This window comes from Glandiceps talaboti, chromosome 1 (genome assembly GCF_964340395.1).
Source record: "Glandiceps talaboti chromosome 1, keGlaTala1.1, whole genome shotgun sequence".
Lineage (NCBI taxonomy): Eukaryota > Metazoa > Hemichordata > Enteropneusta > Spengelidae > Glandiceps > Glandiceps talaboti.
The window spans coordinates 18208389-18352567 of NC_135549.1; the positions used below are offsets into that span (position 1 = coordinate 18208389).

Genomic DNA, 144179 nt, shown 5'->3' on the forward strand with positions numbered 1-144179 from the left:
TCTGTTCTTGTAACGATGTTGCCTAGTGTATTGTATTTATAGTTTATATTGGATACATATACATGCTTGCAGTGTGACAAATGTGATATAACATTCCATTTGACAGGTACACCCATTGATATTACTGCCTCTGTGTGGGTGGGTACCGGGTGGGTGCCTATGGGTATATGTATACTGTGTTTATGATGGATGGATATTTATGTAGAACTGTGTATGTACTGATGGGTGTGTGAGGATGAATGTACAAGTTTGGATGGTTGTTTATGTAGAGCGCATTAGGAAGAAACAGCTCATCAACGTACACTTTCCCATTTCTTCCTTGTCTGTGTGTAGATGTATGTATGTGTGTGTGTGTATGTATGTATGTGTGTGTGTGTATGTATGTATGTATGTATATATGTATGTATGTATTTGTATGTATGTATGTAGTATGTATGTGTGTATGCATGTATGTATGTATGTACGTATGTAAGTATGTATGTGTGTATGTATGTATGTATGTATGTATGTGTGTGCATGTATGTGTGCATGTATGTATGTATGTATGTGTGTGTATGTATGTATGTGTGTATGTGTGTGTGTGTGTATGTATGTATGTATGTATGTATGTGTGTATGTATGTACAATGTATGTATGTGTGTATGTGTGTATGTATGATGTGTATATGATGTTTGTGTGTGTGTGTGTGTATGTATGTATGCATCTATGTACTTTATGTATGTAATCAGTTCTTCATGTTCGTACAATTACAAACCCGCATATCGTTTTGTGTGTGTGTACGCTATCAGTGCCTTTATTTTTGTTGTTTTTTGTAATTTTTAACAAGAAACGTGAGATGTAAAAAAAAACCACCATGCTGCCTAATTGAAACTCTGTAGTCACTCTGGTTTGGTAGTAAAGATAACTGATGGATTAGATTGACTACAGAATGAAATATATGAAATATTAAAATGACAAAAACTGTAACGTGAAAAACAAAGTCGATCGGTTACTAAAAATTTATCATTTATACTGCCCTCAAGTGTCCAACGTGGCAATTTATAATTTTCTACGGTTTACATAGAAAATGAATTGTTTTTATGATATATGATATTATTTTTTAAGTATTACAGCTTACAAAAAGCAAAAAGATTACACAAGTTACCAAAATCCCCCCTCACCCACACTCGTGTGTTCATCTCCAAATATCACCATCTGTGTTGTTGGCACTCTCCATGTCGATCGATAAAAGGGATCTTTACTTTTATTCAATTATTATATTTAATATCGTCGTTTTATCAAAACTCTCTATGTTTGACTCTGAAATTCTGTGAGTTAACAGTTTCCGTTTCCATAGAAAAACAATTTGAAATTTGTATATATGACCAGTCTTTGGTTTTTGTAGTGTCCATTGTAAAAGAGAAGAGTCTTTGACTATCAGACTATCGACTATTCCACTTTTTATTAGATTCGACATCACTTACCAAGCTTCAAGTTTAACCCACTTTACAATAACGATCAAATTACATATAGACAAATATAATTTCTTAAATAAAATCGTAAAAACACGACAATCCAGTACATCAAGACATCAATACCATATGCAAGCCAAGATGCACATGTTTGAACAGAAAGTATGGATTTATATGGTCATTCTACGTCAGTCACCACAATGTGTGTCTACATCATTGATTCTGTGATGTTCGAAATACGTGTCACAGAGTGCAGCTGTTTGCCAATTTGCACTGGTATAATTATATCAGTTACACTCATGACAAAAAAGGGGTTTTGTCACTCAGCTTCGACCCATACAGTGATAAGGTCCCTTTGGGGGGTCACATGTTTCTCTTGGCTAAATGAAGAAACAATTACTGTGGAATAAAATATGTAATCATTGTCACACCATACAAATTATTAGACTAAGTTTACTTTTTCTATGAAAAATGAAATCTTGTCAAAACACAAGGCCTGCTACATTTATACTACACACACACACACACACACACACACACATGCACACACACACACACACACACACACATGCACGCACGCATGCACGTGCACATACACACACACTCACACACACACACATGCACGCACGCATGCACGTGCACATACACACACACTCACACATGTACACACACGTGCACACACACGTGTACACACACACACACACACACACACACACACACACACACACACACACACAATAGGAAATTAAGTCGAACCAGCGTCCCTTGTATTCTATTCAGAGTACTCTAGCCAGCTGAGATATTATGCATCAACTGGTAAATTTGTGTGTTGTTCTGGTGTGTACATTTTCTATTCCCCAACTCTGCATTAACCAGGCCAAGTGTATAAAAATTAGAAGTAGCAAGATTTAGTAGCATAACAAATAAATTAATTTGCATTGTTATTAAGATAAAATCAAACTACTTCATATTGTAGTGGAAGTAAAAGTCAATTCACGGAATGTTACATAAAATGACAGTGTGCAAAGGTCTCTCAGAGATGGCATATATAAAAACCAGAAGGCTATAAATAGAAGTAGCAAGATGTATCAAATAAATAACCTTGTGCTGTTGTTAAAATAAAATCAAACTACTTTAATTTTGTAATGGCAGCAAAAGTTGTTTACAACAGAAGAACGAGTGTGCAAAGTTCTGTAGGAGACGACGTCACATGTTATAAAACTAGAAAGTGAAAGATTTAGAAGCACAATAAATACATTATTTTGTGCTGTTGTTATTAAAATAAAATTAAACTATTTATAACTATTGTAAAGAAAGCAAAAGTTAATTCACAACAGAAAAAGGCAGTATGCAAAGTTCTATACTATAGAAGGCTTGCGGTATTGACAGCACACGGATCATAGTCGGCAGTATAGTGAGCAGTTGCCTGGCAACAAGCTAGTTGGACTACACCGATGATTGATGGTCGATAAACGGCTGAGCTTCCGGTATGAAACCTTTAGCTTTACCAGATTTTACTTTACTGAAAGGAATAAACATATTGTATGAAAGTTAGATATTTAACAGGGTACAGAAGACAGGGGACGTTGGTCAATGGCGGGGGGGGGGGGGGGGGGGGGGGGGGAATCTTCCATAGTGGACATTGGGCATGATGGCTAATGGACATGGGTTTTGAGTGAAAAGTTAATCTGGAAACGGTAGCTGTTTACCAACTTTTTTGGACCAAGGACATTTTAGGATACCAAGTTTGTATTTGTCGTTCCTAGTTCAGTATAAATTTATATAAAAGGAGTATTTCGTTCATTTGTGTGCAAAGTAAAATTTCCTATGAAGTACCATGTCATGATAAACCTTTGAAATATTGTTGGTGATATTCAGATATTATTATATCACCTGTATAGGACAGGCTCATCTCAGAATTGTCTGTTTGTAATTAAGTCTCTCTATGGATAATGACAAACTCGGTGTTCAATGTCATCCAATATGGCCATTATATACATTTTAAAAAATATTATGGATTATATAGAATTGGCAGCTTTATGTATCCGATGACCTATGTGATAATAGTGATGTTGTTTGTGAGGTCTATCACTATACAGTGAAAATAATGGGGTTCAATATTCAATACTCTGTGTCTGTATATTTCAGTAAAAGTGCTGGTAGAGAGATAACATTTGAAATGGCTTTTAGATTGAGAGATCATCAAATTTAATTTTGATTAATATCACAATAAATATTAAATATGTATCAATAATTAACTTCCTGAGCTCTTGATCTTGGGGCAGTTGTCCGGGAAAGAGGGAGGAGGCAGTTAGCAGTTGTCATATGGGGGCAATTCTATGGGGGAGGGGGGGGGGGACAATAGCTGCTTTTTATTTTGTGTGATTTTGACTTTGACACGTGTGAGTTTTTGTGAACTTTTTGTTTTTCAGAGGGGGGGCGGGGGGGGGGGGGGGCAATTGCATGGAAGGTGGTTGCCATGGAATAGTCAGCTTTGGATAGTGTCCATGGCTTGATTTTAAAAGTCAGTTTATTTGTGAAAGTCACATCAACATATTACAGTACCAGATACTTAGACCATTGAAAACATACAAAATGTATACCGTCTGGAGCATTCCCACCCTTCACAGCTATTGTACAAAATTAACATACACCAAATTACTGGTTATCATAGTACAATTCATATTGCAAACCAAAGGTATAAACAGATATTAAGGGATATTTCATTCAACTTTTATTGTTTCCAGAAATTGTCAAATGATGTGTATGTTTTCCATTGTTTGTTATTTCCAGGTAACATAACATGTGTCCATGTTAACAGATCATTATATATAGAGATGTTGAACATTCAGGTTGAAAGTATTCATAAATACACAGAGATGACAACATAGCAACAGACAACACAGATATATGACAACATAGCAACAGACAACACAGATATATGACAACATAGCAACAGACAACACAGAGAGATAACATAGCAACAGGCAACACAGAGAGATGCTAACTATAGCAACAGACAACAACAAAAGTTGACAACATAACAGACAACACAGAAAGGTGATTAACATAGCAACAGAAAACAGAGAAAGATGATAACATTGCAACAGACAACACAGAGGGATAACATAGCAACGGACAACACACAAAGATGACAACATAGCAACAGACAACACAGAGAGATAACAACATAGCAACAGACAACACAGCGATGTAACATTCCAACAGACAACAGAGAGATGACAACAGAGCAACAGACAACAGAGAGATGATTACATGGCAACATACAACACAAAAAGATAACAACATAGCAACAGACAACAGAGAGAGAACAACATAGCAACATACAACATGAAGAGATGATAACATGGCAATGGACAACATAGATGACATATAGAAGAACACAGAGAAATGACAACATAGCAACAGACGCCACACAAAGATGCATGACATAGCAACAGGCACAACACAGAGACCATGCATAATTATGACAAACCAAACCCAAAATGAATGCTATGGACTAAAGCTTGGTGAGTTTAACAGTGTTATATTTTATTATCAAAAGAATGAAAAATATCAGCCATGGAGGAAAGACAAAATGCATGATACCACACAAGGGGAGAATCCCAAAATACCAGTACAGAAATATACATGTGACTAAAACTTCCACCGTATAAGTAAAATGAATGTTGCTATAGTGATGGATGCATGATTTGTAAACTTCCACCATGTAAGTACATGTATACCATTTGACTGTTGCTATAGCAACTGCTGTATGTACACAAAGAGGGTGGTGAGATGTACTTTCTGTGTCTCTAGAAGAAGCAAGATCAGTCTTCAGAAATAGTCTATGTAAACATGGTCAATATTTTCACAAGACAACATTTGGTTTTACCATAATGATGTACCTATAATAGTACAACTGGAAGCGATTACATTTTATAGACTCAGTTCTGCAGTCTTGAAGTAGGGCTTCTAGAATACAGCAATTTGCTCTGGCTTTTCCCCTACCATGTCTGGCATTGGTCGTATATTAAAATCTAGAATTAGAATCTGAGAATTCCCGCTGCAACGCTGAGTATGGTAATCATGTTTACATTGTATACCTCAACCCCCCACCCCCCCCACCCCCGACCCCCCAACCCCGCCCGAGTTGGTGATGCTATTGACGTCTTCTCACAGTGGGAAGAATTAAAAACCCAATAAAATTCACACGTTTCTGACTGTAGTTTCATTAAAGCAGTAGCTCTTTTAGCAAAATACCAGGCGTGGTAGAGGAAAAGTGAGAGCCCCAAACTCCCAGCATGTCTGGATTCTAAGCTGTGATTCTGCCAACAATGTTGTTTTTGTATCCATGGAGATACAATGCCTGTGTGTCACTATTTCTGGTTCAAATCTTGTTATAGATCAGTTACATCAAGTCCACGCCTAGGACTAATTTGACTCAGTGCACATCATTTACGATGTAATAATTTCATCATTCTAAAAACTTTGATATTCATTTGGAGTGCAAGAATTATGTCAAAAAGTACAGTTTCTTTTCTCATCATAGCAGGTGCTAATTTTTTTTGATTACTTTCTTGGTGCAACACAGGTTTCCGATAGAATTAAAAATGTTTCAGATAGAATTAAAATAATTTCTTTGCAGACATTGTATTTTCGCTATTAAAGTATAAAGTGAAATCTCAACGTCAAATTAATTAATTGTTACTAATAACAGTCAATGAAGAACCGTGACCAAAATGGGTTGACTAAAACACACATCTATGATAGGCATGCTTTTTACTGAAAATCGTTGATGAGAAATTGTTATTTTCTGTCATTTTTGATCTAACAAGCAATGATCATAACTGCAGCACAAAAGCAATGGTATTAAGATTATTTCAAACTATCTACTGCTTTGCACACACAAATCTCTAAGACTGTATAAAAACACTTCAATACACGATAGTTACACCAAAATAGAGACAATTGTCAAAACTTGATTCTTCTTATAAGAAAGGATTATTTTGAAAATGAGGTACATGGTACCCAAGTTTGATATCAAACTTTTAGGAAAGAGAAGTGTGTTTTACAGACATACCAATATTACCACACTAAAAAAAATGTCTACATGGATGAGATTCACAATGTTACATCATTTATCCAGTTATGCAATAAGTCTTTTCATGTTTTATTTTGGGAATGACACACTGGGGAAAACAATGTCAGTCGGTATAATGCCCTCACACGCCATTATTGTAATTTCTTTTGTTTTTGTACACAGTTCATCTGTGAACTTTGTTATCTTGATAATGACATGGTTGCAAAGTATAAGAGTTGTACCCTGTTGAACTTCAAATGATACTTTTCTAATCACTTATTTTTAGCACTGACAGAAATAATGTTATACTGGGTATGCTGGGAATAAGCATGAGAACATCAAAGTTGCTAGCGATGTGTTGTCACACATTTTCAAAGCGTGCATCAATTTTGAACAAAAAAGTACCACATTATTATATTACTATATACATGATGACTTGGATGATCTACAGGGTTTTACTGAATAATGTGACAGAGTCTGGATATGGCGTTATTGCTCAGTAGACAATTTAGTATAAGGCCAAAAAAAAACCCAAAAGAATTGTTTCTGGTCAGGACAGTTTGTCTAAATGGTGTGATGATGCAATTTTTTGTTGTTGTAATTCTCAACAAACTTGTCACTCAGTCTACTATTTATAACAGTTACTGTTCTTTAGATTTAGTACTTCAGAGCAAGTGTGTAAGTGGGCCAGATGTCATTTGCTTGTTCATGATTGGCTCTGCAGGGAGGGTTATTTTTGTGTTTCCCCATGGATCTGCAGACTGCATGGGCTGGACAAACACACAAAAAAAGACCAACATGAGGGTATTTAAGTGATGCGCGCGCTGACCAGAAACAATTTTTTTTTGGGGGGGGGGCCTAAAGCTTACATTCCTGCTACATAACATTGTATACAAAATCTTTGTCCTTCAACAACCAAAAGTTTACCAAAAACATTCCCCACAGAAATGTAATTTTCAAATAAAAATGCTATAATATTGAACGTAGAGTTGTTGAAATGAAAACATATCATATCATATTTGAAAATATTGATCTTATAAAATTGGAGTTGTGTATAATTTTGTACTTCTGGACATTTTATCGTACAGGAGATAAATATGCCATCTTATGCAATTAAAGTCCAAAGTATACGTCAGATTTTTTTTTCCTCTTGAGGGCAAAAAACCAAAAAAAAACATATACTCTAGTATTATATTCCTAGTATGACAAACAAATGGTTAAAGCTACCTGAGTTTCCAGGATAGTTGACAGGGGTTCCCCATCAAAATTAAGATACAACATATGGAAATCAGTATTTTACCTATAAATTCCTAACTCTGTACTGGCATTCTCGCAAACCAGAGCTATCATTTCTTGGAAATAAGTAGAGACCTGCTTGTTAAGAACGGTACCGTTTTAGTCGTGGTTGTACTGGGGGCTATTCAGATCATTTGTTGACAGGATGGTCAAACAAGTTTACTGCAGTTTAACTTCAAGACTTGGAGAGACAATTCCTGCTTTCATGAAACCACTCCAGGCCACCTTTATGATTTTCATAGTGTCCTGGATTGCAGACTAACAGAAAAGTGTGAGTGAGTGTTGTAGTAACATCCATTTTTTGCATTGTAGTGCCTGGTACTGTTCCCAAATAATTAAATATCAAATAATAATGATTCTTTGATTCTGGATGATACACGTAAGAAGTTTTATAACAAACTTTTCTGAAACATTTCTGTTGGGAATTTCATTTTGAAGTCAGAATATTTTTATATTTTTTCTTGGAAATGTAGAGAATTCATGAGTATGAGAACCACTTCAGAAACATTGTTTGCATTGTTACTTGTCCTAAAAAGTGTAACTAAGATTAATTTTGCATTATCTTGTATTTCATACAAAGACTTTGTTTGTATTTGTCATATGACAACCTAACAACATTTCTTTAGAATGAACATAGGGATCATAGCTGTTGTGTTGTGTTTTCTTTATCCAGGTTGCTGAAAACAATGAGACTAAATAACACATCACGGCATCAGGCTTCAGAACCAATGTACCCTGGTTAAGAACATTAACAAAACTAGACAATAATAGTTTTACTTGAGGCAAACCATACTCAGTATGTAACCACAAAAATAGAAAAAACAACAAAAACATCAAAATGTAAAATATAAAATATATGAAAAAAAAATAAGTACATGATAATTATACAAATATGTACCAGAAGTTAAGTAAAAAATTCATTTTTGAAAAATTCGCTTAAGTTATGATTAATTCACATTACCGGTATTATCAGTTGTTAATTTCAAACACAAATATTTTCAATGTTACACGATTTACACGAAAAGTTATACAAAAAAGGGACATACAGGATTAACTGGAATCAACAGAGAGACTGAGATAAACTTAGTAGGCATATTCTACCTGTCCTATTTCATTGATTGGACTCATTCAAACGATACTCTTCATATTTGACATGTGAATCATGAGGAAAATTTCACTCAGTTGTTTTTCATGTTAATGAAAACAGTGTTTCAGTTTTCTTTGGTCAGAAAAGGATAACAAACTGATTTTCTACATCTTTTTATACCCTGACGCCAATCCCAATTCTCTTTACCCTTTATTTTAATCCTCACCCATACCATCAGAAATTAACACCCCTATTTTCCATGAATGGATCAGCCTCATCCACTGAGAACTATATATGACTAAACCACAGTTTACGTACTACAGGGACTGTGAACTAGTGATTTAGACTGACCCTGGGTAAGGTGGTGGGCTGTCGTCCATTTCAGGTGGTGTCTGAGTGGTAGCGGTATTGGTTTGAAATGCTGCCATGACAACGCTGGGTTCAGCGTGTCTATGTATCTGATGGGGTTTCAGCTTTGGTGTGGTCAATATTCTCAGTCTCTGTATGAAAAACATACAAAATAACACATAGTCAGTTGAAGTAGTCTAAGTTTGGGCAAACGCTGAACTTTTAAAGGGGCGCATCAGTCTATAACTTGTTTTGATCTTTTGTGTTTACCATATTTTCGTACAGAAATATAATATGATATTCTAGCAATTAAAACATGTTGAACGATAGCAACTAGTAGTCAACACATACTTTAATACTGACATTCATCAGAAATTCATTCAGGGTATAAAATCATGACATAATTTTTTGGGTACCGATAAATTCAAAAGCCAAGTCCAAAATTCTCAAGTGTATAATTATTTAACTATTATCTTTATGTATTTATTTATTTATTTTGCAACAAGTGGGATTTGTGTCTTATAAGCCCAAGGGGCTGGATGTGGCAAGTTTTAATAACAATTGTACCAGATCATATAAACAAATGTATACTTTTAAGTCAACATAAGTCACGTTAGTAAATAAAATACACAACAACAACATTATCACACCATATATGTCATAGATATATTCACTGTATGTTTTACATTTAAAACAGTGACATCCCCAGTACAAAAAAAATTGGGTCTCATTATGAACTTTGCCACTGTAAAATGGAAAGTGTCGATCGGAATTGGCTCACCTCAAGTATGCTTCCTTCAGTCAATATCAGTTTGATGATGAAGACAAGGGGTATCATGCTGGCTGATACTATGAGAAAACACCATCCAATTCCTTCAGCCCATAATGGAAAGTTGTAGTCAGCACCGTATGTCATTGGTGTCCATGTGGCACAGAAAAACAACCAGATTCCCTAATAGAAATAATAACAATAATGATATCATAGAATTAGAAGGATTGAGATGAGGTTGAAATTAATACAGTGCTGGTGTCAGATTATATTCTGTCCATTCAAGGGCTAATAATAATAATAATAATAATAATTATAATAATGTTGGGTTCTTATATAATGCTTTCCCACACCGTGCTCAAAGCACTTGACAATTATTACCCCTGGCTCGGACCAGAATGGCACAACGGCCCTTCAGTCTTCCTCAACTTGCAGCCATTTAAGTGCATAGGATTAAAGCCTTCACATTGCAACCTACATCCTACCAGGTCCCCCAATTATACAGCTGGGTTGACTGAGGCACAGTCGTGGTTCAAATCTTTCCCAAGGACTTTAGCCACTTAGAAACAAACAGCAAGCAGCAACAGGGCTCGAACCTGCGACCTGTGAACTAACAACTCTGTGAATTCCTAAAAATTATGTCATCAGGAAAAATGTCACTGGAATGTTACGACAAGTTGAGAATACAACCAACTTTTCATGTGTTATTCTTTTTTTTCAAATGAAGCTATGATATATGCTATCATGACCCTAACCTTCTGTCTGATCCACTCGTTGCTTCTGAACAGCACTCATAGTGGCCAAACTACATAATCTTTTGTTTTTAACAGAAACATGCATAAATCATCAGCCACAAATCAATTGTGGTCTTCATCTAATAATTACATTCTATACTTACAACTGAGATCAGTGGAGTAAGGCAGTACCAACAAATGTACATCCACCATTTACCAATCAGCCAGAGCATTCTGGAAATAGGGTGCCATGTTTCTTCAGGAGTGGTTGAGATCATGAACAAGATATCCCCAATGAAACGTTTTCCTCCTGGAAATTACGACATTTACAAACTTTTGTTAAAATTCAAGTCAAAATATACAAGAAACAAATTGGCTTGCATTCATGAGATATTTTTTAGTCATTTGATGAAAATGTTTGAATATATCACTTTTTTTTAACAAAAGGCTGGCCATACTTTTTGGGTGTAATTAAACAGAAACCAAGACCTTGCAGTGTACATGTGACTGTCTGTTTACCCTTTTATTTGGTATATTACATGTTATAAATTATACCATAGAGTTGTTTTTGATTATGCATTATGCCTGTACACCAGCTGGGTTGAGTTATGCCAATGGTGACTAATGGTTAAAGGGGAACACCACTCCACAAAATAGAGACATTTTCATAAACTATAGGTTCTGTAGAGTCATTTCATGATTTCACATCACCTACATATTAATATACTTGCAATTTCAGAGAAACATCAAGTTGATCTTGTGCCGTTACCTGGTATCTTTGCTCTGGGCTATTGCATCATGGGAGTCAGCAGAAATATTTATTCATGGTTGAACAATGAATATTCATGAGATGTTTTACACTGAAGGGAATAAGCACTGAGGAGTCATGAATATTCAGTGTGCAATCATGAATAATTATTTCCGCTAACTCCCATGGTGCAATTGGCCGACAGCAAAGATACACAATAAAGATGCAAGATCAATTTGATGTTTCTCTGAAAGCCTTTAGAAGTAATGTAAAATCATGAAATGACTCGCCAGAAACCATAGTTTATGAAAATGTTGCTATTTCCAGGGGTGGTGTTCTCTTTAAGTATGTGTCTATAGATCTAGAATATTATATGATTGCACAAAAATTATCCTCTGCCCAGTAAAAATTATATTACTAGTATATGTCATGAGGTTCATTGGTATGGGGTGGAGATGAAAAGGAGCAAGTATTTTATTTCATAATTTATCATTATTATTATTATTATTATTATTATTATTATTATTTGGAAAACTTAGATGTACTTCCGATGTGTGCTGACCAAATTAAGAGCATGTCCCTAAGGGCACCATACTAATTCCATGTTTTTCATCGTACAACCTTAAATATGATGGGTAGGTTGGTTAAAAAGTAGTAAATAAACTAAGGAAGTTAGTGAATGTGTTGGTTATACTTTCCTTTCATATACATACTTCAACATTCTGGATGACTTGAAAAATGACTCAGCTATGCACTCGTGGGGTATGTCACCATCTTACAATCAGTGATGTTGTCATTTTTTTGTAATCTTGCCATTGAAGGCTTCAAATTTATTTTATTATCATTATTATCATTATTATCATTATTTCTCTAGATTGAACAAATATAGGTTTGGTTAAGTCATGAGAAACATAGCATTAAAATACGGACTTGGCACCCTATAAATGAAAATTAGACTTACCGTAAACATACGCAATGACAATAGTTTCAAAGAACGACATAACAAGCAGGACTAGACCACTAGCAGAATAGAAATCAAAGATCTGGAATACATACATTCCTCCCTAAGAAAACAGACAAAAAAAAACACACACACAATATCATTCAACATGTGACACTTTAATTTACAGCTAAAACTGTATGATCATTATTCAAAACAGTAACAGCTAAAAAAAAAATATGTGTTAATATTTGTAAGTCACCTGGTGTCACCTCGATTAAATGTGTCAAGTACTAAAATGAAGCATGCATGCAGAGGGTTATCAATGAAATAAAAAATTGTACAGATCGAAGCCTTGTTTCTATCAGTCAATTAATTTGATTATTATACACTTACTGCCTTTGCCTGGTTATGAGGGCACTAGTAGATGTCTGTTACCCCAAGGGCTGTTTTGTAGCAACTAACTTCTTTCAGTTTTCGGCCTCAGGAAGTAGTTGCTACATGACAGCACAAGACGTAATATAATATGTCTACTAGTGCCCGAATAAGGCCAGGCAATACATGTTTATCACACAATCACATTGTCAGGCAAATATTGTTTCAGAATCTATAGTCAAAGCACATCCCTAATAGACTTCCGTGCTACATGAATATTACCCTAGGGAAAATAGAATGCGACTAGTGTCCTTATATGCAAATTGAGGTCACTATGGGTCAAAAGTCCATACCATATAATACAACTAAGATAATCATTGAAGGCCATATGAAAATGATGTTTTAATAATCTTGCCTATAAATCTTCAGGAAAAAAAGTATAAAAAATGTAGTAGAAATTTTACCTCAGTGACCATTGCAAGTCCAACAAGGAAACTTAGGAAACATATAATGGCTATAAAGATCTCTCTGTTGTAGCCTTTGTAGATTTTACGAGGCATCAAGTCTCCCAGTGCTGTCACCACGCCTTCTACACCAACAAACTAAGGAAATAAACAAACAAAAAACATGATTGTAACAATGTCACACTTCCTTGGTATATACATAATGGGGAGAGGATAAGGCTGGGCTTTAAAGAAAATCTTTTCCAAAAAAACCCCCCAAACCACTGAGCCCTTACTCAAGTGAGGGCGATAACACGGTTCACTACAGTATTATAACAACAATTAAATGAGCACAAGGTGAACTTATAAGTTATTAATCAGTGAAATCACTAACAGAAAACCATAAATATATACTAGTATAAAGTTAATACCAATGCTTATAATTGTTTTTGATGGCACTGAAATCGTATTCTGGTGTTGTTAGAACATGATAGCATAGTGAGTCCTCAACGTGATGGCATAGCGAGTCCTCAACATGATAGCATAGTGTCTGAGTCCTCAACATGAACGCATAATGTACGAGTCCTCAACCTGATAGCATAGTGAGTCCTCAACCTGATAGCATAGTGAGTCCTCAACACGTTAGCATAGTGAGTCCTCAACATGATAGCATAGTGTCTGAGTCCTCAACATGATAGCATAATGAGTCCTCAACATGATAGCATAATGAGTCCTCATCCTGATAGCATAGCGAGTCCTCAACATGATAGCATAGCGAGTTCTCAACATGATAGCATAGTGTCTGAGTCCTCAACATGATAGCATAATGAGTCCTCAACTTGACAGCATAGAGAGTCCTCAACATGATAGCATAGTGTCTGAGTCCTCATCCTGACAGTAAAGTGAGTCCTCAACATGATAGCATAGTGTCTGAGTCCTCAACATGATAGCATAATGAGTCCTCAACATGATAGCATAGTGAGTCCTCAACATTTGAGAACATACAAAATAAATGACGTACGTCATTGAATTGTTCATTAAATACCAGATTTGTGTTCTGCCAATAGATAGTGCTGGTTATGGGTATTAAGTGGAGTACAATGTTTCAGTCTACAGCAAAAATTACACACAAACTCAGCTTGTGTCACTTTACGAACAGCATAATCTTTCAATTCCTTTGTTGCTGGACATCAGTTTTAGAGGTTTTTGAGAAGTGTATCCTTGATGTTTTTTTCAGCATTTTCAGCAGTAAATTACTATCATCAACTTTTCATCTTCTATACAACATTGGTGTATTTTGTTTATATTCAAAATTATTCTTGTATCAATTAAAAATTCAAGTTAAATATCCCTTTCTCGCCCATATATGGTCACTTTAAAGTAAGAAGTATTTTAAGTACCAGGGATTACAGGTATACTAGTGGTATTTGTACTGCAGTGCAATACTGAAAACATTACTGCATAACTGCATGCAAATGATATGCAAATGAGGACATGAGCTTTTGCTACACATGAAATCATGTGATCACTTAGTGTCATTTTTACGGAAATTTGTTGTTTCGAATAAACATTATGTAATAATAACAGAACCCATGCATGTGAGCGCCAGTGTGGGTACTCAGGGGTATTTGCACTAGTGCTTGCAGTGTTTTCTGCTTCACTGTCACTCACTGTATGCACGTGAAGGTACTGCCGCAGAGAACATGCAAGCACACATGAATATAATACCCCGAGTACACGACACTTACACTCTAGCGTCATGAGACTGAATGTCATATTAAACTGCAAATGATTGCTATGCACATTTCAAAATAAAATAAAAATACCTACCTGACTATCTAATCCAAGGAGAATAATCATGAAGAAGAAGAAAAATGACCAGAGAGGAGCTATAGGCATCAAACTGACAGCCTTGGGATATGCAATGAAAGCAAGTCCTGGTCCTGTATATTGAAAAATCAAGTTCTCGATGTTAAAGAAATACCGTCTGTAACCAAAGTCCTATTTAGATTCGAGCAATAATGTTGTAGAGAAAATGCTATAATATATGTATTTATGTTAAAGTGAATCCTCCTCTGCATTGACACAATTTTAATAATTAATATATAATATACAACTCAGTGATGATATAAATGCTGTCAACTACAACTACAATGACAGCATGTGACAACTTCTAAAATGAGATGAAAGTGCACGAAATGAGGATGCTTGGTACATTTTCATGTCACAATGTTGGCATGCTGTGATGTTGCCCTATGATGTCAAATTGAATGTCTGCATATACATTCTTTGTATAACAATAAAGTATAGGACTCCATATTTAGCTATAATTAAGGCAAGTTAACAGTACAAAGAATTACTGGTACAAATTTAGGCGACCATCTTCTTCTAAAGAACAGTAAAATTCACAAGGGTAGTCACTATAGTAGTGTCGTAATCTTCCAAAGTCTTCCAAAACTTTGTCAAATCGAAATTTGATATACCTATGGTAACATTTCCAGTGGCAACACTACTAAATTTGACAACGAAACTTTTGGCTAAGACTTTGTTTGGTATAAATAAATAACTCATGTTTAATAGGCAATGGTAATATCACGATTCATATACCCTGGAACCATGGTAATGACTGTAGTATTGATGTCCTTCTCCTTCAGCTTACTGCAGGCATCGTCAATATTCCGGTCATCATGCCTATCAATTATATCATTCCTAGGGAGGGCAGGCAATAAATGGTGCTATTGCCCCTAGCTACGATTTGTTATTATATAACTATTAACTAGCTGCTTTAAACATGCACAAAAAAGTTGTGGAATTTATATCGTAATAAATAATATGGTTATTAAGAATAAATCTCAAATGATCGATTATATTTAGATAGCATGAATATACTACATTATCAGCATCATCAAACAGATTGAAAGAAGGTAGAGGAATACTAATGATTTTTACCTGACTTTACTACATCCTTGACTTCTACCCCTTGTTCATACGCCATGTATCCTAACACAGAGAATATTGCAAAGCCAGCATAGAAGCTTGTCAGACTGTTTATGATGGAGATTATAATACCATCCCTACAACATGAACACAGAGTTAGAAAACATGAGGAGAATCGAGGAATAAATATGGTATTCATTAACATGAAATAATTGTGCCTTGGAAATAAACTGTTTTAACTTTTACTATAATAATACTTTGTTCAAGAAAACATGTACTAACCCATTCTCTGTTAAAATAAAGAAAGAAAGAAAATAGGGGTCACCTTCCAAGAAACAATAGAGGTCAAAATGTTATAAGAAATAAGCCATTTTAGAATCCAATATGGCTGCTGAATACCATGTTAACTCTATGGGAAAATATATGATAATAATTGTTTCCTTGAAAACAAGATGGTGGATCCCCAAATTTTTGAAGTATTTCAAACGGACCAGAAGCAAACTTCCATATGGCAAAATTTGGAGAGATTTCAAAAACTTAGATTTTCATTGAAATTTGTCCTTTATTCGCATTCTACTGTATGGAAATCTAATAAGTTGAATCATCTGTTTCAGCCAACTCAACAATATCAATCACAGCATAATCAATTCCTATCTGCTATGATGCCATCTAGTGGCAATGAGAGAGCAAGGCTAGGAGTTCTAGTCAAAAACTCTCACAAATGATTTTCGTAGTTCTGGTTGTGTGAAATTTGCATGGTTTGAAAAATTTTCTAAGTAATTAATATAAAATCTAAATGCAATGTTTGTTCATTTGCTGACATCATTTTGTGTTTCGACAACTAATGTTTTTTGTCCATTGTACAATTCTTGACAGATTTAGTAAATTTGCCAACTAGTTGAGTCAATCTTTCTTCTGGTGAACAGGAGGGCAGATTGTCAATAGGTAATTAAACGAGTTGAGGAGGTTTGATCATAATGCCATTTTATTAGCAGATACAACAAATTAGAATTATGAATTCTGCATTACATTAAAGAGAGACAACTCGTCCAGGCACACATTTTATGATTTGCCACCTAGCAATGATGTACAAGTATAACTTTGACTCCATAGAAATTAGGATAAAAGATTTTGTTGCCACTTTTTGTGATCTACCCCCCCCCCCTCCCCCCATCCCTAGTAATTAGGTGAAAATATAAACCTAGCAACAGGATAAAAATTTGCCTGCCTAGCAATGAGGTAACACATTTTACATTGTCACTTTTTTTGACCTACCCTCCACCACTCTAGCAATGAGGTCAAATATAAGGCTAGCAAAGGGGAATTGACTCCCTATCAATGAGGTAATTAATACATTCTACATTGTAACTTTTGTGATCTGCCCCTAGCAATGAGATAAAAGTACCAACATCATGCTAGCAATCAGGTGAAAAATTGACTCCCTAGCAATGCGGTAAAAATGCTGTTATAGGAATTTTGAGTTTTACCATATGGATATTTTAACTGTATCTGTATACAAGATTAAACTCAATATAACCTCTACAAAATACTTAAATTTCAAGAGTCAAATGGCTACCATCAGGAGATCAAAACTGTGGTGAACTGCCATTATGTATAATGCAACCCTTACTATGTGAGTGACCTAGGAGGTCATGTCTTACCTAAAACAGTTATTGTGAAACTCATTGTAACTTCCCAGTGCAGTAAGTGCTCCTAGACCAACAGCATATGAGAAAAAGATCTGAGTTCCAGCATCAATCCACACCTAATGATAAAAAGATGTCAAAATTGTGAGAAAGAGACAGAATGGGGTGGCTATGTTTCTGATTCTCCAGATTTGCTGTACATGTGCAATTCCCCCCCCCCCACCCCACCCCCCACCCCCACCCCATAACCCATTTTAGAATCCAAAATGGCTGTTGAACATTGTTATAAAACTCTATGGGAAAATAACAGATTATTGATTTCCTTGAAAACGAAGTGGGGAATCCAAAATTTGAAGTGACCTGAGCAACAAGCTGCCATAGGGCAAATTTCGAAGAGATTTGAAAAATAACTTCTATTTTTAGGCAAACTGGCTGCTGAAATACATTCAATATGTAAATCTGTTTCACTAATAACCCGCTATAACACTATAATAAGGATACAGACTACATATATTGTAAACACTGGTACCATTATCTTTAATTTCTGTCTTATAAATACCCACTCTAAAAACACAACAAAGTCCTGACAGCTATATTCTAGTCTAAGTCTGTTCGCTACACTCTGTCGTACCTCCTAAGCCCTCGTATCCAAACCTTGCCTTGATTACAGTTAAACAAGCTAGTAATGTGTGAGTATTAACCTGATTGGTTGCAGTGCACCAATGAGAACATCAGACCGTCATTATTCAAATAAAGTCATTAATATGTAAATATACATGTGTTACTGAGAAATTGTCCCAGCTAAGTACACAAGTAATGTATCAAGTGGGCATGTGAGGTAATTTACATGTAATGATGTAAATTTAACATACTGGTCTTGATAGCAAATTGTAGGGGTGTGCCTACATGAATCAGTTTTAACAGTAATCAAGGCAAGCTTTGGATATGACTCATGAGAACTAGGAGGTACCTGTAACAACAGTTAACAGTGTAATGCAACCATAAAGTAAACAGGCTGTAATATTTTAATCACACGTTAATTTTGAAAATAATTATAACAATAATATAATGTACATAATGTTGACTTAGTATTTAATTGTAGTATATATATTAAAATATGTCATCAAATCATTTTTTCTCATTTTCAGGTTTTCTGCATATTTAATGTAACTTTGATTGTTGCTTATGCATACTGATCATGTCATCAAATCTTTTTGTATGTCCGATACCAGTTAGTTTCCATTCTTAATTCTGCAGACTTTGATCATGTCATAAGTAAAATCCTGGTATCTTTAAAAATTAAGCAAAAATTACCACTAAAATTTAACAAATTCTTTTTTACGATTTCACGTTATATACGTCATAAAAATTAATTTTTACAGTTCTATATATAAATTGATGCCATACCTTGCCATCTAATAACCTACTGGTGTCAGGTACAATGTAGAATTTGATTCCATCAATGGCACCTGGTAACATAGCTCCTCGGATGAGTAAAATGGTGATCATGAGATATGGGAAAGTTGCAGTGAAATATACCACCTGTAATGTCAAATATTGAAGTAGGATGTCAGAAATATGTCTCGAAAATACAGTTTTAAAAAAATGCATTTAATTCAGGGACCATCGCACAATGTTGCACAAGCTCAACAAACATAAACATCAATCATTTAGGACCAAACCTCCCCCCTAAACGAATGTTAACAAGTGTGACATCTACACTTTTATATACCATTTATATCACCATGAAAATGATAGTGGTTATACCACAACGATTGATGCAATATGTTAATACATGATGGTAATCAGGATACTAACGTAAACCAAGCACTGTATATCTCACACATTAGAAGTAAATTTTTATCAACTTATCAACATCTCAGTAGTAAATACTGAAGCTGTTATCATTGAAGGCGTGAAAGTTTTCGAAATTTGGTTAGAAGTGCGAAATTGAAGTTCAGCAATCGCATTGATGCCAGACCCCCTCCCCCCCTTTAACGAACAAAGTTCGTTTATTGAGCTTGTGTGACATCGTGTCCCTTACATGATTCATATGAAAATAATAGCTTGATACAACTGGGAATCATATATTTAGTCTAAGATTACTTTATGTGTCTGTGTGTGGTTGGATGTGTGGGTGTGAGTTAGTGGGTGTGTGTGTGTGTGATGACTGGACTATGTGGCAAATGTAAATTAAAAATTACTAAATCGCAAGATTAATTGTAATTTTGCAGATATACCAGAACTTTTAAATGTTCCCAAAGTACTGGAGTATAATATACTACGATATAAAGATTAATTGAAATATATCTAAAATAATATAAAAGTTTTTCAAAGCAATGTTCTCCCTAGATTTTATCAAGAAGGGTTCAATGTCCGGTAACATGTGATGGCATACTACTTTCTGTAGTCGACAGTAGTATCTTGGTCCGGTGCCAGTTTTGATATTAGGGACTATTTGTACATGAAATTGTAGACGTTGAAGATATCTACATCTCTCCAACGTTTATGATGAAATGAAGTGGTTTGCAGGCTGACTGTCCTTTCATCCAGAGAATGGTCAGACATTAGGAGGGCTTTAATAGTCAAGGCAGCCCTGTTTGTTTTAATACTATTTTTCATGGAGAACGCTGCAAGGCCATGAATCTCATATAATATGAGATACAGACTCTTGTATGAAAGTTGCAAACTGGCATCAAGTTTGTACAAATTTGGAACAAGCTTGGCAGCTTGCAAGGATCATGAGCTTTAACCCTTTCAGGACTAGAAACTTTCCCGCCAAAATTTTTGAACAAAAATTCTTGTCTCTCTGTAATTTTTGGAAAAAGATCAACTTTATTTTAGACCAGAATTCAAGAAATATTACTTTCCAATGAAATAATATTCTTAAATTTTAGAAAATGTTCTTACAATCAAGTTTCTATTTATTCCAATATCATCTCTAGTCATGAAAGGGTTAAACACTGCAATAAACTTGTACATGCTTGCAAAGCAAGTAGTCTGAAATACTGAGGAGATCATCCTCTGACATGTCTCTAAGTACAAGCAAGCTACATGAGCTGATCCGAGCCAGGTGTAATAATTGTAAAGCGCTTTGAGCATGGCATGGGAAAGCGCTATATAAGAACCCAACATTACTATTATTACTATTATTATTATTATTATTGAGAACATACAACTTCACAGTCTTTACCTATTTTTCCAAAGAAATGAATTTAAAAAAAAAAATCTTACTTTGCCAGTAGATTTCACCCCTTTGAAGATGCACAGATATACAACAACCCATGATAACAGCAAACAGCCTGCTAACTCCCATCTCATACCACCAGTCTCAGTAATATCATCTGTAATCCCTAGAGCTTTGCGACTAGACAACAAAGAGAAATTGAATTATATCATGTATGTTGACACTGCAAAATTACCATGTAATCAAGACTCCACAGAATATATCATTTATCCATTTATCTCTAAGAATGATGGCGTTCTGCAACATTTTAATATTACTAATGTCATACCTTTCAAGACATAAAAAGCTTTCTTAAGACTCTAAGTAAAACGATGAAATCAAATATATATTTTTAGTATATCTCTTTCTTTTATTTGGAGAGGATAAGGAAAAAAAAATTGTTTCCAGACATTTTGTCTAAAGTGGTGCCACGATGTGAATATTTTTTTTTTAATCTCAACAAACCTGCCATTCAATCTACTATTTATGGCGGTTACTGTACTTTTTATTTAATGCTTTAGAGCAAGTGTGCATGTGGGGCAGATGTTATTTGCTTGTTCATGATTGGCTCTGCAGTTGTCTTCACTGAAGTAGAGAGAGTTATTTTGTGTGTCTCCCCGGATCTGCAGACTGCATGGGCTGGACAAACACACAAAAAAAGACCAACGCAAGGGTAAGTGATGCACACACTGACCAGAAACAATTCTTTTTTTATTGGCCTTTATATACTCTAACATGCCTGAATTTTAGAGATGTCACTTTCCTTTAGGCCAAAAAAGAAAAGTTTCTGCTAACCCGACCGAGCCTAGTGTAAGTCCCCAACCCTAAACATTTTTTTAAATGCAAAGAGTTAAAATGGTAACAATCATATTTCCGTGTACACCTTTCATGCCTTTGCCTCATCTGTAGTCACTTTAAAAAAAAAAAAATCATATTCCAGAGAGAAACCATGTCTTTTTAGACTTCGTCTATAATATTACAGTCTGCATAACCTAATCTGTCTACTTAAACCTAATATTATCTTCCTTTATTTCTCAGTTTACACTACATTAAACTTTATTTTGCCTTATCATTTTCCATTCATTGAAATTCACCCATTTAAAAAATGTTTTCATTCTCCTAGTCTGTAAACTTCAGTGTTACCTGTAGTGAAGTATTAAAGTGATAATCCTACCTTTATACATAACAACCTGAAATGACCCGACCCTGTGGCAATATTCTACCACAAAATGAAATTTCTGTGTTTGCTAAAGATACGCAAAATCTATGGAGTGAAAAAAATAAAGTTCCTCTTTTGAAATGCAACTTTCTTTTTTTTTGGAACACAGGAAGGCAACTCAAAGGAGTTATAAAGTTTGGTGAAAAGCGACAAAACTGATTGTGTCAGAAGACTTAGATGCTTACTTCCAGAACTCTTCCACCGGATCAATCAATGTGCCGTTGGTTGTATTGACCTCGACACCTGTGAAATTTGTTGTACATAATGCAGTGTTCCATGGGTTATCACAGTTTGACCATGGTAGTGTGCTTGTGAAACCCATGAAGAGGTAGTAGAATGCCCAGGTCAGAATTATAATGTAGTAACAGTTACAAAATGACATGATGCAAGTTGTGGAAAAACCAATACCTGTAAATAACAACAACAACAACAACATAAACAACAATGAAAAAAATAGCAAAATTATGTATAAACAGAACAAAGTAATGTTTTATTGATAAACAAGAACAAGAAATGACATCATGTACACAATAGTGAAATGATATACAAACACAACAAAGTAACTGGAAAACAAGAACTACAAAACTGCAAAATATTGCATGTCATATAAACACAACAAAATAACATTAAGTACTGTAAACAACAACAACAACAACAACAACAACAACAACAACAACAAAATTATTAATATAAGCCATTAATTGAGTAACTTGGAAGAATGAGTTCAGTATACGCCATGACAATGAGTCATATTGAGTTGTTGCATGACTTTGGTTAATTCTTTTATTTTGAATTCTTTTATTTTTCTCACTCTCCTTACCTCCCTTTGGTTTGTTTGTTTTGTTTTGCTTATTTCTGTATGTGATTATACTAGTCATATCCTCTCTAATTTGTTTAGTAGTGTATGTATTTTAATTTTCTGTTAATGCTGCTCTACCACAGCTGATACAAAAGGGATACAAAAGGGATGCAATAAATACGCAATAAATAAATAAATAAATAAATAAGTTAACAAAACATACCTTGGAATATAGGACATATTTTCCAGCATTCTATTCCACCTCTACTCATAAACTGACCCAGAGAAACTTCCAGGAAAAACAAGGGAATACCGGCACAAAGCATGCAGATTGTATATGGAATAAGGAAGGCACCTGGAAAGAAATCAAAAGTTTAAAGTCAATTTATGTGAATACATAATTGAATGAAAAGGTAGACTTATTTTTATATGGAGAATATTATTATTTTTTTAGATTGTATTGTACAAGGTCTCTGGTTTCATGGTTATAAAAATACCAATATTGTTATTCCTGGGTCTAATCATCAGTATCTTTGAATTTCTACCTAAATTGGAACCCTGTATGTGACAGCATTTGTCAGAAGCTACTATATGTAATAAAGTTGATCATTTTGTGAGTTTAGGTTGTTGTTTTTACTTGAGAGATAGATAAACAGCATTTTTTACTACTGAGCACAGCATGGTTGTTAATTGAGAAGTTTAAAATGCAGAATTAACATAAACTCTCTCTACAATCGTAATCCTGATGTGTTTTGAGTAAGCAATGTTGTGACTACTGTTTACAGCTATCAACGGCACATCGGTGCAAGTTTCAATAATGTATCACCATGTTGCATTACTTCATCATTCATACTTTGATTACAAGCACTGTAATTGCATGATATATGTATGTATGTCAAGGGTGTTTACACTGTCTTTGACATCAACAAAGATTGATGCCTATTATAATTACCCTAGATGATATGGAGTTTGTTAATTAACCAATGTCACCTTGGCGATTGCTTATTTATACAGGGAACTAAAGAAACTCCAATAAATTGTCGTTTCAATAACATTCACTCGACATTTGTCATTTTTTCACAGTAGAAAAATCATCGCTATAGATAACGAAATTGAAAAAAAAATTGAAAATACTTTATTAACTAATTCAAGGGTCAAGTCTGTAAGGTTATTAAAATATATATACGGAATGTGGTTTTCATTCACTCATTTCCAACATGGCAGTGAGTGCAGTCACTAGCTAGCTGGTGTAATATGAGTGCAGTCACTGTTTTAGTATGAGTGCAGTCACTGGTGTAATATGAGTGCAGCCACTGGTGTAATATGAGTGCAGTCACTGGTGTAATATGAGTGCAGTCATGTCATTTTGTGTTGTAATGACTATAATTTTATGGCTACTGCTGACGAAATCATTTTGAATGTGTTATAAATTCTGCAGTCATGTCACATACATAGGCTGAATAATGTTCCCACCTATTGTAGTCTATTTCCAAGATCACAACTACCACATGTTGGGACTAAACTGACCTAGAATTTATCATATCTCAGTAAACCAAACAAGGGTGTACAGTTTCTTTGAGATGAGATTACTTCAAATTATAGTATCATCAACATGAAATTGAGACATTTGCATAATTTGCAATTATTTCAGTCTTATGGAATTTCATTCTTTACATGTTATCTGAGAACTAAAATTATAACTGGACACAATGAATGCTTACATCGCAGAAAACCCATTAAAATATTAATGCTAACTTTTTTGTTGAGTATTTACCTGAACTTATCAGTCTGTCTGTCTGTCTGTCAGTCTGTCAGTCTCTGTCTGTCCGCCTGTCTGTCTGTCTGTCTGTCTGTCTGTCTGTCAACTGATCTGTCAGTCAGTCAGCCGATGTCTGTCAGTCTGTCAGTCTGCCTCTCTGTCTGTCAGTCTGTCTGTCTGTCTGTCTATCTGTCTGTCTGTCTGTCTGTCTGTCTATCTGTCTGTCAGTCTCTGTCTGTCTGTCTGTCTGTCTGCCTCTCTGTCTGTCAGTCTCTGTCTGTCTGTCTGTCAGTCTGCCTCTCTGTCTGTCAGTCTCTGTCTGTCCGCCTGTCTGTCTGTCTGTCTGTCTGTCTGTCAACTGATCTGTCAGTCGATGTCTGTCAGTCTGTTCGTCTGTTGATCAATCTGTCTGTCTGTCTATCTGTAAGTCAGTCAGCCAATCAATCGTGTATATCCATCGATCTGTCGGTCTGTCTGTCAGTCAACCAATCTGTGTCAGTCTGTCTGTCTGTCTGTCTGTCCATCAATCTGTCTGTCTGTAAGTCAGTCAGGCTCTCTTTTTTATTGTCATTTATAGTTACCAAAGTTTTCACAAAGCTTTTATTATCAAGGGATTAAAAATCAAATTACTGTCAAACTAATATTGCATTCCTTTCTGTAATTGGATTTATTGTAACTTAATACAAATGCATACACACACACACACACAAGTTCTCCTGCAAAAAAAAAAAAACTCCTGGTAATATACTGTACCACATTATATAAATTAACGTACAAGAAAAAAAGAAAGCATACACTGTTTTTCTTACTATTAAGATTGAATAATTTTTTGTGTGATTTCTTTGATGACAATGTTAATCAAAATCAGATTTAAGCATATCAATAATGACACACAATCTTTGTTTTAATACCATGGAAGTGAAATCCCTAACCCCCCCCCCCCCCCCCCCAAGCAACAACAACAACGCAAACAAAAAAACACCCACCCTGTAAAAAGTAGGTGTGTTTACATAAAAAAATCTAGAAATCTAGTAGTATTGATTTGTACAGCGGTAACATATTTCTATATCAAGGTGTTGTGACAGGTATCAACAGACGTTGCACGTAACATGCAGGGCAGCTAGCTCAGGCAAGATAAGCTAAATTTACAAGTAGAGACTATAAAGTTCCCTTTGGAGTGTCCATCAAAATAAAATGTGGCTGACAAATCCTACAATGCCATGCTGTCAATTTTGTCATGTGGGCCAAATAAATACATTTACAAGCAAGAAAGAATGTTGGTTGTCAACAGATAATATACAAAGTCTTGAATCCTGCAGAGAAGTACACAACTTTCTATGTATAGTACTACTATAACTGAAAAGTCCGGTGAAATGAATAGTGTATTCAAATTCCACTCTACAGCAATACATTCTCATGTATTCTATAGATTCATAATGGAGATGAAACCCTTAGTAACCTTTCTGACATGCTGACCTTGAATTGACCCAGTCTTGTAAATAAGATGCTGACCCCTGACCTTTACAGACCAAAATATGTAAACAGGTACATTAACCTTTGTTTATCAGACATCCATCTTATTTTCAAGAGCTACGTGTTTATCATTAACCTGGAATGAGTGAACTGTTGTAAAAATAACATCTTAATAACTTTGGCAATTAAAATTAATAATCACATTACTTTGGAGGATCAACAAACATTTACCTCAAGCAACCAATTGCATTTCAAGTACTTCATACAGAATACAAATTTTATTTTTATCGACTTCATTTTTTAAAACTTTTTTTCATATGATTGCCAAAAAAGACACAATGGCTGTATTTCAGGGCCTATTTTTAAAATTAGAGTAATTTTGTTCTATAATATAGTAACTTAATTGTTTTTGTTGTTCTACTATATACAGCTATATACTACTCAGGTTTAGTTATCTACCAAATCACTGTGTGGTTTGTAGTAAGGTGATGGACCTCTCCATACTGCCAACAACTGCATCTATTCTATGTACATATCCACTGAGGAGGTCATCATTTTTGGAATAAATTCTCGGTACCCAGCTGAGATAGAATATTACTGCCAAGGCACATCATAAAAATAACTGAACATTCAATTTCTTGGTCAATACCATAACTTCCGTTCCACATGTTTCACATGTATTACTATAGGTGTGTGTGAGAATAAGTTGACATGCTTGTTCTATTTTGACCCTCTAGTTAGCATGAGGTAAAACACTATTGCAGGTAGTGAGAATTAATAGTCATTAGGAGGAATATAACTATTGAGAATATGATGTATCTTAGAGGTAGTATTTTTGAAAGATTAATTAAATTTTCATGTTTTCATTGTTCAAACAACTTACATTTTTTTATGGCCAACGCACTAAACTAAGCAAACTAATTCAATCTCTTTACACCAAATATCCTAAGACCTTGAAAACTGTACTTCACACAAAAATTGTAAAAACCTTTCTAAATAAAATAATTCACACTATTAAACAGGATCATATATTAATATATTAAATATAAAAATAAATATTAAAATCTTATAACTTCACTATACACATACTGTGACTTTTTATGAGTACTAATTCAGCAATAGTAGTGTGTAGTAGCAGAAAAAATTACAGCTTGAATATCTTACTGCTATATATATAAGATCAAAATCAATCATTTTTGCAAGTTTAGTTGTTGTTTTACTTGGTAGATAACAAAATTTTACGCGTGGTTGTTACTATAGATTCTCTACAGTCTCGGGAGCATCGCTAGCAGAAAGCGGCTGTTTTGTATGAACCGATATCTACTGCATACTAGTACTAGTACTCTATCTAATATCCTTGTGCACCCTCATTGACTACATATGACTAGCCATTCCTTGACATGTTATTGCGACCCGCCGTGTTATTGTGGTGCCCCTGAGAGCAAAAAAGCCACTATTTGCTAGTGACAGTCCCAAGGCTTTGAGAGAGTCTAGCTTGTTCCTATAGGGAGTCTAAATAGTAGAATGAATGTAAACAAAACTCTACCACAATCTGTGTACAGCAATAAAAGTACTCTTGCCTAGCTACCTCAACTTGTCAAATGGTCAATGCTTATCAGTAAATGTATATATTATTATGTAGTTTTCTGGCAAACACTCCCTGTTTTAGCTTCAGATAACTATCAAACACAGACATTCAAATTATGTATTCTGTTCTATAAATATATATAAATATGGATATTAAACTTAGAATTAGTTATTGTAATGTGTATGTTAGAAACTCAAAAAAAAGATCAGGTGAACTCCTCTTGGACTATCACTATAAAACTGTTGATATAGGCACAAAACACACATCAGATTAATCTGAGGGCCATGTTATTAAAAAAAATAATTTCAACACACTGGCTATAAAAATGAGGGTGAGGCAATATTCAAGTCTTCAAATGAAAGCAAAGTGTTTGAAGCACCACTCTCTTCTTCCAGAATTCAGGCAAAATTAAATTCATAAAAAAAAAAAATTTCAACATACTATCATTTCTAATGAAGTGTTCCGTGTATCAGTAACAAACACACTCCCAACAGGTTATATTTTAATCTATTATACATTTTTTCAGCATTAAATCTCAATGCAATTATTCCAAAACTAATAGCAAAAAGTTAAATTACAAAAAAGTCAATGATTATACACCCTCTCTAGAAAATAAATTTTCTGAGTCCTATTCACTAATGTCCATGCATGATTTAAGAAATTATATAAAAAAACTGACTGCTGAGACTGTCAGAGAAGCTTGCAACCTTATCGTTTTCTCCCTGATGTGTGTGTGGTAAAGTTATGAAATTATTTGAGCAATGGCCTAGAAAAGATAACGACTCAAAGGCTTTCTATCAAAGCATATGGGACGTTTTGTATGTCACTTTTGACATCCAAATATCATCGTTTTCCCATCCTTATTTCCGACCTGTCAGCTCTAATGGTTTCTAATTGATATGATGTATTATCCAAAGTCACTGTCTGACATATGTTGCAACATACCCCTTATAGTTATACTCACACTCAGATCTGCCATTTTACATCCAGGATTTTGTTGACACTAGTAATGTAAAAGTATTAGAAATCTACTCTTCTATACACATTAGTCATACGTTTCTCTTTTTCTTACAGTTTTAATAGTCAATTTCAAGACTAATTTGCATTTTTACAAATAATTTAATGTCTTTTTAATCACTTAACTTTGGTTGTGGATGGCTGAGCAGTAATGCCTGTGCTTACCTCGTCTGGGTTCAAACATCCCCCCCCCCCTCCCCGTGACCCAGCCTCAGCTGGGGTTGATTAAAAAAGCTATCCAGGTCTGTATTTAAGAAGGGTGATATTTAGTTGTGACAACAATATCGGGTACTCCAGGTTAATCCTGCTTCAACATCAATAGGACATTGCTCTGTAGCGATCATTCAACAAAATTTCAAAATTTATTTGGATAAATAAAGATTATTTTATCTATTAGTCATTTATTCTTTAAGGGGGAGCTGTCAATACAAAAGTTCAAAAAGAAACTTAAAACAGGTCAAATCCAAATTATCCTAATTTGAAAATTTGTTTGGTTTCTGTATAATCTAAAACAAATTGAAAGATCATTTTCTTGCAGGAAGAAAACACTGCAAGAACAAAGTAAAGGAAAAAAATATTATGAGACTCAGCAGTGCAGTGTTACAATAATATTTCCACAATAAAGCTTTTTCCGGGTAAGTTGATACTTTCTATCCTAAGCACACATCAAATGTGAAAGAATGAGTCCGTTCCGGAATAAAGACAGTGTGTCTGCATCTCAAAAAATTTTTCCCAGATCACGACCTTAGCGCCCTAGGTGAAGGATTGCTAACTGATACATGGTCCCTCCTGTGGCCTTGTCCTGCTACTAAGTATGGCTATTCAATCTACAAACCTTCAAAGATGCATCTACTAACGGCGATGTCTTTTGTTACGGTTCATTGCTATTGATGAAAACTAATTTGGGAAAATTAAACAGGTTTTGGCAACTGATTAGGGGCAGTCTTAAATGTTTTCATCTTTATGCAAATTACAAAAAGTAAGGTTCCCTTTTTCAGAGAGGGATATGTAATGTAGTATTTAAACCCAATACCTTGTATGCTAATTTTGTTAGTGAACCCTGGTGAAACAATACCTAGGGAAATCACAGGTAGATTTTAGCAAGACTTACAACGCTCAGTAAAACAAATGTTTGAATAGAAAGGATGTACTTGGACTAGTAATGTAACTTCAATTCCCACCAAAAATGAGCTAAAGACTATGTTACGATTCCCAGAATCGTTTTCGGAACTTTTCATACATTTTTTTTTTTGGTTCACTGTCGAAGTCCAATCATTTTTAAGACACGTTAAATTATCAAGATAAAGACTCAGGACTCATCATGCAAATTAGTTTACACAAAGAGGGAAATTTCATGATAAAAAAAACTATGGTGATAAAATCAGTATTTTTCCTAAAGTTTGGAAATCCAAGAAGAACAGACGGATCAAAAATCTGATAAAACTTGCATGAATTTCCATGCTTAGTACACAGATTATTTTGGTAGATTCAATCCTTAAAAATTCCTGGGGGAACTAAAGATTTTACCAACTTTTAATAACTTATGCAGCCCTCAAAAATACCAGGAAATACAAATGAAATAAATAACACTCTAGAATAAAAAAAATAGATATTCAAGTTTACTAAATTATCATTTGAATTTGGGAAGAAATTTACTATTCTTAGTAATTCAGAGTACCAAATTTGATCTGTCGTACGCCACGTGCAAAAAATATCAAATGCAAAATGTAATGTAACTGATACACAACAACTGTTTCATTGAAGATCTTGGAAGCAAGATTCCAAAATGCATTAACAGATCAAGTTAGTCTCTGCGGGCATTTGGTTGGATTTCATCTCCCAAATGTGAACCATATGGAATTTGCATGCAGATAAGTTGACATCAAAATTACTCCATCACTATTCTATATTTCTGTATGTATCTCAAGTCTGCATGCAGCTGATTTCTGTACGTACACGTAGTCTGCACAGAGCAGCTGCAGTTTATCGGATGTCGGCCTCCTATCAGTTTCAGTCCTTTACAACCCTTATTTTTTTGTAACAGGCATTTTCTTGAAAAAAATCTACAGAATATTGAAAATTATGCAAAATAAAACTCAGGTAGTTCACAATTATGATTTCCGTTTATTAATACTGAGAAAAAATATTACTGATTGTCAGATAAGGGCCACTCAACGTATTGTACAACACAGGTCTATATTTTATACGTAGTTGAAAAAAAATACATTTTGATGAAAAAAAATTAATACTTAACAAAGAAATTGTGTGGTTCCTATTACTCTCAATTTTAGGATAGGTGGGGGAGTTAGATTTTTTATGTTATTTTTTTATTTTTTTTCATATGTGAGTGTTAGTTCAGGTAGATATTTCCATTGTTTTCCATATAGTCTCTGTGTTATTGGTTTCTTCTCATCAGATGTACAGCCATTACAGATTGGAAGAACAGTTTTATATTGTCTTTTTTAGTTGATGTCAGTTTCTGCATCCAATATTTCTTGCGAGACTTCACAATTTTATTATTTTTTTTATTAGGCCTTACGAAAACCAACCTTTGAAAGGCTGTTGACAAGGTGCAAACTTTTTTTTTTTTAGGCATTTGTGTCTATTAAAAGTGGATTTTAATAGTGCATCAAAATATAGAAAATATATACCAGAGCTGATTGGTATTGTTCCAACATGGACAAATGCTGTTCCCTAACACACTCCTTTTGGTTTTAATAAAGTGCTATATTTGTGGTAGTTTGGCCATAATATAGCATTCTAGCCATCCATACTTTTTGTGACAATTTGAGATGACCCCATCAGCAGCCATTAGGCCCTAACATGCCAACTTTCATTATATTCTCATATGCATCCTATAACTCACAAATTTTAGACAACCTGTCAAAATTTGAAATCATCACTCTCTCTTTTTTAATAAATTTACCCAGTCTAATGTTTCAAACAAAATTTGAGGTACAGAATAAAACAGTGAAAGAGTCTGACAACGTTGTGGAATTTATTCAACAATTGTTTGAAGAAATCCTTGAAAAGTATAGTGCAGTGTAGGCAGCATGCCAATGTGTTCTGTTGGGGTCAAAGGTCAATACTCTTGTACGTGTATCCTACAAGGTATACAAAATGTGGTTTAGTTTATTAATTGAGTCCTAGCCATGGAAGCAGTGCAGTACACATGGGATGTATCTCAAAAATCCATGGGCAAAACTGCATCTTTATATAACATTTGTAACAGTCATTTGCAAAAAACTTTCTAAAAAGACAATATTTGTCAATTTTTTCCCCCAAAAAATTATTCTCACTAAATTGTACTCTCTAAATTGAAAATATAGTCATCAGCTATTTTTTAGGAATGTGATGGTGAAAGAAGTACTCGTTTGCGTATGCGTTTACCAATTTGGATTTTAAACTTTGCGTATGACTACAGGTTTCGGACTCTAGCTCGATAGAACAGCTGTCATCTAATACCTATAGTCAATAAAATCACCCAAACCACCTTCACTGTGTGAATGTCCTTCAAAACTAATGCAGACTACACAACCCACAATCACCTAACTGCTCTAAACATGTTCAAAAGTCGTCTGTAAAGCTTATTGATTTTTTTATACAATTTTCCCACTTTTCATCTTACTTTCAAATAACATTATACAATAGACATTGCATGCACATACATGTATGTAATTGTTGCAAAAAATCTAAATTCAAATGAAAATATATACACAAGTGCTGGTACTGTGTCTCAAAAATCTCCATATGTGAGTGCTGCATACCACTTGTTATAACTCCACAACACAAAAATAAATAATTAATGAGAAAAAGCTAACATAACGTTTTAAAAGCATTTAATAAAAAGTTATTAAAAAGTCAAAGAATGAATCTATAAATATTACACCTATAATTAATAGTTACATAATTCATATTAGAAGTAAATTTTACTAAGGCAAAATAAAAAAAAAATAAAAAAATATGTGTTTCTGATAACCCAACCAACCCTAGTTTAAGGCCACCAACCCTAAACATTTTTATAAACATTGAAAACAAAAAGACAAGAAATTCTTTGTCATCTTGAACTTCGTGTATGATTAGTATGTCTGCTTTCTTTTCCCAGTGATGTCTGTAACATATTTCACCAAACTATCATAGAAAGGGTAGTTTGACAGACATTTCGTTTGATTTTGGGTTGGAGCAATATTTTTTTTAAAAGGTAAAGATACAAAAGTAAAGTAAAATAAAATCCTAACCTACCTACTCTATTTTCTGAGGCCGTGTTTGATATTGGAAACACACAATTATTTTTTTTTTACACCTAAAGGGTTCTTTCTTTTCACATTATGTAGCTGGCAATGAATTCAGACAGTAACTGACAACATGTTATGTGGAAATAGATTGAGCTACCTTTAGTAATTGGGTGTGAGTATATATATATATATACAGAGGTTCCAAGCTATTAGCTGATTACTGCCAATGACAATAAGTTAACTGTATGTGTTATCATTATGACAGCTAGCAGTACATATGTCCCCGATAATGCGCGAATACAAATGCAGAATACTTGGGTGCATACATACATGTGCAGTGTTCTCTGTGGCTGTAAACAGCACATGCACGAGTGCAAATGCTGCTAAGTTTTGATACTCAAGCTGGCACTTACGCATCGAGGGGTTCTGTTATTATTACATTTGTTTATCCAATAAAGCCAATTTCACACCCTCATCCTATCATGCCCTCATTTGCATATCATTTGCATACATGTATACAATTATGTTTTCAGTATTGCAATGCAGTGCAAATACCACTAGTATGCACACTCACCTGTGCAAGTAATCAGTGGTATATGATATATATTTTATACTACATCAACCATACAAACCAAACTTGAAATTTGAAAAGAAAATAATACTGACAGGTTTAACAGAGGAAAATATACATTTGAAATACAATCTATTCTTTAATACTTTCTACCTGTTCTCAATCATGTAAGACAAAAACACATTAAAACATACTCGTAACTTTTTACTGGAGTACGACTTGCTAATGCCATAAGTTATAACTGGAACTAGATATTTAGTCACATAATTAACAATTTAATTGACATACATATAATGATACATTTCAATATTTCATGTATACTAAACAGTTGAGGAACGTGCATACTAGTAAATACTTCAAATAGTCAAGGAAACTTGTACTATGCTATAAACTCTGCTATCAATAACAAAAGATGATGTTTACTATCCGGGCTATGAAAAAATATGTAAAAAGTATTTCTGAAAACCACCCAAGCGTCAAAGGGTTATACACAGTCGGCTAGTGTCACTTCATCACAATCAGAAATATAACTTTGTTTAGCATGTACAATATATTTTCAGTACACAAAAAAATAAAGTCTATACTATGAAATCTAAAAGATTTTGAGACAGTAGTGCTATCAAAAAGTATTGTGTTTCTATTAACTTTTTCTAAATTCTAAAGTTTCATTTGGATTATGGCGCTGTTATTTGATATTAAGTAGTTACGCATTTGACGTGAGGTACAGACATATTAAGACTTCAACTTAGACTCAATAAAAAAAAGTTAATGATGTTAGAAATGTGTTGACAGCCTTCACAACATATTGCAGCAAAGCAACATTATTCTTATAATCTGTAACCTCAATGAGTCTGACTTTTTAAACCATAAAAACATACACATAAAAATAAAAACAAAATCTCAAAAAATAAATGGTATAGTATGTATATTCTCAAAGATAAACAGTAGCTGTTCTGATCATGAAACTATTGTAATAATGATTATGCCCTAAAAATAAAAACTTTTCGTAAAAAAATTAAATAAATAAATAACCGTTGGTGATACGTGACAATAACAAGACTCGGTAGAAGACTAACAAATGTAGTGCTTTCTGTAACTTTTTACATTTTTTTTCTTAAAATCTGCTAACCAACCAATCCTTCTGAAGTAAACCTGGCAATGAGAAACATAAGAATAAAAGAATGTTGCCTTCATAAATGTTTCTGACACTTCATTATCGCCTTGGGCATTGTGAATATAAGGGAATAGAGATAATCTAATTCCAGACCACTTGGAGGTATTTTCACCTTTTTTTCATCTCATAATCAGATAACACGATAGTTTTCGAAGTGTACTAATCGTGATCAGAAAGGCCGTTGTTTATCTTTTTGTCATTGTCCTCCAGCAGTCATCAAACATTTATGACTAATTCATTTCCTAATTCACTATGAAAGACTATGACAATAAACTGTCCAGTTTATTATTTTTTTATTTTTTTTTACCGGAATTCCATCATGGCCATCACTCACAATTACATCTCATAAGAGTTGGACTGTCTCAAACCAAGGAGAAGTGACTTCACCGTTTTTTCAACCTTGTTTACTGACGAACACAGCTCTGTAAAGAGTACAGGAAGTGCTGTACAAACAGTGTGGTATGAAGATATTACCACTGAGGTATCAAATTATTCATGGTTAGATATCTTATCAACTCCACTTCATAGCTATCAGCATGTTAGCCTTACAGAATAACAACACTTTGTAGACTTTCCATTCCTTGTGCTGAGTGAACAACAAATTATCTAGGGAGTTCATGTTTCCTGTATCATGTTGTTGGAGTAAATTCAATTTCCTTGCTTTCAATTATTTCATTGCTGATAAATTGAAAGGGGGGGGGGGGGATTGGGGGGGCTGCTCAGTAAATTCAAACTTCATTTTTGTAATATCAGCAAATAATATTGTAATTTGCAACGTTTATAATTGTTTATTATGTTTTTAATGTTTATATTCTATATTCTTTGAACTGTGGAAATTCTTAAAAATTATTTTAAAGCCCTTTGTAGCATATTTTAGTTTCTGGTCAACAAGAATATAAATTTTCAACTTTAAATAAAAAAGTGGCTATGAAACACATAACATTTGTTCAAAAATTGTACAAAGCTGAGAAAGTTATAACCCCCCACCTCACTCCCAACCCCAACCCCCACCCCCACCCCATCCTTAACAAGGGTTGTTACTAGAGGGTATATATTATAAGACCAAATAGTATTATAAAAGTATAAACCAAGCTTTACTCTACCTCCTCCATTTTTGTAACAAAGATAAGGAAACCTCCATACGTTGCCTAAACCGACAGCAAAACCGACACAAGACAGAATAAATTCGATTTTACGGTCCCATTTTGGTCGTTTGTAATCTTCACTGTCTTCTCCGGCTTTATCCCCGGGGCTATTAGAATCAGGGTTGCTATCCACTGGCTGATTCAAAGTCACTTTTGCATCTACTGGATCCACAGCCATGATAGTAATTTGTCAAAAGATTTTTAGATAACTGTTTACAACAGGCTACCAGTTGCAGTATGTTCATAAACTTTGTGCACAGCTCGACAGATATTATGAATAATGCGCTATATGAAGAATTTATGTTGCACACATCAGTACTTGGTCAGTTCACAGTAGTAATTTCACCAATTTTTCTTCGCTTAGAGATTCTAGGACTTTGCTCTTCGGATTCTGTATATGTAATGTTGATGTATGTATTTGCAGGCAAGTAATATTAATGTCTAGCCTGTTCCACTGTATAATAGGGGTGTGTGACATACATTTGATGTGGAATGTGGAATGCTGGGAATCCAAGTAATCTGTAGAATTTTACGCTATGTCTTTCTCTATCAGCTCACATCATTCTTCGATCTATATGTAAATATATAGTATGGTCCTGATTCTGCAAATACATATTTCCTCTTGATACATTTTGATTTCATCTAATAAATTATTTATGATCTCATTTTCAACCAACATATAATCTCATAATTCATGTGATGTGATTCCGTGTATCTTTATTTCTTATTTGTCTTTTAAGATTTTATGGAAATTAAAAACTGTTTTTATATAGTTGTTGACTTTCATTTGTAACTACTGAATTTCAGAACTTTACTGAAATTAATCAGAAAAGAATTAAATAATACGTCCTGTGCTGACACTTCTGAATACAATTTTTACGATCTCTTGCGAAAGTTTTTTAAAGTGTTATTATGACATTCCTGCCTTGCAGACAGTCTGTACACATATAAAAAAAATACCATTCTGTCTTTTGTTATGTTCACAAATCAAATTATACATAAAATTAATTTTGTCTTGTGTGCATGATTGCTAAATTTTTTTGACCACAAAAGTTAGAATTTAATGATTTCAACGAAAGGTGTACATGTAGCAGAGAATCTGTTGTTTTTTAAAACCAAAGTGTGCCTTTTTTGTTATTTTTAGCACTGCCATGTCAACATCAATTTGCCTGTTTTAGTAATGAAACATCAAAGTCACATTCAATTGAAATTAGTGGTTGATATAATGTTTGCATTCTCACTGATGTAATACAAAAGAAATTGTATAAATGGCCAATTGCAATCAATATGGGTCTCATTATGCCCTCTTTAGGTACAAATGCAGTGACAGACAAGGAACAATACTTTACTGTGCACAAATTATCCCCATACAAAAAATGACCTCAAAACTCTTTCATTCAGGACATCAAACTCTAAAATATCTTTTCAACAGAAGGAAATGACACTTGACAACACAGGATTTATTGACTTTTTTTACATACTATAAAGTACTTTTTGGAGGTTCGATATCCACAAAGCCAGTGAGTGTGACCTTGTAAGTTATAGTTTACAGTCTCCACACCTTTATGCTATAAATTACTTTTAGGGGTTCGATAATCCACAAAGCTGCTGAGAGTGACCTTAAAGTTTACAGTCTCCCCACCTTTTTATCTGACTCAGTCTTCAAGGTCTTGTGAGAATGTTTACTGTCCTCATGGTCATTCAGGTTGTGGACACACATTGTTTATGTTTTTATTTTTTCACTGTTTGCATGTCTGTCAAATGAAAATGATGAAATAACTTGAAAAGCAGCATTCCACTGGTAAAATAGCAAAGGTAAATTAGTTTTTCGGATTACTATGCAAGCCTTGTACCTTAAGTTTGTAAACAGACCAGTAGACAAGAGTATACAAAAACATGTTGTGCTGTGCTGTGCTGTGCTGTGCTGTGCTGTGTATGATAGTTATCTTATCAAATCTTGTAAGAATACAGCTCTGATATTTTTCTGATGCCAAAATACAGACTCTGTATTTTGTCTTGTCAGAATAGAGCCTTGGTACTATAATCAGCCTCAGTATTTTTCTTTTGTCAGATTAATACAGCCTTGGTATTTTTCTTTCTTAAAATATAGCCCTGGTATTTTTGAGTGTATGTATCTCTGGTTTGACAACATATTCAGAATCATGGTATCTAACTAAGCGTTCCAAAAAAAAAGAAATGTTAAATTTAGAATCCAAGCATTGATGATGCCAACACACTTTTATTGTTTGCTATCTCATTTGTCTCTGTTTCTTGTCAATTTATAACTCAGTAAAATGTACAATTTATTTCATCATTTACAATATAAAAAAATGTCCAATCTAATTTAGATGTCAAGGTAAGCTTTAAGAAGTTGGGAAGAGTGATGGCTTGAATGGAAGGACAGCTGTAAGCAAACACAGAATCTAATTGAAGGTTTCTTAGTGTGTGTACCTACTTTGTCAAAAATCTCCCAAGAAGTGTACATTCATGACAGAATAGGAATAGCAAGAAAACCTTGCCTAGTGTAATATTTATGTCAGTAAATAGACAAAGCTAGAGAAATTAAATGTGAGGTACAATACTAGCACAGGTTTTAGACTACAAAACATCAGGTGTTCGATATTAACTAGTTTTAAACCCTCTACCCTTCTATCATTGAAACATGCATACATCAAAAATCTTGTGTGCTAAAGAGTACAATCTAGTCACATTAACACCATATAATTGAAAAAATCTTTCATTTCTACACCACCTTGAGTGAAATGTTGGTTATATTATCTAATAAAGGTGACAGGTATTTGACAGTTACAAGCACGACAGGAAATAGTCAACCCTCATGGGGGGTTAATGTCTGACTTGGTGACAGCCAAATAGATTTATTTTTCTTTGAATGGGATGCGAAGCAAAGGAGATTACAATGCATTTTATCATGGTTATCAGTATCCTACGGCAACCATTCAGACTTTCCAAGAAATTTGAAAGAAGGCAATATTTTGATGTTGGTCTTTTGTTATCAAATTTTAATGACACGAAAAAGAATAGAAATATAAAATAAAGATCTGAATGCCAATTCATGAGGTTCTAATAATCCCTATCTTCAAAGATTGCTTGGTGAAAGTGATAACAAATGGGGGTTTGATTCCATCAATTTTGGTCACTCTCTCTGACAGGGTTATCAAGTTGTCAAGCTAATATAGAACTATAAAAAAAAAAAATTTAAATTAAAAATATAGAACTACGAAGGCACAACCATGTTGTCACAAAATTAACTTACAGCTAGGCTGTACCAGTCTCCAGCAAAGTATTCTACATAGGAGCAACGTCAAAGATCAATGTAGGATGTAAAACACAATTTCCTTCATTTTTCCCCCTTTTCAAACTCAGTGGATAAATTGATATTATACTATTCACAATACACATCACTTTCAAAATTATGCCATACTAGTAACTCAGATGAAAACACAAGGGTACTTTATTTAGGGAAATTTATATACCTTTATTTTCTTGTCTTACAATTTTATCTCCTATACATGTTCAAAAGAAGACACATCCATGAAAAAATTATAATATAAATCTAAAAAACGTTTTGTCGAATGAAAAGCTTATTTTGATCATACATATACCCATCAACGTATGTTCATATCTTAGGCAGCCTTAGGCCTATTAAAAAAAATTGTGTGGTTCCGATTAAGTTTAGAATAGATGGGTTGGGTAGTTTTTTTATTTTATTTTATAATATTTTTTTTTCATGTGTGAGTGTCGAGTTCAGGTAGTTATGTTTTCTGTTGTTTTCCATATGGTCTCTGTGTTATTGGTTTCTTCCTATCAGATGTACAGCCATTACAGACTGGAAGAACATTTTTATATTGTCTTTTTAAGTTGATGTCAGTTTCTGCATCCACTATTTCTTGTGAGATGTACTTCACAATTTTCGCGATTTTATTATTTTTTTCTTGAATATGTAAAAAAAAAATTAGGTCAGCAGTGAAAAAGTACTAGATGGGGTTGGGTAACCGGAACCAAACAATCTTTTCTTTAGGCCTTATGTCAATCTTTTGACATCTCTGCTGGAAAAGTATGTTATGCTCCATCGGTTAAATATTTTGTTTGCCGTCGGGGCAGACGGGGAAAAAAGCCAATACCGAGATGAAAATACAAAGATAGCATGTCATGTAAAATTCATGTTTCTATTTATTCATTTTTTCTGTGTGCAACTAAAATCTGGAGAAATAGAAATGTCAAAATCCAAATTTTGATAAGCTAAGCAACCATTTAAAAGATATATGTAGATATTTTCTGAAGATATTTGTAAGGTCTCTCCAATTACAATAAATAGTATGAAATATTAGCCTTACATGGCAATTTGAGCAAAATGAAATGTGCTTGTTTTTTCTAAATGTATCAATAAATCTACCTGCATGCAGACGCAGACGGCAAACAAAGAATTTAATTTATGGCGCCTTGTTTATGAAGGTGAGGATTCTAATGAAATCATTTTGTCTTTGGTAGGTTTGTTATTTTATAGTTGTATGTGGGTCATAGTCATTCTTCTGGCAAATATGATTATAACAAATCTAAATTATAAAAAAAATATGACATAATGATAAACTCATAAAAATATACTTTCCTGTGGGAAAAATCGTGTCTGACGGGACTGATTATAACATCTGAATGAGAAGATCATGATAGATAAATATCGTCAAGGGAATACAAATTTCAATCAGATTTAGTGAAATTGGTAAAAAGTTTCATTAATGATTGTCACTTGGGAGAAAACAAACATACCAATACTTTGAATATTTCATGCTTATGTATAGGTCATGAGAGGATAATTGTGTTTTTGGCTCATAAAAATCTCTTTTCTGGTGTTGTTTAATTGGCTTTCATAATATGGTCTCCTAAAGAGTGTCCTGTCTCTTGTAATCTACAACAGCCTCGGTGCACATCAGTAGTGTGCCCTCTAAGCCAATTTGACGCACCACTGACGTGCACAATTTCTAATGACGCACCAAAATTCAGTGTTCCCCTATCTCTTAGTGTGTGGAGACTCACAAAAATTGCCAGTTTTTATCATTTTGACTCACAGCAACAAAATTTGGATCATTAGAGGGTACACTGACATCTGCCAGCATATTACCATATCATGATTTATACTTTGTGTGTCTTTGATTAATCCCTGAGAAAGTTGCACAATGAAAATAATTTCTTGTATGTGTGAATTAATTTTATGTTTTTGTAGGGAAGGACAAGGAATTTATCAGTGGTTGTTATGTGACATAACAGCAATTGTTCTTCATTCTACGTTTTTTTTAAGCCTCTTAATTTAAAGGCCTAATTCTTACTCCCGGGTCAGTGTCTCAACACTTCCTAAGGTGTATCTGGCCATAGACAAACTGTCCACGATCTAGCTAACATTTTCATGTGATCAATACAGTCCCAAAATGCAACTATTTTTAAAAAATAGAGTGACAGATTATTTTCTTACCTGTATATTGATAATATCGTAGTCCAAAACTATGAGATCAAAAATCTGTAATACTCTCTTACATGGCAGTTTCATAGGTGCTCTAGTAATACTAGAGCACCTATGAAACTGCCATCTAACTAGTATGAGATCTGATTCTCATTTACATAAATATGCAGATTAGGGCCTTCAAGCCTGGTTTCTAGTTATTTTGGGTGTCATATTATAGTTGGACTGTTACCTGTTTTTGTTCAGTCACCTTCACCTTGATATATATACATATATTCACATCATATAAATACAATTTTTGTACAATATCTGGTGTTTATCAGTTCCAAAATGGTTGCCATGGCAAAAACACTAAAACTGACACAATGAAATACAATTACAAGGGGAAGAAAATCGTTTACGGCAAAAATACCAAAAGTACTAATTAAAAACAAGTCTTCATCAAAAACTTACTCCCCAAACACTATAAGTGTGCTCTTAATTGGTGTCTAAAATACAGTCCTTCAATTCAGGAGAAAGTTCATGACATAATTCAAACTAAAGACACAAAATACAGCATAAAATGAATATCTACTGGACTATGGGAGGACATTTATGAGACAAGACTAATAGTCACACAGAGTCTAGATGATTTTTTTTTCCATTTTAATAGCAAATTACTATTTGAGCCCAACGGTTGATGGTTAAGGTTAAATGTCAATTTCTAAACAGAATGACCATCTCTAAAAATATGAACTTGAATTGCGTCTATGGAAAACTTCAAAAGTGTGGAGTAAATTGCTAATTGACCTTGAATATGGAGGTCAAGGTCACGGGTAACTATTATCAAAAATCACATCTCTGATAATACTGATGTAGACAACTGAATGGCCTTATGATAAATCTTACAGTTATTGTGCAAATTTCAATTTGAATAGACCTCTAACAATGTGGGAGTACAAACTTAAATGGTGTCTCAAGGTTTAAAATTTAAAAAGTATGATGAGCAATTTCCTATTTAACATTATGAAGGCCAATGTCAATACTTATACATTAGTGTTTCACTTGAAAGTTTACACTTGGTGCAGACATTTGAATGACGTCTTTTAAGATACAAAACTTCCAATGTTATGGAACAATTTCCTGTTTGACCTTGAAGATGAAGGGAAAGGTACAAAAAGATAGATATGGATGTAGACACTTGAATAGTCTTTTTTTTTTGCATTGTAATATTGAAAGACATATTTTGGCAGCTGACCTTGAAGATGGAGGTCAATGTCAAAAGTCAAGGTCTCTTTGGAAAGTTCACCATTGATATTATGTGTTAGAAACTTAAATGGCATCTGAACTAAACTTTACAAGGTATAGGAAAATGTGCAGATTTACCACAAATGTGGTCACCATTTTGCCATAAAGGTCAAGGTTGGGAATTAAATGCTGTGTATAATGTACACTACATAGTGTTCAAAGAAAACAGGTTTATACCAAAAGCAAAAAACTCTTAAAAATGAGAAACAACAAGTGGTAAGCTGTAAACACTCAGGATATCATAAGTGTATACAGACTCACATATTAGCATTAAAATTAGAAATCACATGGATACACAGAAATTTATTGTAGGTAGTAACTTTCAGACAGCACTATAGCTAGCAGCTCTAGGGATCAATAAGGAATGCGACAGCACTGTACTGAATCTATGACATGATTAGCTACTGGGTTGGGCAAGTCATTCACCACCACATACACAACAGTTGTTACATATGTATACACATGAATGTTTATGGCCATGACTGATTCTGCAATGTCACCTTAAGATCAAGGTCATGTTAGTGTATAAAATTATAAATCCAAACAGGTTTTTTACTGCCACACATAACAACATGTGTGTACATTTATCTCAAGTGTACTCAGGCATAGTTGTTGTTGAGTCGTTGCTAATTTTTTGGGGTTCTCTTGTATTATAGGTATATATTACTATACCCCTACTAATTAACAACACCAGTTTTAGTACAGTGCGAGTGACTGCAGACCTAATTCCAAACTCTCTGAAAATGCACATATGCCTTTGACACGCTCCAACCACATTATTTATAATCTATATACATGTGTGACATTATAAAGACAAAGTCTAATCTAGTTTTAGTGCCATTGTACTTTATTGGAGTAAAAATTTCTTAAATTATGCAAAATAATAAATAAAAGTTTGGAGTGATGTGTATACCTGTCCATATCATATCAGGTTATCATTCATTTATGAAAAAAAAAACTTTTATTATAGTGATTTTATTAATTTTTTTACAAAAAAGAAACAAATCCAAAGGGTTATATATAATCATCGTGGTATTTGTTATGACAACATTCAATTTTTACTACTACCACAATACTTAATAAATTGTAAGTCGACTAACAGAGGCACTAACATTCTTGTAACCATGGTTGCCATGGAAACTAAGCAGAGCTGAAATATTTAATTTACAAGGTACACATACAAATTTGCAGGAATTGTTCAAACAAATGATTTTTGAGGCCACACAAGCATAGAAGATCTACTCCCATTTTGCACAGAAAACTGAACAAAAGTGAAAAAAAAGTGAACAATCAAGTGTTTCAGAACAAAGGTCAAAGGTCATGAGAATGCGGTAAAGTATACACACAAGATTTTCAATACTACTTAAGGGGACAAATAATCCAGAAAATGCAAATTACTTTCATGAATAATCTGTCTACAGAGGTTGCACATGAAAAAAAAATGAGCAATTTATTATTTTGAAGGGTGTTACTGCCAACAAATGTATTGTGTGTATTAAAGTAAGATATTTTGAACTAAGTAGACTGGACTGGTCATGAAATCATGCATACAATGTGTACAATGTTTCCTATGGTATGTATAATGTATGTATGGAATTCAAGGGACATACAGTCCTAGTATCTCTGTGATGACACTGACCTTATACATGTATACTTGACCTTTCAGATGTTGAACCTGGAGTCATTTATTAGCAAATACAAAGGAGGGGGGGGGGGGTACCAATAGCCAGCTGTCCGGCTCTGGTAGGGGTGTGTAGCTAGTGCTGGAAACCCCAGGCCCCAATTTAGACCCATTTTCACCATAAACAATACCCCATTTTAGATCATTACAGGTTTTTTAAAGATTAAAGTTTAGACCCCAACACATTTTCCTGAGGAGGCAACATTTTGAGGCAATTAATAGCAGTTATGATTTGATAAGGGACAATGGACCATATTTTAGGCCAAGCAAAATTGAAAATAATGCAAAGCGAAACCCACTTTAGACTCTTCAGCTTGAAAAAAGAACAGATCCCATTTTAGACCAAAAGGCTAGAAAATGAACCCCAAAGGCTGTCACATATATGTATACTCAAATAAGGGGAGTAGCCCTAACCCCCCCCCCCCCCTCCCCATTAAATTTCACCAAAACTTTGTCTTCTTGCACATGTATGTCATAGAACACTGTGCTAATACCAACTTTGAATGAGATCTGTTCAAGCATGTCTGAGTTATGGCTTTGGACATGGAAAATTCACAAACAAAATGGCTGCTAGGTGGCCATATTGGATCGTATCACGACAACAATGAATATGCACATGTATGTCATTTAACACTGTCCGAATAGCAGCTTTGAATGAGATCTGTTCACGCATGGACAGGGAAAATTCGAAAACAAAATGGCTGCTAGGCGGCCATATTGGATCGTATCATAAAACAAATTGACGTGCATATGTATGCCATAGTATGCTGCCCATGTACCAAGTTTGTAAAAAATCGGTCCAGGCATCTCCAAGAAACGGCTGCGGACGGACGGACGGACGGACGGACGGAACCCAATCCATAAGTCCCCGTCCGGACTTCGTCTGGCGAGGACTAAAAATGACAATGGTGGTGGTGTGTCTTGGATGGTGCCATAAAAAAGGCTGTGGTTATGACCATGCACCACTTGGTAATTACTCAGTCAAGCTTCAACTATCTGCATATCTCATTTCTCTTTTTCTCATGCAAAAATGTGTATCATAAACTGATCAAAAGAAAACAAACTCAAAACAAATCAATTATAAGAACTTCTTTTGTACACTACAGAAACTCTGGGGCAGAAAGTTAAAAATATATGTAAGGCCTAAAAAAAAAAAAGAGTTGTTTCTGGTCAGTGCGTGCATCACTTAAATACCCTCGCGGCAGTCTTTTTTTCCTCCCCGTGTTTGTCCAGCCCATGCAGTCTGCAGATCTGTGGGGTAAACACAAAAATAACCCTTCCTACTTCAGTGAAGACAACTGTAGAGCCAATCGTGAACAAGCAAATATCATCTACCCCACATACACAGTTGCTTTACAGTACTAAGTAAAAAGAACAGTAACTGCTATGAATAGTAGATTGAGTGACAGGTTTGTTGAGAATTAATTTTAAAAATTCGCATCGTCGCACCACTTTAGCCAAATGTCCTTACCAGAAGCAATTCTTTTTTTTTTATTGCTATTTTTAAGATGTTACGTTTCTGGTTTTATCACTTTTAAAATTATTTTCAACTTCAGTTTCAACACATTCCCCCAAAAATTATCAAACAACTTTCTTCTTTTTTGTGATTTACAAATTGTAACTTCACGTTAGATAAAGACTAAACACATCCCAGTGAATCCTTTTGAGTTAAAAATCAAATCAAGTTGGTCTAAAAATTATCAGTCTCAAAAGTTTAGGATGCAGAGTTGGTGCATTTTCCAACCAAATAAAATGGTTTGGTACTACTACTACTACTACTACTACTACTACTACTACTACTACTACTACTACTACTACTACCACTACCACTACTGCTACTGCTACTACTACTACTTCTACTGCTACTGCTACTACTACTAGTACTAGTAGTGGCAGAACATGACATACTTAGAGACAAATTAAGACATTACAGAAATGTGACACCACATTTGCAGGGTACTAGCTTGGTGTGGAAATATGATAGCCTTGTATAGGTAACAATCATAGCATTCTTTTACGTACAACGATAACCTCAAAAAACCATTATACTCATTGACAATTACTGGTCTCTTATTCCAGTCTAATCATCACCCAAAACTCTGGTAGCATGAATAGAAATCCTGAATAACTATCCCTAAACCCATTATTCTCCTTGACACACATAACTGGTCTCTTATTCCAGCCCCATCATCACCCAAAACTCTGGTAGCATGAATGGAAATTGTATCTTGATCTAAGTTATCAATTATGTAGAGACATTCTTCATCTGTACACATATATCCCATAAACCATTAATCTTACAATACACCCCCACCCCCACCCCACCCAAACCCACCCCCACCCATAATTAGAAATATGTTTTGATATCAGTAATGCAGATAAATTCTTTCACATTAGGCCTGTAAATTTATTATTTTAAATTGAATTCTAAAATTACCACTTTCTCCCTTGTTCCATAATAATGGTAATAATTTTTTCTTGGGAAACAGTACTTGGGGAAAGAGAAAGAAAGAAAGAAAGAAAGAAAGAAAGAAAGAAAGAAAGAAAGAAAGAAAGAAAGAAAGAAAGAAAGAAAGAAAGAAAGAAAGAAAGAAAAAGAAATATATATACATATTTCTTGAGAAAGTAGTCAATGTGCATGTAGAAGGAAGGAAAATATACTCACATGGATTATATACAAAAGAAAAAATACTTTTGAAAATTGTGTGAACATTTTTTTTACATTATTCATTATTGCCATATACGTCATCATATATTTGAATGATTATAACTGTACTTCTCATAATTAAATGAAATGTTTAAGCATAATATTGAACATGCATATTTCTTGTATTGATATGCTAATTATACTATGAATATCAATTAATCTATGAATATCAATATTGCCCAGGACTCCAGTTATCGTGGGGAGAACCTTAAGCTTGGCATTCACCATCTCAGGGTTCTTATCCTAAGTAAAATCTCAACCATCTATGCTAAAAGTTCATACCACTGGGAGTATCTTACCTAGTTGCAATATTTTTTTAATATCACTTAGTGAGTTTTCATTAATTCATCCACATAACTTTGCAATCTACTTTTCAAACCGTTCTGAATGTTTAAACAAAATGGAGGAATGGTAAAAATAGAAGTGAGTATAAAAGGTTAGTCAGACTGTCACATCAAATCATCAAGGGATATAGAAACACCATTATATCAAGCCTATAACCATTGCCCACTAAAAGAATCTGATTTTATTGTGCTGATTTTTAAAAAGATCTTTTACTATAGGTGTACAGTTGAATGTGAAGCACTATCCTAAATTGCTTTTAGAAGCATACAAACAAAAACCCATTCATGTGTAAATTGTCTGTATACTGTATGAATGCACAGTTCTTGCCACTCACAAAGTTTCACAGTTGAAGAGTTCGGTCAGGTCACACCCTTGTTGTATAAATTTTGCCCCATTTATGGCATTTTTTTTTATGTTTAACTTTCTTCAGAACTTACAAAGACATTTATGAGGCATTATAAAAGAAAAGGAAAGAAAAGAAAAAAGAATTTTAAAAAAAATAATCTAGATGTCATAACACTTAATTCAATGTTAATTAAAACATTTGCAAATATTTACTTATCTTATAATATTAATACTTTTTACCTTATTGTTTTGGAAATAAATGACATGAGAATGTATGAAAGTAAATATTCCTTATAATACATGTACGAGGGGTGTCTTGCATCCAATGTGTGGCTCACATCACAACAAGATTGATGAGTCGAATCGTAAAAAATAAAGCATTAAAATCGTTCAATGTCACTTTTTTCAGCAAGATCTGTAGAATAAATAAATTCTTTTTGAAAAATATATGGTCTTTGTCTTATTCCTTATACAATTCCCCACTTGCACCATGAATCAATCATACATTAAAATCCTGTGTTCTAAAACTCCAAATACCGTGTTATACGTGCCAAATATGTCTTTTACTTGCTTCAATGATTTCAGTGCAAGGTTTTGGTGATCTTGAAGACTAACTAAGGTTATATTACCATAGTGCCTAAGGACACCCAGGGCAAGAAAACCTTTTCTTTGGTACATTTCACAAAGAATGCTGTTGTGTCCTCTGGCCAAGGACGCTACACTTTTTGTACACTGTCAAGTATTGTACTGCTTTGCATGATTCAAGTAAACACCATGCACCCTGGTATTTGTTTGACTGTAGGCTGGCATAAACAATTTATAGATTGACAAAGACTATTGGTTTATATGGGGACATTTAGCTATGTACTTCTGCTGTATGGAAGTTTCTACTTTTTTGGTTCAATACATGTGGGCGTGTCCAAATGTTCAATCACTTCTTACTGACATATCAGAACTAGGTGTATAAAAATCGAAAATATCACAATCAAGATAAGAAAATTTAATTTTGTCTATTTTATTTCCGTTGGTTTGGTGTATACATCTATTCAGACTTTTATTTACTCTATATATCTGTAATTTTGGCTTGTACCATAATTCAAAGTGTAAAACATGCCTTCTGTGAGAAGTAACAAGTAATGGTATAAATTGTAGTCTGGATGCCAACATGGTCTCTGTGAGTGGAGGTGTAAATTGTGATGATACTGTATAGGTACTAGACTATATAAATTGCAGCATAGACAATGCACACTTCACTTGCCGCTTAGTTTACTGACAAAAACTCTCTGTATGCAACATAAGCAAATTGTTTCTTGTGACAGAAACTTGCCAAACAAACGTTAATTTCACATTTCAGTGACCTGCCACTGCCAGTTGCATGTCCTTCCTAAATGTTTATAAACAAAAAAAGTACACAATTTGTTGCAGTTATGTGTTAATGTGCCAGCCAGGCTTTATAGTTTAACATGATTCTATGAATGGTGAGGAACAATCACACACAATAAGACTAATTAAATACTTTAATGTTGATAAACTTCTTGTAAACTTTCCACTTACAATTAGCCTCATAAATATTTACTCAATATACTTTTATTAGTGTCAGTTCTTTTTACCATTCTCATTGATGTGTCCAAATCTTTGATAGGAAGTGTGGTGTCATAACGTTGCTTGTTTTGTGTGGTGGCGGGGGGGGGGGGGGGGTGTTGTTTCCTTTTGGGGGGGATTCTACTGTTGTTGGAGAACTAATATTAGTACTAATATTCTTGAGGTGCATTTTAGTAGCTGGTATTTAATTAATGTACAACATGTATCAAACTACACTATACTGGTACACAATCTCAGTCCACTGGCTTCGTTGAAATGCCATTATTTTACATTACATCTGTAATAGCTTGGACGAAGTAGTTGTAAACTTGTATAGCTGCAGGTTCAAAAATGACCTGTAATCTCATTTTTATGACCTTCTCTCTGAGTCTTAACGAATACATACCAATATATAATAATACCACTACCGACATGTAGAGCACTGGGTGATCCTTTATTTTATAAAATATAAATGACAGTTCAGTGAAACCAGGGCAGTGGTGTCTACAACAAAGACAATTACTCCTTTCAAGTTGTTTATTTGTTTAATACTAATATAGAAAATGGGTATCGTAGGATGCTGTTTTCGTAAAAGGTCAAATTCACTGTCAAGACCTAGCGACCTAAAATTGCCAGTGTCACTGGGAAGACGACAGGAATTTCGTGTGTGAAGCCCATTCCTTCTGTAATGAGCTGTATCAAACTATACTTATAAGTATAGAAGATTTAGTTTGTACCTAACTCATGTACTCAACGCTTTTCACTTACCTCCCCCATTTTTGTAACACAGGTATGGAAACCTCCAAACGTTTCCCAGTCCGACAGCAAAGCCGATACATGATAACATGAATTCTGCCTTGTTACTCCATTTGGGCCGTTTGCCTTCGAATTCATCGCCACTTTGGCCGCCACCCTTCTTGCCATCGACATGTACATCTACTTCGTCCAAGGATCTCGGTTCTTTACCTTTGTCATTCATTATTAATAACAAAATGTACCGTTACTGCGTTAGTTTTCAAAGTGAAGTTATTACTTTACACGGCAGTAACTCGATGTAAGAATTCGAGACTGAAGGTTGAGAAGCCAAAACTCGCTAAGGTTTCAATATCACTCGTCACACCGTTAATAGTATACTATAGTACGTGATAGATATAAAGTTACACCGAATTTGAATAAGATTTAAATGTGAATATCGCAGTGTAAGTGAAAAGGTACAACGTTCAAACATGTGACCCGAAAAACTAAGAAGAGTTGTTTGAACGATCCCAGTACACTACCACAGTCTGAGCCCACTTATGGGTGGGGTTGTGAGTTTCAATCTTAGGTGTAGGACGATTTGTGACACGAACCATAGTTAATAAAACACTTTATATCGTCTCTTTCAGGATATTTATTACACATCTAACTTTATTCATATGTAGTAAATGTCAAGAAAACACATGCTTGTGGCAAAAGCTGTACTATGACTCGTCACTATAACCTTAATCAAATGGAATCGCCCAAAACTTTTCTTGGCTCCCGCGGTTTGTACTTTGAGCTTCTGCCACCTGCCATACATGTGCCATGCCACTCGATGACTGAAACCGTAGACGCTCCCCTCCACCAGGTATTATATTGGGAACTTATTTAACCAACTACGTCGATAAAAAGTAACCTTATATACCGGTGAACCTGCAAAAATACAAATTATAAAATTATTTGACAAGAATTCGACCGAACCATGTATAAGTTACTATAAACATGGTCGTAAGTGTTATGGTTGAGTGGGTACACAAACATGAAGGCCCTATTGCCCAAGGCCTATTTATACTACCATGAATCAATATTTTAGTATTTGTAAACACCATTGCCAGCATTTGGATAGTCTCGCTTACGATTCTGACACTTCCAAAACGTTTCATATTTTCGTAAAACATATAGAAAAAACATTAAGGGCGCATCAAGGCTGAGATGAAAACGAAAGTTCACGATCGGGTCAGTAATATATACTCAATAAGTTTTAAGGTCCGGTTACAATATGCAATGGAAATATTGACCAGGAATCCCATCGACTTGACGACATCTAGCCGTCTTATCAATATCTTACAATGAAAATCCAGGTTAGGCGTACTGAATATACATATAACTGTACAGGCCTACCGTACCGTATAAACTGTACTTGACTCAACAGAGAGAGATTATCTGCAAAGTAAACAATCATAGATAGGTTACCAGGGTCACAGTAACATTCGGTACTTGTTCAATTATTTTATAATAATTGTCAATATCTAGAACTTCTAGAAATCAACGAATTGACAATGTAGTATCCATGTATCGAATCGTGTCAACAAAACCAATACACAATTCTCCAATTCTGCATTTTCAGTACGCGATGTGTGACTGACTATACACGATGTCTGGGCTGATAAGTTTTTGATTTCACGTAGTAGGCCGATTCCATTGCGTAGCTACTTATATGATAATTTCATGTGTGATTATAGTTTGATATATATCTGACAGACTAATGCTCAAGTTACTGCAAGGGGAATATGGTTAATATTGGCATATCGTCTATATGTAAGGTAACCATACAAAAAGATACTTTGTAAGTAAAGCTTTCTACTTTCAGCTCTATATATAAATCACCACACACCCCCTATTACCTCCGGAAAAAAAAACATTATATAAAAGCTTTTGGCATATTCTGTATGACAGTATGATATAATAAATGGGTATTTCGACTTTGTCAAACAATGCCCAATTGCAAAGAAAGTCCACCCATCGTTCAGCAGGTCAATAGCTACTATAACAATTCTTGTATTACCATTTTCGTCTTTCTACGAAAAGTACCGCCTTCGAATTCTTGAAGAAGAAATCATGATTTCGCTAACTTAAAAATAAGATCGTACTTTCAATATGCCATAGCTCAGCAACCACAAAGGATTATAGAACAAATTCCAATGCTCTTTATTCTTAAGCTTACCTCGAGAATTGAAGTAAAAAGGATAATTTTCATGTACAAGCTAGTTACGTGTCAGGACGTCAAAATACCATTTATTATGTACTATCAGTGATAGCATCACAAAAATCGGTCAAGAGCTTTCAGAAAATGTATACACTGTTTTGGTGTGTGTGGTGACTTATAGTTTAATAAGTAAGCTTTATTTATAAGTAGACATCTGTTATCTAAAACATTGGGACTGTCATTTTCTTCCAAAAGAAAACCTGCATGTAGATGTAATATGTCAAAAGAATGTTTACGCCGAAAAGAAAGGAATAGAAAAGAAAAGAAAACATTGAATTGTTGTTAAACAACAAGTACTCACGTATACATGAATTTCATAGTCAGTCGACTTGGTGAGTGTTTCTCGGATTCAACAACACACTGCATTCACTGGCTCTCTTCGTCGTCAATCGCGGGCGTCAATCCTTTTGCATATACACATTTTGAGCACTATGTGCATTTTGACACACCCAGTTACAAATATAACACGTAATTAAGGATGAACGGAAAAACTTATAAAGTATGACTAAATAGCATACAAATTATTTTGTCGCAAGGCATCATATATTGTTTTATATATTCGTAAATACAGAAACTGAATATAAGTATAGCAACCTCTATAGAATATCTATATATCATTCTAACTTTTCTAAATGTATGACCTCCAAGTTTTTTATTTAAACAACAACAACAACAACAACAACAACAACAATAATAATAACAACAACAACAACCATTATGTATGCAGTAAATGTATCACATGATGTTGTATATCATAATCGATTCATTCGATTTTGCATAAACGTGATTTTGTTATGTGTGTTCAAGGCCGAATATACGTGTAAGTAATTTCACAACATTAGCAATAATGCGATATGAAATATGTGTCTAAATGTTTACATTAGCCAATCTCATGAGAACATCGGAAAATAAATCAAACTGAGTACCACAAGTCATGCGATTGCTAGGAGATAATGACCACACTCAGAAAGGAAACATCATCGACAGCTTATGAATCCATGTGATATTCGACGCCTTTCAAAGCTACATATCTAATATTACTATATCTCTTATAAAAGTCTAAAATTTGAAGGTAAAGCTTGATTTGTAACATAACTTAGAGACAACGTGAACAGACCAGTGTCATGTCAGATACAACCATATGTAAACTGAATGCCTTCAGTATATAAACTCAGACCACTAAAAGTATAGTGGTCTGAGATAAAAAGGAGTCTTTCCTATATCAGTTGTTATCATCAAATATATATATATTTTGAATCATGATTGTAAGATATTACCTACTTACCAAAAAGTTAATAATTATGCAAATTACTGCAATAGTATTTTACATTCAAGAAGGTTAGCCTTGGTGTATTTTTTGTTTACTGGAACGATGATTGAATATTCTCTTTCAGTAATACCCAACATAGTTTCCACCCCACCCATCCCAACAACAACAACAACAACAACAACAACAACAACAACAACAACAACAACAACAAGAAGTACACGATGAGAAATCTGGTGAAACTGAAATCGTTTTTTCTGGATAAAAAATAATTTGGTTGACTCCTTGAACATATTTTTCCATACACAGATCTCGTTGACTCACTAGGGGTGACGGGCCACGGAAGTGATTAATAACTCTCTCTAGTGTACATTTTTGTCTACTTTTGAATTGATTAATTTAGCCATATATTTTTTTCCTGTTGACTTATTTCATATTTTCTATTTCATCTTGAGTACAGAGGGCTAAGATACTGTCAGCTGACACCAGTCTGCTGTAAAACATTAACTGTTAAAAAATGATGTCCTCAGTAGCATTCTCTACTTACTAAAATTCAACAAGATGTACATGTATAATGTCATTAGCTACATGGAACTGTATCGTTATATTGCCATGCTACTGTATTTAGGTGAGCCGAGATTCGAATGCCAAGACACAAGGGGGGGGGGCACTTTTAATGACCGAATAATTAACCTCTTTTCAGAAAATAGGTGAAACAGAGAAGAAGAAAAATCTGTGAGATACTCATCCACAATAATAAAAGATTTAAAAAAAAATTATTTTTTATTGGTTGCTGGGAGATCTTCAGTAATAAAGTATTTACAGTAAAGTACATTACCGTATTCACTGAAACTCATGTTATTGCAGTAGCCCGTATGTGAAATCGCCAACTTCAATAATCGAAAACAAAATTCTACTTGTTTTGTTGTCGATTTTTTTTTAAAGTTAGCAATGGCACTTGGGGGCCACCGTACGTTGACATAATATAATTCAGGACTCGACTGGGACGTATTAGTCTGGAAATGGAATGTACCATTATAACACAGGGAGTGTCAGTACACGTCTACTCATACTACCAAAACATAAATCACAAATTTAATTTAAGTTGTGTTAAAGGTACAGACACCAAATATTCCTGAGTTTAATCAAATATGAAATATTCATGTAACATGTAGATGTTTCCTACTTATATATCTCCTGAGTGAATAGTCTTAGCATCATACCAGTACATTAAAAGTCCAGTGTCATTTGTTGGTTTTCTAGATCAATATCTGTACTTTGACTGACGTTCAATCTCATAGCTAACATTCTCCTGGTCAATATGAAAGTACAATACAATGAATATACATGTCTGTTGCATCTCTCTACAAGATTGTCACTTACTAGCAGTTCAAAATTTACACTACAATTTGTTGAAAAATGTTTTTTTTTTCATATTTCCACATCATTTTGTAAATTTATTTGTTACTCCAAATATTCTGCCCATCCCACCCTCAAAAAAAGAAGAAAAAAGTGTCCCTAAACAGAGGTTAGTCAGATCTACTGCTCTACTTGACAAATTAAAGAATGTTTACTAATTTAGTCTGGATACCAACATGGTCTCTATAACCCCAAAGCGAGATATGAAAGATTTGATGACTAGGCTATTACCCAATTTGGAAAGCATGAGTTTTATTGCCATGGTCACTACAATAACACAGCCACTCTTATGAATTCTATTGTATGGGGTACTATAGACAAACAGTTAGAGATATGAATTTAATACCCTGTCACACAACACACTGACATGTATCCATCCATCAAAATTAACAGTTGAGCAGAGTTACTGATCGCCTGTGTAATGTTCACCACTGTCTGTTGACATGTATCCATTCATCAACAGTAACAGCAGAGCAGTGTTACTGATATAGCCTATGTAATGTTCTGCACCGATTTACAAACCTATGAAACAAGCGTTTCTGTTGTTTTACAATAGGTCTATATGAATGTCCTGTTATGACATATTACGGGCATAACTGTGTTTGTATGGTACGTTTGTTTGTTTGTTAGTTTTTGAGTTATTGTGGGTTTTTTTTTTTTTTTTTTTTTTTTTTTTTTTTTTTTTGGGGGGGGGGATTGTTGTGTTGTAACTTGTTGTACCATTTAGCTACATATTGAAAGTTACACCTAAACACTTCCTGAGGAATAACAATCACTTGTTATTGACAGAACTAGAAACTGATACTCATACTAAAAACATCAATGATTTGGAGACAAAATTTAGTTAGCAATAAGATGCCAAGGAAACCTCTAGTATGTCATCACCTGGGTTAACAATACCAGAAGGCCATTTGTAAATTGCCATTAATGGTATGCATAGCCATTTACTAAACACATATAGACAGTGGTTATGTAAGTGTGCAAGCAAGGACACATCTCTCTGAGAGATTATCTAAGAATAGTGTAATTGAGGTTTCAGGCAAGTGTTTTCACCCAAGTACTCCCATAAAACAAGCATATAAACTCAGCTTGTGGCCCTCCTTACCATCTATAGTGCTAGTGGTCTGAGATTGTACACATGTTGAAGGCAATGTTACTGACAAGTTTAATGCAGTATCTGATAGAATATCAAGTACCTTTACAACATTTTGTGAACAATGAGGCTAGCCTTCAAATAAAGCCACTTGTTCCACACGCAAAGTGACAATCTGATTAAAATCTGACATGGGAATACAACTCGACTGCTTTTGTTTTAATATTTCTGTTTCCTTCGTATCTTGTCATTTGTTTTTCGATTTTCTTGCACCTTCCACTCACTCCCAGAAGAACAAAAAGTTATGGCAAATGACAATAGTTGAAGGAAATATAGGTAAAATAAAGGAATCCAGCCAACCATATTCCATTCAGATTGATAGAGTGATATCTAGTAGAGATATGCAGAACAGAATGTCAAAGAAGATTTAAAAACAATTAAACCTGGTACAAAGGTGAAAGGTCAGGGAATCCTGGGACAGCTAATTTTTTCTCATTCATTCAGGGAATCTCCTAAGTGTTGTCACCCCCCCCCCCCTTAATGCCTTCATTACCATGTCATACAGTACACATAATATCAGTACTTGTCATGAGAAATCCTGGCAGTGACAACTACCTTGTCACAGATCACAACAGAGACCAACAGTTTTTTTTCACAAGCATCCACAGCATGCAACTCATGTCCACAATGACACATTTCATTTATTAATAGAAAAGACAGCATGAATTCCTGAATACATCATCCACTAGCAAACATAGAAATAACCACACTAGATACCACATTGTCATTTCATTGCATGCAATCCCAGTTAACCAAAATGACTTGCAATATTAGTACTTTTTATTTACACACCTTTGTTTTTTATATAGAAAATTTCACTCTCTATACTTCTTTTAAATACATGACAAATTAAACAAAGCAACCTATGTGGTTGAATCAGATGTTGTACATTTATGCCATGTTTGTAATTTCAATGATTTGTCATTGTTTGTTAACACGATCTACTAAAGGTAATTAAAATGACAGGCTTAGTGTCATGATATCAGCACCGTAAAAACAGACAAACAGACAGACAGACAGATGGATGGATAATTCCCTGATTTGTCTGCATTCTATGCCTTCAACTTAGCCACAGCTTTCTTAGCGGCATCATCTAGATCTGAAGCTGAGATTATTGGAAGACCACTCTCGTCTAACATCTTCAGTGCAACATCAACATTGGTACCTGTTGAACAAAAAAACAAACAAACAGAAAAACCATGAGTGTGATCGTATTTAAGATAATCCTTCATATCGTAGAAGACAGCTCCCAACTGGTTATTCTGGAAATCTTAAGTTTGGCCTTAAAAATGAAGGTTAAGGTCAAAGCTTTTAGTATTCAGCTTGAAAGCTATCCTTCATAAATATAGGTGTAGACACTTGAATGGTTATTGACCGACCAATTTCTCCAACTGACCTTGAATATGGAGGTCAAAGTCAAAGGTCAACGTATAAAAAAGAAGGCGTACCTTTGATCACGAGTTTTGACACTTAAATGGAGTCTTTGTGTGGTCGACTTGTAGAAACACACATTTGGTCATTTCTACTTGAAAATGTTTGTCAAAGTCAAAGGTCACAGGGTCTCATCATTAAGCTTACCATTCATAATGTTGGGTAGACCCTTGAATGTTGTCCATATGTATCAAACATTTGGAGATAAGATGCAAAATGTACTTTTTTGTCAAAAATGTGGCCGCCATGTATTCTCATCCTAATTAACATTGTCTACTCACCTTCTAGTCTTACCACCAGGGGGACTTTCAATTCTATCTTACTTAATGCAGTGATCAAACCATTGGCTATTGTAACACAGTTGACAATACCACCAAAAATATTCACTAAAATGGCTTTGACCTGCAAAAAAAACATAAAATGAAAGTTATGTTAATGATTCTCGGTACCTGCAATATCGTTGTACCTCCACTAGAGAGTCAAAATAGAGCGAGAAGGTCGATTTACTGTCATGTGCACCTATAGTAATGCATGTGAAGCGTATGGAGCAGAAGTTATGCTGTCAACCAAGAAATCGATCATTGGTTAGTTTTATGACGTGCCTAGGCAGAAATATTCTGTTTCAGGTACTGAGAATTAAGTACAGTGCTTTGGTTATCAAGAATTTTGGTGGAAAACAAAATGTACTGGCAATTCACTATCAACTTACCTGTGGATCTAATGTAATACTGCCCCCCCCCCCCCCCCCAACATACAAATTGATTTACAACTCTCCTGTGGATCTGAAGTAATACTGCCCCCCCCCCCCATACAAATGACTGACAGCTCACCTGTGGATCTGATGTAATACTGCCCCCCCCCCCCCCCCCACACACACACACATACATACATACAATTGACTGACAACTCACCTGTGGGTCTGAGGTAATAATTCTGATAGCTTCTACTACTTGATCTTCATTGACACCACCACCACAATCCAAAAAGTTGGCTGGTTCACCTCCAAACATATTAATAATATCCATGGTTGCCATAGCTAAACCAGCGCCATTGACTGCAAAATAAAAGTCAGTAATCATAACAATTAATTGAGTAATTAAGAAAGACATGATAAAGGATAAGCCACTGTAACTCATGCCTAGAACTAAGCATCATAAAATATATAAAATATGGGTAATATTTCATAATTAATAATTTGTATTTTCTTCACTTAAATTGGCACAAGCTGAGTTTACAACCTGTTTACTCAAGTGCAAATGCATATTACATGAAATTTTGATTCAACTATCCCAGTATAATGTTAATGTCATTGCATGTCTTCTATGACATTACAATTTGTGTTCTGGCACGGTTAGAACGAACTGTTGATTGCATAGCATTAGTAGGGAGTTCTGTATATTACAGTTTGTATTCTGGCATTGTTAGAACTGTTGATTGCATAGTAGGGATTTCTTATACATCTCTTGGGATGTATAATAAATTACATCATAAGATTGTTTATAAGTTTATCTTAATACCAGGTTTGAGTTCAGTTAAATGCAAGTGATTGTTAAGTGTATATATCAGTAAGTAGTATACTGTGAGCACTTCTTAACATGCAGAAAAAAATTACATCCCAAAATCATATGGACAGTTTGTGCCCCTTTAAAGAGCCATTCACTACGTGATTACACCATAATTAGCATATTGTACCTTTGTACAGTAGAGTGCTAATAACAACATTGTGTCACCGACTAACAACTACATGTTTTGCATATTTGATATGGACAATATTTCATAATTAATGATTTGCTCTTTTTCATAATCAAGTGCCATCGTTTATGAAATATGATCACAATTTCAAATTCATATCATACTCATTTTACATAATTGAGTTCCATTAACTATGGGCAATAAATCATATTTTATAATTTGTAATAATGATCAGGACAGACACTGTCACTTTTGAAAATAAGGAACTGCTGAAATACTGTCAGGATATTGTAACAGACAATATTTGAATCTGGGAATGATGGGCCTGCTGGTTTGACCATGATGTACAGTGAACCACCAACGTATGCATTTTGCTACTTCTACATAGATGAGACCATGGTTTTACGCCAACCTTGTCAGCATCGACTTCATACTGGTTTAGTTCATGGTGTACTGTCATACATGTATGTTATAGAGTCAAAGTTTGCCTTACCTAAACAACCAATATTTCCATCCATTCCTACATAGTTGAGACCATGTTTGGCTGCGTCAACTTCACGATGGTCTGTCTCTGTCTGGTCATCCATTGCAAACACCTCCTTTTGTCTGAATTCAGCATTATCATCAAAATTCATTTTGGCATCAAAGCAGACAACTAAAACACAAATCAAAAATTCGATAATGAGAGAAAATGTACTTAGGTGCCATCAATTATTAAAATACTTTGTACACAACTTCTGCAGATTGACACTTCTTGAAACAGGCTCATCAAATGTCACCTCCATTCACCAAGCAGTTTCTAGATATATAAGTTTTTGACTAAGATTAATGTTTTAAAGACACAAATTTGCATATCACTGATGGCATCATCATGTTCTGACTAAGTCTTCATAAATACATCCTCAGAAACATTGCCACCACATTTCAGCCTGTCAAGTATTTTTAGAATTAAATTTTTTTGACAAAAAAGTCACAATTTTAGACATATACACACAGAGACACCCATACACACAGAGACACCCATACACACAGACAGTGACACCTATAGCTTTACTGAATTACTTTAGTGTTCATTTGTGCTAAAAGTGACACTTCTATGTTTGCAAGCAATACAATGACATTTGATCCCTAAAACCCAGTCATGTTCACATCAGGTTGATGAAACTGGCACAGTGCATGGTAGAAATGGCATGCATGGATGGATGGGGCCAATTCCAATAGCTCCTGCTGTGCCTTGTTTATTATTGGGGCTAAACGACCTTGACATCAGGAATTCTTAGGGATGATTGCACAATGTCACACAAGCTCAATAAACAAACTTTGGGTCTGGTTTCAATGCAAATGCTTAACTTCATTTTCCAATTGGAACCAAATTTTGAAAACTGTCACGTCTTTAATGAAAATAGGTTCTGTATTTACTACTGAGATGTTGATAAGTTGATTAAAATTTACTTCTAATGTGATATACAGTGCTGGGTTTCTGATAGTATTTCAATGTGGTTACCATCATGTTTTTAAATTGCATTGATCGGAGTTACAATTACATCATAGTTTACATCGTATATAAACGTGTTGATGCTGCACATATGAACGTTCATTTGGGGAGGGGGGTATTTCCTAAATGAACAAAGTTAATTGTTAATTGAGCTTGTGAGACATTGTACAATATCGCAATCATTCCTTAACGAAGTGGAGCAGTTACCTCTGCCATCTGGTGTTTCTCCTAGTGGATTGATTTCTACTTGAGTAGCATCTACTCCTATAAACATCTTATAGAGATTTTGGATTTGTCTAGCAGCCTGTCAAAGAAAAGAAAGAAAGCACACAGTTACTAGTATCGCTTTGCTCTTTACATCAATAAACATCTCCCATGCTATTATTTGAAGTGAAAATCAACTCCACTATTAAAGAAAAGTAAGACTTTTGGGGATTTTTCTTCTGTGGTAAAGTAGTACCAAGTACCAAACTGTTGACTTTATATACTAGATGACCCACTAAACATGTTCTACTTGACTTGGACATTTTTAAGAGAGTACCTTTCAAGTATCAATGGGACAAAGAGAGCAAAGCAAAGAGATTTTATGTGTAAAGAGGGACAAAAACAAACTAAAGCCTGTGGCATTTTTGTATTGTCATTGAGAAATACATAGAATACATAAATGTAACAATGTGTTCAATACCAATCTCACTACAAGGTGACATCAACAATTAAAGACAGGTAGATGCATGAATTTGTTAGTACCTCAAGTTATTTTCATTGCCTTTGAAAACTACAGAATACCTTCCAATTTAAGAGTAAGGTTACACTTACATGATAGAGTTTTCATTTTTTATGCATTTACATGATAGACCGACAAACATTTTGAACAATTTACACAAAAAACATCAGCGACACTGTTTTCAAACCTTTCCATTTTCACCTGTTTATACAGACAGTTTTCGAATATTTGCAGTGTTTTCAAATTGTTGTGTTTTTATTCGTACTTTTTGTCACCTCCATGTAAATGGTACGGTAGGTGCAAAAGCAAAAAAATAATTAAAAAAATAGCTATTTTAATTTGAAAACGGCAGCATCATGTAAACGGGGCTCACCCGATTCTTACCTCTTTCCGCTGTTCGCCATCAAAGTCCAAATTAGCTGCCATTTCTAGCGCCATATCATCAGTCACCCCAACTGTTATTTCAATGGGTTGCTATGTAAATGCAAAACAAACACAGAAAAAAAAGTGATTAATTTTTTTTCTCATTTGTTTCTTCGTTTGTTCAAAACTATGTTTTGATATCAAATAACGATTTGAGTTCATTATTCATTGTTGTGTAATAGAGTAAATCATGTAAATGTACTTCCTGGCAACCTTGAAACTTTTCATCATAGCTTATCAGAGAGTGTATTTTATGATTATGGAGGTAATATCATTTCAAACGAAAATACCTACAATCATTAGCCACAGTGATAATAGTTTATGTTATGCCATACCATGTATTTGTTACATTATAATGGGCATTCACCATCTTGTTAGCAGTAAAAATCTTGCATTTATGCTACGCATGTATTATGCTATTCGGTATTTTTAATGATAGTGTGCTGATATGTTATATTATGTTATGTTATGTTTACAGTATGCTGTGAATTTGTTGCATCATGCTGTGCAATTGCTATGTTGTGATGTATATTTGTTGTGTTGTGTTGTGTTGTGCTGCGTCATGTTGTGTTGTGTTGTGTTGTGTTGTGCTGTGTCGTGTTGTGTTGTGCTGTGTTGTGTTGTATTGTTTTGTGCTGTGTTGTGTTGTGTTGTGATGTATTGTTTTGTGTTGTGTTGTGTTGTATTGTTTTGTATTGTGTTGTGTTGTGTTGTGTTGTGCTATGTTGTGTTGTGTTGTGTTGTGTTGTATTGTTTTGTGCTGTGTTGTGCTGTGTTGTGTTGTGCTGTGCTGTGTTGTGTTGTGTTGTGTTGTGTTGTGTTGTGTTGTGCTGTGTTGTGTTGTGTTGTGTTGTGTTGTGTTGTATTGTGTTGTGTTGTGCTATACATTTGTGATATCAACCACATAGCTTATACAAAATGTGGTAGATTTTGTCATGTAGAAGATCGAAACACATAGTAAATAGCAAATAGCACAAATAAATTGATGACCTGACAATATAAGACTTACTTTAAATATGAGTTCTGGTGTATTCTCAGCTACCTCTTCAATGTCCATACCTCCAGCTGGACTACCCACCATGACAGGGCCATCATACGCTCTATCCATCAAGATAGCAAAGTATGTCTCCCTCTCTATGTCTAATGCTTCTGCTATCATTACCTGTAATATGAACACACACAATTTGACCTGAATTGACCTTTCTCGTACCAATGACATACGACAAAATCATTTGAACAAATTTGTGGGTATGTGTAAATTTTCGATACATCTAAACCTTCTTTTACCTTAAATCTATCGGGTCAATCCCTGTGTACGTAACCATAGCAAAATTTGGGTTCATGAACGACGTAAAAAAAATATTCAGTAAATTTAATCTGAACATCTTTCCATGTTTTACTTTGTCTGTCATCATATTCAGGTGATCACTTTAATACTACACAGAAGTGAGTAACAAGCTGTGCAATTTGATTACCAATAAGAAGACTTCCTGGGAAATAAGTACTTGTAAGTTGTATATCTGATATCTCTAATTCTACCCTGCTGAGATTTAGACATTATTCTCCAATATCTTTCTTCGTTCAGCCAAGGAAAATATGAGTGACCTAAGGGGTCTTGTCACTATGAGTCACAAGACGAGTTGAGCATTTTTCTGCTGAATGAAGACTAATACTGGGGAATAATATAATTATACCAGCGCCAGTAATGTCAATGAAAAAGCGTGGAAAGTAATGGCAATTTTGGGAAGTTTTGACTGATGTTTCGAACACAGCAGGACCAGTTAGGGAGACATGTTTTGTTATGGCACATTGTCGTGACATAGAACAACAAGGGTATAAATGCCATATTTTTTGTTCAACTTGGCTCATGCATGGTATAATAATAAATGTTATTTCAGATTATTACTGAAAACTAGAAAAAAACAATCTCACCTTTTTGACTTCCACTCCATTCTTTCCTGTCTGCTTAGTAGTTAATCTATAGCCTATCATCTGTTTAACAAGAGGACTAACATCGTCAGGACTGAAGAGAAAGTTGGACAAAATATAAAAGATATTGTCATTTCCGATGGCTGAATATGCCAAATTGTTTGTAGTAGCATTACTGTTATGGATACAAATAAACAAAATTCATTATTGGGTAGGATTATGGGGTGGGGTGGGGTGGGGTGAGAGGACTACACTTTATTACACTGTACCTGGGGGGAGGGGGAATTTACAAATATATGTAATTGGGTAGGATTATGGAGAACTGCTCCTGTTCATGATAACAAATTACTTTACAGTCAGGCTATAAATACATGTAAAGGGGTAGAATTATGGGGTGGGAGGGGGGAGGGGGGAGGGGGATACAAATACATGTAACTGTAACATTATATCTTGAATATATATTTATATAAGCATAATCTGTGGTTGGCCTACTTTCAACTGCCTTGATCAGCTGAAGATAATAAGTAAAGGACCTCGCATTTAGTATATAGTCCTCCATAATTAAACCCCCCCCCCTCCCCTTCTTTCCACCTGCCCATATTCTCCATTCAAACCCCATCCTCCCATTCATCTTTGTTGTCATTTTTTCCCCCAATTTGTATTTGAAATCACTATTTTACAATTTCGTTAAAACATTGTTTATTTCTGAAAGATTGGCCAGTCTGGCTAAAATTATCTCGAATCACAATAAAGTGACTAAATAAATAAATCATTATTAATTACGACAATATTTTGCTTACTCCTTGTTCATTTGTGTCTGCTATGTTTTATGTAATTCTAACAACTATTTGAGCTATGTTTCATTATGTAACATTATAAAATAAATCATTAACAATTGTTTTTTTCTTTATCCAGACATCTCACATCATAATTTTCCTCATTAATTCCAAAACACGCACACGTTACACTGTCACAGTTCAGTCTTTTTTTAAAAATAATTTACTGGCAATTAAAACGTCTTTGCTAAAAAAAAAAAAAATTAAAAATTGACAATACTTTTTTCATTTGGTTTTCTTCACTTTGTATGCATGTTGCATGTAAGACATTTTGATGACTACTGGTAATTGCTTCCTGTAGTGATTTATGATACTAAAATACAGGTTGCTCACTTTTTTCTGGCAAAGTTTCAACAACAGACAAAAACCTAGATATAGAGATATACACACGTACACCTCATAAAAAATACATGTTTATGGCTAACACAATAGTATTACTTTGTCTGACCTATCTTAGTGAACAAAAGCAGAATCTCATTGAAATGGCCGGTCAACAGTTTGTACATAACAATCAGCTACTGTTTGTCCTGTAAGTTGAAATAAAGTTTATATAGCTAACCACAGACGCAATGTTTCAATTCCACAGTCTTGGGGATTACTTTTGTCTTATCAGTTGAGCAGTAAGGATTACAAAGGACCATTTTTTGTGTTTGGGATCAACATTTTCAATAGCTTTGCCAGATAGTTGTGTTGTTATCCAAATTTTGAATGCTAAAAGGGATATTATTTCAAATGATTCATTTTTAATGATCATAGCTACAGATACAGGTGTCAAAATGTCAACAGTGCAGTCTACTTCATTAATAGCAAGTCTCTGAATTGACTGTTGTCGTCGCTGACTGTACAAAATTAGTTTTATAAATCAGATTTCTGTGATGAATGGTAGGGGGATGTCAATAATGAAAACATATGGTTACAGTGGTATATGTGCCTCATGTCATGATGTACAATGTAAAACATATGTACATGGGGAATGTAACTTACAAACAGTACTCAACACAATTGATTTGACTTCATAATATAGCATGTCAACAAACAGATCACTTGTCTATGTTATTTCAGGCACTAATCCCCAAATTCCAATTGAGACATGTTAGTTCAAAGTTCATACACTTTCGACAACAGCTTGAATAAGCATAGTGTTAGCTGACACCATTCTTGCCACTCAACTCAGCCAATATTGGCAGGTTTCTTTAGTCAATGACATGCATATTATTACGCCAATCATTATGCAAATTACTGTGCTATTGATATGTAAATCATTGTGCAACTTGGTCTGGTTCTTGCAATCTGTCCTGGGAAAACACTTTACATGTAGTTATGACATTTCCAAGTTTGTTTCAAAGTTAATTTCATATCAGATTTCTTTCTGTTCTGACTACATTTTCCAGAAGTTACATTTGATGTCTTTGTAAAACTAATGTCAAGTACAACTCCTATGACCATGGTAATTATGATGGTAACTTTAATTAATACAATCCTCCTATTACCATGGATGGCAGTTATTATGGTAATATCTTAAAACTTTTATTTGAAATGTCAAGAAAATGATATTAGAAATCCGGGAAATCATGAAAAAAAAAGCTGTTTATCCCTCCTGACCCCTGTGCTTACACTGCTGGTAATCACGCATAATATTACTCTGTGTTGTCAATGCACTAGACGGTCATACAAGTGTGTAGAACTAGGGAGGCATTTTCTATCTATAGTTACATTTGTTAGGTAGCCATGGCTATGGGAGTCTGTATCAGACTATCACAAATTCACTGGTTACACATTTGGAGGTGGGATAGGTTTTTTATCGATATTTACATAAATTTGTTTATCAATCATCGAGGCTACAAATTCAACATGTACTATGCTCTGAGAGGTCAGAGGAAAAAGTATAACTTGCAAAGTATGTTAGTCTGGAGACAATACAAATAGGACAAAAGGCCGTCAACACCATACACAGTTTGACCTTTACATTTCTTGACCAGTCATTAAAATGTTACTACTGTACACTAGTTGGTTAGCGAAAGATCATTAATCACTCAACATTTGTTACCTCAATAGTCAAAAATCGCCATTGCTGTGTTGAATAAAGAGTAGTCTAGTTGCTATACAGTACCGTTACCATTTACACCTCCACTCATGTTAGAAACCTTCAGGGGTGTGAACAAATCTACTGGTCCTGGGTCCGGGGCTAGCGATTTTTTTGGGTGGACCACACAAATTTTGTCTGGTCTGTCAGACCAGTACCTTACTGTTAATAACTATGTTAAAAAGTCATCTGAATATACAGATGCATAGGTAAGATTTAATGTTACACATTAGTGGGACCTTGGACCACTGGATTTTTTAAGGCACTGGTCCAGGGACCACCATGCAGTTCACAAAATGATTTGTTCACCCCTGAACCTTAATTAGAAACCAAGTTGGCATCCAGACTAAATAAAGAGGTACTCACACTATTCTATCTCAATAAAAGAAACAGTCTACAACAGGTTTACAAAATACAATCACAGGTTGTGTGGCTAAACTGACAAATGATTTCTGTTCAATTAAAATTACATTTTGGGCAAGACAAATACTTATCTGGCAATGTTAGCCTCTCTGAAATAGAGCTATGAAAATTGGCAGTCTAGCTCTGAAGAGACCTCATAATGTACACTGGGGTGGGGTATTGTTGGAAGACCAAAACCTTTCCCCAACACTTTCTGGTCCCCTGAGCATGACAAATACAGTTACAGTGATTTAGTCCCACTTTTGTTTCCTTTTAATGAACATAAAAATGAACAAAGAAATGTTTTTTTTTACTCAAAATCCAACTATTCATGATCATCAAGAGATCTGTTTTAATTCACAAGAACTGACAGTCATACATGAAAGCTTGAAAAATCAAACAAATTGTTTACCATTAAAGATTTGATTTATGGGGTTGAAAGTCTGAAGGAATAAAAAAAAGAACAACTGTGTGATTACCATCAATGCAATACAAAAAATGTATGATTTCACCAGACCATAGACATTGGAAAAAGATCTCTGCAACCATTGTTGTCAGAGTCTGGTAACCAATGTGTATGCCAAAGTATTTGAACAGTACTGACTAGGGTCCTTAACAAACAGACATTCTTTCTCTTTATTGTGGTTTTCACCATCACAAGATTGATCGCATTGTTGAAAAGTTGAACAAGGCCGCATAAAAGTGAAAAAGAACCTTTTGTTCTCATTGAGCTAACCGAACAGAAGTTCAGAACACACCCTGAACTAACTAGACCAACTTTTAATGTTTATACACATCATAATATTTAAAGGTCTCGTTCCCACTTGGACTTTCATTTAGGAATGAAAAAACAGTTGTCTGACAGAGCTACAGAAACAGATAGTCCAGAATTAATGAATGAGTTTATGAAACCTTTTATGGTTTACCTGATGAATGTAATACTAATACCAGGGTCTGGGATAGAATCATTGACCTTGAAAGTGCATACCTTTGACTTGATCCGCTTACTGGTATTGGTTTGTTTTTGTTATTTGTCTTGCTACTTCTGTGCAAATGCCAAATCCACATCAATGCCAGCAGAAAAGCTACACCATTGATGTTTGAGGTGGACTCCAGGGTCTATGGCTACACCTGACTATCATTGTATCAATGCTATAATGTAGTATGTGACAACCAACGTTCCTATATTGTCATTTAACAGACAACGTTGTTGATAATATGTTTTTGAAAAGTCTGGAAGACTCTTGAAAGACAAAGATAACAGCAAAGACTTACTTCGTAGTAAGGTGTACACCACCCTGTAAACCACTTGAAAACTTGCCTTTGCCTCTACCTCCAGCAAGAATCTGTGCTTTGATAACAAGTTCATTGGCTATTGTGTTTACTGCAAGTAGAAATGAAAATATACATAAATCAAGGTTTTATAATTCATTTACATTCATGTCTTTCGCTGCGAATAATATCCCAAGTTTATGAACACTTGGGTTACAATTTATTTCACTGATAATATGTGATTTTTCTCAAAATATACAGCATGTCACTAACGCATCTAAAGAAGTTGAATACAGATCTAGTTGGCATAACAATGCATTCATGGGATTTTTTAAACTGTTCCAGAAATAGCAGAGGAAGATGGTATGTTTTCTGGAAATTCAAAGATCAAGATCATATTATTTTATCATCGGGATACCCTACTTTTACAAACACACATAAATCCGATAAAGAAGATAACCGATCAAAATATGTTATCTACTAATCTATAAGGTATGTTGTGATGAGGTGCCCTCACACATCGGTCAAACCCTCCCTCCCAGAGGAGGCTGTTAAAGACAGAACGGCACAACGTATCTTACAGTCTTCATCACCTTCAATTTATACGCAGAGATTAGATTTGTCTTTCCTTGTTCAGTGTTATCCATATCACCCTATGGGTTTCTATAACCATAGTAAACAGTTTTAAAACTCTTTCTTGGGGGATTCAAAAACAAAACTTGATTAACTTTTTGTAGTGTAAACAGCTTCATGGTTTTGTAACATATTTTATCATTCATTATATAATTATCATCAAGCTGGTCATTTTACTGCAGTAATTATTTTACTTCACTTGTTTCTTTTTTGAAGGCTAATACGATTTAGTGTTCTGTAACTATACACTGGGCATAGCTTGTACCATATTTAGATAATTATTGATATTTATACTGTTGAAGTTACACATTATTATTTATTTGGTCATTTTCAGTTTATAAACCAACTTTACAGTGTTTTTCCAACTTTGAAAAACACAATGCGAAATAGCATATATACCAAGTCCAAGTCTGTGTTTCTACGTCAATATAATATATATATATATAGGATGAATGCCTGTGCAGACTTCTTCTCCCCTTATTATACTGCCATGATATAACCTAGTCTACTTTCTCTGTGATATGATCTGAATTGACAGTTGACAGTTACAAATGTGTTATGAAAATATATAATGAACTCCAGAAAGAGCCCTAGCAGGTGTGCCTGGCTTGCTGACAACCTGACACTACTGTCAACAAATGGTGTTTGGCCATGGCTTAAGAGCCTTGGTAACAGAGAAGGGAAATCTCAAGTATAGCGATATTAATAGCTTCTCCCATTTCAGACCAAGATGATGCCAATGCATGTACAGTAACAAGAAATGCAAGCAATATGTGAATATAATAAATGATTGATATCTTCTGTGTGCTTGAGGCAAAAGTTGTCACTAAAAATCAAATATGGTGGAATATGTAGCTGTTGTACAGTACAAAAATGTATATAATCTCCACTCACTAATAGAAGCACTCTATTGTATGGTTGCAACTTGTAAACAAAGTAAACACAGGTACAGCTGATAGAGGGCGATAAGCTTATCATGCCTGTCAACATGACTGTTTGGCTATGATGACCTGCATTCAGATTGCTAACCCTAATATTGACAGAAGATAAGGTTAGGCTTGGAATTTGTGCTGGGTACAACAGTATCAAGAAAATGTATAACAGTAGTGTTTGTTTTTGCAACTTAAACGGTAACCTGTACATAGAATCTCCTGGACATTTGAGATAACACAAACCACATAAGAACAATTTTAATCATCAATATTATTTATTACAGTAAACTATACAAAACCTCAAAATCAAGCAAAACTTACAGTAGGACTAAATCTGATTAAGTTGTTCTTGGAGTGAGCACCTTCATGTGAAAAAGGCACTCACTCCTGGAACACAAAATAAACAACAATATGGAGGTCAATAAAGCAATCAAGCTGAATTGCTATGTATTAATCAGATACAATAGGACTTAACACAAGAAAATTCTTCCTCCTAAATAAAATGTCCAGGTTTTGTCTTATAAGCATTGAAATCATTCTAATACCATTTATTTCACTCTTAGCAAATGTTCATGTACCTACATAACAATGTGTATTATGTATACTTACAAAGTTCTTTTCCTTTTGCCGTTGCTTCCACAGCATTATCTACAACTCTAAACCTCTGAGTGTTCACGTCATATTTTTCCATCAATTTCTTACTCTGGTATTCTTGTAAATTAAGGCATCTTGACGGTACCACTGACGTGATGACAGCCTGTTAGTTGATAAGGAATACATTATTATTATGAAGAAAAAATTACAGTGTAAAAATAATCACCCTTGTCATCATTTCTGGAGGGAAAATCTTCCTTTGGATCCCTCATCTGTTGTTGTTCCTGATATCAAATTGCCAAAAGTTCAATATAAACCAAACTTCACACCCTAACTAAAATAGCCCTAATTATTTGTCTTTTTTCTTTGTTTTCTTACTTTCTCTGTGTACATGTGCACACATGTTAGAATAAATGTTCATGGACTTTGGGTTCATACCGAGTAATGAGATTTCTACGCAGAGAGTCAAAATATTTCTTGGAAGTGAATCCAACATTTCCGCCGACGTCTCATCATCAACGTCACAGGTGTACTGAGCACTCTTGTTTGTCTTACAATTTCGATTTGGTGACAGGCTCTACAGAAATCCAAACTTTCTGATATAATTTGATGGGCCAAGTTAGAAGAAAGAGTACATCAGGGTATAAAATAATGCTCTTATGTACAGTTTTAATCATGATATTCCAAGAAGTGGTTTGAGCATGGAAATTTGACCTTGACATTGTAAGTAAACATAACAAATACATCACATTCACAAAATAAAGTAATCTGTCATTGTGAACAGAATACACCAACTGGAATTAAGTATATATGTTGATTTATTTTGGGGATAGTGGGTATTGTGTTATCACAATTGTTATCTTTCTATAATTAAGCATTGTACTATTTTGTAGGATCCTGGATTGTGCATTGAGTAACTAACAACTTACAACATACATATATTATCTACAGCATAAATGCGTACAGAGTGGTTCAAGTATCATATGAAGTCATTGAGTGTACTTTATACCAATTACGATTTAAAGGGGCACAAGCTGAGTTTATACATTTGGGGGCATAATTTTTCCTGCATATTTAAAAGGCACTCTCAGTATTTTACTTACTAAAGCATACTAACCATCACTTGCAATTGACTGAACTCAAATCTGGTATTGAGATATTAGCTTACAAATGATCCGATGATATATTTATTAAGGTATGTATTAAAAATGTTGAGGAAATGCCAACCATGTAATCAACTGTCCTAGAAGACAATTGTGATGTCATAGAAGGCATGCAACAATGTTAACATTATACTAGAACTGTCTAATCAAGGTTTATGGAAAATGGTGTATGGACTGAATGGACAGTGATTATCATGAAGACATATGAGGTTCATACCCATACTTATGCTATAAAGCATTAACTTTCTTTTCACTTATCAATATAGTCCTGCTTGCAGACAAAGTAAGTCAGGACTTGATTCTAATATTGTCCCTCTCTTTGGTGTTGAAGGGATATTGTCAGTATTGTGTTCTGTACACCATCTGTAAGCAGAACTATGACCGTTCCAAGAAAAATATAATTTATGACTACGCATTACATCAAAACCAAATAAAAGTGAAAAGCATGTAATGGGTCTCTACACTCACTTCTGTGTTTCCTGGCTTCTTGTAACATAGTGGTTAGTGCTTAGGATTAGCAGTCAGTAGTAGGTCGTGGGTTTGAATCCCACTGGAAACAGGGGATTTTTCCTATGACTAACCCAAACCCAGGGAGGGTGTTCTACAGACTCGATGGGTAGACTGTATCACTCAGCTGTGTCTCACTCACAAGACGGGGGTGAATTGGGGGACTCCTGGAGTAATGATTTGAAAAGTCATGGAAGGCCTTGACAGTTCCACAGTACTGTGATATAGAGCATGCTAAATAGCCCTGTCACTTACTAACTTATCCTAAACCTGAATGGAACTATGCAGAGTTACATGTACATGTATGTGTGTGTGATTGTGAATATAGGTCTGCATAAAGAGAAAATTGCTGGGAGTAATTTCCTGCCCAAATTTTTTTTTTAAATCCTGTTTCTCCCAACTTGTATTATTTTGTGTACACAAAAACAAACACCTCCTGGTAGAAAGACGGTTAATTTTTGTTTTCAGTGAAAAGTGAATAATCCAGTAAATATATATATCAAGGCAAAACACTGAAATTAAAACTACGCCATCATTGTTACATATATCAAAGATTGATATTTAAACGAAATAATATTGGTTTCATCATATTTCCTCATAATTCATCAAGTGTCCAGGTGTCCTATGCAGCGTGTAACTGTAACAGCACTCCATCTATGATTGATAGAGGGGCTGAGCAGAGTCCACATCTATCAAAAAAGGTCAAATCTAATCCGAATGTTACTTGCATATTGTACCTATTTTAATGTTTCCTGTTAATTTGTCACTACTTTACAATCAGTGCTGTGTCTACTGTACAACTTGTCAGATGGAACTACGATCTAATAAAAACATGGGGTGGTGGGGGAGGTACCTTGTCTTAGGCTAAAATAATGGATTGGCACTTTTGCACAATACCCTTACAGTTATCAAACTAAAATAGCCAGTTTCATTACTTTATACTTGTGATCAGGTAAATATATGATTAATCCTTACATCAATTGATATATTTCATATTTTAACAACTTACTTGGCGTTGGAGAACGGCGGAAGTTAAAAGCCGGCCGGGGATCCGACACGCAGCTTGACTGATCGCAGCCATTTTTAGGTCAGAATACGAAAGATGTTACCATACTAATACAGTGTCAAATATACGTAATATTCAGATCATATCAAAATAACATTTTCTTCTATATTGCACATTATTTTTTATTTTGAAGTGCTTTTATTTCACTAATCCTCAATCACGTGTGTCTTTACAATAATACAAATGACTTTATTTGTATAATATTAAGTTTCGAATAAGCCTATATTTTGTGCAACTGTATTAGTTAACAAAAACTATGTCAGGTCACACTCCCCGTCACCTCAGATGGGAGATACCATTTGCAAGTGATTGTCTCTGTCCAAAGTATTAAGCCTCCCGCTTAGAAATGGTGGCGACCATAGTCGCATTACAGCTCATTTTCGAAGGGACATTAAAGTAGTACTATTGACTGAAAATATATATGTTTATCATTCCGGAATTATAACAGATCAAAGCATCATGTTTGGTTGAATATGTCTACTGTCAAATTTAGTAAATGAGACATGCAGTTACATTTTAAAAACATTTCTTTGAATATATGTACCATAATAATCACCCACGCGTAATACTACACAATTATGACGGAAAAGAATTACGGTACTACTTTTCTACCATTTTTCGTCTCAAAACATCCTGGTATTTTTTCATCCTGGTACTTCTAAATTACCAAAAGTTCCCGGACGAAAACAGGAAGTAAGTTGTATTTTCCTATAGAAACACGTGTGTTGTTGTGTAGTGTACTAAGGTAGATCGTAATATCGATAGGTGTGAAAATTGAGAGTGTCGCATGTGACAGGTAACAAAATGGTGGTGTACATCAGGTTTATTTCCAATCGTCAGAATGTAATGGCCGCCAGTTTTCCGGTTCCGTAGGCGTAGAGGGAATGCGATTGAATGTCAGTACATCATATCGGTTGATGATGCAGTGTGGATTATGCAGGCGTCTGATCTGAACTCCCGCGTCCCTAACATATAATGGTGTTATAATTTGTCAATTGTAAGTGCTAGGTCCACGCTTTTTACGACGTTTCAGCATAAAATTGCCGCGGTACAGGCATGACAGGGGCGCGTGGTCACGTCCTTTCCGCGTATTTGGTGGTTTATTTGGTACTCGAAAAATAGAATGGAGAGACTTGGAAAGAGGAAAACCACTTCCTTATCAGAGATCTCTCATTTCGAAAAAAAAAATTAATGGCGGGGGTGATACGTCCATGATTAGACAATGGGGGGGGGGGGGGGTTGATACTTCCATGATCAGACAATGGGGGGGGGGGGTGATACTTCCATGATTAGACAATAGACATTGATGATTAGACAAATTGTTCATCATGTATGATTGTATCTGTTAACACACACAGTCAGGATCATAGTGATAATTCTCAACACGAAAGTATCACCACATCAATAATCAATGAACTGATGAGGCTCAAGTAAACTATAAAATAACTGTAAACACACACACACACACACACTGACTGACTGAATAAGCATTACAAATAAATTTGTATTTGATGAGAAATTGTTACACATTCCTTGGTACTTTGAGGATTGCTGTAGTCTACATGGACTGGGTCTTCACTATCATGTTGTCTTTCCAATACATGATATTGTAAAAATTATCAAACCAGAAAACCAGGTCTCTGGATCCACAAGTCCCACTTCTACAATTCATTTGTACTTTTGTGCCATGGATACTTCCATCACTAGCTTGTAGTTGTACTCAATCATACATGTAGTCTCTGGGTCAATGGAATAATACTCCAGTTTTTATATGCTACTAGTACATGTTATGAAAACAAAGAACGTACAAAAAAATTCTTTAGATTTTAAAGAATCAAAGACAAGCAATAGATCCCCAAATTATGCAATGCCAGTCACACATAAGACAGTAAAATATAGTAACTTTGGCACGATACTAAAGTTAGAAATGAATGCAACGTTTTGATCTGGATGATGATCATGCAATGATTTAATTATTCAATTATTTAGAAACAGTGATATGATAATGAAATCCTTAGTAGATGGATTGAAATCATAATGTCACATTCATTTCTAAGTGTTCTAAAGTAACTATATTTTACTGTCCTTTATTGATTCTTGGAATCATGAACAATATATTTAACACAGTACAATTACTTGGGTCCACAAACATGGAAATTGTCTGGAATCATTCCCATTTACATTTACCAACACTACAGTTTTTTTATGCTACAGTCTTTCTTCAGATTTTAAAGAATGGAAGACAAAAGTATGGACCCCAATGCAATGCCCCTGAATCTGAGTGTAGAATCATCCAGTGATGATGTGAAGGAAAATGAGGATGATACCGTGCCCTCTGTAGATGTCAATCAAGCTGCATGTGTTCTCATACACAGTTTAGCTGCAGGGGAGCACAATGAATGTAATGGTATGTACAAAATACTGTCTACTATAGTAGTGTGTATCTGCATACGCGAGGCTTAGATCCAGTGGGTTTTGAATCTGGTGATATCTTTACCCTGCATTTAGTGGGGTAAAGATATCTTCAGATTCAAACCCAATGGATATATCCTCTAAACTTAACTAGTCTACTACAGATGATTTTGGGTGTTTGTTTTCAATGGCTATTGTTATCTGTGGTTGAGAATGAATGATGTGAAGTCACAAATGTTGTCTGTAGAGAAGTTAGTAAAAATGTTAGATTTAGACAGTCATATAACTTGGGGAAAGTATTTGTACAGACAGTTTTATAATGATAGAATATTAGATTGTACCTATAATAATATAGGAAATACAGACTTTTTAAAATTACGAGATATAGTGTGAATTAAGACAAGCACAAATTACTATTTTCAGTAAATATAACCAAACTGTGTTCTCACAGACCAGCTTGTACATGTACAAGGAAATTGTAGTAGTTTCAACTGAGTTTCTGTTCCTTTCCCTTTCCTCAATTTCAAACAGAGATATTATGTACTGTATAGAGGTGAAAAAAGTAGTTTCATTTTGGTGTTTCTTAATTAGCAATCAAGCACAATTTATGTGATATGAAATCATGAAAAAACCTTTATTTCCTGAAATGGCATTTTCCCTCTAATTAACAGTTATGGATCCTATCCTAGACTAGAGGTTTTAATATTTCTGCAAAATGAATTCAATATTTAAGACTGTAATTTAGTAATTACAAGTATGTATTTTGTGATATTTTGTTCAGTCATGTCGTCAACGACTACTGAAGATGATGACTCCAATAAAAGAAAGGCTGATGATGATCTGAGCAATGCTGAGGAAAAGCGCCCTCGTATGGAAGAAGATGGAGAGGCTGCTGCCCATGTTGTCAATGAGAGTCTTAGTTCCATAGAGGGATTGGTTATCATGCAAGGTATGCAATAATTCAAGTGATATATTTTAGATGAAATTTTAGAGTTCGCGACACTTTAATTAAAATATCGTAAAGAACTTTAAATTTAAATATTATTTGAAAATAAGTTCAGTGAGAATATGATACTAAAAATGGTTAAAATATTACACTGTAATTTTTGTCATTATGAAACAAAATCCCGGTCATTACTTTTTCGCTGTAGTTTTGAAATATTTTATCAACATAAAAACACTATTTTATCTTTTGAACAAGGGTCGAGCTCTTGTACCAGCCCTCATCAACATGTCGGTCTGTCTTATTTCTCACCCCCGTTTAACCGTGATTATGAAACAGATTGCTCATTACATATTTCATTTCATTCTGTGCTGTGTACAGGTCTTGGAAATCAACAACTTGAAGGCCATGAACCAACCACATCAGAATTGGAACAAAGATTGAATGCTGAGTCAGCTGATGCTGTTGCCCAGGTAACAAAATATGTATACAAGTTAAATAACTCAGAGAGACGGTACATGTAGGATGTTAGCTAAACCCATGACAGTGATTTGTTGTTTTATCTGTCCATACATTGTCAATATTGAATTTGAGTGTCACCTGCATAAGAAAGTATAAGGAAGGATTTAGGGCATAAATTGACATCATATAATTTTACACTGAGATTCTGTCTACCAATAATATCATCGCCAACAATGCAATTTCTAACCTAGGGCTAGAAATGTAAGTTTGCAAAGAAGTTATCATATAATGCAAATTGCCAATGCATATTGAAGCTATTGTGTGACAGTTATCAGTCAATCAATTTAATTTCTTTGCCTTGTCTTTCTTTGATGCCCACTTAGTGTCTTTAGGTGATTTGTCACAATCAAATTGTAATATGCTTAAAAAAGAGGGATGACTATGAGTCCATTAGTGTATGATTATAAATCTTTATAACTCATTTAACTGTGGACATTTCTTGTGTGTGCATACAGCTCCCCCAGGGTAGTGAAAATTTCACAGAAGATGCTGACCCTGTAAGTCAGTGTTGGTTTACAACTAAAGAAGACAAAGATACACTAGTATGTAAAGGTAAGGAGTTGTTACCATATCTCAACTTGTAGGTGTTGTTATGATCTTGTAGTGAGTCACTTACTCATGTAGGTGTTGTTATGATCTTGTAGTGAGTCATAAACTTGTTGGGAAGTTTGACAAACTGAGGAGCAATGCCATACAGAAACTTGAAAGACAATGTGACTGTCTAGCTGTGACCTTCATAAGACCTGTCTGTGCTCTTACACTGGGAAAGGTTTCTGAGGATGTTAAGGTAGATTATGTGGCACTACTTACAACAGTTTTGGAGCATATTGTGTTTTAGTTTGCATAAAACAAAGCACAGACTAGGAAGAAAGTCAGTTGGCAAATCTATAGGTACATGTTTCATACTGAATAATACTAGTATACAAACTCAGAGATTCATAATGTGTAACATAAACATGATTTTTTTAAAGTGCTCACACTTTTTCTTCACTTGTTTTTTGATATACTTCTAGGTCACAAATGGAAACAAGGCATGTGGTCAAAAGATGAGGTGGCAGTTCTCCAAGCAAACATAGATGAATATGTTAAGGTTTGTAACACTTTGGTTTGCACAAAGTACACCACCACTCATTTTTACTGGCCTTCCCTAGCAAACAGTGCCCTCTAGTGTTGAGTCTTAGGACAAGGATGAGTGACATTAGAAATATTTGAATGATAATTAATGTATAAGAAAATTCAAAGGATCTCTAATCTGTATATTTCTGTCAATTGATAAAAATATGGAAAAGTTATTTTTTAAGTATTGACAGCAGTATGGAAAGTGATTGGTTTCCATAGTGATATCCCTTCAAAATGTACCTTTGAACAGAAATTGTGACTTGTTTATTATCATCAAATTGCTCCTGACTCTTTGGTGATGTAAAAAACTATATTATGTTTTATATTCATTCATTCATTCATTCATTCATTCATTCATTCATTCACAAGTATGTTGGCCATTTCTTCGCAATATTTACAGGCAAGGAATCTGAGGGATGCACAAGAAATTATCTTTGACATGACCAAAGATGAGAGGAAAGATTTCTACCGATCTGTTGCCAAAGGTTTAAATCGACCACTGTTTGCAATCTATAGAAGAGTGCTTAGAATGTATGATAGTAAAAACCACATGGGAAAGTAAGTCAAACCATTCTTTATATTTGCTCATTACTGTTACTTTGATGATACATTTTTGTACAATTTTTCAATGAAAACAAACACCACATGAGAAAGTTACAAGATTCTTTACATTTGTTTACATTCCATAAAAAAACCCAGAAAAGTTATGAAATTGAAATGTCTGCCATTTTGTATTTGTTGATGAGGAACACCACTCCAGGAAATAGAGACATTTTCATAAACTCTAGGTTCTGGAGAGTCATTTCATGATTGTTTACATCACCTACAAGTACTTGTGATTTCAGAGAAACATAAAGTTGATCTTGTGCCTTTATAGGGTATCTTTACTGTGGGACATTGCATCATGGGAGTCATCAGAAATAATTTATTCATGATTGAACAATAAATATTCATAACCAGTATAAGACATCCCTCATTAATATTGAAAAAGGCTTCACAAGTACTTTTGCACTGCTACTTTGATATCAAATTTGTGTCATACAATTTTACAACTACATACCGTGTACATGTATTAACTACTATGACTTGTGTTGATTTTATACAGGTATACACCTGAAGAGACTGATAAACTGAAAGAGTAAGTACTATGAGATGATAGATTGTTGTCAAAATAAAATTAAAAGTTGGTATTCTTATAATGTGGTAACATACATCATTTCAAACATCATTTGAATTTGAAAAGAATAACCTATCATTTACCACACTGTGACTTTAAAAAATGTGTATTGTATAGTCAGTGCCAAGGTGTGATCTCAACAGGCTGATAAAAGTTAAGAAGTATGTTTTTATGGTGTACCAGAAACTTACATTCATAAATGGTAACAAATTTCTCAATAAACCATGTTCTACGTAACTATGTGATTCATAAAGTGTTGTGTATTTCGTCTGATTTACTAGGAGAAATGATTTGATAATGACATAGTGAAGGGCTATGGTAGAGTTGTTAGTGTTTGTTTACACAAGATGTATTGTTTTGTGAATATAGTGGACAGAGTGGATAGGCACACTTGCATCTTGAAAACTTTCCAACCTTGCGAATTCTGTTTTGATAATGTAATTCAGATGTCAAATTGAATGTGATTAGTTTAGGTTGTATATTATTACAAGTATATTATTGTTGTCATGTTGATGTTGTAGATTACACTCCAAACATGGTAATGACTGGGCAGCTATCGGGGCAGCTTTAGGAAGGAGTGCATCCTCTGTCAAAGATAGATGTCGACTTATACTGAAAGAAACCAACCATTCTGGTAAGTAATGGTAGTTGTTGTACCTTTAATATGTAGTCATTCTATTTAAAGTTTTCATACAGTGTGGTCTACAGTGATGTAGAAACAAAAACTTAATGGCGGGGGGGGGGGGGGGATTTCGAGCTATGAAAATTGTTGTATTTGTTCATTTGAAAAAACAACTGTGGGAATTAATCAAAATCTTTCGTATTTTACATAAATTAATTCTTAGTTAGTGCAGTCAGACAATGCAGTCTTCATTCAGTGACTTCAGACATACAGACAGAATCATTGGTTATACTTGGTACGTCTGTTTTGTTAATTTGTGTTTGAAATACACCGATAACTTGGCTCAACTTTTTACAACTATACGTGTTCAGTTTGGTTGTTATGATGATCAATGTATTTAAAGTTGATGATTTGTTGTCCCTACAGGTAAATGGTCACCTGAGGAAGAGTGTCGGTTAGCTACTGCAGTCTATGAACTAAGTAATGTGACAGAAGGAGAGAGTATTACATCGGGTATATCATGGGCAGCTGTAGCTGAAAGAGTAGGAACACGCTCAGAGAAACAATGTAGATCTAAGTGGTTGAATTACTTGAATTGGAAGCAAACAGGAGGTACAGACTGGTCTAAGGACGATGATAGACTTCTACTCAATAGGTAAGCATAAAATGCTTTAAACCTGCACTACCTGTAACTGGGATGTTAATTTTGTGATTAGACAACCAACAATATATTCACTGAAATTTGTTAACATACTAATAATTAGACATTGTGCATGTTAATTAGAGGTCAAGTTTATCCATAAATAGGACAGTAACAGTTTGAAATTGTGATTGCGTTGGGCACAGATTTTTGGATGTGGACCCAGAATCAATTTTATTTTATTTATTACACCATATTATTATACAGCTATGCAAATACGTTTACCCACAGGTACCGGTACCTGTAATTCAGTACTGTTCAGGGTATACTAGTATAATATTATGAGGAAGTTACTATAATCTAACAAAAACGGGTCCCGAAAATGTTTCAGTTGCAGCTAATGTTTTACTACACGAGTACAAGCATAGATCTTGGAGTAGTTCACTCCCCCCCCCCCCCCCTTTCCCAATAGCAAGTACAAAGACATATACCATGACATTTTCAGAGAAGCTGATGTGCGTTTTTGCCAGACACTTGTCAAAAATATTTATACTAGTATATTGATATGAAATGTGGTAGATTTTGTAGATATTCATATACAAGACAGAAGGATAAAGATAATGTGTACTCATTACATATATATATACTGTCTTATATGTATCTTGTTACTGAATCCCTTTTACTTTCTTTTAGAATTGAAGAAACCGGTGCTCAAACTGAGAATGAAATTGACTGGAAATTTCTGTCTGATGGATGGCAAAGGTACTGTTAAAAATAAATAAACTTTGAAATTAAAAACTTAAAAAGCAAATCCACAAGGAATTTGTTGACAATGTTTTGATATATTCTTCTGCATGTATTTTTTTGTCCACTAACAAATCCATGTTGTACTGACAATAACAAGTAAATCTTTTACATTTGATGAAACATACTTTGGAAGGCCTCACTCACATATCCTTTAATGTGTGTGTAAATACATGTATGTAACATACTGTTCTTTTTAATTACTGGTCTGATGATGCTCTTGTTAACAGGATGAAAGCTGGTTAGAACTTTTGGAAACCCTTTGAGTTTGGTTTTGTTTAGACAACCGAACTAGTTTTTCATTTGTGTTTTTTAGTAATCCATTATTTCAAAATTCTAGACTTTCCTGGTATGTGATAATCCTATACATTTCATTTGCAGTGTGAGATCACCCCAGTGGCTACGGAGTAAATGGTGGACATTAAAAAGACATTTACCAGACCATGCAGTGATGACATTATCAGGTATAAAGTATAAGGCTAGGTCAGATTCAGTGTGCCCTCTAAATCAATTTGACATGCCACTGATGCACACAATTACTAGTGACACACCAAAATGTGGTGTTCCCCTATCTCTTACTATGTGGTGACTCACAAGAAATCACAGTTTTTCTGATTTGGACTCACAACAACAAAATTCGGCTATCGTTAGAGGGCACACTGTCAGAGTTATTACTTACGCCCTGGCAATCAACATAAATATTTCCTTATATTGTCATTTACTCATTTTGTGATCACTTGTGTGATTTGTGACACATCTGACAATTTGCGTCATGACCATTCAATTGCAGCACTACTGGAAAGTTTGAGAAGTAACCCAGGTCCTTTGACCAAACAGAAATCAGAGCGTCCAAGTTCAAGTGCGTCTACAACCAGAGTAAGAATAACAAGAATGGATCAGCCTCTAAATGTCATCAAACCACCAACTATTGTACACGTACCAATCCCTATACCAAATTGTGGTAAGTTCATATATATCTCTATGCCCTTGCTCAATAATATGTCCTATGTTTATGTGTGCATATACTCCTAGCTGAACTACCAAAAAAGTAAAACCCAAGCAGCTTGAAATAATTTACTCATTAAAGTGATCATTTCTAACATATATCATTTGCAAATGAATTTATAGCTATTGACAACATATTTATACTAGCATTCTTATTTGCGTTAGTGCCCTCACTCGAGCAAGGGCCCCTTACTTTCGTTTTAGCAAGCTTTGTTTTTGGTAACATTTTAGTACATATATTATATTTATACAATATTCTCATTTATAGCATCACTGGCTTAAAAAATGTAAGCAATTTTTTGTTAGTACAAATGTATTATGTAAAGAGTCTGTCTTAGTCTGTCTGTTATCATCACTTGGCAATCATTGTTTGCCATTTACTTTGTCAAATGTGTTTTAAGAATTCCAATCTGAAGATTAATCTTTGTGTTGGTTGTCGTTCTTTATTAGGAGGAGCTGCAACCATCACTACAACTACAGTAGCCCCAGCAGACTCGGAAGATGACACAGCTCATGCCGGTGCATATCACTCCTATGAAGTGATGCAGTCCACAATGACGTTAGCTCCTGGAGCCTTCCTTATACAGAATCCACAACACACTCCGACGTCATTGTCAGCATCACCAACATCTACAGACCAAATTATTGTACAGACTGTGCCAGTGGTTAGTATGCAACACATTTCATGTACCTGCAAAATATAATGAAATGTTACAAAATGTTGAACCATTTGACATCAGAAGTTATCACATAAATACTTGCAAATCTTCACCTGTGTGACGTCAAACAGGACAGATCAAAAACCCAAATCACCCCTGTTCTGCCGAACTTTTTTTTGTAGCTCAAGTGTTTAGAATGACTTAATAATTCTGCCATTTTATGCTATGGTCATATTTTTGGATTTAAACTATATGCACTTTCAAAACTAGTAAATGCATGACTTTACTATACGTACATCCTTTGGTATGAGTCCCAATATGCACAGGTACTGTAATTATGTGATAAATGTATAATTCCATGAAATTGGTGTTTTTAGTCTGCGGAATCATACTCATCATACATGATGACGTAAAACTAACATTGATTTCGTGGGATTTCACATATATAATAATCTGATCTTGGGGAAAACTAATTTTATCATGTTTTCTTTCCACTTCTGTAGTCGGATGCTTTGCACAGTAATGAGAATGTCACTGTACAGATGACTCCACAAAACAATGCCCATATCATTATAACGTCCACACAAGATGCTGTGACTTCACTGAGTAGTGCTGACATCTCATCAAGTATGGGTCATGCTGATTCACACTTACCGGATACATGTAGTATCAGCCAATCGGATGGTAAGATGTATTGACATACTACATAGCTATGTAGATTTTTTTCAGATTCTGTAACCCGGTCTATTTTAGTTTTTTTTTCAAAAGTGAAAAAATGATTGTGGTCTACAATTTTTCTTTTGCAAGGTGTTACTAATGTAGTGGGTTATTTGTCAATTGTTTGCTTATCCACAGAAATACTTAAAGTCTAAACTTTCACATTATGAATGATAGTTTGTGTTAATATTCATGTTTTGTTTGTTTGTTGTTTTGTTTCCAGACTTACAAACTGTGTCACAGTCAGATGATATCAATCATGTAGATGATGACAATCTCTCGTCTCAAATCACCCAATCAGATCTAGCCACCCAGCAACACATCACAAGTCAGGGTTCTCTCATCTCACAGGATGGCTCCCTGATGGAACAGGTAGGAGATTCTTGTCAGCTTGTTAAAGTTCAATGACCTGTGACTGTTTTTTGAGTGTCAAGCTGAAATGTTGTTCATGGTATATGTAAATGGTGAAAATATGTCATCTAAACAGACTAGGGAGAATTCTAGTCAATGTAGCAACCTGCCTATTATTGTGGCTACAAAAGTGTGTGATTGTAGAATTGTGTACTGCTATGCATAGGGATGTGGAGTATTTCTTAGATTGTTGTTTTCCTTGTCTACAGGCTTACTATAACAACGTTTTGACTCGAATATTTCCCATACCTTTATAATTGAAAGTACTCGAAATGTCCTTTTAACGATTAAAGGGGCATAGGCTGAGTTTAGACGGTTTTTACTTTGGTTAGTAATACAAAATACTTTACAAATAACCATGGCTAAACTAATCAAGTATAATGTTTACAACAATTCATGTAGCTGTGACATGTCACTATTTACCAACCATCCAACTCATGCGTTGTTCATGTAATGACAGGGATTTCCTCAGATTTATATGTACCAACAATTATATCATCAATGGTTGTTTACCTTCAATCAAAAATATTCGAGCAAGCGTAGAAGTTAGATAAATCAATCCCCAGCAAAAAATGGCCCTGAATAGTACTCTTGACTTTGAAAACACAACTGATTTTTGTTTTAATTTCAGGACATTACTGGTTCTGACATGACATCTGAAGTAAGTCAATCTGAACCAACATTGGTTATTGTTAGTGCTGCATCCATTGCTGGCACCACTACTGCTGACTTTGTCCAGGCGTCATCATCTGGAGTGGAATCACATCTTTCTTCTTCTGGTGTCTTCACATTAACAGGTGAGTTAGAACTGTAAGGAGGTTTGGAATCCTGGACATTGGTAGCAGTGTGGAAGGAAAACATGTATGATAAACTCCTGAACAGAAACATCACAAATTATTACTTTACATTATGACATTCCAAGTAAAGCCACTTTTATGGAATCATCACCAAGCATATAGTTCTCTCTCTGTCTCTCCCTCTCTCTATTTCAGTCTCTCTCTCTCTCTCTCTCTCTCTCTCTCTCTCTCTCTCTCTCTCTCTCTCTCTCTCTCTCTCTCTCTCTCTCTCTCTCTCTCTCTCTCTCTCTCTCTCTCTCTCTCTCTCTCTCTCTCTCTCTCTCTCTCTCTCTCTCTCTCTCATGATCTATCTCTCGTGATCTCAATCTCTCTCAATCTCTCGACCCTTCACAATGAAATATTTCCAGCACTATACTTTCTATTGCTTTTACTTCAACCCCATTTTTCATATATTTCCATATATCCAACAAGTAATGCCTTTCTACTCTAAACGTCATACAGGTCCAATACTGCAAAGTCAGTCAGATACTGGTGAAGACCTAATTGGTTCATCCTCTGATATAGAAGTGGATAAAAGTGGTAGACTGGTTGAAACTGAACCTCAAGATGGTGACCTCAGCATGACACAACAATGTCACGATACTCTATGACAATTGTAGTACACAATGCCAAGTAAAATTTAGTGCAATGAGAAAGTCATCTATACCTGAAAAAGAATTGGTTATACTTCGGAGACCTGTTATATGGAAATCAATTATTTAATGGCTATGTAATGAATATGTCATTATTGCTAGTTGTGTGTTAGCCATGTCGTTAAAACAGGGAAACCCTTTGATTTAAGGATACTGAACAAACTTTTTGCTTGGTTAAAGGAATTAAGTGACATCAGCACACCATGTTGCTAAAGCTAGGACATCCGTACCGAATAGATTTTTGCATGATGACAAATTACAAAGGAAGTGACATCTATATTGCTAAACCTAGGACACTCTTGATTTTGAGGATAGTGAATAGACCTTTGGCATGATGACTTAGGAAGTGACATCATCCATATTGCTAAACCTAGGACAAGATCAGCACTTGAATATATTTTTATGTGTCCAATGATATGAAAAGTTCAAGAGAATCTGATATTCTGATGCAAAGTTTACTTGCCATAGGTGTCAGGCAGCATGAATATTGGAGGCCTGATTGAATGCCTCTATACTAGTTATTAGCAGATTCTTTGTAGAATAGATACAGAGGTCATTAACCATAATAACTAATGAATATGGCTGGCTAGGGTCGGGGAGGGGGGTGTTAGTTTTGCAGATGTGTTTTATTTCAATTTTGTCAATTTGTTGACCAACAACCTCAAGTGATCAAAGAATGTATATGCTGCACCCGTCCATATTGATGAGAGGGTACTGGAACAAATACTGTCTTGTGTTGCAAATGTAACATGGCCATGAAAATAATGTGAAGCTTTAAAATGTTCATGTACAATGTATACATGTATGTGTGCATGCAGTCAAACAGAGGAAATGTGGACATCAAATCCTGTTGACATTCAACTATACGGTAGATATATTCAAAGCCAAAATGTCCAACCATAATTTAAAAGTAACAAGGTATGATATAGAAAGAAATCAGGTGATTTACCAGTCGGAATTTCTAGATTATTCATAAACATAATACTGCCAAGTTTCTATATGCACAAGTATTGTGAAGTTTGTGTACAAAAAATTAGTCAGTCAAAATCTCCCATCCAATCGTTCACCATTTACATAGTTCAATATATTTTGTAAGTATTGTTAGTTTAAACAATCTAAATAGCAGATTGTGTGTACCATAACCAAGAGATAGCATATTTGGTGTGTTTGCTTTATCACAGAAAATGTGTTACCTGTGTTTCATTCTTTCAGCTGTGTTGAATAATAAATCATTCACAGAATCCAAATCATCTCAAAGTTGTTTTATTTATACTTTTGTCTCACAAAAGGGGGAAAAAAGTGTATTATTATATATATTCCACATTCCTACATTGTAAGATTCACAAATAACACTGAAAACTGTGGAAAAAACCCCACAGAAAGCCAGATAAACATACCTGGAGAAGAAAAAATCCAAGTTAAAATATACACTCATAAAGCTGTTGTAAATCATGTTAAAAGTCCATACTTTCGGTTAGGTGAAGACTGTGTAGGGAACTTTGTAGTTTCCCCTCACCATTTTAGTTTCACCTGACTAGCTTCATATACTATAACAGTATTCCATTTATTGGTACACCTATCACAAGTCCATAAAACGACCAACTGTCATTTACTTGAATGGCTAAAGTCCTTGCGCAAGATTTGAACCGGTCAACCCAGCTGTATGACTGAGGACCTGGTAGGACAGAGGTTGCAATGTAAATGCTTTAATCCTATGGGCTAACTGAGGCTACAATGGATTGTATACTACCAATGGAGTTCAGTATAGATGGCTGTTGTGGTGCTATAGATCCATGCCAGGGGTAACATACAATGAGTAACACTGAAGTAAAGCACTTTCTCTTTGTACTACACTCATTTATAGCATTTATACTACAATGGGTAACACTGAAGTAAAGCACTTTCTATATGTACTACATTTGTAGCATTCATATAAAGTGTCAAACTATACTGTTTCAATTGGTTTATTTACAAGCCTAGCATGTGGCCTTTCTAATGTGGTCAATAAGCAAATGAAACAGTATACTTTTACACTTGATATGGATGCTATAAACGATTGTGGTACATACAGGAAACACTTTACTTTGGTGTTATGGGTTGTAATATTTGTGAGCACATGAAGCTCTCACGAGAACTGGCACATTATTAATATACTTTGTTATTATTATTATAGAACAGTTGTAGGACATCAACTTGTCATTTTGTCTGAGTGAAAACAGACATTATACCAGTACCTTTCAGTGAACAAGTCTTCTATCTTTGAAGACATAGCCCCCAATACCAATTTGCTATAAATACTGTTTTGGGCTATGTAATCACACACAAGTGCATAGAATAGAAATAGAACAGGTAGCTTTCCAAATAAAACTAAAACAATAAATAGTCCCTAATCCTGGACATTGTCCATTTAACTAATGTTGCCTCATCACCGCCATGCTGTTTTAAACCTTAATGGGAACAGATACCTCGTGAATTCACTATGTTTTTTATAAAAACTCTGACATTAAATGAGATAAAATGCATTAGCTTTCATTCACTTTCACTAGTCAGTACGGAGCTGGCATGTGGCATCAATTTGAACTTTGGCATATGGGTCTTGGTAGGGTACTTGGTACTGTTGACTGCTTGTACTATCATACAATTACAATAACCATAGCAACAGTCTACAACACATTAAACAACAGTGGCCCAGGAAGGCCTAAATGTCACTTTCACCTGAGTTTTCATGGATGCCAGCTTCATACCGATAAGTGACAGTGAATGAAACCAAGATATTTGATCTCATTTAACATACCGTAAATTAATATGATATCCTTTCCCTTTAAAATCCAAGTTTGTCTTGAAATAGTGGTCACCAACAACAAAGTTTACACCATCAAGACACAAAACAGTAACATGCACTGATGACGCATAACTTAACATCTCACTCATAATGATAGAAGGGAAAACTGTCTTCCAAGATTTCAGATTTGTAAGGGACGATCACACAATGTCACACAAGCTCTATAAACGAACTTTGTTCATTTAGAACAAAACCCCCTCTCCCCGCCCCCTAAACGAACATTCACACGTGCGACATCGACACTTTTATATATGATGTAAACCATGCTGAAACTTGTGACGGTCACATCACTACAATTGATGCAATGTAAAAACATAATGGTAAACACATTAAAATACTTTTGGAAACCCAGCACTGTATATTGCATATCACATTAAAAGTCAATTGTAATCAACTTATCAACATCTCAGTAGGAAATACAGAACCTCTTATCACTGAAGGTGTGAAAGTTTCGAAATTAGGTTAGAAGTGCGAAAATGAGGTTCAGCAATCATATTGATGCCAGACCCCCCCCCCCCCAATGAATGAAGTTCGCTTATTGAGCTTGTGTGACAGTGTGCGATCATCCCGAAGATATACTTGGTATATGCTAATTTCATGAACAATGACCACTGTAATATGTTAAATAAGAATATTCCGAAAAAGCACTTAATATATAAGATAGTAACTATGTTTGTTTTTCTACTATTTCTTGTCATCTATGGTCATAAGAAGTTTTTAGTACTGAGCATAAACATTCAAATGAATAAGAATTTAAAATTCTCACCATGTATATATCAATGAAATCTCTTCAACAAAATGTACATCACAATATAATTCTTTGGCAGAATATTAAGCTGTGGCTATATAACACAGCTATCTACATACTATTTAGATTGTAAGGTATGTTGTGTAATTCTTGCCCTCAACATCTGATCAGTGTGGTTGGTCAATGCATGAGGGGCCACAAGGGTGTTCTGACATTGCGTACCTTGCAGAGTACATGCGTAATGTTATCCTGCTCTTAGCAGACTGATCAAAAAGGGATTGGCCAGTGTGTGAGGGCAGTCCAACACTGACAGCATACTTTACAGATCATATGCTATGCAAAGCTAATGTATCATAACTGTGTCAAAAGGACTTGCACCTTTGGCTGTATTACTATTTCAGATATACCCTCACACGTGCAATTACCTGGCTAATAAACCTTTGTGCATTTTCCCCCAGCAGCATATATGTGTTATTGGTACTTGTTGCCTATGGATACACGGCTATGTACAGTGTGAAATTATCTAACCAATAAAACCCTGCTGCATTTTCTAAGCACCTTGATATTCAAAGAATAACCTAACTTTCGTGTGTTCTCTTGAAACCAATCCATAAAACTGTGCTTTGCAAGCAAATAGTGAATTGTGAACCAAAATCTATCACACCGTAATAGGTGACATGAGGAACTTTTCCCCTGAACTAAATAAAATATGTAATGCTTCTCAACTTTATAAATATAAACTACTTCCTTGCGTGTGTTGACAAGAACAAATGGTATGAATGTTTGTATTTTGGTCAATTCCATTAAAAAATAAAAACCTGAATTAAAACAAGCTTGCAATGTCTGCATTGTGAAACGTTTTGTTAGGTCAAACTACATGGAAAACAAGTTTTTTTATATGATATATCTTATGAACAGAGTTGAAACAAAACTCCCAATATAAGCTGACTTGATAAATAAAGTACATTATGTACCGTACTACAATCTATTGAAATGTAAAGTTTCTTCTATAAACTTATTCAAGTTTTTCACATATTACAGCATGAGCATTATCTAAAACAAATGACTGAAATATACAGCACAATTTCATACCAATCTTGCTACTTAGTGGTAGTGTTTATCTTATATTGTGCAATTTTACAAAAAAAATTACTAAGGCCATTGTGCACTGTTTGACCTTTTCTACAAGTATAAGATGCCACCATAGACCCTTCACCAACGTTGGTGGAGGGTCTATGATGCCACTGAGAAAATAATTCATCTAAATATTCTACAATATGTTTGTTTGATGTGATTTTATCTTGCATCAAAATGAATGCAATTGTACATAATTTGTAAATAGCATGCACACACAGTGAGTTTCACAAAGCCTATTTCATTTGACATAGCCAAAAAGAAAGTGTTGTATGTGTATTTTTTTTTTATCTTTGTTACTGTGATACAGGTAGAGAAGAACAAAAACTATAGACAAGCCGACTTATAACAAACAAAGTAGTAGTAAGTAACAATAGCAAATTGTATCACACACACAAAATCATCGTTGAAGTCTGGTGTAAATTGATATTTACTGTACTATAATAAACTGTACATTAATACTATACAAACATTCCTTCTAATATATGTCAAATACGGCTTCTCTAGACAACATCAATTGACATTCTGAATATTATTTCCATAATATCAACGATTTGACTACTTCGTATCTACCCATATCATAGTCACAAAGAAAAAGTCATGTGATACACTCTTTGATGATGCGAGATAAAACAGGCTATAACAGTGCTACTTATGGATGGCAATACTTGGAACATTTTCAAAATCAATATTTTTGCATAGTAATGACCACAAGTGTATATTACATAACATATTTTCCCAACAATTTTTCAAATACATATAAATGTCTCCCAACAATTATTTGAAAATAGTCTGTTCATATATTGTACAACTATTCAATTCAACCAAGTGTCCCAGTTAGCCTGTCACAAGCTGTACAAAAACTGTCCACTAGGAATGAGATTCTCTATTTATAACAGTGTAATATTTCACTGCCTGCTGTCCAATTGAAAGCAAATAGTTGATACGGCCAAGGCTAGCTAGTCTATTTCATATATTACATTTATACATACACACCAATGTAGTAAACTAACAACTTCACTGAAAACTGTGAACTCAGTGCATGAGGAGTGGAGTGCATGGTGTTGTGTGTTATGTAAACAAGCTATGTGTCAATGCGTAGTGGTATGAGATTTATCTGATTACCTTTATAGCGATTACATGTACTGAGGAAGACTTGATTATTTTAAACAGAAGATCTCATCATAAGTGGGTAGTTTTCCCAACAGCTTGTGATAAGCAAACTGGGATGGCTGAAAACATTTTATCATATCAAATGGTTTGCTAGCATGGCAGTAATTATCATTAGCATAAAAAATTTCAGTGATAAAATACACATACTGACTTTGAAAAAATGAGAAGTTCATTTGCTGATAACACAATTGCTTACTGCATGTGACATCTTTGAAATCATATGAGCATTTCTCATTGAAGTACAATGATGACAGCATTTCTATTTGTAGAAAGAGACGGGTGTTGTGACTTTCACTTTCACAATTTTATGACACACTCTTTTCCTCATGGTTTTCCTGGTATATTGATTGAGTAAGTATACAGAGGTCCTTTGTTTAGTCCTGTGGTAAGTGAAAATAGAGGTTTGCACAGACACACAGAAGAATTATAGTAAATGCATTGTAAAATATAAGTGTCCTAAACTTGGGGTCAACGTCGCCCTGTCTATACCAGTAAATCTGAAAGAAAAGATAAACTTCCTATTATTTCAAATTCAATGTCAAATGGATGTGAAATATTGGAATACATCAGGTAATGGTTGATATGTGGAAAGTGAAGAACTTGTGTTAGGGACCAGTCTGTATTAAAGATGTGATGTGTCATATAATGCCTATCAGCAGAGGTTGAAAGGGGTGAGGTGATACATGAGGGTACCAGCACTCAAGCGGTTGGAAGTGGTTAGCTGATGAATGAGGGCGCCCCATCGTGTCGTACCTTACAGACTAGTAAATAGGGGTATGCTGAAAATACTGCATGCTGGCAGTACTAGTCACATAATTTACCATTAATCATAAATTGAGAGTACAATGAACTCTAGGAGTTGTTTTCAGTTCGTTTTGTTGACTGATTGGTGTCCAACAATGTGACTGGAATCCATGTGTCATCAACTCTCATTTCCCTATATACATGAGGCTCTTTCACTTGATGCTTCTATTGAAAATGAATGCAAAATGGAGTAACAGGAATATGGTGTATTTTATCAGCCAATTTTGTTTCTGTAATATTACTTACCATGATTAAGTTGGAAGCACATATAAGGGCTATACACACCCCAAAGTATACATTTTTACCATCGGGTGGCCAATGTGGAAATACAAATGCACTAACTAAAGTTACCTGCAAAAAAATAATAAGATCAATTTTATAAAAAGCTGGATGAAAGTAAAGTACTTTTGGTGATAGACAAGGGATCTCCAACATATACTCCACATCAGTCTCAATGACAATATGCAGAATCAACGGCACAGACCCTTATGTTTGTTTTGTCACACTTGGGGCATCCAAGTATTTACATTGCCCCAAAACACTTCTGAGATACAAGTTTGACAATTGCACTGTTGTATACATTATTGCTAACTGTATATATATCAGATTTTGCTGACTTCATTACTGTTAGGTTTGTTTTCACTTCTCAGTTTGTGCTGGCCATGAAGCTACATGAATACATGACCAAGAATAGGTGACAGTACAATAAAAGGTATACAAATTATGTTATTTTCACTGCATGCTCTTAATCTCTGAAACCCTTGGAACCTTTTATTGTCCAAACATGGATTATAAATACAATGAAATACTTGTTTGAACTGATAATACATCCTAATCTAGGGTGTGGTGTGATTGATAAAGTGTTTGAATATTGAAACTAGGGCGGTATCCCCCTGTTAAAGTACAGTACAGATCATATTATTTACTAAAATAAAATTATGTAACTTATGAAAAGGTTTCCCTTTATAGGTAGATAACGCTTTACTTTATATTAAATTTGCCTTTGGTGTAACTTCTGAAGTAGTATCCCCCTGTACATATAGATGGTGGTTTATATAATATATAATTCACGCCAAGTTCCAAGAGTTATCCCCCTGTAAGTTGTCTGACTGTTTATAGTACTACATTAGCATATGTAGTGGTACAATGACTTCTTAGCAGCTTGTTGCTACATGTCTAATTACATGATTTACTCTGTAGTAAATATATTGTATGACAACAAAGGCGGGGTCATCCAAGGTCACAAGAATGCAACATGTACAAACAACGTGTCTTAAAAATACACAGACGTTGTCTTTTGTTTTCTTTGTCTCCATATAAACGTGGCAAAGATTCAAATGTGTCTAGATCCGATTCGTAAAAAGAATTACTCTATTTCAGCAACGTAATAGTTGAAATAAACAATTTCCACTTAGACGTTAAAGCACAACATGTACATTGTGCGTCCTTCAATGATTAGGGAAGTAAAGTGTATGGATGCCAGTGTAAAGTTTTGTATCATTACAAGATATTATAAATTATAATACCTTCACTCAAAGTTTCACATTGCAAACTTGGAAAGAATTCACACATTCTGATTTTAATGCATGGTGATAAAAATACACAGACTTTCTATATTTTGTGGTGGCTTCGCCATCATATAAGCTTGGCAAAGATTCAAATGTGTCTAGATTTTCAATTCGTAAAAAAAAGAATTACTCTGTTTCAACAAGTTAGAAGTATTCTAACAATCAAACTGAATAAATTTTGTCAACTGGAACCTCATTTTATAAGAAATATCATAACACTTTTACAATATTACTTTTATCACTGGTCGTTTTAGAAAGGCTACACTAGAATACAGTGTTGTGGTATATTCTTGATCACTGAGTGACATCATATTTAGGTAGCTCCCTATACATTACTTGTACTGCTAGGCCAGGAAAAAATGAACCTTACTGAGGTAAAGCTGACAAAATCTGATATGTACATTTTGTAATAATAATTTATTGAAACAAGCTTCAGTGATGGAAGATTTCTTTTTGTTATTAATATTGGGCTTACAGAAGATTGTTTTTACATCTAGCATGACTGACTGATGGTACAGTTGATTTTCAAACTGATTATCTAAGACCTGTATGAGGGGGAAAAGGTGTTTTATGAAAATCTACACAAGATACAATACTGAAATGCCCTAACATTAAAAGGCAAATATATATATGATGTACCCCTTCCATCTTCTAAATTACACTTCAGAACAAGAATCTTAGATTATCCCAATTATCTTTTGTACCCTATATTATACTATGCATGAGCCAGGTTCACCAAAAAATATGGAATATATATACTCATTCTAAATCAAGACAACACACGTCTATGTCATAACGTGTGTCTACATCATTGGTTCTGCTGTGTTCGAAATATGATTCAAAACATTCAAAATTACCTAACTTTCCCCGATTTGTTTTTTCATATTACTGGTGATGGTATAATTATATTATTCCCCAATATTTGTCTTCATTCAGCCAGAAAATACTCGTGTTGTCACTACGAATCTACGAGGGCCCCTTAGGTCACTCATATTTTCCTTGGCTAAACGAAGAAAAATATCAGGGAACAACATCAAATTATACAAATGTAACATGTGTAAAATGACTGACCAGCTGGAGGCTGAATACATTTATGACTTACTGTGACTAAGACTGCACACACCACACCAACAGCCAGGTTAATGAGACGGTCCTGAAAAATTAAAATATACAGATTTTGGCAATGTTTGTATCTGGCCACCGTGAATGAAAAGGTCTATCTAACCATGGTTAGTCTAGACCCTTCACTTATGGCTGATTTCAGCTATGCCCTGTCTTTGTATTGAAACAGGAAATGGTAAAATTTGAGATCAACCATTAGCAAAGGGGTCCTGACTATTTTTTCTGTGTAAGTGAATTTGATGCACCACTGACACACACTAGTGATACACCAAATTTTGGTGTTCCCCCATCTCTTACTAAGTGGTGACTCACAAGAAATCCCAGTTTTTATCATTTTGACTCACAGCAACAAAATTTGATAGAGGGCACATTGATTGGTATGACTTACAGCAAATCTCACTCTGTCATGTCAAATTCAGTGTACCTGGATATGTATATAAAATTGTCTTCATGTTCATCTGTGTGTCTATGTCTGTAGAGTACATCTGTCAGTTTGAGTATGAGTGTTTTATTTTTTGTTCTAGTGTTGTTGTTGTTGTTGTTGTTGTGGTGGTTTTGTTTATGGGGCTGTTCCAAGGACCACAAAGTAATGACCAAACCTTGAAATACACCTCTTTTGTTATTGACCTTAATTTTGTTTAGACTCACTCTGTGACCATTTTGCATGATAACTGTACTACTGAAAATCAACCTTCAGACTGTGTTTATGTTAACTGACACTTTTGTCTGATATTTGTACACTATATTATTATACCTTTCTGCTGCATTATTTTCACAAAGACAATTGTTCTCTTTTAAATTAATTGTTCATGATATTAAGATTTTAAAAAATTGCATAATTTTGTCCATCAGAAATTCTTCTAGACATTACCCTACTTCACTCTAACCACACACAAGTCATAATATACATAGACAACAGATTTGGAGCGCATTTTAGTTATCGAAGTGCAGACATTTTGTAGGGGGTGTACGTACAGAACTAGGGCACGTTTTATATATGGTTCTTTGACCAAAAAATGACCCCTCCCACAAGCTAGCGTGGCCAAACAATAAAGCAAACTGACTGTACCTGGTGAAACAGATCATCAGCGCGAATCCGACAATGTATGTGAACAGTGGTGATCACATTACTAGTATGATCATATCGATTGTTATGAATAGAACTGGATCATGCGATCTTGTGACTTCCGTGAATAAACAGTAACAACAATGAGTAACACATATGACTTGGTATAATTATCCATTAATTTATTTACTTGTCTATTGATTATCATGACGACAAGCCTGGAACACGTCATGGTAGGAGGCCAATGCTAAGATACAGGGTGCATATAAATAATAAAACAATACAAACCTTTGGTCTTTGCTCCCCAAATAACGGTCTCTCGCCGGTTGAGTCGCCAGTTATGGGCTGATACTCACTCTTATAATAAGTAGTCATAATAATCCACACCCACTATCTAACACAAATATGAATCCTCTTGAAAGTATACTGCCTCATTTAGAAACCGAAAACAAGGCCATTGATGTAGAAACCATTCATTAAATGAGTCAAGACGTGGTTATGTTTGCGTCATCAATCAGCGAATTGCCGTTTCTAAAAACATCGATAAAAGTCGGCTGCTACTTGCGGTGATCATTCGATGTTGACTGGTACGGAACAGAAACTCAAAGTACATCTAATAATTCCTTCATTTTGGTGATTTTAGACTACTATAATGTCGGTGAACGTGTTAAGTAAGTGCCAAAGAGTGTCAAAATTGCATGCAGATCAACGAAATCTCCGAACTAGTTCGCGATGCGGGTAAAAGACCACAAATAAGAGCATGATGGGTAGAGGTCACCTCACGTGACCTGGATGACTCATTTGACCCAGTGACCTCAAATATTTGCGGTTGTAGTTTGTCTGACCATGAGTGTACACAATAGTCGAGTCTGGCACATGAATAGACTCTGAGAGAACATTGATGCAATTCTGTTTCTTGCTTTAGCCCCGGAGTTACAATGTAACGTCCACTCCAAGATCATTTAGCTGCAATATTTTTTGTAAGCTTTATATCATGTAAGCTTTAAGATATGTCGATCCGTGGTTTGCACTCACAAATAACTTTTAGTGCAAATTAACCCCGGTGGTAAATATTTCGTTAGAGTGGCAGTCCCTGGGTGGGTACCCATGCTTCAAGTTGTTACTACAGCTGGATGGGTGGGTACCCATGATTGTTAGCGAAATTTCAAATGTACCCCTTTCCCCAGAATATTTCAAAGAAAAACACCCTCTTTTTGGTGAATCTTGGAGAAAATCACTGAAAAAACACCCCCTTATTGCCGAATCCGGGAGGTTTTACCTTCAATTAAAGTTCAAGGACACCTTCGTCGGGAAGTTTCTTCTGAGAGAGAGAGAGAGAGAGAGAGAGAGAGAGAGAGAGAGAGAGAGAGAGAGAGAGAGAGAGAGAGAGAGAGAGAGAGGGGGGGGGGATAGAAAAAGGGCATCCTACCCGGCCTATTCTCGGAGGGTGATCTGAAAAAGTACCTCTTTTTTACGATTCCATGGACCTAGATGGCCGGTCGACGACTCATTAAACACACCTTTCCCGCATGCGTACCCGCTTCGTCTGGGACTGCCACCACCGGGATGTAAACCCCGGCGTTATATCGTACAAAGCTCAAGAACAAAAAAGGACAATTCTACAACTGTAAATTTATATGTAATGATTTAGTAATTCCCCGAAAGAATGAGTTTATGGAATTCGTGATATTAAATCAAAAGTTACTAAGATATGTAATATTGGCGATCCTCAATTCTACGATTTTACTGTATTACATACCATCTTCTATATGCCGGAGTAATGTCATTTTGGAAGGAGACGAGACGATTTTTATCTTTCTATGCGTTTTTTGAATGTGTGTATTACAGTAACAAGTGGTGTGTTGTACGTAGGGTCTATGGTTTTACGAGGCAAAATATATGGCCTTTAATTGACCCAATCGTTCGAAGCTGTAATGTGCCAAACTGAATGACACACTCGTTCTGAGCGTGCATCGGGTCATTATTTGCTACTTGAATGAGTATGTTCTGACTATTTTTTGTAATATCCTGTAGGCAAATAGAAACTTACATGTAATTAGTGTTGGGTAAAGACACGAAAAACATAACCCTGATTTAATATCAAGTTAGGAACATTTATCAAAGATATATTTCATACATATTTTACATAAATCTATTCATTCACCTTGCCTCTTATCGAGGATTCATATATTTGTAGTTGGCGGTGCTTATGTTTGTTTGTAACCGTCACATTCTCAAGTTCAAGGTTGCGTTTATTGGATAACGGGTCTACGAAGTTCCAAAATGTTTACCTCAGAACAGTGTGTCCGCTACATGTTTGCAGTAAAAAATATTCACAAATGTGCAGGCATCTGTGGCGTCCAGTGTAAATTTTATCATAGACCCCAGTTTTATGATTTTACTTTACCATGTACATGTACTATAAAGGCCATGTAAACATTTTACTATCTATTGTCATGCAAAATTTGGCAAGCAACAATTTCTACATCTAGCTAGCCACGACTCCGGTCATAGCTTCAGGGGTAGGCCAATAAAGCGAAAGCTGGTCATGCGTACTAAGGGCCTATACGATAGTATCGCACATACTTTGATATATAAACTTATACTTGCCTTTGTAGAATAGAGCCTGTTACAATCTTGAACTTATGTCCATGTAGTTTATAACTTGTAGTAGGTTTTTCAAGTGTCATGTAGGCCCTATGAGCTTACTATTTCAGAAGCGTTTTTGGTCGCGGTTATAACTTGGCTATTGATGCTATGTAAATAAATAAATAAATAAATAAATAAATAAATAAATAAATAAATAAATAAATAAATAAATAAATAAATAAATAAATAAATAAATAAAAATAATAATAATAATTGTTATCATGGTTATTTATTTATTACATGGCATATTGTGCCTGTAGTGCTATATATCTTTCTTACGAAAGGAGAATGTCGACCAGTCGCAATTCGTCCCTGTGTTTGCTCTGTACTATGCTAAATCATGTTAACATAGCGCCGTGTGATTATATTTAGAGAGGGGCAATGATTCTTTAGGTTTACCTGCGTCATTGGTAGCATGGAATCCATGCGGATGGGGATTTTTAATTTTTTTTCCCTTCACAATGAGAAAACAAAAAATCCAGATCCCCATCCGCATGGATTTCGTTGATCAACATATTGTAGATGCCCATTCCCATCCCTATGTTACCAAACCCAAACCAAAATATCTATCCAAGTCTATCACCACATATTGTTTTAAACATTCTTGGCAGTGCAGTCTTTCTTTCAATGTGTGTTATGATTTTACGATTTCGATACTGTACTGTCGATTTTAGAAAAGTCGAAGAAAATAATAGCCGCTAAGCTAGGATTTCGCCAGATGGCAAATAATCTGGAAATATTTTTCAGGCTTTGCTCACATGGCTAAAAACATTTTTTGCCAAGTCCAAATGATACGTTTATGGAATTGTAACCCATGGTCTTGATGATACAAAGTTCTCATTCAAAATGAGATCTAGACAGTATAGGAAATGCAAATCGGAGGCGTGTTACACTAATACCGAGTCCCCCCCCCCTCACCGGCCTTTGTGGTGATGACTTCATGATAATAGCCCATGAACCATGTTAAAAACAAAATATATAGATAGATGGGTGGATAGATAGATAGATAGATAGATAGATAGATAGATAGATAGATAGATAGATAGATAGATAGATAGATAGATAGATAGATAGATAGATAGATAGATAGATAGATAGATAGATAGATAGATAGATAGATAGATAGATAGATAGATAGATAGATAGATAGATAGATAGATAGATAGATAGATAGACGGATAGATAGGCGGATAGACAGATATATAGATAGACATACAGGCAGACAGACAGACAGACATACATACATACAGACAGACAGACAGACAGACAGACGGACGGACGGACGGACGGACGGTCGGTCGGTCGGACGGACGGACGGACGGACGGACGGACGGACGGACGGACGGACGGACGGACGGACGGATGGATGAATAAAGATAAAGATATACAAAAAATACAAATGAAAATACCATTTTAAAACACATGACATGTATATACGGGCCTTGGTTTGTTATGGATGATTATATATAGTAACACTAAAATTATTTAATAGCATAAAGGCCTACATATGTATTAATAGACTAGCAATCCATGTGGTTGAAATGTATTTTCGTTTACTCGTGTATGTTTCACTTCTGTGCATTTATTTGTTTATTTTATTAATTGTTTAAACACGTTTCCTGATCTCCCTGTGATTAGGGGCTGGGCATTTTTAACCGACTGGGGGTTGTTTTTGAGTTAAACATGCATGGGTTTTCTCAAACTGACCCCCAGCTCCGATGCATTCACGCAAACCAGAGCTGTTATTTCTTCCTTCGAAATAGCCTTCCTGTGGGAGGCTCGTTAAGAACGTTACCGTAAAACTTGCCGTGGTTTGCTCCGATGCTCCGATGTCGACCAAAGCCGGTGACCCCAACAAAGACCACATTTCCGAAATGCCCCTCCCTCCCCCACACACATGTAAGTTCAATCACCAGTTAAAACTGTCGTCAATATATACCCAGTGGTGAATTTAATGGAAATGAAAGCTAACCCTAAAAATGAAAGCAAATGAAAACTTGTGGGTTGTCTTACCTCTACAGTCTGGGTTGTTAACCGTCCAGGTGGATCGGCTGGGTTCGGATGAAAAATCTAACCAGGTCTGTATGCCGTAAGATTTGGTTATGCTCAGTTTGACCCTGCCGAGCAACGCAGGTTTTCCCCGGGTACTCCGATTTCCTCCTTCTTAAAACACTATGGCACTAGGGTGCTCTTGTGGCGACCATTCAACAAATTTCCGAATTTATTTGGATGAATAAAGATTATTACTCAACTAGTCATTCTTAAATAATATATACTAGTACCCCAATACTTAATGTTTTATGTCTTATTTAAGAAATAGTGCACATGAAACATGCATATGTGAAAAACGTGGATAATGGGGGAGGGTACGGGAGGGGGGATAATTTTGTCAAATTACAGTAACTGTTGTTCAGGAGTCATTTTACGGCACCAAAATGACACTTATTTTGTCATCTTCCAACGTTACCCCCCCCCCCCACACACACACACTTCAAGTTGTGTTTTCCAAAACGACCTCCCCCACCAAAAACACCGCCCCGCCCCCACCCCCATTCTGTTAAAAAGGCCCGAGCTGCTTCTGTTTCAAATTTTCACAAGCACACTTATAATATCATAGCTGTAAAAATTAAGCCTGGAATCCATATGAGTCTTTGGAAAAACCAATGTACTAAAAAGTCTAATCCGCATGGATTCCAAGCCCGGGATTCCAGGCTTAATTTTCACAGCTATGATATTACAAGTGTTACATACTATGTAGGTACGGTGTATGGTATTTCGAATTCAGACATGTAAAACAACGTGCCTATCCCATTATGCAGTTCTACACGTCTTTTACATATGTAAAAGTTTACTGTAATACAAGCCGTATGCCTTTGCACATTCCCACTATCAATAGCATGAATGGAGCGACTGTTAGTGTTACATATGTATGACGCTACACATGGGACAAAATACGATGTTTTCGTCCACTGGAAATAAATCATTAGTGTTGAGAGGAAGCAAAACCTCGATATCTCTTGCTAGGTTTCAGTAACACTCCTCTGTCCTCGATAACTTTAGTAATACGATACCTACTGTGGCGTGGTTCCCCTTTTCAACGAAGTTGACACGAAATGCTCTAACAAAATGCATATGTGCTATCAACGGCAGGACACTTGGGCCTAGGTAGATTCAGGGGTAGATATATATAAGCGGACGTTCAAATCACCTCCGATGTTGTTGGGATTTCTTTTGTGTTTTTTTGGAGGGGTGTAACATGGTTTAATTTTCTGGCATTTGGTTTAGTTTGCAATGTCGATGATAATGTTGAAAAAAGTATATTTCAAAAACCGTTTAGGTGGATCCTCGGCGGGCGGGGCCTATACTTGAAGTTGACATGTGTTGGACCATGACTAAACTGTCTGCTCGTGTTCTTGTTGTGTCCACCCAGTCACTTTTAATGTGTGTTAAATAAATATTTAAATAATCGTAAATGCGCCTATTTTAAAATCAAACAACAGCATCACTTCATAGCATAGCATAGCATAGCAATATCCGTGTTTATGTGTTCGACTGAAAAAGTATAACAGAGGCTGGTAGTGGTACCGATAGCTCAAAAGGATGCACAACGCAAGTGCAAGTTATTCACTGTTTTAACTAACACGAACCCTGAATGTCAGGATAAATGAAACGAAACTAATAATAGCGGTATGTATGTGTACATTGTAATAGTTATTACGCCTGTTACCTATTAGTACCTTTCAAGTTTGATGACTAGGTCTACCTTTCCTGATGACCGAGCGAGGTCCCTGTAGACAGAGATCATTCATCATTTTCAGGTTATGATTCATCGAACAAGAAAAATTGTGTTCGTTAGCTCAAATGGTTGTTTAAATTGATCAGCTAAAACGGGTTTAAATATGCAATGAGGTTACAATATTATAGTTATGTACATGTTGTGGGAATGGTGTTGAAATCGACACCAAAACCTGAGCCAAAACGAATGTACAGAACCGATAGCGTGAGTTACTGATAAATCACAGCGAGCTAAGGTGTCTTAGCCTACGGGATTTCACAGTCAAAGTGTACACAAAGCAGGGGCTAAGGAATCCTCGTGAAGGCTGCACGAACGTACGGCAGTCGAATATTTTAACGGAGACATCGAAAGTTCCCCTGGAAATATCTACCGATCGTTTTGGAAGCGGTCGAAGCCACAAAGTTGCAATCTGGAAAGTCAAACCAAGCAGACTACACATTTGAAACGGACTGTCGTGCAGCGAGTGCGAGGCCAGAAGCCATTGTTTCAACGGCGTCTTTGTTCACGAGCTGCTGTCGATCGTGGGGAAGGCTTGTTGTCTCTTTACCGGTCCGGTGCAGTTTATACCCACTTCCGTGGTATTTGCATGCCGATTGCCACCTGTTTCCAGTGATCTTAAGATCTGTATGTCTGTGGTAAGATAGAAAGTTAAGTTAAAAACTACCCGGCTCCTAATATAAACTGAAAGCCTCTTGTTTCCGTTGAAAATTCGTATGTATTCTCGAGCTGTCCTAATCAACCAAGCCCTCACTGCCACAGCCATCTTGGATTTTTAATATTAATCGAGCAAAGCGTCCATTGTAAAAATACGCTCAGTGTATGAGTGCAGTAAACTGACTCCCTAGTGTTCAATGGAACAGTAAGAACAAGATCGTATCGTCAAAAGGGCGCCAATTTCCCAGTGAAATTTTGACCGATTGTGAACTTTTCGTCCGTTTATGATCCAACGCGCAAGTCCGTTCTTTCAAATACGTCTGTACGGCCTTAGTGCATGTCCGATCTCGCTGCACCATTCATCAAAACCTGTGTCATTCTGCATTCATTAACCGCTGTGCAACACACAACTTCATTCAATTGTCGTATGAAAAGACGGTGACTCCAAACATATCGCGCACGATAGTTTTGTTTTTCTTCCTCCGAGGTAGAACGAAAGTGGGACTTCGAGATTTGAAGTACCGCGCGCGCCGGCGTCGTCACATCGTCGCTAACCAGGAAGTAGACGCCATGCATGTTCAGTTGATAGTGTAAACAAACGAGGATAGCCTACAATAATGGCTCTCGACTTTGATGTACAAACTTTTTGTCAAAATCTGCGGGCTACTAAACCGCCCTACGAATGCCCTGCCAAAGACTGTGGCAGAGTGTACAAGAGTTACAGTGGAATGGAATATCATCTTTATAATTTCGACCACAGTAACCCAAGCAATAATAACAACGGTTTTGCAACACCGAAGAACTCGGCCAAACCTGGTATGTACAGGAAAGGTCGGTATCATCACAGAACTAAACGCAGATCTCCATCACCACCTTCAGAATATGTAAGGTCACCAACAAGGGAAGCTCTCACATATGCACAGGCACAGCGACTTGTAGAGGTTGACATTGAAGGGCGTACACATAGGTTAGACATCTTTGATCCAATTGAAGTAATGACTGAAGACGAAATGGAACAGTCTCAAACAGAGGCAAAGGAGGAGACAAAAGAGAAAGCTTGTTCCAAGGGGAAAGGTAAAGAGTCGGTGAAAGTACGTAAAGAAGCTGGTACAAGTGGAACAAGTTCAAATAAACTGCCAGAACCATCATTTCGTGTTCTGGATGAATATGTTGACCCACCAGATGCACCAAAACGACCTGTTGCATATTATAGGTATGTTGAAAAGTCGGTCGATGAACTTGATGAAGAAATAGAATATGACATGGACGAAGAAGACCATGCCTGGCTAACTATGATAAATGAAAAACGAAAGACACAGTCACTTCAATCAGTTTCTCAAGAGGTCTTTGAAACCCTTATGGACAGACTAGAAAAGGAGTCATATTTCGACAGTCAGACCACTGGCAGGGGTGATCCAAATCAGTTTATAGATGAAGATGCTGTGTGTTGTATATGCTGTGATGGGGAATGTCAAAACAGTAATGTGATTCTCTTTTGTGACATGTGCAACTTGGCAGTTCACCAGGAATGTTATGGTGTGCCATATATACCAGAGGGACAGTGGTTGTGCAGGCGCTGTTTACAGTCACCGTCAAGAGCTGTGGATTGCGCACTCTGTCCCAACAAAGGAGGAGCTTTCAAACAAACTGATGATGGCCGCTGGGCACATGTAGTGTGTGCATTGTGGATACCTGAAGTTTGCTTTGCTAACACTGTATTTCTTGAACCCATAGACAGTATAGTTCACATCCCCGCAGCACGATGGAAATTGACATGTTACATTTGCAAACAGCGGGGCACAGGAGCATGCATTCAATGTCACAAAGCAAACTGTTACACAGCATTCCATGTGACTTGTGCACAACAAGCAGGACTATACATGAAAATGGAGCCTGTAAGGGAAACAGGAGCCAATGGTACAACTGTAAGTGTGAGAAAAACTGCCTACTGTGATATCCACACACCTCCATTTGGATGTGATAAGCTGCCAGAGAAAGGGTCCGGGGATGGTAAAGGGAAAGGCAAAGCGTGGCTTGCTAAGAAAGCGAAAGCTGAATCCAGGAAGAACATGAGAAAAGCAAGAAAGATTCTAGCAGAGAAGAGATCAGCAATGCCCATAGTGTCAATACCACATATCCCACCACACAGGTAAAGTTACATGTAGTAGACTAAGGAGGGATTAATTACCAGTTGCGGCTTAAAACACAAGTTTTTTTTTATTACAACTGTAGTGTACATTTCTGTCTGTTATCAACAGACAGCTTAATCGAAGTGAAAAAGACAGGCATGAAAGATTAATTAATTACCTTTCAAATTCCATTGCATGTATAAACAATTCATGTGAGAAATTCCCTGTTATTGTCTCCAGCAGACCTAGTGACCTACTTCTAATTCCCACGAGTTCAGCCAGAGGTCATTAACCCCATTAGTCAACACTTGTAGAATGTTCAGTTGTTGACATAGCCATTGATTTAAGTGATTAGGACATCAGATAACATGACTTGATTCTCACCTCATCAACTTTACAGTGCCATAGTAGAAGTCTCCAGTCAGGATGGTATTACTAATACTAGTGAAAACATATTCACCTCATATTGAATTATGTGGCCATTGATAGGAGATATAAATTATGTACATATTTTTTTTTTAATTGCATGATTCAGAATGTAATCCCATCCACACCAGATAAATTACAAATTGGATTCATTTAGATCTTACATAAGATTTGGAATATTTTCTCAAAAGAGAAGAAAAAAATACCTTTCATGGTTAATTTTCTTCTTTTTTGAAAGAATATAAAAGTGTAGTACTTTTCCCCTCTACCATTTAGATGGTTGAAAAAATTGAAAATCTGTGAACAGGGTTCTTAATTTTTGTCAGTGGCAGCAGTCAGTCATTAAAATAAATGTAAAAAAAATAATATAATAAATAATAATCATAAAGCTCATAACAAGAATAACCCCAATGATTTCTACCAGTAGGTGGTACATTTTTGTTCACTCATCTAAAATTTAAAGCATGTTTGACATCTGTTGCTCTTTACCCCTGTAGGATTAGCAAGATCACCAGTAAAGTGCATGTCCAAAAGAAAAATTTGTTCTTCCAAAGGTTACAGGGGTATTGGACACTGAAACGACAATCCAGAAATGGCGTTCCATTATTGAGGAGGCTGCAAGCACATCACCACTCACAAAGGAATAAAGAACAGGTGAGGAATACTAGCATTGTGGAGAGTATAGTGTCTGTGGAGAGACTGTTGCATTTATCATTCAAAAGTGATTGTGTAGCAGAAATCTTGTTTCTTATTTTGTCTTCCCCATTTTTCTTATATGTTTTAATAATTCCTTTCCAACATTACAGGTCATTTATGTTGGAGAGTTCAAGTTCGGGGTTTCAGTCTGTGTGTACTAATGTATTAATATCATTTATGTTTGTTCCACTACAAGGCTTACTTGCCATAATATTTGAATTGTATTGAAATCTTATAGTGTGGGTTTCTGTATGCTTCTTCTCTTTAATTTATTGTAATACAAAACACATACTCCTTATTATAACTTGTTTGTTATCCAGGTGTTACTTTCTTGTAACTGAGTAAGTTTTATGCAGTGATCACGGACTGCTTAAGAGTTTTGAATAAAATCAATCAATTTATGTATACACCTTTTGAGAAGACAATTACCTAGTAAGATGCATTCCATTGGCCACTCAGAAGAGATACCTTCCAAATTTCTTGTTCATGGCAATTAAAAGTCAGGATTATTCACACCACAAATTGATATGTTAATCGGGGTGCAACATGGAAAGTGAACTTCCCAAAACTGACTCGGTTGATAATAAACATGCACACATTTGAATACAATATGTAGGTTAATTACTTTGTAGACTTGAATAGCCTTCAAGGTGTTGAATAATTTGGAAAGTCAAGCTGTTGAATATTTAGACAGACAACAGAACTTGCTTTGTTAATTGAGGTGAAACTTGCAATCTATTGACCCACTGCTGAGATAAGTGGCTTACTATGAAAGGAGAACAAGCCTTGTAAATAGCATACAAACATACACAAACACAATACACTATATTAGCATTTCAGACAAGTGGTAATGACAATACCCTTTATTTCTTTGTTTAATTGTTATACCATATGCCACTGTGTGATAGCCCACATTGCATTGTGATGGGATGGTGGGAGTTGTATTTGCCTACTCAGCTTATGACAGGCTTTGGTCATTCAGTTTGGGTTGTAGACAACAGCTGGGTGAGTGTGTGGGAAAAAGGCAGGGAGAAAGTCAAAGGAAAGGGTGGGTGTAACAGATGTCGAAGAATTACTATTGCAAATGGTGTAATAAAACCGAAATTCAACAACTGTTCAGTTAGTCCTATTTCACACACACGCGCACACACACAAATGTAGTTGTATTTGTCGATTAGTGAAGTAATACAAGGCAATACACATTCTGTGAATTTGATGTAAATATATCTAGTGAAAGCAGTGTTTGGGTATGTTTATCAAACGAGAGTCTCGACTTTTTTCACACTATACCGAATATACTCAGTTTTAGCGGTGAAAATATCATTTTTGTGATATTATCAAAGATTTTAGATGAACAAATTAGAGCAATGTTATTGTTGGGATAAGAAGATAGTATGCTGGTAATTTGACCCCCTAGGCATCTTGAAATTCAGTTACTACATTGCAATGAAAGACTATTCCAAAATGGAATTGGATTGATGGGTTTCGATGTCATTGTAATGTTAATACTTGTTTCAAGACAAGACTGTAGCTGTATAATGGATGATCACATTATCGTTTGATAAGGAAGTACTTTGCAATAAAAAACATCTGAAAAGTTTACTGCATTTTTGGAGAATTGAAAGTTCACAGGGCACCAGATGCATCCTGTGTTCAATCTTACATATTTCAATCGACCGTGCTACGATAATGAAAACAAAACACCACCCACACAAAATGGTGACTTGTTTCACCACATCATTCAGTAATAGTGACTTAATCCTGAAACAAGTGATCAGATATTGAACATGCTTTTTGAACACACACACACACACACACACACACACACACACACAATTGTTTGTGTGTGTTACCATAAATGTAGTACATTAATTGTTGCATTCTTCCACAGAGGGAAAACATTGAGAAGAGCAATGCATTGAAAGAACAATTGAAATACTGGCAGAGGTTGAGGCATGACTTGGAAAGAGCTAGACTTTTAGTAGAGTTAATTAGGAAGCGGGAAAAACTCAAAAGAGAACAGGTGAGTTTACGATGGCCATCAAATTGTTTGTCTCGCATTATTCAGTATGCAAATTTGTACGGCCTGCAAAGGGCAAGTCATTGTTTTAAAGATAGAAACATTACAATATAGTGTTATGTCGTTGCGCTACATTGTGACACACAGTATCATGCAATGGTTTTACAGTAGCAATTCTCATCAGAAGTAAAGTTGGAATGACATCGACACTTTCGTAACCTACTCTGAGTACCTACTGTTTGGTATATATACAAGGTTGGGTATGGCAGGATTTTTGTTTGTGTGTTTTTTTTTCAAAACAGAAAGTGGCCAAATAAACTCTATGCAGTTATATTTTCAACAGTATTATCACCATGTTTAGGTCTTGTTTTCATTGTTTTAGGTAAGGATTTTGTTTGACAAGAATGCAGGAGGTATCATATCTGGAGACTTCACAATTCATATCAAATAAGATGTAACAATTCAGATATGTAATTTATTTGAACCCTATGTTATATTCACAGATCAAAGTTAACCAGCTCACAGTTGAAATGCAGTTACAACCCTTCAATATTTTACTTAAGAGAACACTGGACCAACTTGAAGAACGGGACACTGGGAATATTTTTGCAGAGCCAGTCAACACAAAGGAGGTGAGTACTAGTGTATTGTCTCATCGCAATGTGACTGGATAACAAGGTATACAGGAAAACTGATATATTTAAAGTGCCCAGGCCGTCACAATTATATGATACAGCTATGATGTTGTGGTAGAAAATGAATTGTAGGAATACAATTGAAAATATTTATCACTGGTGTGTCTAATACTACACAATGTAATGCGTGGAATCTTCCACTCAGGTGCAAAAAACAGTCTGACATTCCAGTCATTTTAGCGTTCAATTATTACAGAGTGGAAAACTGACATAGTGATTAATTTGTTATTCTTAAAAAGCACTGTTGAAAGTTTTGTTTTTTTCAAAGCTTTTCTAGTTTATAAATCTTGGGAAGCTTTGAACACTTAAAATTTCAGTTGTGCTTTCAACATGAATCATTGTGTTAATTCAATAGATATTGTACTCGGCAAGTAATGATGGGAGAAGTACAATATACAAGGCTGTTATTTTAATCACAAGTTTCAGCATATTTTGGTTGACGTATACCTTCTCATTTTACACACCAGGTCCCTGATTATTTAGAAGTGATCACAGAGCCAATGGATTTCTCCACCATCCATACAAGACTGGAGAATCATTTCTACAAGACCATGGACGATTTTGAACACGACTTTGATCTGATGATCACCAACTGTATGATGTATAATGCAAAAGACACGATATTCTACAGAGCGGCAATCAAGCTTAGAGACCAGGTACATTCAAGTAGTATCATATGCATGGACAGCAATACCAGTGTCTTTTTTTTTAACTTGTTCAAAATAATTGTTTGGTTTTTTTTGCCCTGGTAGATGTTTTCTTCACATGAATGGTTTTGCTGTGTTTTCATAGTTCTGTCTTTGGTTTTGCTTTCATTTCTATTTTATTTTGCATGTAATTAGAAAGATCGTGGTGTACAGGCTCAGAGGATATGCAGCTCCTCATCGTCTGCTTGTGTGATCATGATACCAGGCTGTGCAATATTGTGTGTGTGAGCGTCTAACATACTGCGCTTGTGTAGTGACTTACTAATTATTGCATTTTTTTACAGGGTGGTGCAATCATCAGACAAGCTAAAAGGGAAGCAGAAAAGGCAGGGTATGATTCACAGACTGGTCTCCATCTAGCAGAAGCTCCTAATGTGAGGGAAGCGGAGTTTTCGCTAGAAGAAGGTACGTAAGTGTGAGATTGGATTTTTCATTAGTACTGTTTTGTATGAGGTTGGATTCTTCATGAGGCCTAACAAAAAAAAATTGTGTGGGTTCCGATTACACTCAATTTTAGAGTAGGTAGATTTTTATTTACTTTTTTTTGAATATTTTTTTTTCATGTGTGAGTGTCTAGTTCAGGTTATGTTTTCTGTTGTTTTCCATATGGTCTCTTTGTTATTGGTTTCTTCTCATCAGATGTACAGCCATTACAGATTTGAAGAACAGTTGTTTTATATTGTCTTTTTAATTTGATGTCAGTTTCCGCATCCATTATTTCTCGCAAGACTTCATAATTTTTGAAATTTAGTATTTTTTTCTTGAATATGTAAAAAAAAGTTTAGGGTCAGCAGTGAAAAAATAGGTGGGGGTCACGTAACCGGAACCTGTCAAATTTTTTTAGGCCGGGGGTAGGTGGGTGGAGGGGGGGGGGGATTAAAATTATTTTGATAAAAATGTGATTCAGTCTATTATGGCTATCTTGACTATCTTGAGTAACCAATCACAGTCAAATGATCGTGTCAAGTGATTATCTATTGTAATGAAATGTCATAGACTTGTTTATGTGGTATTTCTATTATGTTTAAGAATAGGATAGAGAAGACAGCCTCACCTGCTCAATGTATGATAAACTGATCCCATAACAGTAGCCAAATCACACTAGCTTCAACTTAAGTCTACCAATTTGTTAGTCTATCAGCTAGACCTCGGATGTTCTTCCGATAAAATACGACACACAGCCGAACAATGCTATCGAGGATGGAACATCCGAGGTCTAGCGAATGTCATCAGGATATAAATAACTGCCAATCAGAGAACCGTATTAGCGACAAGCACAAACAGAGGACAATAGCTAAATTTTCATGCATATTAATCTTAAGGAGGGGCTTGTAAAAATAACCACCAATGCGTTAACTAAAATGTGTGAATGACAACGGCTACACACTCATCAAACACAATTATCATAAACTGATAAGACATAGTAATGACATAAATGTGTTTGTCAACACCTGCATGCAGAGATTGAATATATTAAAGTATACATATGCATATATGGCCCAACCCACCGCTTATCGTAATCTCAATGGAATGTCCGGTCTGAAAATGACATTCGCTAGACTGTTCGGGCAAGCCCTCACATGCGAACTTCGTTCGCTTATAGTTATAGCATCGAAAGAAAGCCCGAACGTCTAGCAGCAAGACTACCAATTTGTAGACAATGCCATCATTGTTGATGTAGAGTAATAGGGAACTTGCAATCCAGACTGAGCATGCTCAGATGCAAAGGACTATGGGATTATCTGTGGTTATTGTAATAACTTATCTTGAGCTGCTGATGAAATAAACCTCCTACAATAGTCAGGGTGACTATGAAGTGATTATTGGTGGTTATAAACAACGTAACAATATTTTTACAATACTAATTGATTAGTATTTATTATCACATTTCCCATGATGCAACATTGAACATGGCGGGTTTGCAAGTTCCCTATTGCAAATTTGCTGTTACAAAGTCATTCCAAAATGGAACGAGACCAGTGTGATATTTCAAACCCCCATTTATGAAACCACTGTTGTGTTTTCTGAAAACTGTGTTATGTTTGTACATATAGTTGACAGTATTTTGGATCCAGGAAATCGTGCCGACATGTCACTGGAAAACCAATTGAGAGAACTGCTTGAAAAACTAGACATGACGTGTTCCATCAAACATGGTGGTAAGTAAATGGGAAATCATGAATATCATTTGTGAACGTGCAAAGTGGTTATGCCATTGTACTTGAAGTGGATGTGTGAACTTTACTATGGATTAGTAATGCTACAAGGTAATCTGAATGGCCAGTTCAAATCGGTCAAAATTTTCATTTTCATTTTGCATTCTAATCCTTATCATGATGAGATGATACAATCAACCATGGCATAATACTGAGATGGACTGTGGGTAGAGCGCCCTCACAGTTTGTAAATAGGGGGTTGGTTGGTTGATGCATGCTGGGTATGGGAAGCCATGTTGTTTTGGTGTTTTGATGTGGACATGTCAGTTTGGTGTGACTGTAATAAAGTGGTAGAAAAACCAATATTGTGTGGGCTGCATCAATATGAAAGAAAGGAGGGACATGTTAGATGTGTGTTGGGTAGGGAGGGGTGTTAGAGAGGTTAACTATCATCTGTATAAAGTGATAACAACTCTTAAAGGCCAAGGTCCACTATATAAAGAGGATTATGGGTAATGTATGCATATGCGGGAAATTCAAACTGCTGTAAGGAGCACTGACTTTGCCCTCATGTCTTCATCCCATTTTGCACTGAAAAAGTTTCACATGGCTCTCATATTTCATATATACTGTTTGTAAATATATAGTGATGCAACATGAGTAGAAATAACTGACGTTAACTAAGTTTGGTAGCCAATATAGCAGGTTTACCGTCAAACTGACCCAAAATTTGTTTCAAATTTGACTAGTAAAAACCGTTGGCCAGTTGTCAATTAGGCTTACAAGTTACACAAAGCATGATAAGACACTGTGAATGGTGCAAATAAACGACGTGCGAAATGCCAAATACCGAATGCAAACAATACAAGCGAACAAAAGAGTCTGTGTGCACTCTCTTAGCCCGATATTTTGCCTAAAATCAAGCTCACATGTGCGAACGGTACGTGAAAATGATACATTGTTACTGAAATAGAATGACATAAAATGAAACCAAAATGTTTCTCAGTTTGATCGATGTACGTTCTGGGTTGCTACACTCCTTAGTAAAATCACAATTTCATACAAGTTTTTGTGCGCGCGACAAGTGTTTTCTGTCAAGTAGTTGTGTCGTTGACGTACCTATACCTAGTAGGCAGTGATGTAGATAATAGCCGGTTACCTACCGGTCACAACGCCCAGCTATAACTTATAAGTATAACCACGTACAACAGTTTAGTTGTGGGACCGGCTAAGGAAAGTACTAAAATCTGACGACCATTGAAAAAAATTCTAAGGTCGGAAAATTAAATATGAGTTTCCCAGAAGTACTAATAGCAAGTAAAATACCCAAAGTGTAAAAAAAAAAAGAAGAAGAAATAAATTCATAATTATTTGGAAAACATTTGAGGATTACGCGGTAAAACAAGACTGGCCACGCTATCGCTAGCGAAAGCCTTCGAACTAGTTTCATAGGGACCGGACGTTGAAGGAAGCGCGAAGCGAAGTGTGAGGTCAATGTAACGTCTCATGATGTATGATGCAACAACACGACGTTTACGTAGAGTAGAACTAAATGTTTTCTAAACTTCAACGGAAAGAAATTTTGTCGATCGGACACTGACTATTTTCAAATTCTTAAAACATCTGAGAAAAATAAAGAGAGGAAGCAAAATGTAGCACTGCCAGACAAGATAGACGTACGGTACGTGTACAGGAGGCGAGGCACACCATGTGGTGCAAACTGGACAATGATCGTGCGTGTCACGTGTATGGCATCAGATGTAATACATGTAGCTAACCAAATATTCTTGGAATGCAGCCTTTCTTGTAACAAGTATTGGAAATTGTCAGAAACCTGAGGATTTTATGACTGAATATATTTCGATCAAGAATTCCCATACTTTCAGTTAAATTTTCTGATGACCCCGAAGCAAGACATGTTTGAAACATTTAGTGCGACATTTGATACTGATAAACGAGTGATATAATTCATAAACAAATCTAACGTTGGCAACTCTTTTATTTCTGTAATGATCATCAAATTTCAAGGACAACTGTCTATGTTGTACGCATAGATCATACACCACTGCCTAGTCTAGTTCCTATACCTGTCGACTGTTCTCTACGATCTCTAGCTCTGTGCATGTTGTGGAGATGAACGTAACGCGAACTGACAAGACTACAAGTACAATAATGGAGGCATCATAAATATTTGTTTCATTCAAATTTGAAAGTTGAGAAATCGTATTAAATTCTTTCCAGATTTCTCAAAAACCGTTTCCATATGTTTTGGCACTATCCAGCAATAATCCTCGTCATGTAAATGACATCGACTGACATCGTAGTCAAACATACGCACGGAGACAGAGCGGAGACCAAACAAGAGTCCGTACTCACCCCATCACAACGTATGCATTCATGCGTTTGTTTTGAAATAGCTGGGGTGGTACTCGTACACATCGGGATAACTCGGAGAAGCACATGTTTGTGATTTTATTGACTGTTTTCTGAGATGGGACATTGGGTTTGGAAATACAAGTTTAATCAATCATAAAACAGCCATAACAGATACTTTCAAAGAATTAGAACACGGAAGGAAAATAACGGGAACATCAATGACATTTCTACCAAACTCGAGATCGCACGTAGCTAGCTACCTAGTGTACAGTAAGTATGGAAGTGCAAAGCTTAGTCCGCCCTGACCCGTGCGATACTTGTGAAGTTAATTTTGAAGTTTTCACGATTATGTTGTCAAAACACGACCTACATGTAATCTGTAAAAAAATTTCTCATCTATCTAACGATTTTGGTGTGATAACGATCGACCAAATGCCGACGCTAGTGTGTACGTGTACAACTGTAATCTAGTACCTTGTACAAATGATACAAGTAAGTTTGTTCGTACCCAAGAATTTTAGTTTACAATTTCAATGATACAAATTGTCACTGTGTAATAGTGTTTGGATCGTGTTAGAACAGGTCCCTCAAAATATAATTTTTCGGGTTATAATTTGTATGTATAAGTTTATAGAAATACGTGTTTCACCCAGACTGGGTGTCTGGCCGTACGTACGCACCGGAAAAAAAACGTAGCAGAAACACTGCCACTAGACTTGAAAAAAAATATAACAAGGGACTCTTCGGATTAGGCAAGAACTACATGTAACCAATATGTGTGAACAGCCACTAATATGTTGATAAACTACCTGGGTCGGATTTACCAAATGCTCCTCCCAGATAAACAAACGTATTCCGTTGCACATGCGCAAACCTACTTCCGTAGCGTGGGCACATAGCCTGTTTGGACCTTGGCCTTTAACTCTTTCACTCTCACAATTCTGTAGTGTGTGTGTGTGTGTGTGTGTGTGTGTGTGTGTGTGTGTGTACCTCCAATCTAACTTGATTAACATAGTTATTTCTTCAGGTGCCCGTTCCAAGAGAGCTAAGCAGCTCAAAAAGGAAATCAATGTGATAAGGCGGAAGTTGAACCAACAGCGGGAACAAAGACTAATGGCGTCACAGCATCGACAACCAGGAAAGAAATCGTCTAAGCAGTCTAACCAAGTCAAGGGCAAGTCAGGCAATGCTAGTAGTACCAGTAGTGGAAGCAGTAGTAGTAGTTCTGATGATAGTTCAAGTAAGTCATGTATATTATGTTGTACATTTTTGGGGGTATCTGAATGATAATATGCGTGAAGTTACAGATGATGCAATCTTACTTCTCACCACACATTTTTACCAACATGTACTAAATGCATTTGTTTGATATCTTATATTGGTGTGCTACCAGTGTGCCCTCTAGTGGTAGCCACATTTTGTTGTTATGAGAAAAATTGACATTTCTTGTGAGTCGCCACATAGTAAGAGATAGGAGAACACCACATTTTGGTGCGTCACTAGAAATTGTGTGCATCAGTGGCGCATCAAATTGGCTTAGAGGGCACACTGTGCTACAGCAGTATGATGGGTGGGGAGGGGGAGGAGATCAATAGTTCAACATAGGATAAAAACCTATAAAAATTTAGTTACGCTTCAGAACCCATTGATTGTTTATTTCCCAATGCACATTGTAACTTGTAAGTCAACATGTGTGCCAAACAGGATCTATTATCTTGCAGTTAAAGCTATTGCCATGGAAAGGAGGTATACTTATTTGCTATTTCTCTAGTGAATTCAAATTATATATAGGGATTTGTAAGTTAAAATACTTAAAGTCACCGTATGGATGAAGATTGGGTGTGTATTTTGACTTTTTAATTTATAAAACAATTTTATCTCGGCTTCCTACTTGAAAAATCAGTGTGAAACAACATATACGAAGTCCTTGTTTGTAATTCAATAAATTGTAAAAGATTAATAAATATGTAAAATCTTTGATATTGTCCATACAATAACAAATTTTTTATACATTTTTTTTTAGCTTTTTGCAATTTATTGAGTGACAAACACAGACTTTGTCAATGTTGTTTCATATTGATATCTCAAGTAGGAAGCTGAAATAAAATTGTTTTATAAATTTAAAAACCAAAATAACTACCCAACTCGCAACCATATGGCCACTTTAATATAACAATATTATCATTATTTGTTATCTGATGAATTGTTTTCCATATCAGATTGTGAACATCGATATAGGGTATTTTAATTTAACACTTTTTATTTTTTATATTTTTGACAGGTTCAGAATCAAGTGATTCAGCTCCGGGTAATAGGCCAGCACCAAAGAAGAAAGTTAAAAATCCTGTAAAACTGCCAAAAATTGCCACATCAAGAACATTGCAAAGAAGCCAGTCTCTTTCACCAGGAAGAGGCAGGGGCAGGGGTCGTAGACCAAAGCGATTTAAATCAGACTCTGAAGCCCCTTTGATAACAGGACTAGGTAGTAATCCATTTGGTGTTGAACCCATTCCTGAAAGTAGTCCATCAGCTGAACATTCAGGAGGTAGTAACACTGCATCAGGACAGTCACATTGTACGTCTCCCACCCAAGGTGTTGGACGTCGCACAGCAGTACTATTCAGCAAAAAAGCAGGCAGGAAACCTGCATATGTGAAAGAAAACCAGAAGAGGCCTGGCAGGTCTCCAGGTCGTCCTCCTAAACAGAGACCCGAAATTCACATTGGAACAGAACTGCCAAAGAAATCACCCAGTAGGATTACACAAGACGGAAGTCTTCATGTGGAAACTGAATATGAAGGGAACTTGCCATTGCACAGGCGAAAACGTGGCCGCAGTACTAGCTCAAGTAGCAATGACAGCTCTAAAAATAAACGTTTGGCCCTTGCGCCTCCACACACTGCCACTTTAACTAATGGATTTGATGCTGAAAAACAGCAAAGTGAAAGTTTTACAGTATACAGGTCAGACCCTAACCGTCCAAGGAGTAGTTCCGATTCTGACAGTAGCACCACAAGCAGCAGTGGTAGTGGCACAACCACCACCTCCTCTTCAGACTCCAATTCTAGTAGCTCGGAAGACAGGGACCCAAGTCTTAAACCAATGAAAAAGTCAAGGAAACTGAAAGTGAACTTCACTGAGGATAGTGAGGGCGACACGTCATGTGGTGAAAGTACAGGTGATCTCTCCAAACTGAATGGAACAAACAGGTCAAATTTGCTTCGAGGTGAGTTATATTTTCGTTATCAGGTGTGAATGTTTAAACCTTGTGTCTGTGCCTTGTCACTTGCGCTCTGTTAATTAATCTGTTTATGGTAGTTTTTTTTTTTTTTTCTGGGTCTTTGCACATTCTAACTAACCTGACTGGTAATCTTCACTGTGAATGTCCTATAACATCTTTTTACCATGCACACGTCTCCTTCAACACCAAGCTTTCTCATCACAAAACCCCACCCCTTAGTGCTTCCTTGACAATTTTGTCCAATTGCTCATCTTTTTAGTTAGGTTTAGTGTGGCTTCACCCTTCCTTCCCTCCCTTCCTCCCTCCCCCCGTGCCTCATCCATTATAACTCCCCACCACTAAAAAAAAGTCTTGTGACATGAACTTAATCTGCTACAGTTTCTCCATATCATTCCTTCTCAGAGCTGAGCAAGAGACGTACAACTAATTGGGCCTCAGATGAAGATGACATCCCTTTGAATCCTTTAGATCTTGTCTGGGCTAAATGTAGAGGCTATCCTTCATATCCAGCACTGGTAAGCAGCTTTCATAACTACTATGTTTTCTCACCTCATATTCATTTAAATGCAGTGCCTGTTGTCTTTTTATTTTCTTCATAATTTTGATTAAAAAAAAAAAAATAATAGGAATGTTGAAATGACCAAGTCAGTTTTCTTAGATCATCATTGCTTGCATCTGCTCATGGCTTACATGTAACACTAGCATAGCATGACAAACTGCCTTTTTAGCTTGCATCTGCTGAATGTTAACTGTGTATGTATGTATGTGTGATATGTTGATAAGTGTGTTTGTGTAGTGGATTATTGTGGGCTCCCACATTTTGCCACTGTTCGAAATTGCAAAAATGGAAATGTTCCACAGACAAAATATTGTTCATCTAGACATGTGTCAAGTTATTGAAGCCTGCCAACTCTTTCGTACCCTTGTCAGGAATTTTGCCCGTACGATTTCCCAATCTTGAATTTTAAAATCTCTCATTGGGGTAAACAACTGCAAAATGTACATTATCTTCATTGTCAAAATCTCAGCATGGCTGACTTTTGTTACTCTTTTACGTGTTGATATGTTTGTGACAACACAATGGATGGCATCAAGTGTCTACCGTGTTCAAATGTATAGTGTACTGCTATATATGATGTCTGTATGAACCAAACTGCTCACTAAAATTCAAACACGAACTAAACTGCTCACTAAAATTCAAAACACGATAGTGGTTAGAATGTATAACTTGTCGTATAATGGGATGGTGGAATGTTGAAATAAGATGAACATTTATGTAGAAAGAAATTTCTAGATTGTAACAAGACAATCATAACAAAGTGGATTCTATGTTCTTATTTCTATAAGCATAAAATACAGCAATGATGAAAGTGCTACGAACCTTTTAGACACAGCTTATTTCTTGGGACAACACTGTTGATTTTTGAGTTGGCAGGTTTGAGAATGACACATGTTTCAGAGAGTGCCACCATAGTAATGTCATTTACAGACCATAGTAATGTCGTTTACAGAACCTTGTTCAACAGCTCACTGTTTGTTTTTTTCTCTTGATTATCTATTGACAGATTATTAACCCCAAGATGCCAAGGACAGGATTTTATCACAACGGTGTGCCCATTCCTGTGCCCCCACTTGAAGTACTTGGTAACAAACAACAAGGTGATGAACATTTATATTTGGTGCTATTCTTTGACAACAAACGAACATGGTAAGTATATCACCATGTACTATAGTATTTTTCAGTGTCTGAAGTGTGGTCTGTACTCAAATGATGTAGTGGTATGGCATAGCTTGGCCATCATACGGTGAATCCCCCAATTTTTTTTTTTTACTTCACACTGCACATTTTATCCAACAGGAACCCCAGGTAATTATTTACAAACTGCACATTTTGACCAACAGCCATGTGTTCCTCTGATACATGACTTGAATTATTTTATACCCAAGTGATATTGTGTGTATCTGTATCTATCGATATTGTCTGTTTGCTTACAGAAATACATATCCTGTCACCATTAACGTTTGGTACATGTAATACAAGTAATTGTTGTCTTATTTTTTTTTTTTTTTTTCGTCCAACAGGCAATGGCTTCCTCGTACAAAGTTAGAACCTCTCGGTGTAGATTCAGGTTTAGACAATGCAAAGTTAATGGAAGGCAGGAAATCTTCAATTCGGAAATCAGTGCAGCAAGCCTATGACAGAGCCATTCTCCATCGACGGAGAGTAACGGGAGAAGTCCCAGAAGGTACTACCAGTGAGAGCAGTGACCCTGATATAATCTAGTTGTGTCATAGAGACTTAATACCCTTCTAGAGTATATTTTCAGTACTAGTCAAGCTGTCCTGTTTGCACAGAGTTCACAGTGACTAGATGGGGGTGTTCCATGTCTACAGAACTACATCATCTTTTCAGTCTGTCAACTCAATGTAATGTACACAGTTCTCTGTATTGAGCATTTTGATTCAGAGTCGATCATAAATTGTACTCCATTTATTTTATAATTGGAGGAGGATGGGAAGGGGTGGGGGGTTGGGGGGGGGGGTGAGTGAGTTCCAAAGATGGAAGAGAAAACCTGTATAGGTATCAAAATGTATTCATGATAGGTCATGTTAGGAGCATATTCAAAACTTACGAACTTACTGAAAATGACGTGTATAGTCTACACTGGTGCTATCAAATCTCATTCAGTCAATGTTGGCCACCTTCCGTGTGGAAACTGTTAAATAATGTCACATAATTGTTGAAGAAAAGGACCCAGTTACAACTTGAAACCCCCCCCCCCCCTCCAGTTGTATATAACACACTGGGAAATTGATAGACATTTCAAATAGAGTTACCACTCTATTACTGCCTGTCTCTATGAATCTCCCCCCCCCTTCCCTCCCCAACCCCAACCCCTCCCCTCCCCCTCCCCCTCCCCCTAATTGTATTATATGAACAATTTTGGTATCATACCAAAACACCATCTACATCTCAGGGAGATAACTAACATAGAAAAACTTTACTGACAATGACTCTGCCGCCGCCTTGAGGAATGAAAGGAACTGTCATAGGACGAAGGGCCCTGTCCTTTATCTGCTTGTTTTAAAACCCAATCTTTCAGAGCACCAAGAGAGAGAGAGAGAGTATAACTTTCTGAGGGATCAGAACCATATTTTAATTTCCACCATGTATAAAAGAGGGTATAATCTTCCATTAATGTCTGATAACTTTATTATATAAAGTAGGTTTGTAAATTCATACAAAATAGTAGTCCGCAAGTTTTTGTTTGCCCCCATCATCAGACTTAAATAAAACCCCATTGTATTGTTACACAATCAATGTTGCTGCATTTCATTGTCAAGTCGATGGCCACCCTTCTTGTTGTGTAGGAAAAGATCAGCATTTTTTTTTTTACCATGTAAGTTTTTTGGCCACTTTGTTGTTTGTTACTCAGTGCCGACTCGTTCTATTTTTTAAAAAAAACACAGTGATAGATCTTTTATGAGAAGTCTTATTGTACATTTTATGTAATTTAATGGAGGAAAAAAAACACCAAAGACAGTGCTCTGTTTGTAGTATTGTAAAAGTTTTCCCCGAAAACACAGTTGGTATTCTTTCCTTTTGTTTTAAATATCATATAACATAAATTTAGGAACCTAAACGATGAAAAATTTGTACGTCATTTCATTTGTAAAAGTTTCTTGGTTCTCGTACTTGGAAGTTTTGAGTACTTGAAATTGGAAGAAGAAAAAAATGTACTATATACTAAATAGAGCACTGGTTTTTGCCTGTACAGTTTAGATGTAAAGTTGTAGTAATGACAATGTGAGCTTTCAAAACAGTACCTGTATAAAAGATATTGAAAGCAATTGATAATGAGGACATACATATACCTCGATCGTACAGCTTTTTTTGCCCAATTTGTAGGACACACCTGTATTTTTGCCAGAATCCTATTCCATTCTTTCTTTGTATGTACTATTTAAAATATATCTGTATTTGCAGCCAACTTGTATACATAGAAGAAATGGTGTTTCCTGTGCTTTTTAACCTATTAAACGCTGAAAAGTCAGCATTTGTTGGATAACTTGTTGTAGTGTTATGTTATCGTCTCTTCATTTGTGAAAAAGACTGTGTTTGCTTGTTTGTTGGTTGGTTGGCATGATGTAATCGGGATCAGTGGTTGTAGGTTAGGTCAACTGAGCTTACTGAACAGAATTGACAAATTTGTGTGTGTGTGTGTGTTGGCAAGTGCCACCTACAACACAAGTATTTTTAATTGGGGGGGAATATGCAAAGGTCCTATGGCATACACTCACACACTATACAAAGCTCTTAGTTAGGGATGGGTATTTGTAGGGGTGGTATTTGTACACAAAAATGCCAGCTGGGAAAAACAAGCCTAGATTTATAGTATGCAGTTCACAGATGCTGTGTTCTTGTTTCCTGTCGTTGTGGAATGTCTTAGTGGTCTGAGGGAGTGTGTACGAATGTACGTGTTATGGAATTATTACTTTTCACTTCAAAACAAATGTAAATAGCATTTCAATCTACTAAAAAAGAAAGAAAACCTTTAAAAAAAACCATCTTGAGTATAACTTTTTATTGTTATTAATACTAACTGCATAAACACATGACCTGCACGTATAACAATCCGAATGCAATCAATCGCGTGCCGAGTGATTTTAATAGAATGCTACTAGTGATAGCCATGACTTTCATTAATTCACTGTGAGTGTTGTCAAGTACAGTCGAACAACGTACCAGAAAGGATGAGTTTATAGCAAATACAGATTGTGGATATTTTAGTTTTTATACAGCTTGGTGCAATGACAAAGGGCCAGCATACATGTCTATGCACAAGGTAAAACAAGGGACTTCTAAATGTGTCTATACGTATATACGTCCCTGGTAAAACCGATTGAAGGCGCCCTCAATGTCAAGTACGTTAGAACGCCATGTATACGTATACTGATGCGTTGTATGTAATCTGAAATTCAGAATAGTTTCATCTCCGGTTTAATTTCCATCATCATTAGAGATCATCTCATCAACTGAATCCAAAATATCCACATCATAGTAACAAATAATAATACTGTATGTACATAAACAATACCGTTGGTTTCGTAGCGATCACAGGCACTTGAACCGATATCTATGAAAATATGTATAAAAGAGAATAACGTACCCCTATTGTGTCATTGTCTATCTTTGAATGTAACAGAAGAGCATATATCTTGAGTATGTATATGTATATACATATATGCATACTACATGTATATACATATATACTACGTGTATATTCATATTTTATTATTCATATTTTCATAGATATCGATTCAAGTGCCTGTGGCATGTGGTAGCGAAGTGAGTACGCACACTCAAAATATTATTGATATCTGGGAATATGAGTGTGAATCTGAAGATAAGTTCAACGTACTTTCAACCCGCGGCAACATTTGAAAGCAGTATATGAAATTATTATAAACAATGCCGTCGGATTCGTTGCTCGTTGCGATGTGAAAATATTAGTGATCTGGGAATATCGAGTGTGAATCTGGTTCATTCCTTGAGCTAGGTTCGGGGTAGTCCTGTTTGCATACGGAGGAATTCGGGACTCGATTCTGACAATTGTCCCCACAGGGGCGTGTAATATTGCATAGATTGTTGTTTTCCAGGTCTACAGACTATTAAAATATAACAACCTTTTGAATGTATATTCCTACCTGTATAGGGAAAGAGCTCATATTTATAGTATACGTAGTACTATAGATCGATACATTTGTAGCAGCAAGATTCGTATGATATTTTCCTAAGAAAACGGAAATCTAAGCAATAATACACGCCCCTGTGATTGTCCCTCCCCCTCCAGAGTCAAGTCAGTAATACAGACTCGTGCACCGTCATGTAAGCAGGACTAGGTTCGGGGGTTTCGGGCTAGTAACAAATCACAGAGTGTATTCATGTTTAGTCCACTGTCCTCATGAACATTAACAAGAAATACAGTACGTCGACACGAAGACGAACAAACTGTTAACTGGCAGTGGTACATGGTCGGTAAGCTGTCTTTTCAATCCGGGAATTACGAGCACTTTCCAGGTTCCTATCATTTGTGGATGGACCCCGGGGGCGGTACCAATCCCGGTACCAATACAGTGCCAGCTCAGCTCTGATAGGGGTCTAGGGGTGTGTGGCCAGTGCTGGAAACCCCAGGCCCCATTTTGGACCCTCTTTGACCTAAAACCAATACCCCATTTTAGACCGTTACAGGTTTTTAAAGATGACATTTTAGACCAAAATCCCTTTTCCTAAAGAGGCAACATTTTGTAATGGCAGTTATGATTTGGTAAACCGTAAAGGACAATGGACCACATTTTAGACAAAGCAAAATCAAAAATAATGCAAAGTGGACCCCGTTTTAGACTCTTCAGCTCGAAAAAAGAGATACCATTGTAGACCAAAGGGCTAGAAAACGTACCCCAAAGGGCGGAACATAGACGTATACTCAAATAAGGAGGGTATAGCGCCCCCACATTGCCCCAGGGGATAGACATCGCCAGACATCACACATGTCACATGTGCAGTGGGGCTGTGAAATGTTTGTTTTTCCGTTGTTATTATGTAAACACATTTGTAGTAAATTTGGTAATCTGGAAAGGGCAAACATGTGTAGTACAGTCATGGGTTCATACATTTGCTATATTGTAGAAGTCTCCTTTGATATGTTTTGAAACTCCCTTTGGCAACTACCAAGTATCAAATTCAACAAGCACACCTATGTTGTTGTCATTTGTGTTGGTAACACAACATACAAGTACTAACACATCATTTCATACAGCCGTCTGTGATTGGCTTAGACCATGTCACATGGTGGCCTAAATTTGCATAGAGCAGGTACTATTCTTTTTTCTGTTTTCCATCCCTAGGGCACTAAGTTCAGACTAGCACAGTAACCCCATACTATCATGATGTGCTCTCTGCTGAAACAGGCTTAAAGTTGCCTCATGAATGGTAAAATTTTGTGTTCACTCACAGAAAAAAAGGTTTTCAACAGAAGTGTTTCCAAACTGTACGAAGAAAGTGGTCATATTAAAGAAAGTGGCACAATGCTCACACAAATCCGACAAGCCACACACTATGCTCAGTCATCAAGAGAGCTTTACAGAACAATAGTCAAATGTATGAATTGCTAGAGAATGAAATGTATTTTGCTATTAAACACATATTCGTATATAGTGCAGTAATACTAATATAGCCAGGCAATTACTGTTAATTAGGTCCCGGTGGACAATAATAATAATAATAATGTTGGTTTCTTATATAGCGCTTTCCCACTCCGTGCTCAAAGCGCTTTACAATTATTACCCCTGGCTCGGATCAGAATGGCACAACGGCCCTTTAGTCTTCCTCAACTACCAGGGGAAAATACAATCCATTGCAGCCATTTAAGCGCATAGGATTAAAGCCTTCACATTGCAACCTACATCCTACCAGGTCCCCAGTTATACAGCTGGGTTGACTGAGGCACAGTCGTGGTTCAAATCTTGCCCAAGGACTTTAGCCACTCAGAAACAAACAGCAGGCAGCGACGGGACTCGAACCTGCAACCTGTAGATTCCAAGCCGGTCACGCTAGCCATTCACCCATCATGACTCCACCAATGACAATGCCAATGTGAGTGCTTTTATATCAAGTCTCATCCATCCATGTGTTTGAGTGTGTACAATTCTTGCATAATCAAACTTGGCACAATGGTGTTGGGCATATGCATGTCAGTTACTTAGCTGCAACATTATCAAACTGTGAATAAGTAAAAAAAAATATATGTAGTAAAAAAATCACTATATATTGCAGTTGTATTAATGCAGCACAGTAACCACACTTGACTCAATGTCAAACCGTAACCTTCACTGTTTCCATGTATGATTATCACAAATGATCTATTTGCTAGAATTTATATTAGATTATGACCCTGACTTGACCTTGTGGACTAGATATCAAAAGCAAGGCATTTTTTTTTTGTATTTTAAAGACCCAAACTTTGTAGCTTTTTGAGTGTGACTTTTTTGTAGCTTTTTGAGTGTGACCCATTAAAAAAATAACCAACATAAAGGTATGCTGTGACAGGCACCCTCATTCATCTGCCAAACCCTTTCTGATGAGTGAGTGAGTGCTTGCTGATAGACGTGGCATAACACCTTACCTCATACTCAACAGAATAACGAAAGGGATATGTGGTAAAATATTTAAATTAGACCTTACAATTGTGGCTTGACAATGTCAGCCATGTTTGTCCTAAAACCTATGGTACTTATATTTGTAGTGGTTGGTGTCAATCACAGGTCAATCACTTATTGAATTTCTGTTTTATTGTATAAAATTAATGCTATGTTGTACTTTCTATTTTCAGTATACTGCCTCTGTTTCATCACCTTACCAGCAGATGCATTTAATAATATTTTTATAACATGCTATATATATACATATTGTTATGTAGTCATTTATTTCTCAACAAGTACTACCTGGGATATGTTATACAACTTACTTAAATTAATTTTTTTTTTAAATCTCTCAGCAAATTAGAAATTTACAGTATGAATAGAGCTTGAATAGTTACAGTCATGAAATTTTGTTTTGTTTTTGAATGTCTGGCAAGAATCATTTTGTAAGAAAATGTTTTATTGAAGCAAATATAGCCCAGAGACGCTTCTCTCTGTTGTTTATCTGAATATTACACTGCCAGGCCAGTATGTCTATAGTTAGCTAGCCAAGTCTCTGGGCTACAAAAATAGCATCACTTTTTTGCAAAACAAAAAGATAGGCAACTGCAGTATATGGAGTCCAGAGTATTTTGTATTCACATAGAGGGAGCACTTCAATGTGTAGGATTCAGCCAAAGTATAACTTTGCTGTGCAAGCATAAACAACAGAATAGTGAATTCTAAGGCTGTCGTAGAGGGCGCTATCTGTTAAATAATATAGATGTACTTTATACTTCTGTAGTTATACAGTTGTGTGTCAAAAACAGCTGTGATGGAATTGATGTGTGCCATTAGACAGCTTTAAACCACTGATTTTAATTTTAAACTGTCAAGAAATCGTGTTTAGTTATAATAACACAGTTTCAGTACTTTCATCAAACTTGTTGAGATCAATGAATTTTGTGTCAGTGAGTTTTCAGTTGTTTTGTGAAATTGTGGATGTTTTTAGGAATCTACAGCATACATTTAACACTTTAAAATATGTACAACACTTCTCGTCTTTGATGAGACAGTGACAAAAAGTGACAAGGCCCCCTAGGTCATTCATAAGGAATGTAATTCTAGAGTATGTATATGTATGAGTTTAGTGTATGTGTTTGTATAATTTGTATGTGTATGTACATGTATTCAGTGAAATCCAAAAAAAAAATTACAAAGCATATGATTTTTTTTCATCATGAAAGAAGAGATTGGAAGATCTGTCTGTAAGCACAGTTTTATGATAATGATAACAATAAATTGAAAGAGCAGTACATAGTACAGAGTTAAAAATATGATTCAGTGAAAAAATACATAAAAAATGTTAAATACATCACATTATAAAATCACAACAGTTTGATTAAAAACAACAAATGAAATGAAACAATCCAGAACACGTTAGAACCTCATAAAGACTGAGATGTAACAGTGACGAAATATGAACGTTTTAAAATTTGCCTTGAATAAATCGTATTTCTCTATCAACCGGAGATCCAATGGAAGATAATTCCACCGGATTTTATGTAAATAGATAAGTAGATAGCTAGGTAGGTAGGTAGGTAGGTAGATAGATGGATGAATGGATGATGGATGGATGGATAGATGGATGGATAGATGGATGGATGGATATAAATGGATGGATGGGAATGGATAGATAGATAGATAGATAGATAGATAGATAGATAGATAGATAGATAGATAGACATGATAGATAATGCACGCACACTCACGTCAGATTCTCAGGATGTATAGTTATGCTTTAATAGTATCCATTATGTGCAACAAAAAAACAAGTATTTGCATGTTCATATTTGAGATATCTCTCGGTGTGAGACCAGAATACAAATAAAATTTATATTGGATGGGAAATAAAATCCTGATTAACAGACGGATGGTAATATTGGTAATATGTGTTGAATATGTATGCAGTCACTAATGTGAGAAAATAGTAGGAGAAAATGAGAACAATGTATACAAGTGTTGCAAGACCAGACTATGAATATCTTTATCAGAGGTTGTGGAAAACAGAAAACGATAGACACTAGACTAAATATCTGGTTCAGTCATTTATTTGTTCATTTTAGATCAATCTAAATGATAAATGAGAATTCTTCAAGAGTGGATTATACCCAGCAAAGGTCGTTGTCAACAGGTAACTCCAATGCCAATCAAAAAATCTATGCCCTCAGGATTTGGGTTACCATGACAACACTTCAGTCTATTTGCCATTGCACTCAACTGAAAATGCAAAAGACATGCAATGCATGAAAAGTGGTTGTCTGATGCGTATCACAGGAAGATGATCTTTTAATGGAAAAAAATTTCAAACAGGAAAAAACTAACTTGCCAAAAAAGAAACCGAAACGCAAGAAAAGAGGAAATGAAAAAAGACAAACTGTCAAGCTTCTTTTGAGTTCACCACTAACACAGGTTTATTCCTGCTTGAGGGTTATTATCGTACATTGGGGAAGCTATAAGTCAGTTATGGAAGCCGTCAGTAGCATACAAATAAGTGAATGTATACTTATATAGTTGCTACAGACAGTTTCATCGGGAATAAAGAAAAAAAAAATGGATCGTGGCATCGATAATAAAATCATGCTAATAAGACATGGTAGTTCTTTTTACTTGTGATCATTCAATGAAGCATCTCTTTCTCCCTGCAGCATTTGTCTATATATGCATAAACCACACACTCGCAACATTGAGATCGAGTTTGATATTATATTCTCGTAGTACTCACATGATGATGGCCTTAAGTCCATGCCAACTACAGTGAATTTCATTGTATGTTATAATACAATAATATACCGTAGGGTAGGAGGGCCAGTTTTACCTGAAGGAGCTTGAAGCAAATATTCTAATGCAAGAGATATTGAAAATTTTATCAAACATTTCAAGTACCATTTGACTTTTGCCTCAGAAAATTTTCATTTAAAAAAACAGCACAGAATTTGATGTTATGATATTTTCTTTTAAAGGTTCAATATCTGTATGATGAAATGCATTTTTTTCTGCCAGAATACTTTTTCTGGATTTGTTCATTCCACAAAACAAAGTCTTATAATGTGAGTAAAAGCACTGAAATTCTCTAAGTATATTATCTGAGTTCTCATGAAATGAAATACAACTGTAGTCTGAAAGGTATAAATTCTCTAAACAGCCTTTCAGTTCACATCCTTTGATCATGCAAACAGAGCAATGAGAATAATGTAGTGCTTGTCATTAAACTGCCCCACCATATTTAAAACGGTTGGAATCCTAACAAGTCATGTAAATTTCATATCAATATTATCTTGAAGAAAAGTATAAGATTTCATAAATTTAGTGGTCAAATAATTGTAATTTTCAGAGATAGTATCAAATTGCTTCAAAATCAAAGTTGCACATGTGATTTCTGCCATATATTGTATATCGCACTTGTTGGCTTTCTCAATTTGAATGTTAGAAGAGAGGATGTTTTTATCTGGGCAGTTTAATTAGACTTCCTGAGTTTATGAGCCCTGCACAGAATCAGATATCACTGATAGCACAACTGAACTGAGGTTCAGTTAAGTGCTATAGCATGGTGAAATGTGTGTGTGTGTGTGTGTGTGTGTGTGTGTGTGTGTGTGTGTGTGTGTGTGTGTGTGTGTGTGTGTGTGTGTGTGAGTGCGTGCGGATGTGTGTATCTAGATGACTTAAAGTCAAAAACTGATAGTCGTGGTATTTGGTGGCAATATTACTTAGGGCAACGTCGTGTAGATGGAAAATTGTTCAAATGAAATGGCCACATGAGAGATGTGCATTCTGGTCAAAAACTCGGTTAACTCCAAGAATACTTGGCAGATAGGTCTGAAATTTGGTGGGAACATTCTTAAGGGTGTGCAGATTAATAATCGTTCATGACACGATGATCCAATCAGTGATATCAAATTAAGTCTAAAAATATGTCTTTTTGGTCAAAAATCTGTAATTCTAAAACTACTAAGCAGATTGGCTGAAATGTTGAATGGGGCTGAAATTTGGTGGGGATGTTTCTGAAGGTGTTATTCTGCAGGTATTGTTTAAAACACATTGACACAACTGGCCCTAGCAACAAGACCACACCCATAGCAACAACCAAGCATATATTGCAAAGATAACAGGGATTAATAGGCAAGTGAATAAACATTCAAAAAGTATGCAAACATGCCTATCAACAAAACCATGCCCATAGCAACAGCCAATTGATGGGGTGTATTGTAAGAATGAAAATAGAAATGGTTAGGCAAGTGGATAAACATCCATAAAGTGAATGTATGTATGCCTAGCAATGAGACTACACCCATAGCAACAGTGAAGTGGTGATGTAAATTACACAAATAACAACCTGAAGCATTAGGCAAGTGGATAAACTTTTAAAAAAAATTGACATAATTGATCCAGCAATGAAGATATTGCCCATTCCAACCATTTTTAAAGAAATAACACATAAACTCTACAGTTGTGCTACAATACCACTGGCACTATTTTGACAGGGGTGTCACTGCTACTGTAAAGTGTAAGCTAGTACATAATGACATTGATTGGTTTGCGTACTGATGAATTATAGTGGTGTACTCTAGACTTTATCTCTATAGTTTAAACAAGGATTTATATGTTCATCAATAAATAAACATTAAAGTGTACACATGTATGGTTATGTATGTGTGTGTGTGTGTGTGTGTGTGTGTGTGTGTGTGTGTGTGTGCTTGGCTTCTCAACTATAAAGTCATCAACCTCTATGGATTGTGTCAAATCCTGAAGATTTTTCTTTTTTGGAATTTCTACTGAATTTAAGACTTTTTGGTGATTTTTTCTATTAAAGCTACACTAACTGTTATTGGAGTAGTATTTTTTTTTATCAGATAACCAACAATATATGCACTGCAAATTGTTAAAAAATACCAAGACTTAGACATTGTACATGTTATTGTTTATTATATTATAGCATTACCAATTCCAGTGAATTTTGTGATGTCATCGCTGTACATTATTACTGATAATGTACTCCGTCATTGGGCATCGCGGCCCCGGAACAAGCATAACATTACAAGCTTATGTCCGTAAGGCAATAAAGGTGTGGGTATTTAAGAACAGGGAAATTATGGGGTAAACACCATAAGAATTTTTTTTAAAAGATTGAAATTAAAATGAAACAAATTTGTGTTCACAGCAGTTCATTGAAGTGTATATGTGTACGTACGTGTGTCGCTATGATTAGTATTCAGCTTCCGGGCCGAACATGGCAGACGATGTTCAGCGCTGTGTATATTATACGTTGTTTTGCGTTTCTCGGTCTACAAATTTACTGGAATTGGCAAAACTATAAAATAATAACAATAATGTATGCCCTCCTAGTCCATAATGGACTCAAGCAAACTTTGCACTCCATAATGGGCTCGGCTGTCGCCTCGCCCATTATGTCGTTCGAAGTTTGCTTTAGTCCATTATGGGCTGGGAGGGCGTACATTATTGTTTAAATAATCAGTGGTGAATTTTATCCATAAGTAGGACGTTCACAGGCTGAAATTGTGATTCTACTTGTGTGCTGATTTTAGGGTATGGACTCAAAAATCAATTTGATTGGATATATTGCACCTTACCATGTGTACTTTTACACAAATATATTGACCCACACAGCTGATTCAATACTGGGCAAAGTGTACAATATTACAACTAAGTCAGTATATTCAATAAAAGAGTTCAACAATATATTTCAGTTGCAGCTAGTGTAACTTTAAAGTGAGATACACTGTGGACACCAATTTATATCAAATACTAATATAAAACTCATCACCATGGATGTTGATGCAATTTATGTGGTCAAATGAGTATTAAATCACTATTAAATGTACATTAACTTTTCCCAAATAATTCTGATGTGAGCAGCAATTTTGGGTGCACCCAACAATGATGTCAATGAAATTCCGATGATTTGGTTTGCCTCTTCATTTTGATATGAGATGTTATGCTACTGACATATTATCCATAAATTAAAACATGTTTCAGTATGTGCAATAACATTATCTAATTCTATATACGAAACAAAAGTAACACTGAACAATTATTCAGATCTGACCCATGTTCCTTTTAAATCAATATCAGATATTGACAGAACTTTCATTTACTATATGAGACAAAAATGTGTTTTATTGATTTTTGTCAGAATTTGTTTGACTGTGAAAATTTACATCAATACATGATTTAATGGAAAGAGTTAAATTCAGTTAGTTGCTTATATATGATGTAATGGAGTACAAAGGAGGCCAAACTCTAATTTCACACCTCGGAGGGTTTTCAAGTGTGTGAGCTGAGCAAGACAGTGAACACTGAAATGAACTAAAGAACATATGCCCGAAGCAGACATATGTGATTTTAGAAATTGAACACGATCAAATGGGAATTGAGAACTTAGGTGTAACTAGAGTATTCTTTTTAGATGAGACAACCAAGAGTTCAGTTCATTAACTGAAAATGATTAAAATACAAATATTTAGACACTCGATGTTCATAATTATGGTACTAGGGGAGGTTGGTACGATTTTCATCAGCCAATGGTTAAAGGTGAAGCTGGTATTATGTTTTATGGTAACGCCATTAAGGACTGGAATAATCTACCAGTATCAATAAAACAGATATCACAAAGAATTGCCTTTAAAAAAGCAGTCAAATCATATCTGTCCAGTACACTAAGGGATACTGAAAACAGAGAGTTAAATTATTCGTTATTAATTACTTTGCCTCCACGTTTTCCCTACTTCTGTTATTCTTTCCCATTCCATGTAGTTAAACATCTTTGCTAATCCCACCACTATCTTGAATCACTGTATAGACCCCACTGGAAACAAGTCTTTGACTTTGTGGGTAAGTAATTCAACAATTTGTACCAGTTTTTATTTGTATATCTGTACTGTTGATCTTGTTGTTTTACAGTGAAATAAACTAAACTAATTGGCGGTCAGACGGATTCTTTACATTAGCAGTTCAAGTGCAACTTTCTGGACCAGCAAGTCGAGTGTCATAAAAATTGTTTGCATCTGTAAAGCTATTTGCAATGTCCCTGATAATGAGTCAGTAAAACTGATAACAACTGATATGACATCTAAGGGGCTTCACACTTTAGATATTGAGCTTTAGCTTTGCCTGATGTGTTATGTAATAGTGCTTTATCACATTTGTAAATATTGCCAACAAACATTATTCAGTGATAAGAAAGATAAGAACCCTACTTCCTTAGTTAATGGCTTGATTCTGTAATGTTCATCCGTAAGTAGTACAGTAACAACTTGAAATTGTGATTGCGTTGGGCCACTGATTTTTAGGCAGACTGTCGACAGTCGCTCGCGCCTTTTTTCCCCAAAGTTTTATCTAAACTCCGATCCGGCGCAACACTAGTCTAATCGCAAACTGATATCGAGGGCCTTCGCAATACGGCCCTCGAAATCAGTTTGCGATTATACTATTACTAGTGTTGCGCCGGACCGGAGTTTAGATAAAACGTAGGGAAAAAAGGCGCGAGCGACTGTCGACAGTCTAATTTTTAGGATGTGAACCCAACATCAATTGCATTGGATTTATCTTCAGCAATAACACAAATTTTACATTTACCTGCAGGTGATTCAGGATGTATGATATTATGATTATTTTCATTACAGCTAACAAAACAGTTTTTTAAAAAAAAAACAGTTTTGTTGCAGCTAGTGCAGCTTTAAATAAAACACTTCAAAATTAATAAAGAAAAAAGACTGGGCATAAAAATGCAGATTTTATGAGACACACCAGAATGAAAAAAGAGATGGATGTAGAATAGTGTGTCTGCTAGGTCAATTTGACATGCCACTGATGCACACAATTTCTAGTGATGCACCAAAGTTTAGTGTATTCCCCTATCGTAGCATTATACTATAAATACTAAATATGTAAACAAAAGCAACACAAGATGTAAATCTGGGGAAAATAACATGACAGGTCAAGTTCAGGTTCAGATATAGTGTGGCAGTCTGCATGCAGGTCAGAAGTAGAAAGAGTCTGTATTTCAGGTTTTGTTTGCTTTTACAGTTGGTGGCAAAAAAATGTTAGGTAGAAATTTATACAAATTTCCATGTAGTCTATAAACTAACGTACCCATACTACGTGAATATTGTTACTCTGGTGTACTGGGTCTTCTTTGATTTATCATAATAGTTATAAATTATAATAATATTTTTTCACCAAATCCGCAACTAAAAAATAACCAAGGATATTTGTAAAATCATAAACTCTGTTGTTCGTCATGCTTGTAGTGTACTGTTGTTATGACTTCCAACATTCTCATGTTATATAAAAGTGAACGCCATAAATGTTCTATCATATATCTCTATGGACTTTGTACTATTTCATTTCCCCGCTCTATTAATATTACTTTGTTGTAGGAAGTTCCAATAGGTGTATAGTAGTAACATCATACAGAACTGCTGACTGAAGAAATGACATCATTTCTAAGTACAGGTTAGAATATTAACATTTTGAAAAAATACTATAAGCACAATATTGTAGCCTCTTTATAATGAAGAACCTTTTTATGAAATCTGTTAGAGTGAACATTGTCTTATTCTAACAAACGTCCTTGTCCCACAAACTTACATTAACATGAAATGCACCTCAGAAATGAACTTTTGCTTTTCATTCGAGAAAACTTTAATAGGACCAACCCATTCTCAGTTAATATGAAAATCAAGAAGAAAAATCAGAGGTCATTGTACAAATTTTTGAAATACAGGTCAAAATGTTATCAAAATTAAGCCATTTTACAATCCAATATGGCCGTAGAATCCAATATGGCTGTAGAATCCAATATGGCCATACAATCCAATATGGCCGTAGAATCCAATATGGCCGTAGAATCCAATATGGCCATACAATCCAATATGGCCATACAATCCAATATGGCCATACAATCCAATATGGCCATACAATCCAATATGGCCATACAATCCAATATGGCCATACAATCCAATATGGCCATACAATCCAATATGGCCGTAGAATCCAATATGGCCGTAGAATCCAATATGGCTATCATGTTAACGGTATAGGAAAATTAAAGACTGTTAATTTCCTCGAAAACAAGATGGTAGACCCCAATTTGTTTGTCATTTCAAAAGAATCAGAAGCAAGCGTCCATATGGCAAAGTTTGGAGAGATTTTAAGGACTTAAATTCCCTTTGTCTAACTTCAATATAACAAAACCTTTTTTCCAACGGTAGTTTGTTATAAAGAGGTTACAATCGTGAGTATGGTTTTAACTTATTTTCCATAACATGTCGAAACACACCATTTAATATACTGGCGTGTGTCACCGTATGTATACTACCGCCTAAGAGTGTGATTTGTATTAATGTAACATATATCTATGTTAGCAATACAAAATTTGTTATAATCATACGCCCAAAGTGAAATGTATAATACCTGTATTCGTCTTTATTTCTAGCGTGTGAAATGGCAATTTTACAACCTAAATCACACAAAAAAAGTAAAAGTATTACTGTGGGCACTTTCAGGAGAGATACAGAAACATGAAAAATGTAACAAAATAATAAAATATTCAAATGTATGAAAAAATTGTATATTATTATCCAATATGTGTATTCCGAATTTCTTATAAATAAAACATCTTCATTTTATCAATCTAGATGTCAGTTATCAATTTATTAAAAAAAAAACCTGCGTACTCTCATAAAGTATTTACTAAATAATCATCCTCATACCGAATAATTACCTTGACTCAGTCACGCTTACACTGAACCCTGTAGAGGTAAGGTTTCTCCTATACCTCCTTGCTCACGACACCTCCCTCTGAATTATGCATGCCATCTTTTATTCAGATTTCATCTTGACTTGAAATTTTTACATGTTGACCTTTGTAACATCACACCACTGGGGAGATACCTGTGTATGACATGATAGCGTGGTATCAGACTACATCATATCAACGATCCATAAATGGTGTATCTAGTATTACATTTTTGATAAAGCTCATTTCTAGGCTGCTGACACAGATATACTTGTCCGATTTGGGTAATGTTTTTTAACTCAGAATTTTGAGTGTTGAAGGCATGGTTAGAGTGATACCATGAAGAATGCTGAAAATATCCATGACAAATGTACCCTAGTTAGTATACTACTTTTTTAAAAATTAAATATATCAATTTTGTACTGTCTGCTAATAGTCTTACAACCTGCTAAAAAATACGAGTGCGTTTTGCTTGAATGAAGTGAGAAAAGGAAAGACTCCACACAACAACAAAATTAGGTAAAAATAACTGTTACAATATATTAACTGATACAAAATAAAACAGTGAGTGCCTTTGATGTTCAGTGATTCACACTTGAAGATGCTTCTATCAGTTTTGTTTATATATCTGTGGAAGTCATAATGTTACTGTAACAGTCAGACTTGATCATTATAATATGTAGCATTCTATCGGTAATGCCGGGGATCTGGGGCTCATGTGGTGTTTATAAACTTTGATGTTAAAGTTAATGACACTTATATAATTACATTGTATATCTTAATTGGATGAAACTTATCTCATTGTTTTACCACAAGCTAAGCAAATGCACCAGTGTTTTTTCACAGGTTGTAGTTTATATCTAGTAACATCCTATCAAATGGAAACACCACATCAGGAAAATGAAATAAGGCATAAATTTTCATAAACTTTGGGTTCTGGAGAGTCATTTCATCATTTTACATAATACATTATGCAGGATTTCAGAGAAAGATCAATTAATTTGAACATGTGCCTCATTTGGGGATTCTTCAGTGCTTTGGGCCACATTGCCTCATGGGAGTCAGAAGTAATGTATGCAATAGGTGAACAATGAATATTCATGAGCTCTAACTGCTTAATATTTTCAGTAAAAATGCCATCTTGTTTTGTTTACCTTTCTGTAACATTATCTTTGTTGTATGAATTAGTTCCAATAGATGTAGACACAATTTGTACTGTCAGTGTCATGTAGACCATTTATTTAACATTTTGTCAAAGACATGTAATTTAGCTCTCAAAAATTGAACATTTTGACATAACAAATATGAAAATGTCTTTATTTCCTAGAGTTGCGTTTTCCTTTAAACTATTTTTCCAGGACTGAATTGAATGTCTTCCATTCATTATATGGTCATGTCTGTGAAATATACTAAATCTAACTCCATAGTTATGTCTGTGAAATATGCTAAATCACTAACTCCATTCATTATATAGTTATGTCTGTCGAATATGCTAGATCACTAACTGCAGTTAAAGTCATATCATCAGAGGTAGGGATGAGGGGATTGTTTAGTCATTGTCTGCAGGGTAAATACTGGGAAATAACTTAAATTATCAAATTAAAAACAATATGATAGACATCATTGATATTTTTTGACAAAAATGTTCTATGTACATATATTATAGATATTTTATATAAAATTATGTTAATCAGATATTGATGTATTTAAACTGTATCCTTTGTACTTCCAATAATGAATTCTTAATGTTACAGCAATTGTTTTGACATTATGAACAGAAATGATTGTACAAACTGCTAGGAAACACAGTAATCATGCCAGCTAGAAATGTACAGCAGTCACCAGGTCAGACCAGCTAGAAATGTACAACAGTGGTCAGATCAGCTAGAAATGTACAGCGGTCACATGGTCAGATCAGCTAGAAATGTACAGCAGTGGTCAAACCAGCTAGAAATGTACGGCAGTGGTCAAACCAGCTAGAAATGTACAGCAGTGGTCAGACCAGCTAGAAATGTACAGCAGTGGTCAAACCAGCTAAAATGTACAGCAGTGGTCAGACCAGCTAGAAATGTACAGCAGTGGTCAAACCAGCTAGAAATGTACAGCAGTGGTCAGACCAGCTAGAAATGTACAGCAGTGGTCAAACCAGCTAGAAATGTACAGCAGTGGTCAAACCAGCTAGAAATGTACAGCAGTGGTCAAACCAGCTAGAAATGTACAGCAGTGGTCAAACCAGCTAGAAATGTACAGCAGTGGTCAAATCAGCTGGAAATGTACAGCAGTGGTCAAACCAGCTAGAAATGTACAGCAGTGGTCAAACCAGCTAGAAATGTACAGCAGTGGTCAGACCAGCTAGAAATGTACAGCAGTGGTCAGACCAGCTAGAAATGTACAGCAGTGGTCAAACCAGCTAGAAATGTACAGCAGTGGTCAAACCAGCTAGGAATGTACAGCAGTGGTCAAACCAGCTACAAATGTACAGCAGTGGTCGGACCAGCTAGGAATGTACAGCAGTGGTCAAACCAGCTAGAAATGTACAGCAGTGGTCAAACCAGCTAGGAATGTTCAGCAGTGGTCAAACCAGCTAGAAATGTACAGCAGTGGTCGGACCAGCTAGGAATGTACAGCAGTGGTCAAACCCGCTAGAAATGTACAGCAGTGGTCAAACCAGCTACATATGTAAGGTAACAGCAGTGGTCAAACCAGCTAGAAATGTACAGCAGTGGTCAAACCAGCTAGAAATGTACAGTAGTGGTCAGACCAGCTAGAAATGTACAGCAGTGGTCAGACCAGCTGGAAATGTACAGCAGTGGTCGGACCAGCTAGGAATGTACAGCAGTGGTCAGACCAGCTAGAAATGTACAGCAGTGGTCAAACCAGCTAGAAATGTACAGTAGTGGTCAGACCAGCTGGAAATGTACAGCAGTGGTCAGACCAGCTGGAAATGTACAGCAGTGGTCAGAATATAACATTCATCTTACATTATCCTATGAAATACTGTAAAGTTATATATGATGTGAACTCTGTGCAGTACGTTCCCTAGTAATCATTGCAGACATTCGTTTCACATTCTTGCAATTGAAAATTTCATTATATAAATTAATTGACTCTGTGATTACACTGATATATACATAGTATATATATATATGAATCTAATGAAACTGTAACATAGCAACATCTGAATATCAATGTTTGAATGAATGAAAGAAAGTCTGATGGTCTAAAATCTATGGTTTATTTTACTTTTAATAACTCTTGAGTATTAATAGCAAAGCTACGACTTAAACAACCTCACTTCATTGTCAAAAGTAAGAAAACAAAATATTGGCAATTTTATCGTTTATTGAAAGTGGTTTTAACATGCACTTTCACAAAGTACCTCTCTTAATAGATCCTTTTTATACTTTGATCAAACCTGTTCTCTAAATAACAAAAGAAAGTGAATTGCCTGCAATTTATATTAAGAACTATTTGTTGCTGCGATATGTAATGTGCATTTCTTGTAGTCTAATCGGCTTCAATTACTGGTTGTATGTAAGGGAGTCTCACAGGAGGCATACAGGATCGGTCACTTCCACTCTGCCATCAATCAAGTCTACCTTTCATTTCAATTACATGTATTCACCAAGGGGAGCTTGCTGTCGCCTCAATTATGGAGCTATTAAGTCTCTGCCTTGTAATTTCATGCCCTCACACCGTTCTCTTGTATAATTCATAGACCACCTTTTCAAGTTTAGAATAGGAGAATACCTGGCTATATATCGATAAGTCTTGGAAATGCTACCTGCAATATGACTTTTGATTTCAATGCCGATCTGATCTCTGTACTAGCTGTAATCTGTCTTTGGATCTCAATTATGTATGCAATAGTGATTTGATGACAAGTCAAAACAAATTTACAGCTTTGTATATGTCTGTTTGTCACGTGAATATAAATAACTTTATTAATGAAATCTTTCCAAAATGGACTAAAAAAGTGACACAAGTACTTTACTGTCGATGCAAGTGATTCTTCACACAGTGTTCGTGTAAGCTGAAGACACATTTTTATTGCCTTTTAGAAAATGTACATATTAATATTTCAGATTCTATACATATAAAATTGTACTCCAGTCCATTAATGTCCTACTTCTCAATATCAGTGCCCATATCATCAGGTAACCAAGGAAACCAATGATAATATTTTGACTGATCCATATACTTGATTCCCTGTAAACATAAGACTAATTGGCAAGCTAGAAGCCAATCATCATACAATTTTCTTTTTTACTCAGAGTCTTAGTACCTGGGCAATTTTCCAAGGGCACTCTGATAAACTGACTATTCTACTTTCTTTTGTTGTTCAGAACAGCCTTGGTCTGGGAATATTCATAAAAAACTCTGGAAAGTTAGATCTTACATCTTTTATGGCAACCATCACAAAAGGAAATTACTAGTATCTGAGTATATCTGTAACCATTCTTCTTGTATTCAATTTTATATGTAATATCGTGTGCACAATATTTAATATTTCACAAACTAAATATTATCTCAAATTTATGTCTGTTAAAGCTCATTTTAATACTTATAAACGAGCACTGATATCAATCAGTATTCTTCTAAAGGTACATATTTTATTACTTTGTTCAGAAGGAAAATGTGAGCGACCTAGGGGGCCTTGTCACTTTAAGTTGAAGACAAGAAGTTTGCAAACACCTTAGGTTATGAATATTTGCCAGCTGAACAAAAAAAAAATGATAGTCATCAGGAATGTATACCTGCGCCAGGATAATTTATGAAAACTTGGCAAGAGTAATGATGACTTTGATTTTGAACCGTGATTTTGACACGTATTTTGAGCATTACAGAAGGTATAGACATGCATTCATTGTCATGATGTAGAAAAACCGAGTTTAATATAAAATCACACATTTTTTGTTTGAGTGCAATCAACTTCGCCTGTGTGTTGTATAATATACAGAACGGCAGTGTCATACACAGAGTGTTGTGCAATTTAGATTAGATGTACAGATTTCTGCTGTATTCCAGACAATTCTCCCTACAGGGCAAGTTGTTGTTGTAATGAAAAGAAGCTAGATTGCAGCCTAAGAATCTTTGCAGTCCGGGAGAAACCTAATAAATGAGGAATCCATTCAAAGCATCCAAATTAATGAGTAGCATGCCGATGTATACAATTGCAATATAGATTGTAGCTGTGGAACGTTATGTATATGGCTTCTAGATGATGTGTCTGGCAAAGCTTCCGTTTTTTGGTGATCATCTGGGCAGGATGATTCTAACAGCCATCACACAGCCTGGTATATCAGATGAGTTATGGTCTTCTGTTGTAGCCTTTTCTTTCTTTGCCTATCAACTATTTGAGATGAAGAATTTACTTGAGATTTATTATATTAGAGATAATGTCAAAACAGATTTTGAATCAAGAAAACAAGAACAATTCAGTCTGTCAATCTAAGTTGTTCTAGCCAAACAATGACTTCAGACAGATTAATTTATCCAATTATTTATTATTATATTATTATTATATTTATTATTATAGTGTTATTAGCCAAGAAAAACAATTAAAAAATATAGTTATTATTCAAAACTATTCAAGTACAACTCATTTGGCTCCACCTTGTTGTTTATCTTTCCAGTTGTGTCTATACCTACACTAGGAGTTCCGTACATCTTGATGTCATCTTTATAAGTACTAAGTCCTTCTTAAGTTACAAGACTGATTGATAAGCCTGATCTCATATCCAATAACTTCTAATGTTACCTTGTTCATAAAAAAAGGTATTGACTGCGAAGTGCTCAAGCTGTTTCAAAATTTGTTGTAAAACAAAAAGTGAACACAACTGCACAGAATTCTTTGGTAATTCATTGTAAAATCATTTGTTTTTGTTTTGATCTGCCCATGTACTTGTTTCACAGTACAGGTTGGCTAGAACATAAACAACATGTAAATAGTCTGCCTGCCTGCCTGCCTACATGCATGCATGTATGTATGTATGTATGTATGTATGTAACTAACAGTCATGATAAATTAAGTTTGGCATGAGTGTAGGCAGATCAAAAGCTTACTCAATGCTAAAAAAGTTGAACTGCTTGCCCTTGATAACCTTGCAATCCTCTAGAGTATATAGTACATAGTAGACTACAAGAAACCAACTATTCATTGTACATGAGTTGTCGTATTGGATGTTAGACTTGTATACTTTATATGCATGTATATCAACACTGTCCACAATTGTTCAAATTCATAGTCTACTTTCCTATACAAATGTCTGTGTTTTTGTCAAAGGATGGTATGTGAGCAAAATTCTCCCACAGTCATTATAGTATGGCTATCTACCAAAATTATAATTTGATAAATTATGCATATGAAGCTATGCCAGTTTTTACCATATTTCTACAACCTTAGCAAAAAAAACCACCACTGAATGTATTTATATGTTATGCATATTGTCAAAACCCTTTAGTTTGCTGCATAACATTTTGGAAAATGTATAAATCTGTAAAAGAACAAAAAAAAAAAAAAAAAAAAAAACCTGCTGTGTATCCAGCATTTCCTTGCATGGTAATTATGGAAAAATGACCTTTGAGTTGAAGAGCTTTTTTAATATCTAAAGACAGAACTAAATTGTTTTACCACTGAATACAGCATAAGATTACCATCAACGGAAAGTCCATGTAAGTTGTAGTGAAAGGCTAGAAGATTGTTTTTTGTATAAAAAAAAAAAATCAAATCTAGCATTTTGATTAGGGAATCTTTTTAAAATGTCAAAACTGATTGACAAGGCAATGATATACAGTTTTTATTTTTTGGCAATAAAGGAAGCAGTGTAACATTAGGGATTACTTTTAGCAATAAAACCAGTGATATCTTTGTGATACAAATTATACTTGCTGTAAAATAAAAAAAATGGTATATTCTGCAGGTGTACCGTATTCCTGGTAGGAATCAATTGACAAGAGTTTATGTGCTGTGTGGATTTGACATGATGTATGATGGATTGAACCTGCTCAACCCAATACCATTAAACTTTGAGTTGATTTCACTGGAAATCGTAAAAGTAAATCTATATAGTTTGTTGATATTGGATCGTGTATTGAGTTGTTACCGGTTGTAACTTGTTGTTGTTGGAAAGAGCTTGGGTTATGCATATCAAATCTAAATGTGTTTTAACTTATATTTGCAGCCAGCATAAAAATTATTTTTTTTGACGTTATGGATTGTAATGATATTGATTGACGCTCAACATGCCCATTAGAGCTACACTAGTAGTAACTGGAATATTTTTTTATGAAATTGTTTCATTAGGTACTATAACTTACCTGTAATATATCAAACAGCCAGTACAGTATTGCATCACTTGTGGCTAATAGTATTTCTTGTAGCAGTATAATATTCGCGATAATCAAATCGTCTTCAAGTTCATTTGAGTTGCAAAGAACACAGATTCGATCGGCTCTTGAAGATGAGTATCACTTCCTATTGAAATGTAATTTATTTGCCAATGCTAGGTCCAAGTATATTCCACAATATTTTTATTCTCCTCCTACTTATGAAAAATTTAATGAGTTGTTATCATCTGACCAAATAGTTAACTTACAAAGTCTTGCAGCCTTTCTCAAAGCATGCCCAATCAGTAAGAGCTGAAGCATAATGAATTGTGTTTTTTGTTCATAGTGATTTGTATTTTGGGCCAATGGCCTTTGAATGCAATAAATGACTTGTATAAATCAAATTAGATATTTGGGGCCATACTCCAAAATCAGAACCCTCAATGGTGATTCAATTTCAACCTACTACACCACTACTTATGGAAATAATCCACCCACCACTAATTGACATGTACAATATGTAATTATTGGTATTTTAATTTATCGTATCATATTTTAATTTATTGTCTGATCAAAAAATGATAATACAGTTTTAACATGGCAACAAATTAAAAACCATACCATTTCAGTCAAGATTATAAACTTGCCACTTACCCCACCTACAGATAATATAGACCACTTATTAACAGATTTTATGAGTAATATTATATAACTGACCAATATTTAGTGATTATATCTTTGTACTTGATGAAAAATAAATGTCCCAGTTGCCACTAGTGAAGGTATTATAGCGAGGTCTTTGATAAAATTTGAAACAACCCAA

At 35.3% G+C, this 144179-nt stretch overlaps 6 protein-coding genes across 12 annotated transcripts in view; 3 read left to right on the plus strand and 3 right to left on the minus strand.

Moving 5' to 3' along the window:
• The window catches only part of LOC144436282 (transketolase-like), an 18462-nt gene extending 18460 nt beyond the window's left edge, over positions 1-2 (plus strand). For both annotated transcript variants that reach the window (XM_078125031.1, XM_078125039.1), the window contains exon 11: positions 1-2. This exon is cut by the window's left edge and continues 1317 nt beyond it. The gene's annotated coding sequence lies outside the window, so the exon portion shown is untranslated.
• Positions 3-2785: 2783 nt separating this feature from the next.
• Positions 2786-50587, minus strand: LOC144434016 (sodium- and chloride-dependent GABA transporter 2-like). 2 transcript variants are annotated; one of them, XM_078122498.1, is made up of 14 exons: positions 50251-50587; positions 23325-23456; positions 22488-22710; positions 21092-21224; positions 19265-19399; positions 17873-17976; positions 16224-16348; positions 15105-15217; positions 13296-13433; positions 12478-12580; positions 10933-11078; positions 10047-10217; positions 9269-9417; positions 2786-2973 (listed from the first exon to the last, which is right to left on the minus strand). In XM_078122498.1, the coding sequence occupies exons 1-14, from the start codon at positions 50459-50461 to the stop codon at positions 2898-2900; spliced, it is 1959 nt and encodes a 652-aa protein (XP_077978624.1). In that variant the 5' UTR covers positions 50462-50587; the 3' UTR covers positions 2786-2897. The 2 variants fall into 2 exon arrangements, with proteins under 2 accessions (XP_077978624.1, XP_077978694.1); XM_078122568.1 differs by lacking the exon at positions 50251-50587 and adding an exon at positions 36022-36105.
• Positions 50588-56867: 6280 nt separating this feature from the next.
• On the minus strand, positions 56868-73522 carry LOC144436439 (succinate--CoA ligase [GDP-forming] subunit beta, mitochondrial-like). Its single transcript, XM_078125239.1, has 11 exons — positions 73451-73522; positions 70787-70934; positions 68616-68724; positions 64023-64113; positions 63100-63252; positions 62052-62141; positions 61151-61247; positions 59942-60103; positions 58668-58810; positions 58038-58158; positions 56868-57490 (listed from the first exon to the last, which is right to left on the minus strand). The coding sequence occupies exons 1-11, from the start codon at positions 73520-73522 to the stop codon at positions 57378-57380; spliced, it is 1299 nt and encodes a 432-aa protein (XP_077981365.1). The 3' UTR covers positions 56868-57377.
• Positions 73523-74118: 596 nt separating this feature from the next.
• On the plus strand, positions 74119-87199 carry LOC144436743 (cyclin-D-binding Myb-like transcription factor 1). Of its 4 annotated transcripts, none has more exons than XM_078125604.1 (18): positions 74119-74200; positions 75722-75914; positions 76701-76868; positions 77244-77335; positions 77840-77936; positions 78398-78474; positions 78904-79061; positions 79609-79641; positions 80202-80314; positions 80729-80957; positions 81636-81704; positions 82128-82210; positions 82537-82707; positions 83202-83416; positions 83914-84094; positions 84351-84499; positions 85170-85335; positions 85837-87199. In XM_078125604.1, exons 2-18 carry the CDS (start codon positions 75743-75745, stop codon positions 85983-85985), a joined length of 2322 nt encoding a protein of 773 aa, XP_077981730.1. In that variant the 5' UTR covers positions 74119-74200; positions 75722-75742; the 3' UTR covers positions 85986-87199. The 4 variants fall into 4 exon arrangements, with proteins under 4 accessions (XP_077981730.1, XP_077981752.1, XP_077981737.1 ...); XM_078125626.1 differs by having other exon boundaries at positions 74139-74200; positions 75733-75914; XM_078125611.1 differs by lacking the exon at positions 74119-74200 and adding an exon at positions 74248-74504.
• A 114-nt stretch (positions 87200-87313) lies between these two features.
• On the minus strand, positions 87314-97215 carry LOC144438375 (transmembrane protein 243-like). Its single transcript, XM_078127419.1, has 4 exons — positions 96773-97215; positions 95399-95449; positions 92975-93079; positions 87314-92421 (listed from the first exon to the last, which is right to left on the minus strand). Exons 1-4 carry the CDS (start codon positions 96857-96859, stop codon positions 92299-92301), a joined length of 366 nt encoding a protein of 121 aa, XP_077983545.1. The 5' UTR covers positions 96860-97215; the 3' UTR covers positions 87314-92298.
• Positions 97216-103217: 6002 nt separating this feature from the next.
• Positions 103218-122066, plus strand: LOC144437236 (peregrin-like). Of its 2 annotated transcripts, XM_078126171.1 has the most exons (12): positions 103218-105732; positions 106636-106792; positions 108726-108857; positions 109358-109486; positions 110017-110205; positions 110541-110661; positions 112311-112415; positions 115816-116028; positions 117070-118014; positions 118432-118544; positions 119595-119737; positions 120112-122066. In XM_078126171.1, the coding sequence occupies exons 1-12, from the start codon at positions 104201-104203 to the stop codon at positions 120311-120313; spliced, it is 3981 nt and encodes a 1326-aa protein (XP_077982297.1). In that variant the 5' UTR covers positions 103218-104200; the 3' UTR covers positions 120314-122066. The 2 variants fall into 2 exon arrangements, with proteins under 2 accessions (XP_077982297.1, XP_077982375.1); XM_078126249.1 differs by lacking the exons at positions 118432-118544; positions 120112-122066 and having other exon boundaries at positions 119595-119696.
• The last annotated feature ends 22113 nt before the right edge of the window (positions 122067-144179 follow it).

Coding starts and splice junctions, on each gene's coding strand:
- LOC144438375 (XM_078127419.1), bottom strand. CDS start 96,859: ATGACTACTTATTATAAGAGTGAGTATCAGCCCATAACTGGCGACTCA. Junction 95,450..96,772: donor TTGGGGAGCAAAGACCAAAG/GTTTGTATTGTT, acceptor TTAATTTTTCAG/GACCGTCTCATTAACCTGGC. Junction 92,422..92,974: donor GTGCTTCCAACTTAATCATG/GTAAGTAATATT, acceptor CTTTTCTTTCAG/ATTTACTGGTATAGACAGGG.
- LOC144434016 (XM_078122498.1), bottom strand. CDS start 50,461: ATGAATGACAAAGGTAAAGAACCGAGATCCTTGGACGAAGTAGATGTA. Junction 23,457..50,250: donor GTGTTACAAAAATGGGGGAG/GTAAGTGAAAAG, acceptor ATTTCTTTCCAG/GTGCCTTCCTTATTCCATAT. Junction 17,977..19,264: donor GTAGGTTATTAGATGGCAAG/GTATGGCATCAA, acceptor TTTTATCATTAG/GTGTGGATTGATGCTGGAAC.
- LOC144436439 (XM_078125239.1), bottom strand. CDS start 73,522: ATGGCTGCGATCAGTCAAGCTGCGTGTCGGATCCCCGGCCGGCTTTTA. Junction 68,725..70,786: donor GGCAAAAGGAAAAGAACTTT/GTAAGTATACAT, acceptor TTCTACTTGCAG/TAAACACAATAGCCAATGAA. Junction 63,253..64,022: donor ATGGAGTGGAAGTCAAAAAG/GTGAGATTGTTT, acceptor TTCATATTACAG/GTAATGATAGCAGAAGCATT.
- LOC144436743 (XM_078125604.1), top strand. CDS start 75,743: ATGGAAGACAAAAGTATGGACCCCAATGCAATGCCCCTGAATCTGAGT. Junction 77,937..78,397: donor AGATACACTAGTATGTAAAG/GTAAGGAGTTGT, acceptor ATATACTTCTAG/GTCACAAATGGAAACAAGGC. Junction 80,315..80,728: donor GAAAGAAACCAACCATTCTG/GTAAGTAATGGT, acceptor TTGTCCCTACAG/GTAAATGGTCACCTGAGGAA.
- LOC144437236 (XM_078126171.1), top strand. CDS start 104,201: ATGGCTCTCGACTTTGATGTACAAACTTTTTGTCAAAATCTGCGGGCT. Junction 110,662..112,310: donor GGAGTTTTCGCTAGAAGAAG/GTACGTAAGTGT, acceptor TTGTACATATAG/TTGACAGTATTTTGGATCCA. Junction 116,029..117,069: donor TAGTTCTGATGATAGTTCAA/GTAAGTCATGTA, acceptor TATTTTTGACAG/GTTCAGAATCAAGTGATTCA.